The 144,179-nt window shown below is 41.1% G+C and overlaps 3 protein-coding genes and 2 pseudogenes across 10 annotated transcripts; 3 read left to right on the top strand and 2 right to left on the bottom strand.

The window, feature by feature from the left end:
- Nucleotides 1-55,504: 55,504 nt before the first annotated feature.
- Nucleotides 55,505-56,462, bottom strand: LOC100395192 (MICOS complex subunit MIC26 pseudogene; annotated as a pseudogene).
- Nucleotides 56,463-95,036: 38,574 nt separating this feature from the next.
- On the top strand, nt 95,037-107,644 carry LOC118149716 (cytoplasmic polyadenylated homeobox-like protein). Its single transcript, XM_035281995.3, is given in 4 exon segments — nt 95,037-95,119; nt 100,090-100,283; nt 103,755-104,449; nt 104,451-107,644. Coding segments are annotated over 4 exon segments (1,167 nt in total). The 5' UTR covers nt 95,037-95,094; the 3' UTR covers nt 104,704-107,644.
- Nucleotides 107,645-113,236: 5,592 nt separating this feature from the next.
- Nucleotides 113,237-122,930, bottom strand: TERF2IP (TERF2 interacting protein). Its single transcript, XM_008986230.3, has 3 exons — nt 122,160-122,930; nt 115,872-115,996; nt 113,237-114,443 (listed from the first exon to the last, which is right to left on the bottom strand). Exons 1-3 carry the CDS (start codon nt 122,827-122,829, stop codon nt 114,039-114,041), a joined length of 1,200 nt encoding a protein of 399 aa, XP_008984478.1. The 5' UTR covers nt 122,830-122,930; the 3' UTR covers nt 113,237-114,038.
- Nucleotides 118,006-121,491, top strand: LOC144580609 (protein GVQW1 pseudogene; annotated as a pseudogene).
- A 107-nt stretch (nt 122,931-123,037) lies between the features above and the next one.
- On the top strand, nt 123,038-140,923 carry KARS1 (lysyl-tRNA synthetase 1). Of its 8 annotated transcripts, none has more exons than XM_054248624.2 (16): nt 123,038-123,125; nt 124,804-124,867; nt 126,762-126,941; nt 129,410-129,569; nt 130,785-130,950; nt 132,713-132,806; nt 133,151-133,337; nt 133,445-133,570; nt 135,181-135,300; nt 136,515-136,677; nt 136,777-136,950; nt 137,111-137,196; nt 138,141-138,226; nt 139,106-139,232; nt 139,929-140,072; nt 140,642-140,923. In XM_054248624.2, the coding sequence occupies exons 3-16, from the start codon at nt 126,796-126,798 to the stop codon at nt 140,738-140,740; spliced, it is 1,878 nt and encodes a 625-aa protein (XP_054104599.1). In that variant the 5' UTR covers nt 123,038-123,125; nt 124,804-124,867; nt 126,762-126,795; the 3' UTR covers nt 140,741-140,923. The 8 variants fall into 8 exon arrangements, with proteins under 8 accessions (XP_054104599.1, XP_054104598.1, XP_002761205.1 ...); XM_054248623.2 differs by having other exon boundaries at nt 124,800-124,867; XM_002761159.7 differs by lacking the exon at nt 124,804-124,867.
- Nucleotides 140,924-144,179: the final 3,256 nt, after the last annotated feature.

The following is a 144,179-nucleotide window of genomic DNA, read 5'->3' as shown; positions in this document are numbered from 1 at the left end:
ATTATTTCACATATTCTCCACACATTTCTGAAAGTGCAAGATGGATTTTGATACGTTATTCCCCTTTTAAGAATGGGAAAAACTGAGTCACAAACAGCTCTTACTAGTTTTGGAATTCCACAGCCATCTGCCAGAAGTAGCAGGGAGGACTGGAAATGACCAGTCTTCTGCTTTGTAACCAGAGCATAATCTTTCCAAGAATGCTTTATATTTTACCTCATCAGAGCCTGACTCCCTTAAGAGTAAACAGAGAGTACAGATATGGACGATTAAAAATGACCCTCAGAAAAAAATTTCAGACATGACCAATGTGTGTTAAAGCAGAGCATAATAGAATGAAGAACTAATTTATCCATTTAGTTTCTCAGCAACTAGATTATTACCTGTCTTCTGAATAAATCTACTTTTAGAATGACTGTGCTCTGATCAGTTATAGATACAATATTTTTAATAAGAAAATAGAAGGAATTGTTTCTTTCAGATAAAAGAATGGAAAGGTCTTAGTGGGAAAAAAAGAAGCTAGAAGTAATGGGAAGCAAAGTTTGAAAATTCAACTTTATATGGCAATACTCTGAGAAAAAAATACAATTTACTATAGGACTCAATAAATTGTTCTTTTAAATTACATTATTTCCTAAAATTAAGTTGTGTTCTGTTTTAAAATCCAAGTGAATATTACTGTGGCAATCAGTGATATAAGAAAAAATAAAGTAACACTACTCGGAATATAGTGAATATGATTGAGTTGGTGCCAATACCTGTTTATGAGAGGGAGTGTTATTCTAGTAAATGAAAGTTGTAAATTGGTTTAATTGGTTTACATATAATGAAAGAGGAATTGCAATACAGATTTTCTTTTGAATGCTCCATTTGCACTATTTTCTTCCAATAACTTCTGCTTCAATGACTGCATATTGATCTTCATTGCATATTACCTTTTCTTAAATTCTCTATTTGTAAGTTGGAAGAGGGGTTCACTCACACGAAGACTAATCCAAATTCTGGTGAAACCACCTGATCTTCCATCAGCACACTATTTCATTTTCAAAATAATGCCTGTGGGGTTTTGTGTTTTTGTTTTGTTTTGTTTTGTTTTTGCCTTGAATATTCAGGAGTTGGCTATCCAATACATTTATATTTATTTTCCTTGCTTTCCCTTCATGTTTGATCTTTGTTTCTGCCTGAGTCATTTCACAGCTAATTAATTTCTCTACTTTCCAAATGAGAAGAAGAAAGACAAAACAATGTAAACTATTCTAATAGTGTCAAAGGAGAAAAAAAAATGGAAAAGAACTAAGTTGTTACAATGATAATGTCTGCTGGTCCCAGTCTCACCTACTACTTTCAGCGTTTCCCTGGGTATGAAAAAGCCTTTGACCTGCAGCTCTGCCTCTGCCCCCCTCAAAAGTGGAGCCAATTCTCCCAAACCTATCTGTATATGTGGTAAGAAATGTACCAGCACCATGCCTGTGTGGTTGCCAATAGTCTTGCTTCCCCATCCCAGCAAAGTTTGGGCATGGCATGCTTACTGCGCATTTTCCCTTCAAATTGACTCCTTCTAATGAATGCAACTATGTTGTGTTTTTTTCTTTGTCCTGATGATATTCTGTCTTCCCTGCAGGGTCTAGAGTCCTCCTTGAACTTTCTCTCCTGCGGATAGATTTCTAACAATGAACGTAGCCAGCTCCTCCCGCCCATTCCTGTCCCCTTCTCCCAGGGGCCAGAATGTGCACCTGTAACATCAGACACCACATAACCTCAGGTACTCTGAACCAACCATTGATGACAACTACTTTCACCACCTAGAGAGCCCCACAAAGTAGCCCCATGCAATGCCATAGTCAGCTAGGAGACTGCTCTCTTCAGCCCTGTCCTATGGACAATGTTGTGGACACTTAGCCACTTTATTTGAAGCCAACTCGGCCTTTGCTCGCTCTCCTCACTACCCCTGCACTTTCCTTCTTCTCTCTCCACCGCTCACCAGCCAGCATTTTACATCAATTTAATTTCACTTGTTTACCATTTCTTACTCCAGATAATCAAAATTTGTCAGCAACTATGATAACTGATGCTAAGTTTCTCTACAGTAAGTTTCTTTTTAGCAAGGTTGATAGAATATACAATAAAACTGGGTACAAAATATCGAGCCAGCCGCCCTGTGGTTCCTTGAAAGCTTTGATGACTGTGAATAAGGCCTGGAGGGAGAACCAAATAACCAAAAGAGCTGGCTGAATATTGATGTTTTACTTCATCATGCATTAAGGAACTTGGGGTTACTAAAGAAAAGCTGAACATGTTGAAGATCACTCTGTCTTAATCATTGCTGCACCCCTTGTATTATCACAATAGATTGCCATAGTGGGTTTCTATAAACATTAGTTGAATAAGTTAGTGAATGGATGAGTAGAGGATCTTGTACCTGAATTCAATATCACAATTAATTGAATAAATATCAGTTATGGGAGAACTGTGTTGGAAATACAGTTAGATGGATGGATTGGGGCCAAACATAAAATTTGTTAAAACTCAGATTGAAAAAGATTTGGAAAAGTACTGAACAAGTTTGAATCTGGTCAAGCAGTGTGCTTTCTCTATGTATCAAGACATTTGCTTCCTCTCCATCTCACTAATTCCATTTTCCAAGAGATGCGTGTTTATTTCTTATGCTCTGTGTTACACATAAGACCCCAGGATAGTCAGCAGGGTAAAGACATAATTCTTATTCTCAAGAGTTCATGGTAAACAGGGAAGAGAGACACAATCAAGTATAAGACAAAGTAACATGGGCTATGATGTTGCCAAATGCTGGTTCTCCTAAAGTATCACCAAAGCATGCATTGATAAAACAAAACTGAGTTACTGCTTGCCATGGTAAAAGAGAACACTAGGTCAGCAGAGCCTTAGTAATACCCCAGAGAGGAAAGGGCAAAGTCAAGACTTTTTTCTACCCAGGCTGGGGTGCAGTGGCATGATCTCAGCTCACTGCAACCCGGAAGACCTCCAACTCCTGGGTTCAAGCGATTCTCCTGCCTCAGCCTCCCAAGTACCTAGGATTACAGGCATACACCACCACACCCAGCTAATTTTGTTGTATTTATTTAGTAGATACAGGGTTTCACAATGTTGGTAAGTCTGGTCTCAAACTCTTGACTGTAGGTCATCTGTCCTCCTTGGCCTCCCGAAATGCTAGGATTATAGGTGTGAGCCATCACACCTGGCCAAGATCCTTAATGAGGCTTTTAATTCTGGTTTAAAGCAGATCTTTCAATATGGAGGCTGAATTACAGTTGAGTAAGGATCGTAGTTTAGGATTCGTGAACACAGTAGTGCAAGAATTTTGAGTCAAAGTGTTCAAAGAGTCTTTTGTAAGCTGTTGACTAATGCTCTCTATTAAGTTGATAAGACTTTGTAAATCCTTGAAACAAAAAAATAAAACTATTTACAACTTGTATCTTCCTCAAAAAGAGTCTCATGAAATAGTAAAATTGTGTTGAAGACAATGAGGGAAAAAGTATTTGCAAAACTATTCATCTGATAAAGGATTAGCAACCAGAATATCAAACAACTCTATAGGAGAAAACCTAATAATCCCATTTTTAAAATGGGCAAAGGATCTAAATAGACATTTCCCAAAAGGGGACATACAAATGGCAAACAGGCATATGAAAAGGTGCTCAAAGTCACTGATCAGGAGAGAAATACAAATCAAAATACAGTAAAATGGCTTTTATCCAAAAGACAGCCAGTAATGAATGCTGGTGAGGCTGTGGAGAAAAGGGAACCCTTGCACACTATCAGTAGGAATGTAAGTTAGTACAACCACTATGGAGAACAATTTAGAAGTTCCTTAAAAAAACAAAAATAGAACTTCCATATGATCCAGCCATCCTACTACTGGGTATTTATCCAAAGGAAATTAAATCAGCATGTCGAAGGATACCTGCACTCTCGTGTTTATTATAGCACTATTCACAATAGCCAAGATCTGGAAGTAACCCAAGTGTCCATCAACAGCTGAATGGATAAAGAATCTGAGGCACATACATGCAATGGAGTACTATTCTGCCATAAAGAAAAGAATGAAGTCCTGTCATTTGCAACAACATGGATGGAACTGGAGGTCATTGTGTTCAGTGAAATAAGCCAGGCACAGAAAGACAAACTTCGCATGTTCTCACTCACAGAAACTAAAAAGTAAAACAATTGAATTCATAGAGATAGAGAGGAAAATGATGGTTACTAGAGGCTGGGAAGGATAGTCGGGGAGGAGGAAAAGAGGGCACGGTGGTTAATGGGTACAAACATACAGTTAGATAGAATGAATAAGACCTAGTAGTTGATAACACAACGGGGTGACTACATTCAACAATCATTTATCATACATTTTGAAATAACAAAAAAGCATAATCAAAATGTTTGTAACACAAAGCAATGATAAATGCTTGAGGTGATGGATATCCAATTTACCTCAATGTGATCATGCATTGTATCCCTGTATCAAAGTATCTCATGTACCCCATAAATATATGCACCCTACTATGTAACCAAAAAAATACATAAAAAAGAGCATGCACCTGTAATCCCAGCTACTCAGGAGGCTGAGGCTGGAGAATAGCTTGAACATGTGAGATGGAGGTTTCAGTGAGCTGAGATCACGCCACTGCACTCCAGCCTGGGCAGCAGAGTGAGACCCCATCTCAAAAAAAAAAAAGGAAAAGAAAGAAAAGTTTTATTAAAGACAATGAAATAATCAAGTCACTTGAATGTAGACCATACACTACATCAATGGCTTTGATTCTGAATAGAAAAACTTGCATGCAAACAGCACAGGAAGCAGAAGCGAACAGAAAAGGGCCTGGATCCACGAGGTGGAATCTGAGAAGGCTTCAAAAAGGTGGACTCTGTGCCAATACCATATTTCACATTGCATTCTTGTATCAAAACATCTCATGTACTCCACAAATAGGTACACCTACTATGCACCTACAAAAAATAAAAACAAAAATAAATTTCAAAAAAAACTAAAATGAGCATGAATTTGCCTGCTGTACAGAAGTGAGAAAATTTTCAAGAAAAGACAGAATGGTGTGAAAGAAAAGGTTTAAAAAATACATGTGATCTGAGGGACTGTGAGTTGTTTCTATAAGCAGAAGACTTTCCCTGCAGTTCTAAAATAGAAACGGATGCACTTCTCCTGTATCACTTCTAATGATTCAGAGTATATTGTTAGAAATGAACTTTTTGTGTAAGGACAATGTTTAAAATTATTCCTGAAACCGCTTTTGTGTTTTAAGATTAGCATGAAAACATGTATAATTTGGGGATGAGGGCAAACTTAACAGCCAGAGACGAGACCATTTAGATTTCCCGCTGCATGTGAGAGAGTTTTTGGCAAACTTGAAAATAAGTTCCAAGGATTATGATTGCTGTGCTGTATAAGAGATGGCCTTGAAGGAGATGTAATCGGAAAATAAATTTAAAACTTAAAAGCCTAATTTGATGCAAGCACGTCAGGAAACCAATCAGCATGGGATTCTCTCAACAGCCATCACCAAAACCCTGCATTCCTCATCCCTTTGGTGCCCTTGTCAGATAACGCTCAGGGCACCCCCAAGTGGCTCTTCCATGAGTTGATCAAACCCAGTTCCAACAGCCAGTGATGAGCACAGCTCAGATTCGACAAACTGCAAGCCTGCTCACCCCACACCTGAGAGCCTAGACAGATTCCAAACAACCAGCTAATTAAACCTGGAGCACCAAGCTATCATCATCCGAGATTCATGGGCCTCCAACAAGCAGAAGAACTAGCAACACGGCATTCGGCAACAGCTGTCACCTGCTATAATGTTGTTTAATTATCTTAAAATCTGTAAGAACTGACAAATGGGTGACAAAATGCAATTTTCTGTGTCAGGAAGCGAGAGACAAGCCTGCATTACTTTGATGAGAGGAAATACTGTAAAATCATCTCTCTCAGCTCTTCTTATTGGGGTGGGGGGGGCTGTTGTCACTCATTTCTAGTCTGTAAACACTCTCATTATACGACTCCTGGAGGGACACGTTTCCTTCTTTATAAAGATTGAGTGGGAGAGGTTAGAATGTGCACTGGGCTGTGCCAAGCTTATCCCCATAGCCTCAGCACCTCTTCCAAAGTCAGCCCCAGCTCCAGCCCTAGCCCCCATCTCACCATACTACATATGTCGCCCAAGATGCAGTCCTGGTGTGGACCATTAGCAAAGACCCCACAAGTTCCCAGGAATCATGTCATGCCTCTTGCCATCGATTTCTCCAGGTCCCAGTCCAAATCATGGCCTGATCCCTCTAGGCCTCAGTGATGTTTATGCCATCCATAAGGATTTCCATTAGTCCCTAATTTCTGTTGGTCATGACACTCTACCAAATGTACATGATAGAATCCTTTGTTCCTTTGGGGCAAGTTTACGTCTATCATTTGCACAGTTTTGCCAGCCTTTATGGGTCAAAAGTGTTCACTAGAATACAAAATAAATCGCAGAAAGAAAGGTCACTGTGTGGTAAATAGCTCTTAACAACATCAGCTACAAAACCACATCCTCTGTACAGAGTAGTAGAGAGCACTCATAAGCCAAGAGCATTGTATCACTCATGGCCCCAGAACATAAAACAGAGAAAAATATGGGCTAGCTCACATTGGCTGCGAGGTCAGGGATAGCCCTTAGAGTATAAGGAAAACATATTAACAGTGTGCCACAACAGATTATTATATGCAATGAAACGTGTGTGTGTGTGTGTGTGTGTGTGTGTGTGTGAGAGAGAGAGAGAGAGAGAGAGAGAGAGAGAGAGACTTTGGTTTTGAAGGTTGTTTGTTTTGTTTTGTCTTTTGAGAGACAAATGGCATAATAAATCAGCAAGCTAGTGTCTGCTACCAGAGTGCTGACAATCTAAAAGGATCACTAGTGATTCTTAAGACTTGGCAATATTTGTTCTTAAAAGGTACATGAAAATATTAATGCATGTAACTGATTGCAAGTCATAGTTACATTTTTTAACCATCTTACAGAACTGGATGTGAGGGTTTAAATTAGAGTGACAATAGGTGCTCGGCGGACCTTTCTGCTCACTAATTATAGTAAAACCATTTAAATTTTGTATTTAAAGTCCTTTTATGCAATTAATGCATTAGTTTAATGTGTATTAATTAATTACATTGATCTGTTTTTGTGATCTAGAAGGTTTAAGCTCTCTGGGGGACAAGGGTGGCTATGAAATTATCCGTGGCTGCAGTAAGATTTTATAATTGCTGAGCTATTCTTTTTAAAATACAAATTTTAACATGCCAAGCAGTGATGAACCTGTGCTGGTGATCCAGGTTCATACTCATGACTTTCTCATTCTCACACATTTGTTTCTTTTCTATCCAAATATGCGTCCCAATTCTCCACCACCATCTTCCAGACAAGCCTTAGTTTTCTACATTTGAGCAATTTCTTGAACGTCCCAAGTTCTGTCAAATACTTCCCTCTTATTCTTTAAATCCCTGGGCAAATATTAGAGCCAAGATCACACGAATAAAACCCCTTACACACTTTATACCCTCAGTAAATGTCAAGGCTCTTATCTCTCTCCATTGACGGCTACTGCAATGGGTGTCTCATTGGATTCTTAGAGCAAAATAACCCATATAAAATGGAGAACGTCATCCTGTGATCTTGTAGATTACGCTTTAGTTATTTCAAGTTTTATTTTTTTAATCCTCTCCTATAGGACTGTAAATTCCTTGCGGGTATTAGTATCCACATCCGTGAAATGAGAGAGTTGTCTGACAGATCTCTAGGTTCTTCTTGCCTTAAAGTCCTGACGATCTCTCTGGTCACCGTGTCTGTGAACCCCAAATCTCAGCACCAAGATGAGTACCTCTTAGCTCAGTAACTCCATAAAGAATTAAGAGAGGGCCGGGCGTGGTGGCTCACACCTGTAATCCAAGCACTTTGGAGGCCAAGGAGGGCGGATCACCTGAGGTCAGGAGTTCAAGACAAGCCTGATCAACACAGTGAAACCCTGTCTTTAAAAAAAGAAAGAAAGAAAAGAGTTAAGAGAAATGATAAACCACAAGTCTATCAAGATCAGGTTGAAAGTGAACCTTCTTTGTGTGCATTGGTGTACAGAATACCATTTATTAAGATTTTCTCCATACTGGTTTAGAGCTAAGAAAATTCACGAGAGAGAGAGAGAGCAAGAGAGAGAGAGAGAGAGCAAGAGAGAGAGAGAGAGAGTCAGTGGAGGGCCAGGAAGACTGAGAGGTACTACTTTCTCAAATGTTTCCAGGGTTTTTGCTCCTCTCACTATGGAAAACTGACTCAAGGCAGAAGTCCTTCTCTTTCTCCTTGCCTCATCCTCAAAGTTGAGTGACCATGAAACCAATAAGACTTAATTTTCAAGGTCTCTTATTTGAGAGAGCTCTAGCAATATGTCCACATAGTCCAATGTTTTACAATCTGCAGACATATTTTATTTATAATTTAAAGAGACTGCTGTCTCTTTCCACTCTGATTTTTCCTTCTTGTACTTCCCATTGCTAAACTGGTAGCAGAGTGACCGTCCAGATTTGAAGTCTGGATTAAATGATGTAAGGTAGTAGTAGATGACCATACATCTTGCCTTTGCTTTAGTGGAATATTTGTGTGGTTTATCATCACCTAAGTAAAATTAAGCTGTTGCTTGTCCAATAATTGGCAAAGCTAGGATTAAAGCCCAGGTCTGTCTGATTCCAACGTTGCATACCATATCATCTGCTGCCCATCATCTTCTTCATGATCCATCAACAGGTCTGTGATTACAGGCATGAGCCACCATACCCAGCCTTGATATGATGCTTAGGGCTGGGCATGGTGGCTCATAACTGTAATCCCAGAACTTTGTGAGGCCAAGGTGGGTAGATCACTTGAGCTCAGGAGTTCAAGGCTAGCCTGGGCTGGTCTTTACAAAAACCCTTTCTGTACAAAAATTAGCCAGGCATGGTGGCATGCATCTACAGTCCCAGCTACTTAGGGGGCTGAGGTGGGAGGATCACTGAAGCATGAAAGGGCAAGGCTGTAGTGAGCTGTGTTTGCATCACCGCACTCCAGCATGAGCAACAAAGTGAGACCCTGTCTCAATAAAAGTAAAAGAAAAAAAGATATGACGCTTTATGCTCAGCTACTTGGCAGCCTTTGGCACTTCCCCCGGCTCTAATCCTGGTCCCAACACACTTTTTCTAGACTTTAGTACCCACCACTTTCCTACCTGTACAAACAACTCTGTCCAAATTGGATTTCTTGCCTTTTGCAGATTGTGGTTTTGTTCGTGCTCTTTCCTCAGGCTAAAATCATCTTACCAAATCACATTTATGTGAGCTCTTATCAATTTCTTGCTAAATAAACATAAAGCACTATCAATGAAGATAATATGACTCATGGTTTGTCACTACAGCAAGAGAATCATGGAAAAGCTGATTAATGATTGCTGTCAAATCAATTAGAGAGTTGGCGCTTAAAAAAAGCCTGGAAACAAAGGTCACCCAAGCAGGACTGAACAATCTTAAGCATGCAGATTTTGCTCTCTAAATGTAAGGAAACATAAACTTTTCATTTAAAAATTAAAGCACTTTTGAAAAAAATGGCTGATTACAGGTCTAGAGCAGGAAATACACAAAACTAGATGATCTCTTCTCATACCTACAAGCAGGCACGAACTCTAACACTTTGGGGGTTATATCACAAAAACAGAGGAACCAATCTGAAAAGTTTCCAACTGACCAAAACATCAATAAGAATAATAACACATCGTCAGGAACGGTGGCTCATGCCTGTTATCCCAGCACTTTGGGAGGCCAAGGCAGGCAGATCACCTGAGGTCAGAAGTTCAAGACCAGCCTGACCAACATGGAGAAACCCTGTCTCTACTAAAAATACAAAAAAATTTAGCTGGGCATGGTGGCGCACGCCTGTAGTCCCAGCTACTCGGGAGGCTGAGGCAGGAGAATTGCTTGAACCCAGGAGATGGAGACTACACTCCAGGCTGGCACCTGGTAACAGAGTGAGACTCTGTCTCAAAAAAAAAAAAATAGCTGGGTGTGGTGGCACATGACTGTAGTCTCAGCTACTCAGGAGGCTGAGTTCATGTCCTTTGCAGGGACATAGATGAATCACTTGAACCCAGGAGGCAGAGGTTGTGGTGAGCCGAGATCGCACCATTGCACTCCAGCCTGGGCAACAAGAGCAAAACTCCGTCTCAAAAAATAATAATAATAATAAAACATAAAATATGTTAAAATTCATTAGTCATCTTTAGAGTACTTGGGAATTAATGCATTTCTCTGAAAACTGATAAACAAAGCAAGCAAATTAAATATTTGAGCTGCTTTACTTAGACCAACTACCCCACAGGGTAACCAAATATTTGATGAAGAAAAGTTTCTTTTTATAGAATCATTCCAAGTAACACAGGAAGAAGGAATCATTGAATAGCAACATTTTGCAAACTCCTACTTGAGATAAGCAATGGTGGTAAATGGCTTCCAGCATTTCCAAAAAGAGAAAATCAGACATCTAGTACCTCATGATGAAAACGTCAACAACACTTAGGAAATATGTTTGCCAATAAAATTGAACCTAAATCAGATCAAGCTTCTAGATATAAGTATCAATATACTGGAAACAGAGTAAACAGAGGAACATGCTGCATGACATCAAAAATGCAATTAGTGCTGGGCGTGGTGGCCCACACCTGTAATCCCAGCACTTTAGGAGGCCAAGGCAGTTGGATCACTTGAGCTCAGAAGTTCAAGACCAGCCTGGGCAACATGGCACAAGCCTGTCTCTACAGAAAGTACAAAACATTAACCAGGTGTGGTGGTGCACTTCTGTAGCCCCAGCTACTCAGGTGGCTGAGGTGAGAGGATCACCTGAGCCCCGGAGGTCAAGCTGCAATGAGCCATGTTTGTGCTGCTGCACTCCAGCCTGAGTGACAGAGAGAGACCCTGTCTCAAAAAAAAATGTAATTAGTAAAACCCAAAGTACTGGAAATTCTACAAGACAACTAGTCTGGTTTTTTCAATAAATAAAGCAAAAATATGAAAAAGATAAAATCTATAGATTCAAAGAGACTTAGAAAACCTATCAACCAGCCAGGCACGGCGACTCATGCCTGTAAATCCCAGCACTTTAGGAGGCCAAGGTGAGTGGATCACCTGAGGTCGGGAATTCGAGACCAGCCTGGCTAGCATGGTGAAACCCCATCTCTACTAAAAATACAACAACAACAACAACAACAAAAATTAGCCATGTGTGGTGGCAGGTGCCTGTCCTCCCAGCTACTCAGGAAGCTGAGACAAGAGAATCGCTTGAACCTTGGAGGCAGAGGTTGCAGTAAGCCAAGATCGTGCCTTTGCACTCCAGTCTGGGCAACAGGGCAAGACTCCATCTCAAAAAAAGAAAACATCAACCAAGGATAATATGTGGACACTTTAGGAACTTGTTCTATTATTCCCAACTGTACACACACACACACACACACACACACACACACACCCCACAGGCACAGAAAGAAAGAAGGAGGAGAAAAAAAAGACATGAAAATTTATAAGAGAAGTAGGTATTTAATTATATTAATTAATTATTGTTAATAATTTAAGCACAATAGTGAAATTAATTTTGTATTATATAGATGCACACTGAAATATTCATGGATGAAATGACATATTTTACTTAAAGTTCATCCAGTTGGGAGTGGTATGGAACGCAGATGGGTTTATTTATGAAACAAGATGAATCTGAATGATGAATATGTGATTAATCATTAAGCTGTTTACTCTATCTTTATATATGTTTGAAATTTTCCATAATAAAAAAATTTAAATAACCAAAAAATAAAACTACATGTTTGTGGTTCAGAACCACAGACTATTTTTTATTCCAAAAGGCTGAGTAGATTCTGTTTAGGGCTGAACATGACATGTAGAAAATGCAGGCTTTTGTTCAACCTAATTAATTCACTTGCTCCACCTGTGAAAAGGGGAATACGATAAGAGATTTCTGTCTTTCCCCGGTAGTTCCTAAGTGGTCTTACAGGCTAAGTTTTCAGGAGTTCACGGCTGTAGCAGATATTATTAGTGGCTCACCTTTGGAGATGCTCCTGCCAGCTTTCCGCAGCCTGAACCTACATCACGGTGCCTGTGGGCCTCTCTGCCGTACATGTGCATGACAGGCTGGGAGAGCTGAGGAAATCACTGCCCAAGGAATAATCCTCGCAAATGACTGCCGGGAGTTGTTGCCCACATCCCACAGCTTCATAACCTATCCACTAGTAAATTCCGAGGTCTGTGCTTTGCACTGCTTCCCAGAACTTCCCCATGGGGTAACGCCCCAGCAGCCTACTGCGGGCACTGGCCTAAAAGCTCCCCCTGTATCTGGCTGCCTTGTATCATTCCTGTATTCCTTGTAACAGCCCTTCCCTGTTTATTTCCCCTGTGTCTCCTTTGCTTTCCAACTCTTTGGCTCAGAGTTTGCTCTTGGGAGAACCCAAGCTAAGACAAAGGTGAACAGAGCAGAGGTGTGTGAGAAAAGCAGACCGTTTTCTCGACTACATTCAACATGTTTTTTCCCCACACCAATCGATTCTCCAGCTCTCTAGACACCAAGTTGGTGTCCTACAATTCAATCATGACGCTAACTTCCTGGGCTTAGTGCAGCCCCCACAGGACAAGGACTAAGGCCCACAAGACTGCCTCCCATTTCAGATGCCACTCGCAAGTGGTGGGTCCCCAGATTACCCACACTTCTGTTTAGCTTGGCTACAGATTGGGGATACGCATGGCCCCTTCCTCAGGTTTAATAATTTGCTGATGGCTCATAGAATTCGGGGAAACACTTAGGTTTACTGGTTGATCATACAATCAAGGATACGATCAAGGATACAGATGAAGAGGGATATAGGGAAAGTTCTGGAAGGGTCCCAAGTGCAGGAGCTTCTGTCCCCATGGAGCTGGGGTGCACCACCCTCCCAATGCCTGAATGTGTTCACCAACCAAGAAGCACCAAGAACTCAGTATTTAGGGATTATTATGGAGGCTTAATCACATAGGTATGATCCATTATTAACCCAATCTCCAGCTCCTCTTCCTTCCTCAAGAGGAGGTGGGGTGAGGCTGAAAGTTTCACACTTCTAACTGTGTCTTGGGCTTTCTGATGACAATTAACACAAAAAATGAAAAGTTAGAAAACATATCAGCCAAGGACAACATGTGGGCAGTTTAGGTACTTTTTCTGTTATCCCATCTGTAAACACACACACACACACACACACACACACACAACAGGCACAAAGAGAGAGGGAGAGAGCTCTCTCTCTCCATCCAGGAGCCCACCAAAAGTTGGTTCATTAGAACAAAGTGTGCTCCTGTTGCCCAGGAAATACCAAGGGATTTAGGATCTCTGTCAGGAACAAGGGATAGAGACCAAATATTGAAACAAAAGATCATCCTGCACCCCATCTACTCAGGAAATTACAAGAGTTTTAGAAGCTCTGTTCCAGGAACTGGAGCAGAGATGACCAAATAAATAAATACCATATATATATATATATACACACACACACATATATATACACATATATAAATTAAAAAGTATATATAAATAAATACTACATATACTATTTACCTTGTATTATGGTATACGTTATACGTAGCTCACTTGATATTCACAATTACTCCGTTTTGCAGATGAACAGAGTGATATGACAACCTAACCAAGGTCAAACAGCTAATAAATGATGGACTTAACAATAATATTCTGGCCAGGCGTGGTGGCTCACACCTGTAATCCCAGCACTTTGAGAGGCCGAGGCGGGTGGATCATGAGGTCAAGAGATCGAGACCATCCTGGTCAACATGGTGAAACTCCATCTCTACTAAAAACACAAAAAAATTAGCTGGGCTGCATGTTCTGCACATGTACCCCAAAACCTAATATGCAATAAAAAATTTAAAAAAAAAATTAGCTGGGAATGGTGGCACGTGCTTGTAATCCCAGCTACCCAGGAGGCTGAGGCAGAAGAATTGCCTAAACCCAGGAGGCCGAGGTTGCGGTGAGCCGAGATAGCACCATTGCACTCCAGCCTGGGTAACAAGAGCAAAACTCCGTCTCAAAAATAATAATAATAATATTCTTACTATTTTGTTATGTAAATGATGTTGATAGCGTTAGTTGCTTCTTGAAGGAATGTGGGCAGTGTGTCTGTGTGTGCTCTAACAGTCTCACTTGGCGAAATATAATGCGTACTATAATGCAAGTCCTTCCCATAAAAAAAAATGTGAAATGACTAGGAAAACTACTTTAACCACAACTTCTAAAAGGAATACAAGTAAATGAAATGTTCTTCTCCTCTCACCCAAATCCTCTTCCTACCCCTCTTTTGTCCAATAAAAATGATGCTAATTTTTTCTGCTGGAAAAAAAATATATTTTGAGAACAGAATTGAAAGGAAATGTACTCCAATAGGATAATTGCATCACTCCAGTCTTCCTTCCGACAGAGAAGAAAGCCTTCCTGAAATTACACGGCTCAAGATCTGAAAACCCAAATCACCAAATCACCAGAGTGGATGCTGAACGTCAACACGCAGTTAGCTCTGAGATCTGCAAGAGGGATTGCCAGCTGTCAGTCGAAGGACACCTCCTTTAAATAGAAATACCAAGAATGCAGATTATCAATGATACTTCTGGCAATGACTTTGCAGCACATACCAGGAAAGGTAAATGCTCTTCTGGATGCTGCGTGACCCTGGGACATTTCGATCCGAGACGGCCCTGATCTAAAATGATTTATTCTTCGACGTAGTTATTCTCTACTTTAAGAAAACCCCAGAGGAACACTCATATGAGTGGGTTTTTATACAGTCACATGCCACATGAAAGCATTTCAGTCAAAAGCAGACCACATATACCACAGTCGTCCCATAAGATTAAAATGGAGCTGAAAAATTCCTATGGCCTAGTGATTTGTGTTACAATCTCTACATTATTCAGCAAGTAGCGTGCTGTACGGGTTTGTAGCCTATGAGCAATAGGCTACACCACATAACCTAGGTGTGTAGGAGGTTACACCATCTAGGTTTATAGAAATACTATATGTACTCGCTGATGTCCAGATAACAACAAAATCATCAAAGGACACATTATAGAACATATCCCCGTCATTAAGTGACAGGACTGAATTTGTGAAACTTATCAGATAGCGGATGTTAATACCTATCAAAATATATGAAGATCATTATGTTAAGTGAAATAAACCAGGCACAGAAAGACAAATATCACATGTTCTCACTTACTTGTGGGATCTAAAATTCAAAACAATCAAACTCAAGAACATAGAGAGTGGAAGGATGGTTATCAGAGGCTGGGAAGGGTAGTAGGAGGGATGGGGAGCAGGTGGGAATGGTTAATGGGTATGAAAAACAATGAAATAAATCAGACTTTCTACTTGATAGAACACTAGGGTGACCATAGTCTATAATGACTTAACTGTATCTTTTAAAATAACTAAAAGAGTATAATTGGATTGCTTGTAACACAAAACATAAATGCTTGAAGGGATGGAGACCCCATTCTCTATGAGGTGATTATTATGCATTGCATGGCTGCATCAAAACATCTCATGCATCTCATAAATATATATAATTACCATGTATCCACAACAATTAAAATATACACAGAAATATGATTATATTTAAACATAGAATTTCAATTCAGGAATTGGTTAAACGGAGATAATAGCACAAATCCATAAATATGGGTTTGTAAGACTTTGCTAAATCAATACTCTTAATAGCAAAAACAAAAACAAAAGAACAAAATAAATTGCATACATAGAGTATTGACTAAGCAAAGTATAATACATCCATAAAAAGGAATCATAGGCATCCAATGCAAAGAAAGAATGATGTTATATAGGACAGACATTCATTATTAGATGTGGAAAGTGTATCACTAGAGAATATTGTTGATGTAAGCCATTTATATTCTAAACATATATGTAAACATTTAGAAGGTTACATAAGCCCCTCCCTGTTAAGCAATATGAATAAGTTTTAGAGATCTGCTGTACAAAATGATACCCTTAGTAAACAACACTATACTGCATATTTCAAAATTTGTTAAGAGGGCAGATATCATGTTAAGTGTTCTTACCACAATAAAATAAAATTGTTTTTTAAAATACACACCAAAGATAAAGTTACATAACAAATTATTGATAGTAAATAAGTAATCTTCAAGTCAGATTACGTAAGCTTTCACTTTGGAATCTGTTGATTATTTTATGTGGCACATTTACACCATGGAATACTATGCAGTCATAAAAAGAATGAGATTATGTTTTTGTGGAAACATGGATGCAGGCCATTATCCTTGGCAAATTAATGCAGGGACAGAAAATCAAATACTGTGTGTTTTTACTTATAAGTTGGAGCTGAATGATGAGAATTCATGGACACAAAGAAAGGAACAACAGACACTGGGGCCTACCTGAGGATTGAGGGTGGGAGGAGGAAGAAGAGCAGAAACGATAACTATTGGATACTAGGCTTAGTACCTGGGTGGCAAAATAATCTGTACAACAAACCCCTGTGACATGAGTTTACCTATATACCAAACCTGCATATGTACTCCAAACCTAAAATAATTTTTGAATCTGATTATTTTATTAGTGTGTATTCCTCCTACAATCAACAGAAAATAAAGATGTTCTGAAAATATAAAAAGGCAATGTAACAAAAAAGAATTTTGTTTTGTTGTGATACAATCATCTTAAGAAGATTCCTTGATGAAATTATTCATATATTTTTTACAGAGGGTCTGGCTGTTTCACCAAGGCTGGAGTAGAGTGGCATGATCTTGGCTCACCGCAGCCTAGACCTCCTAGACTCAAGCAATCCTCCCACCTCAGCCTCCTGAGTTGTTAGGACTACAGATGCACACCAACATGTCGGGCTAATTCTTTATTTTTTGTAGAGATGGAGTGTTGCTATGTTGCCCATGCTGGGGTCTCTAACTCCTGGGCTCAAGCAATCCTCCTGCCTCAGCCTCCCAGATTTCTGGGATTACAGGCACGAGCCATCAGGCCCTGCCCACCAAAAGATATCTTAAAAAATGAATTGTGTCAATGCATTTATGCTTAGTCACAGATTATAAACTCCTTGATTTAGGATCCTTAAAATGGGGCAGTTGAATATTACAGTGCTAAAAGCTACTTTCAATAGAAGTCCCAATAGTAATAAGCCAAAAGTGTCTCTAAGTGTCTATCACTGAAAATACTATAAATTTGCAAAATATATACATTAATTTGCAAACTCCCATTCAAATCCAACTTATACAAGCCTGTGTCTATCATTACTGAAAATAAAGTGCAGGAGTATTTGGGCTAGCTCAGCTCCCTGCAGGTCTCTTTGGGGTCAGGGTCACCTGCTGTGCAACATGAGAGTGAATTACACTCTCAAACACGGCAAAGCAGCAACACCAAGAAGTAAAGGCAACTAACCTGAGTCCCAAGGAAGGAGGATAGGAGTCGTGGGCAAGGCGAAGATAAGAGTCAGGCACATTGACTTATATTAGGGCCTCCTGGCTTTTAATTACATTAATTCTATTGTATTATTTAGCTTCTTTTTACAGAGCCAAAGAAGATACCTTTGTAAATCTTTGGCACCCTCTTTTGGACAATCTGATTATTTCAAAACTGAACTTTCTTTTAACAAATCGAATTTCTAAGAATGTTATAGGCAAACTGAAATCAGACATGTATTATTGTTATTTTATATTTTGAGGTTTTTTTTAATTAATAGACTGTTTTTGGAACATCTTTAGATTTGCAAAACAATCAAGCAGTTAGTAAGAAGTTCTCACATACTCCCCTCCCCCACGTGGTTTCCGCTATTATTAACACCTTGCATCAGTGCAGTGCCTTTGTTAAAGTTAATGAAGCGATATTGACACATGACGATTAACTAAAGACCATAGCTTACCATAAGGTTATACATTTCCATGGGTTTTGACAAATTACAGGTATCCACCTTTGTGGCATTACAGAGAATAACTTCACTGAGTAAAAATACCCCGTGCTTCAACACTTCATCCTTCTTTTTCCCTTCCCTAACCCTTGGTAATCAATGATATTTTTTACTATCTCTAGAGTTTTGCCTTTTCCAGAAAAAACACATGGTGAAATAATAAAATATGTGTCCTTCTGAGACTGGCTTCTTTCACTTAGCAATATGCATTTTAGAGCCCTCCATACCTTTCCGTGGTTTAACAGCTCATTTATATTTTTCACTGAATACATTCCATGGCATAGATGTACCAGTGTTTGTGGAGCCATTCCCTACTGAGGAACATCTTGATTGCTTCTGGGTTTGATGTTGTTGTTGTTGTCATTGCCATTGTCTGTTTGTGTATTTGTTTATTTGTGACTGAGTTTCACTCTTGTCGCCCAGCTATGGTGCAAAGGCATGATCTCAGCTCGCTGCAACCTCCACCTCCCAGGTTCAAGCGATTCTCCTACCTCAGCCTCCAGAGTATCTGGGATTACAGACACCCACTACGTATGCCAGCTAATTTTTGTATGAGTAGAGATGGGGTTTCACCACGTTGGCCAGGCTGGTCTCGAACTCCTGACCTCAGGTGATCCACCCACCTCGGCCTTCCAAAGTGCTGGGATTACAGGCATGAGCCACCATGCCCAGCCCCTTCTGGTTTTTGACAATTATGAATACTGCTGCTATAAGTATTTGTGCAGGGTTTTGGGGGGAAACATAAGTTTAATTCATTTGGATATATACTGAGGAGCTTGATTCCTGTACCATATGGTAATACTACGCTTAGCTCTGTGAGAACCTGCTAAACTGTATTCCAAAGTGACTGTGCTCTTTTGCATTTGCACCAGCAGTGAATGAGAGGTCCTGCTGTACTCCATCCATGCCAGCTTTTAGTATCATGAGGTTTTTTGGATTTGGGCCATTCTGTTAAGTACATAGTGATATCTCATTGTTGTTTTAATTTGCAATTCCCTAATGACATTTCAACATGAAATTTGGAGGGGGCAAATATCCAAACCATAGCCCCAGCTTACAGCAATCCTAGGAAAAGCATCCCTTTAGAAAAAGCTAATTTCTTTCCCAAGGTGACCTTCTGTATAAAAATGGATAAGGCATCAGCAGTGTGTCCTTGAAAAATACATCTACAACCATCTGATCTTTGACAAACCTGACAAAAGCAATGGGAAAAGGATTCCCCGTTTTATAAATGGTGTTGGGAAAACTGGCTAGCTATGTGCAGAAAGCAGAAACTGGACCCCTTCCTGATAATTTACACTAAAATTAACTCCAGATGGATTAAAGACTTAAACATAAGACCTAATGCCATAAAAACCCTAGAAGAAAACCTAGGCAAAACCATTCAGGACATAGGCATAGGTGAGGACTTCATGACTAAAACACCAAAAGCATTGGCAACAAAAGCCGAAATAGACAAATGGGACCTAATTAAACTTAAGAGCTTTAGTACAGCAAAGAAACAATCTTTAAAATGAACCGGCAACCAACAGAATGGGAGAAAATTCTCACAAGCTACCCATCTGACAAAGGGCTAATATCCAGAATCTACAAAGAACTAAAACAGATTTACAAGAAAAGAACAAACAAACCCATCCAAAAGTGGGTGAAGGATATGAACAGACATTTTTCAATGAAGACATAAATGAGGCCAATAAACATATGAAAAAATGCTCATCACTGATTGTTAGAGAAATGCAAATCAAAACCATATCGAGATACCACCTCACGCCAGTTAGAATGGTGATCATTAAAAAATCTGGAGACAACAGATGCTGGAGAGGATGTGGAGAAATAGGAACACTTTTACACTGTTGGTGGGAGTGTAAACTAGTTCGACCATTGTGGAAGACAGTGTGGTGCTTCCTCAAGGACCTAGAAATAGAAATTCCATTTGACCCAGCAATCCCATTACTGGGTATATATCCAAAGGATTATAAATCATTCTATTATAAAGACACATGCACACATATGTTCATAGCAGCACTGTTTACAATAGCAAAGACCTGGAACCAACCCAAATGCCCATCAATGATAGACTGAACAAGGAAAATGTGGCACATATATACCATGAAATACTATGCAGCCATAAGAAATGATGAGTTTGTGTCCTTTGTAGGGACATGGATGAACCTGGAAACCATCATTCTCAGCAAACTGACACAGAACAGAAAATCACATACCTCATGTTGTCACTCATAGGTGGGTGTTGAACAACCAGAACACATGGACACAGGGAGGGGAGCATCACACACTGGGGTCTGTTGGGGTGGTACCAAGGGAGGGACAGTGGGGGGGGTGGGGAGGTCAGGGAGGGATAACATGGGAGAAATGCCAGATGTAGGTGCCGAGGGGATGGAGGCAGCAAACCACATTGTCATGTGTGTACCTATGCAAAAATCCTGTATGATCTGCACATGTACCCCAGAACCTAAAGTACAATAAAAAATAAGAAGAGGCAGAAGAAGAAGAACAACAACAACAACAACAACTAGCTTTCTGGCTTGGTGCAGTGGCTCACACCTGTAATCCCAGCCCTTTGGGACACTGAGACAGGCAGATTCTTTGAGGTCAGGAGTTTGAGAGCAGCCTGGTTAACATGGTGCTCTGTATGTACTAAAAATACAAAAACTAGCTGGGCATGGTAGCAGGTGTCTGTAGTCCCAGCTACTCTGAAGACTGAGACAGAAGAATCACTTGATCCTGAGAGGCAGAGATTGTAGTGAGCCACCAAGATGGCTTCACTGCACTCCAGCCTGGGCAACAAAGCAAGACTCTGTGAAGAAGAAGGAGAAAGGAGAAGGAGATGGAGAAGGAGAAGGAGAAGGAGAAGGAGAAGGAAGAAGGAAGAAGGAAAAAAGAAGAAGGAAGAAGAAGAAGAAAACTAGCTTTCAGTGTGAGGGTGGTGATTGAAATTAGCAATGTAGCTATTGCTGGTTTTCATGGTATAAATCTTGGAAACGACTTGAATATTTCCCAATTGGCTCTCACAGGTAGGATCTGTGACGAGTCTAAGTAGAGAGATCATGTGTTCACTTGGCTAGCATCCTATCTATTTTTTAAATGTTGATTCATAAATATTTCCCACTCTAACACTGTTATAAGTTGAAGTGTGTCCCCCTCAAAATTTGTATGTTGAAGGCCTAACCCCCAGGACTGCAGACTGGTAGTATATTTGGAAAGAAAGAATCTTTAACGGGGTAATTAAGTAAAATACAGTCACTGGAGTGGGCCCTAGTCCCATGTGACTGGTGTCCTCATAAGAAGAGGCTATTAGGACACAGACAGAGGGAAGACCAAGTAAAGATGCATTGAGAAGACAGCTCTACAAGCCAAGAAGGAACGGGAAAAAAAAAAAAAAAAAACCCTGCTGACACCTTGATCTTGGATTTTACCCTCCAGAAATCTAAAAAAATTAATTTCTGTTGTCTAACCCCCCAGTCTGTAGCACTTCTCTATGCAGCTTTGGCAAGCCAATATGAACACCAATCAGAGACTGTCCCTGCGGTCCTTAAAAACAAGTGTTTCCAAAGAACATTCATATGGCTAAATTTTAGGACTAAACTTTCAATTTAAAATCATTGTTTTCTCTTTGACTATACAGAAGCTGTTCTTAAGGCCATCTGACCAAGCATGATGCAGGTAATAAATGGGGAAAGCTAGACAAAAATGTGTCTGCTCCCATAGCTAAACTGCTGGCTGCTTCCTGAGGATCATGAATTTTTATAATACTCAAATCACATCAATATTAAAACCAAGTTTGTGAGAATAATTGTGGGGCTGTGCATGGGCCTGATATTACCTCATCATTTCTAAAGTCACAGGGACTGGCATACATGCCCAAACAAAAGGGGAAAATGTGTATAGAAGGCTGGGTGATGAGACTCTGGAAACTTGCAGAGAAGGATTTGGACTGAGCGTTTCCATTAGAGCTCTAGCCTGTGGTTAGAAGACCTCAATTCTCTTCCAGCTTCAGCTGCCAACTATAGGAAGAGCTGGGCAATTCACTTCTCTTTGCAAAAGGAGTGCCAGTTTTCTCATGTGTAAAACAAAAGGGAAAATTCCCTGGCCAATCTCTAAGACTGTTATAAGCTCCCCAGATTTATAAATTATAAAAGTAGAAGGGATGATACCCAAGAAAAATCTCAGTATGTGATAATGAACTTAAAAGAGGCTTGAGTCCATCTTTCCATGGCGTTGACATGATGACACAGCCTATGAGAAAAAAAGAAGGGCAAAGCATGCGTGCAAGATCGCCATCCCACCGCGATGTAAGACATGGTTGAGGTGATGGCAATGAAAACGTCAGAAAAAACCAACAAAACACATTTAACTACCCCCACAAAACAATGAACAAAAACCTGACACAAATTATCAAATAACTTTTTCAAAACTCTAGAAATTAACCGATTTGTAGCAACCCAAGGAGCATTTATTCCAAAAAATTGGCTAAATTGTCGTTAAAACAGCAAGTTTTTGCTGTCCTAATTTACCCTACTAACATCCTCCACTGTCCACCTCACCAGCAGTAACCTTGGAAACCAGCACTGTGCATTCTGGTACCAGAGAGACAAAAGGATACCATCAAAAAATGCAATCTACAGAATGCGAGAGACATTCGAATGTTATATATTTTAAAAGGATAAAATATCTGGAATATATAAATGACCTTTTAATTCAATAACAAAAACACAAGTAATTGGAAGTCCTAGCTAGAGCACAATCAAACAAGGGAAAGAAATAAAGAGTATCCAAATTAGAAAGGAAGATGTCAAATTATCCTTGTTTGGAGATGATATGATCTTACATTTGGAAAAAACTAAAGACCAAAAAAATGATTAGAGTTGAAAAACAAATTCAGGAAAGTTGCAGGATACAAAATCAACATACAGAAATCAGTAGCATTTCTATATGCCAACAATGAAAAATCTGAAAAAGAAATCGATTTTTTGGAAATAGGAAAAACAATCCTTACATATATAAGGAACCACAAAAGACCCAGAATAGCCAGAACTATCCTAAGCAAAAAGCCATTTACAAGAGCTGCAAATAAAATAAAATACCTAGGAATTAATCAAAGAAGTGAAATACCTCTACTATAAAACCCTGATGCAAGAAATTGAAGAGGGCATTAAAAATGAAAATATATTCATTCAAGGATTGAATGGAATCAATCAAGAATCAATCAACATTCAAGGATTGGCAGAATCAAAGTTGTTAAAATGCCCATACCACCCAAAGCAATCTATAGCTTCAATGCAATGCCTATCAAAATACCAATGACATTCTTCATGGAAATAGAAAAGACAATCCTAAAATATATATGGAACCACAAATGACCCAGAATAGCCAAAACTGTCCTAAGCAAAAATAACAAAACTGCAGGAATCACATGACCTGGCTTCAAATTATACTACAGAGCTACAGTAACCATGACAGCATCCTATTGGCATAAAAACCAGCACATAGACCAGGGGAGCAAAACAGAGAACCCAGAAGCAAATCCGTTAATCTACAGCGAACTCATTTTTGATGAAGATGCCAAGAACACACAACGGGGAAACAACAGTCTCTTCCATAAATGGTGCTGGGAAAGCTGGATATCCATAGAAAAAAATGAAACTAGACACCTACCTCTCATCTTATACAAAAATCAAATCCAAATGGATTAAAGACTTAAACCTAAGATCTTGAACTATGAAACAACTGAAAGGAAATATTGAGGAAACTCTCCAGAACCTTAGACTACGCAAAGATTTATTGACTAATATTCCAAGAGCACAGGCAACCAAAGTAAAAATGGACAAATAGGATCAGATCGAATTAAAAAGCTTCTGCACAGCAAAGGAAACAATCCACAAAGTGAAGAGACAACCCACAGAATGGGAGAAAATATTTCCAAACTACCCCCGACAAGGGATTAATCGACAGAATATATAAGGAGCTCAAACAATTCTATAGGAAAAAATCTAATAATCCCATTTTAAAATGGGCAAATGATCTGAATGGACATTTCTCAAAAGAAGACATACAAATGACATACAGGCTTATGAAAAAACATTCAACGTCACTGATGATCAGAGAAATGCAAATCAAAATACAATGATATCATCTCACCCCAGTTAAAATAGCTTATGTCCACAAGATAGGCAATAATGAATACCGGAGAGGATAAGGAGAAAGGCAAACCCTGGTGCGCTGTTGGTGGGAGCGTAAATTAGGGAACCACTATGGAGAACAGTTTGAAGATTCCTCAAAAAACTAAACATAGAGCCACATACGATTCAATCATCTCATCCTAGGCATACACCCAAAAGAAAGGCAATCAATATATCCAAGAGATATCTCCACTCTCATGTTTCTTGCAACACTATTCACAATACCCAAGATCGGGAAGCAGCCTAAGTGTTCATCAACAGACAAATGCATAAAGAAAATACGGTACATGTACACAATGGAGTACTGTTCAGCCCTAAAAAAGAATAGAATCCTGTCATTTGCAACAACGTGGATGGAACTGGAAGTCATTATGCTAAGCAAAGTAAGTCAGGCCCAGAACGACAAGCTTCACATGTTCTTACTTATTTGTGGGACCTAAAAATTAAAACAATTAAACTGACAGAGATAGAGAGTAGAAGGATAGTTACCAGAGGCTAGGAAGGGTAGTGGGGGCTGGGGATGGGGTAGGGGGGATGGTTACTGGGTAGAAAAAAATAGTTAGAAAGAATGAATAAGACCTAGTGTTTGCCAGCACAACAGGGTGACTGTAGACAAAAATGATTTATTTATACATCTTAAAATAACTAAAAAAGTATAATTGGATTGTTTGTAACACATAGGATAAATGATTGAGGCGATGGATATCCCATTTTCCCTGATGCAATTATTACACATTGCATGCCTGTACCAAAATATCTCATACATTCCACAAATATTTATACCTCCTATGTACCCATAAAAAATTCAAAATTAAAAAACGCATGGATACAGGGAGGGGAACATCACACACCAGGGCCTGTCAGAGGGTGGGGACCTAGGGAAGGGATAATAGGGGGTGGGGGAAGAGGGGAGGGATAGTGTTAGGAGAAATACCTAATGTAGATGACAAGGTGATGAATGCAGCAAACCACTATGGCACATGTATACCTACCTATGTGACAAACCTGCACATTCTGCACATGTACCCCAGAACTTAAAGTTAAATAAATAAATAAAAAAGAAAAAAGGAAATAAAGACCTGGTACTCTGCAAAAACAAAACAAAAAAAGACAAATAACCCAAATAAAAAATAAGAAAGAGTTCAATGGACATTGGATGGATAGATGATTGATAGATAGATAGATGATGGATAGATAGATAGATAGATAGATAGATAGATAGATAGATAGATAGACAGATAGAGCAAATACATGAGAAAGTGCTCAACATCCTTCATTAGTCACTAGGGAAACGAAAATCAGAGCCACAACGAGGTACCCATTCATATCTACTAAAATGGCTATCACTTTTAAAGTGGAAAATAACAAGTGTTTAAGGATGTGGAGAAGCTGGAACCCTCATACATTTCAGGTGGAGAAGTAAAATTGCCCAGCTGTTGTGAGAAACAGTTTGGCTATTTTCAAAAAGTTAAACACAAAGTTACCATACAATCCATCAATTCCACTCCTAGCTATACTCAAGAGAAAGGAAAACGTGTTCATTCACACAAAAACTTGTATACATTCATAATAGCCAAAAAGTGGAAACAAAGCAAATGTCCATCAACTTGCAAACATAACTAAAATATGGAACACTAAGACAGTAACATAGTGTTCAGTTATTTAGAAACATGAAATACCGATACATGCTACAACACAGATGATGCTACAACATGCTACAACATTTAACCTTAAAAGCATTAAATGAAAGTAGCCAGACACAAAAGAACACATATCATTTAACTCAGTTTAAATGAAAAGTACAGAATAAACAAATCCCTAAAGACAGAAAGTATAGGAATGGCTTCATCTTTTTGAGTGGATGAAAATATTCCAGAATTTGATAGTCATGATGGTTGTACAACCTTGTGAGTCCACCCAAACTCACTGAACTGTACACTTTAAAATAGTGAATGTCATGGTGTGAATTACATTCTAATAACATGAGGAGAGATATCGGGTTTAGGTGATGGGGGGAATGGAGGCAGCAAACCACCTTGCCGTGAATGTATCTACGCAACAATCCTGCATGATCTTCACATATACTCAAGAAACTAAAGTACAATAAAAAAAGACACGCGATCAAACCGAATATTGCTACCAATTCCAAAAGCATGGGACAAACCAGCCACATCACTAAGAATGAGGAAAACACCAGCAATGTGGCTCCTCTGAGGTTGATACACATTTTCCATCTTTCAAAAGTTCAATAGTGTTGCCAATAAAGCATTTTCATTTTAAGCTTTATAATAAGCCAGTCCATTGTTGTCATCATTCCTCTCCTGACATGTGATTTTATTTTATTTCCACAACATAGTGAATTTTGATAGATCACAGTAATTTCAATCCATGAGGATCTTTCAACTGTAGGAGTGAATTAGAAAGATATTTTTATATTGCCTATTTGAGATAACAGGTCCTGGCACCATGCTTCAGGCAAAATACATCAAAAGAATGAACTGAAGGTTAAGTTTCCTTTTAGATCTCAATTTTTATAACATCACAAAAATTCTTGCCTGAAAGCAGTCGAATTATTCAACTGCAAGACATTCTATATTCACCTCATTCAGCCTGAGGGAAAGAACAAAGTCGGTAAGTAGAGACACCTCTAAGGTTGAGGTGCATTCATCTTCTCATTATGCTCTTATGAGCCTCCAATCCCTGCATACAACACCAATACCCTCCAAGAGAAAATGCATGTAAAAGCTTTTTGAAAAGCTTTCTATTATGTCGTATTTGCAAAGGTAATTCTCACGTGAAAAGAAGCAATAAGAAATTCAAGTAATGAAATTTAAATACCATGTAAAACAATTATTACCATTTTATCCAACCCAAATCAGTCAATTAAATGGAACTCTCTCTCTAAATTAGTTTTAGATAGCATTTAATCCCAATTTAATAAAAAAAATTACTTTGTATATGTGCTTGTTTCTGGGCAAAAAGTCTCTTGCTGTGATTATGAAATCTTCCAAAGAAAAGGCTACTGAGCCCTCGGCCTCTAGCACTGTTTATCATTGAACAGTGTTTGCACTCAGTTTAAGGTGGCTCCGTGGGGAGCCCAGAGGTGTTTATTTACTGAACTACCTAGAGATCCTTATTACAAGTTGATTTCAAACATAGGGGAATCCACTGGCATATTATCCAGGAGCAATTTGGATGACAAATTTATATTTGATCAGGTCGTTCTCGGCTTCCATCTGTTTTCCGTGGGGCCTGGTCCTGTGCCACGCAGGCAGAGCTCCCTGGGGTTGTACAACACAGCGGTACTGCTAATAAATGCTACTTGATATTGATGATGATGACAATGGGTGTGACATCAGGTACTGTGACGCACGTTCTTTTATGCACACGGTCAATGATTTTGTATTGATCCCTCAATTTGTGCCAGGGCCTGTTTGAGCATTGGTGACACAGTAACAAACAAGGAAGGTCAGATCCCTGACCTCAAGGAGTTTTACATTTTGGTGAAGGGAGACAGAAAATAAACACAGCAGAAGTGAGTAAGATCATTTCAGACACTGGCAAGTGCTGTGGAGACAATACCGTTGAATCACAAGAATGGAAGTGACGGGGCAGGACTATTTATTTACAAAGGTTCGCTGAAGTGCACGGAGGGGGCTGGCCCGTCGGGCAGTCCTGCAGCTTATAAAACCCATGGAGCACCTATGCTGAGAGCACAAGGAAGACATGAAAGAGTCCAGGAATAGATGTTTGAAGGCCACCTAAGGAATCAGTGTACCAATAAAAACATCCAACTCACATCAGGCTTACACGGGGGTCTCCTTTTAAAAAGTCTCCCACTATACTTGGTGGGCGTTCCTTTATACACGCAGTAGCTCTATCCTATTTCAGCTTTCAAAAGGTAGTCAGCTAAAGACTGGCCACAATTCTGGTATTTCACTATGAAAAAACACTTTGGAGTTTGTCCGGAAGACAGAATTCAAGAACTGTGAATCCTGAAATATCCCGCTGAACTGCTGCTAACACCATCACACTCAGAGGTAAGGAAAGGGATGTAATTTTCCAATCAACAAATTCACAAGGGCAACATGCAATTGCAGGGAAGGGGAGGTTAGCTGCAAATGGGTTCAAGTATAAGTTATGTACAATCATGACTCGAAAGATACCTATCTTAGGACTTCACATGAGAGTAAGTGTCAAATCTTTGCTGAGTTTGTGTTGTCTTTTATGTCGTCAATGTGATTTTTATAAAGAATAACTTATAATTTCCTGGAAGAAAGGTGACTGCAAAACTGAGACACACTTTTTGGTACACTTTGGAAAGTCAGTTTCTTGAGTGAAGCGGCCATGATCATTTGGAAGACTAACGGTTGGACAAAGAAACGGAGAGATGAGGCCGGGCACAGTGGCTCATGCCTGTAATCCCAGCACTTTGGGAGGCCGAGGAGGGCAGATCACCTGAGGTCAGGAGTTCAATACCAGTGTGGCCAACACAGAGAAACCCCAACTCTACTAAAAATACAAAATTAACCCAGCATGGTGGTGCACGCCTGTAATCCCAGCTACTCAGGAGGCTGAGGCAGGAGAATTGCTTAAATCTGGGAGGTAGAGGTTGCAGTGAGCCAAGATCGTACCACCGCACTCTAGCTTGGGCAAGAAGAGCGAAACTCTGTCTCAAAAAAAAAAAAAAAAAGGAAAGAAATGGAAAGATGAAGGCCACCTCCAGTCTTTCCAGGTACCATCGATAACACTGAGGGGTAACATAGGTCACACGTTCCAGCGTACCTCTCTTCCTTACGTGTTGTTTTGGTTTTGCTCTTGGGTTTTTCTCAGATTGCATATTTGAGACCAACATATTGCGTACTTAAGACCAATGCTAACAGCAGCTAGATGGGCTCTACCTGAGGACAGCTGTCACCTTTCCATCCTGTCCTGTTCCCCCTTATCCATCTCAAAAATACAATGTAGTTTCTCCCACCATCCTCCATCAGACTGTCCTCTGGCCACTGCCCCACATTCTCTCTTCTGCTTCATACCCCTCACTGGTACTCCACCGTCGTGACTCAGGTGAGATGACAGCATTTCCGGGCAGCTGTCTTCACCCTCTAAGCCTGGGTTGAGATTCCCAGTACAAGCCCTGTAGCATTTCCATATCTTCAGTGTAAGAGTCTTAGCTGGTCTTCTAGAGCCCAAGGACAGCCTGCCTCAGCGCTCCCAATAAAGGTTGTTGAAGAAAAGGACTCACTAGTTTGTAGCAGGCTCCCATCTGCAGTCAACTCAGTCCACTGAATTCCCTTTTCCTTTAAAAAAAAAAAAAAATATATATATATATTATTTTACTACGCTAACCCCAACATGCTAATTATTTCTTTCTACTGATGATTTGCGTTATTTTACTACACTAATGCCAATCATCAGCAGAAGAAATACTTAACCCTAGACTGAGCACTTCTTTGGTTCCACTTAACAAGCAAACTTAAAAGCAAGAATTGGATTCTCTCTCTGCTCCTGTATTCAGTGAGATGCAATATCGCACGCCACATGGCTTCTGGAAAACTCCACTGTACACTCATAGTTGAGTGAGAATCAAAAAGACAGGTAATATTTTGGTGTTACTGTTAAAATAGTATTGACTTTGTAGAATCTCTGAAAGGATTGTGAGGCCCTGCAGGGGTCCCCACCCCACTTGGAGAACCACTAGTCTGGATGATTAGATGTCGCACAGGTGCCAAGGTTTTTTCTCAGCCATTCACAAAGAACACATCATTTCCCGACTCTCCTCCTGGAGCCACCAGGAAGCTCCATGTAACTTAAACCATCTTATCCTCTCTAACAATTAGGCAGTAGAATTAGTCACAGGATTTTCTCCTTCAGACAACTCTAACTAGTGTTACTTTCTAATGCAGAATTTTTTAAATAATAATTGCTATGTTTAATTTATTTGTTTTACTAATTTACAGGTGTCTGAGATGAAATTTATGTTGTTCTTTTGAGCAGAACCTAATTATTTATCTAAATCTAGCTGATCTCTGCTCCGATTTTACCGACAGGCAAGAACCTCATATTTGCTCCCTGTGTGCTCGCTGCTGCCCGCACCCTGGAGTCTCTTCCCGCTGCTGCGGGGTCTCCAAGGAGGTCTGTCTACCGTACATGCATGCACAGGATGATGATCCACCAGTCAGGAGCAAACTAGTTTATCACCAACTGGCATTTATTTTATATTAATAAATAAGGAAGAAATTCAATCTGCAATATTATCTTCAGAGAGGGAGCCTGACAGTCTTAGTCTATTTGTATGCAAAATCGTAGTGCAGCACATGGAGTGTGCTAGGCATTTTGAGGCCACGTCCCTGTTTTTGTTTGTTTGTTTGGAGATGGAGCCTCTCTCTGTTGCCCAGGCTGGAGGGCAATGGCGCCATCTCAGCTCACTGCAACCTGCACCTCCCGGGTTCAAGCAATTCTCCTACCTCAACCTCCCAAGTAGCTGGGATACAGGCGCGCACTGCCACACGCAGCTAATTTGGAGGCGGGAGGGGGGGTTGTAGTAGAGACAGGGTTTCTCACCATGCTGGCCAGACTGGTCTCAAACTTCTGACCTCATGATCTGCCCACCTCGGCCTCCCAAAGTGCTGGCATTACAGGCGTGAGCCACCGCGCCCGGCCCCACCTCCCTGTTTTTACTTCCTGCCACTGTTCTCGTTTCTGCTCCCCACCCAGACTCACTCAGCTTCTGTCATCTTCTTGATATGCTTAAGTCCCTCCTTCTCTGTGATAGCTGCACTGTTAGGAATGAACTGTTACCTGCCCCTTTCTCAAATAGAAAAGTTCTACACATCTTTTAAACCCTTCTCAATGGTCACCTCCTCTGGGAAGCTTCTAGACAACTCCAGACAGTTGAAGAGCATACACACGCTTGGTGCCACGCCTGGGTCCACCTGTGTGTCTCCTCATGAGCACAGGAGCCCCCGGAGGCAATGGACACATCTCACCATTCTTTTCTGGGCTGATCTTATAAACCAGAAACAAACGAATGTTGATGACTGTCCTTATAAATATATTTAAATCCCTTTAGAGGTGAAAAGTTTCCCTGACAAGCATCACATCTGCTGCTGACCCTAGGGAAGAACATACCGTAAATCATTTCGATCTAAAGCATGTGTTATTTTAGGAAAAACATCTTTACCAATTTTACACTGAAGTGTAAAAATTCCACAATAACAGATATAGGAATAAAATGGAACTCAATAAAACAGACTGGTGTACCCAAACCAAGACCAAATATATAATTCCGAGTACCTCTTGGAACCTAGAAACGCTTTGCAAGGTTCCTTTACTGAAAAGAATCTCAGCTGTGTAACATTGCCACCTAGTGGTAGATTGCAAAACACAGTAACTCGAAATAATCCTGACCGCCATTTCAAAGATACGTAATAGGATCCTTAACAAAAGAACCCCAAATGTTTCATTACAAAATGTATGGCTATTCATAGGAGCTTCAAATAGAATATAATATAATCATGGCTAAAAGGCTGTATTTTGTCGGGAGATTTGCCTCTGTAGAGAATCTGCCTTGATTGCAGCCAGGCATTCTCTGAGGCTCTCCCTCATCTGGATTGAGGAAAGATTAACTGAGAGTCTAATATCTTTAGAGGTCTGCAAAGAAACACGTACCACCGGTTCTTTCTGAGGGCTGATACTGGTGAGGTTTCATCCACGTAATGAAACCACCTTTGCTGGCCAGGCTTCCTCTTCTCTCCCTCCCATAATCTGTCTTGTCATTATAACCTATTTTATCACCTCTGTTAGTCTGTTCTCACCTTGCTACAAAGAACCACCTGAGACTGGGTAATTTAATAAGAAAGGAGGTCTGATTGGCTCCAGGTTCTGCAGGCTCCACAGGAAGCATAGCTGGGGAGGCCTCAGGAAACTTAAAACTCGTGGCAGAAGACAAAGGGGCAGCAGATATGTCTTACGTGGCTGGAGCAGGAAGAAGAGAGCGAGGGGTAGATACAACATACTTTTTTTTGAGACGGAGTTTCACTCGTGTGGCCTAGACTGGAGGGCAATGGCATAATCTCGGCTCACCACAACTTCTGCCTCCTGAGTCAAGCTATTCTTCTGCCTCAGCCTCCCGAGTAGCTGGGATTACAGGCATGCACCACCATGCCCAGCTAATTTTGTATTTTTAGTAGAGATGGGTAGTAGTTGGTTAAGCTGGTATCGAACTCCCAGCCTCAGATGATCTGCCCACCTCGGCCTCCCAAAGTGCTGGGATTACAGGTATGAGCCACCCTGCCCAGCCTGGTACTACACGCTTTTAAACAACCAGGTCTCATGAGAACTCACTCACGACCATGAGAACAACAAGGGGGAAATCCACCCCCATGATTCAGTCACCTCCTACCCGGCCCCTCCTCCAACACTGGGGATTACAATTCCACGTGAGATTTGGGTGGGGACACAAATCCAAACCATGTCATTACCATAAGCAGTTTTGGCCCATGCTCTGAGGCCCCATTCTTTTTATAACCTCAAGGTGATACATAAGTTTCTGTAGCCCATTAGAGGGTTGGGGTCCACCTGTGTGTCTCCTCACGAACACAATCACTCTGTAATTTTCCCCACATGCATGCTAATAAATTTGTATGCCATTTCTCCTAGTACTCTGCCTTTTGTTATAATTTTCCAGTGAATCTTCAGAGGGTAAAAGGGAAGCTTTCCCTTGGCCCTTACATTAGGCTCTAGCCATGATGGCATAACAGGGACCAGACTTCCATTCCACCAGAAATAAACCAAAGCCAGACCAAAGGTGTGACACAGTGGGTTGCCAGACACTGGACACCAGGCAGTAAATGGTCATGCAAAAGAGGAAACAGAAGGTAAGCCCTACAGTTGTCCCCAGGTTATTCCCTTGAAAGAGTGGCAGGCCCCAGTGCAAGGAGAAGAAACCTGGGGGAGACGGGTGGACTCCCAGAGTGAAGAGAACAGAGCTGGGAGTCCAGAAAGACCCGGGTGGCTGGAGTAGAAGGGAAAGAGTACCAGAAAGCAGAGAAGTGCACAGAGAAAAAATTGGAGAGCTGCAGAGGGACTCCCACTAATACTCAGATGAATATGATTAGTGTATGTGAGTAAACCTCTCACGCCAGGAAAAGAACCACCTGAGAGGATGAGCTGCAGTGCCTGGAGCTCACGCAGAGTGGAAGAGAGTACCTGCCCCTCCCAGCCAAAATGAAAATCTCCAGATTCATGAGACATTGAGTACACAGAAAGTTCATGCATCAGTAAAAAGAAGTAATTAACCATAGACTGAGCACTTCTTTGGCTCCGCTTTTAAAAAATCTTGAAAGCAATAACTGAAACTATCTAAACTGTTTCCAAGTAACTCAACTGCATCCTACAACAGAGCCCATAAATATTTATGAGAATACCAAAATATCTAATATTCAACAAAGACATTAGAAGTCACAACGTTTGGCATCCAATCAAAAATCACCAAAATGTAAAGAAGCAGAAAAATACAACTCATAGACTAACAATCAAACAATCAAAATTTACAATAGACACAGACGTTATAACTGGCAAAGGAGAAAAATAAAAGTTACAGCTATTCTACGCATAAAAAAGTTTAAGAAGAAAAACAGACGATATAAAAAGACCCAAATTGAGTATCGGAAATAAAAGCTACAAGGTGTGAGATCAAAAATACACAGAATAGGCCAGGTGCAGTGGCTCACGCCTATAATCCCAGCACTTTGGGAGGCCGAGGAGGGTGGATCACGAGGTCAAGAGATCGAGACCATCCTGGTCAACAAGGTGAAACCCCGTTTCTACTGAAAATACAAAAATTATCTGGGCATGGTGGTGCGCACCTGTAGTCCCAGCTACTCGGGAGGCTGAGGCAGGAGAATTGCTTGAACCCAGGAGGTGGAGGTTGCAGTGAGCCGAGATCCATTGCACTCCAGCCTGGGTAGCAAGAGCGAAACTCCGTCTCCAAAAAAAAAAACAAAAATACACAGGTAAAATTAACTGCAGATTAAACATTGAAGAAGAAAGGGTTAGTGAGTTTAAGGATAACACACGAAACTTTATGAAAGGAAATGGAAAGAAAAGGGAATATTTTTCATGAACAGAGCATCAGTGAGCTATGGACCAATTTCACATGGACTAATATGCATGTAATTGGAATCTTTAAAGAGGGCTAGAGGTGCGGGAGTACGAAAAATGTTAAAAAATATATAGCTGAAATGTTTCCAAATATTATGAAAACTGTGATCCACAGATCCAAAATATTCAACAAACCAGGCACAAGAAACATGAAGAAAACTACACGAAGACATAGGATCATTATATTGCCCAGAACCAGTGACAAAGAGAACATAATAAAAGCAGCCAGGGTTTTTAACCCATGTTACTAGAGGAGAAAAAAGATAAAGATGACAGCAGATTCCTTGTTGAAAATAATGTGAGCTAGAAAACAGTGAAGCAGGCCAGGCACGGTGGCTCACGCCTGTAATCACAGCACTTTGGGAGGCTGAGGCGGGTGGATCATGAGTTCAGGAGATCGAGACCATACTGGCCAACACGGTTAAACCCCATCTCTACTAAAAATACAAAAATTAGCTGGAGGTGGTGACATGGGCCTGTAGTCCCAGCAACTCGAGAGGCTGAAGCAGGAGAATTGCTTGAACCCAGGAGGTGGAGGTTGCAGTGAGCCCAGATTGCACCATTGCACTGGTGGTGACAGAGCAAAATTCCGTCTCAAAAAAAAGAAAAAAGAAAGAAAACAGTGAAGCAACATTGTTAAAGTTCTGCAGGGAAACTTAGTCAACCTAGACTTCCACATCCAAATAAAATAAAATATCTTTTTTTAAACGGTGAAATAAAGTCTTTTTAAGAAATATACCTATGTGTTCACTCATCCATTTAGTATATATTTATCAAATATTTCTGGCTACTCTGCCTATGGAGTAGCCATTCTTTTATTCTTTTACTTTCTTATGAGATATATAAAATCATACATACACGATTTTATATATATATACACACATATATAAGCTATATTTTATATATAAAATATATTTATATGTTATATGTTAATATATGTTATTTATATATTAATATTATATAAATATACTACATTATGTATATATAATATAAAAGATATATATGAGATATACATATATCTCATATGGCAACCCTGGGTTGCCAGACGCTGAACATCAGGCAATAAATGATCATGTGAAACAGGACACAGAAGGTAAGCCCTACAGTTGTCCCCAGATTACTGCCTTGAAAGAGATTCCAGGCCATATATATATATATACACACACACACGCACACACACACAAATGTATATAATAAATATATAATTTATGTTATATATTATATAAATATATGCGTAAATTTTTATATTTATATATAAATTGTACATGTATATTTATATTATATAGATATCTATAAATTATATGTAAATATATATATTTATATTATATAGATATATAATATAAATAATGCCAAATCATTATTATATTAATACTATATAAATATATATTAAATTATATATAAAATATAAAAGATATAAGATATATATAATCTGGGTTATATAAATATATAAAATATCTTTTATATATATACATATAAAAAACCCAGGGGTGTGTGTGTGTATATATATATATTTATATACCAGAAATATATATATTTTATACACACACACACATATATATATCTGGGTTATATAATATACCATATATTATATAAATTATAAATATTATATAACCCAGATATATATTGGTAGATAGATAGATATAGATATATATACCTGGGTTATATAATATATCATATATTATATAAATTTTAAATATATTTAGATAAATATATAGATGTATATAATATATATTTTATAAAGCATATATATGAGACGTAAAACAATACATATATGATCATATGTATATATGCACATATATTTAAAGCATAGACAAAAGAAGAGACGAAGGGAGGGAGGCTTCTCAATAATGGTTGTGATTTGTGTCCCTGCCCACATCTCATGTAGAATTGTAATCCCGAATGTTGGAGGAGGGGCCTGGTAGGAGGTGATTGGGTCATGGGGGTGGATTTCCCCCTCTGTTCTCGTGGTAGCGAGTGAGTTCTCATGAGATTTATGAGATATATATCTTATGAGCTGTATAGTTTACAGAAATATGTGTATATCTCATATCTCTTTTATATTATATATAAATTTTTATATATTTATATATTATTAATTAATAACATATGAAACTGTTTAACTATTATATATAAAGATATATAAGGCCTGGCGCGGTGGCTCACACCTGTAATCCCAGCACTTTAGGAGGCCGAGGCGGGTGGATCACGAGGTCAAGAGACCGAGACCATCCTGGTCAACATGGTGAAACCCCGTCTCTACTAAAAATACAAAAAATTAGCTGGGCATGGTGGTGCGTGCCTGTAATCCCAGCTACTCAGGAGGCTGAGGCAGGAGAATTGCCCGAACCCAGGAGGCGGAGGTTGCAGTGAGCCGAGATCACACCATTGCACTCCAGCCTGGGTAACAAGAGCGAAACATCATCTCAAAAAAAGAAAAAAAGAAAAAAAAAAAAAATATATATATATATATATAAAAGATATGTTTTTAGATAAGATGTATAAACCTGGATATATAACTATAATAAATATATATTATATAGACATATATAATACATCTTATATAAAGCATATATATGAGACATATCAAATCAAACATATATATGTAAAGCACAAACTAAGGAAGGAAGGGAAGGAGGCTTCTCAGTCTCACATCTGACTTCAGCCATTGCCGAATTTCTTTTCTTTTCTTCAAAGGTCAAGTTAATTGTCATGTATCTTCACCTCCCATTCACTCTTTAACCCAAGCAGTTTGTCTTTTACCCTCTCCTCTCACTTTTAGACCAAGCTCTTGCTTGGTCATTACGTCAAGCTTTGTTTCTACATACATAAATATTTTCTGAACCAGGTGTGGTGGCTCACACCTGTAATCCCAGCAGGCTGGGGCAGGCAGATTGCTTGAGCCCAGGAGTTGGTAACATGGTAAAACCACATCTCTACAAAAAATACAAAAATTATCCAGGCATGGTGGTGAGCACCTGTAGTCCCACCTGTTTGGGGGGCTGAGGCAGGAGGATCCATTGAGCCCAGGAGTCAAGGCTGCAGTGAGCTATAATTGTGTCACTGCACTCCAGTCTGAGTGACAAGACCTTCTCTCAAAAATAAATGTACAGAGAGCTCTTAAAACTAAAACATAGGAAAACCGAAAACAAAGTATCCAATTTTAAAAATGGGAAATGATCTGAACAAGCACCACACAAAAGAGATGCACAGTAACAAATAGACACATGAAAAGATGTTCAACTTCATATGTCATTAGGGAATTGTAAATTAAAACAGCAGCAAGATACCACTGCACACCTGCCACAGTGGCTAAAACCCGAAACGCTGAGACACAAAATGCTGACAAGAATGTGGAGCAACAAAAACTCTTGTTCATTGCTGGTAGAAACTGCAAATAATACAGTCGTCTTGACGGAGAGTTTGGCAGTTTCTTCCAAAGCTAAACCTAGTATTATCATATGATCCAGTAATCATGTTCCTTGGTATTTGCCTAAATGAGTTGAAAACATGTCCACAAAAAACCTGCACGTGAACGTTTATAGCAGCTGTATCATAATTGTCAAGACTTGGAAACTACTAAGATGTCCTTCAATAGTTCAATGTATAAATAAACTGTATTACAGCCATATAGTGGAATATTATTCAGAGATAAAATGAAATGGGCTATCCAGCCATTAAAAGACATGCGAGAATGTTAGATGCACGTTGCTAAGTGAAAGAAGATAGTCTGAAAAGACCACATACTGTATGATTCCAACTGTATTACCCTCTGGAATAGGCAAAGCTAAAAAATGCAATCCTAATATTCATATGGAATCACAAAAGGCCTCAAATAAACAAAGTAATCTTGAGCAAAAAAAGAAAAAAGAGTGGGCTGGAGACATCATACTACCTAACTCCAAAATTCTATTACAAAGCCATAACAATCAAAACAGCATGTCTGTGGCTTAAAAACAGACACATTGTCCAGTGGAACAAACTAGAGATTCCAGATGCAACAAATTCATACATTTACAGCTAACTCCTTTTCAACAAAGAACATACTATGAGGAGAGGACAGCCGCTTTGATAAACAATGTTGGGAAAACTAGATTCCACATGCAGAGGAGTGAAACTGGACCCTTGTCTCAGACCATTTGCAAGAAACAAGTGAAAATGGATTTCAGACTTCAAATGAGAATGGAAACTGTAAAACTACTATGAGAAAACCTGGGGAAAATGTTCCACAACATTGATCTGGGCAATGATTTCTTGGATATGACCCCAAATGCACAGGCAGCAAAAAAATAAATAAATGGGATTGCATCAGGCTGGAAAGCTTCTGCACAGCAAAGGAAATAATAGAGGAAGGAGACAAGCCACCTGTTGGGAGAAAATATTTGCAAAACATACATCTGATAAAGGGGCTAATATCCAAAATATACAAGGAACTCAAACAACTCAATAGCAGGGAAACAAAGAAACCAATCAAAAAAATGGGCAAAGGACCTAAACAGACATTTCTCAAAAGAAGTCATACAAATGGCTGGCAGATGTATAGAAAGATGCTTAACATTACTAAGCATCAGGGAAATACAAGTTAAAACTACAATAAGATACCATCCCACACCTGCTAGAATAGCTGTTTATCAAAAAGACAACAGATAACAAGAGTTGGCCAGGGTGTGGAGAAAAGAGAAACCGAGTGCGCAGTTGGTGGGAATATAAGTTAATGTAGTAATGAAAAACAGTATGAAGGTTCCTCAGAAAACTAAAAATACAATTACCATGTGACTCAGTAATCCCACTCTCGGGTATATATCCAAAGGAATTGAGATCAGTATGTCAAAGAGAGATCTGCATTCTCACGCTCATTGCAACATTGTTCACAATAGCTACCATACAGAAGCAACCTAGGTGTCTATCATCAGATGAATGGATTTTTTAAATGTGGTTATATACACAATGAAATTCTATTCAGCCTTAAAAAGAGAAGGGAATTCTGTCATTTGTGGCAGTGTAGATGAACCTGGAAGATAATATGTTAAGTCAGGCACAAAATGACAAATTTTATATGATCTCATCTATATGCGGAATCAAAATAGTGGAACTCATAGAAATAGAGTAAATGTCGGGTGCCATGGCTCAGGCCTGTAATCCCAGCACTATGGGAGGCTAAGGAGGATGGATCACCTGAAGTCAGGAATCCGAGACCAGCCTGGCCAACATGGTGAAACCCCATCTCTACTAAAAATACAAGAAGTAGCCAGGCGTGGTGGCGCATGCCTGTAATCCCAGCTACTCGAGAGGCTGAGGCAGGAGAATCGCTTGAACCTGGGAGGCAGAGGTTGCAGTAAGCCAAAATCACACCACTGCACTCCAGCCTGGGTGACAGGATGAGACCCATCTCAAAAAAAATAAAAAGAAAGAAATAGAGAATAGAATGGTAGTTACCAGAGGCTGTGGGAGGAGGATGTATGGGGAAAGGGAGGATGTTCATCAAAGGATACATAATTTCAGTTGAACAGGAGGAATAAGCCTTATTGGTCTATTGCACAGAATGGTTACTATAATAAACAAAAATGCATTGTATATTTCAATATTGGTAAAAGTATATTTTAAATGTTTTGGCCACAAAAAAATGGCAAATGAGGTGATGGATTTATTAATATATTTGATTTAATCATTCCACAACGTAAACATAGATCAAAATATCAATTGTACTCCATGAATATATAATATATACAATTATTATTTGTCAATTAAAAATAATTTTTAAACTATTTTGTATAATACTGTAATAGTGGATGCATGCCATTATACATTTGTCAAACCCCACAGAACCATACAACACAGAGTGAACCATAATGTAAACTATGGACTTCAATTAATAATAATGTATCAATATTTATTCATCAATTGTCATAAATGTGCCACACTAATACAAGATGCGAGTTACAGGGGAAACTGTATGGGGAGAGAGAGAGAGAGGACATGTAAAACTTCCCTGTACTTTATGCTCAATTTTTTTGTAACCCTAAAAGTGTTCTATATAGCCTAAAATAAAATTTAAATGTTTAACTTAAAAAGTAAAACTGAACATCTGAATATTGTAATGTGATAACTCTGAAAATCAAATTATCTCCCTTACCCAAGATATAATGTTCTTGTTTATTGAAGACCACAGTCATCTATGTAGTGGCTTTTCCAAACTATTTTTGCTACTATATTTTTTATCACATGTGGTTGTTGAAGTTTCTGTTCCTTTAGCTTGTGTTCAACTAACAGGGATTTCCTTGAATGCATGGAACATTTTTAACTCATCTTATTCTTGATTCACCATTTACTGAGTTGTTCTCAATCTTTGATTGTTTTAGAGTTCTGACAAAGTTAATTCTGACAATTTCTGCTTGCTTTTCCAGTTTTCTTAGAGAAATGTGTGCTTGGAGCTGTCTACTCATCATTTTGCTGATGTAAAATACTCTCACTGTATTTTAATCTGGTGAATGTGTTGATCGGGCACATGGGTAAGGCAATTTTTTACCCGTAGTCTCAGCGTCTCAGGTTTTAAAGTTTGGATCACTCAGATACTGGCTTCTTGAGGTTTTGATGCTACTTAGTACCTTGCCTCTTAGCTCCTCAAAATGATTTCATGATTCTAGTAACAAACAACACCCCTCTCAGACGCTGTGGATTCATCATCTCATGAAGTTCTGAAATGTGACCAAATACAGACTGCTAGGGAGAAAAAGAGCCCATGATGTGCTTTGAATTATGCATGTTTTCTCTTAGGTGTAGCTGCAGAAAAAAGGAAGCTGCTTTATGGCTTGATAGTCTCTGTATTAAATATGGAATGTGGCCACCAAAGGAAGAGGTGGAACAGATCATCTCTCTATGCTGCCGCTGCTGCCTCTGTGCCTGTCTCATCTCATCATTTTGTAAATTAGGATATTGCATGGCTGATGAAGTCAGTGTCCAAGTGTTGCTGTGCATTCTACTGTATGATCCACATTCTTTTTACAGTGAGCAGCTGAGTCACTTTTCACTAGGCTTTTTGGAATTTCAATTCTGCCAATTTCTCCTACAGATTCAATGAGCCACAGCACCCATGATCAGTATATTCCAGGTTGCTCTGCTTTCCGTGTTTGTTTGCCAGCTGTCAATATCTATGTCCCATGATTTGGTTTTGTTTTTCTTTACATTTTTCTCCAAGCAACATTTATAGTGTATATTCCAACTCCCTTTTCTGTGATTTATCTGTATTACATCTGCATGAATAGCCAGATTGTGCTAGGTCCATCTTCTTTCAAACGTATTCAAATCCATGCAGGGAAAATAAGCTCATGTATTCTTGGCATTTTCAAAACTGGAAGTTAAGCTTGTGAAAGGAAATGAAGAAATTAGAACACTTACTTAACCTCCACCCTAGACTCATCCAATAATCCGATTCGGGTTGTTTTTCAATTTTTTTATTGACATAAAATAGATTATATATATTTTGGGGATATATGTGATAATTTGATACATTTATATAATGTGTAAAAATCTGGGTAATTGGAATATCCATTACCTTAAATATTTGTCTTTCTTTATGCTGGGAACATTAAAATTATTCTCTTCTATTTTGAAATGTATAATTGATTATCGTTAACTATAGTCATTCTACGTTTCTGTCTAAACACCAGATCTTATTTTTTCTTTTCTTTTTTTTTTTTTTTTTTGAGATGGAGTTTCGCTCTTGTTACTCAGGCTGGAGTGCAATGGCATGATCTCAGGTCACCGCAACCTCCGCCTCCTGGGTTCAAGCAATTCTCCTGCCTCAGCCTCTGGAGTAGCTGGGACTACGCCACCATGCCCAGCTAATTTTTGTATTTTTAGTAGAGACGGGATTTCACCATGTTGACCAGGATGGTCTCAATCTCTTGACCTCATGATCCACCCACCTCGGCCTCCCAAAGTGCTTTTAGAGGCGTGAGCCACCACTCCCGGCTAGATCTTATTTTTTCTAACTGTATGTTTGTACTCATTCATCAACTCCTCTTCACCCTCTTACTCTTCCTGGACTCTGATAAGCACTTCCTGACCTCTGATCAGCACCATATCTTCATGAGATTCACTTTTTTAGCTCCCACATGTGGGAATATCAGACATTTGTCTTTCTATGCTTGGCTTATTTCACTTAACATAATGAGCTCCAGTTCCATTCGTGTTGCTGCAAGTGACAGGATTTTATTCTTTTTTGTAGCTGAATAATATTCTGTTGCGTGTATCTACCACATTCGTCCACTGATGGGCATTTAGAGTGATTCCATATTTTGGCTATTGTGAATAGTGCCGCAATAAACATAGGAGTGCAGATATCTCTTCAATATATTTATTTTCTTTATATTTTATATTTAATATATCGATTTCTTCATATATATAGGAAATATAGATATATTTCTTTGTATATATATTAGTGGAATTTCTGGATCATATGGTAGGTCTATTTTTCATTTTCTGAGAAAGCTCCATACTGTCTTCCAAAGTGGCTGTGCTAATTTACATTCCTACCAACAGCTTATAAGAGTTCCACTTTCTCCGCGTCCTCACACCAGTATCCGTTATTTCCAGTCTTTTGAGAAAAGACATTGTAACTGAAATAAGATTAATGCCGAGCAGGTGAGCCCCACAGTGGGGTTTAGCCCAGAGGGTTCTTGGCTTTGCCCAGGAAATAATTGAAGGGCAAGAAGGAGGTGGAAGAAAGCTTTATTGAAGACGGTTACAGCTTTGTGACTCCTCTCAGAGCAGGGCTACCTTCTAGGCAGAGAGTAGCAGCTTAGGGCAGTTTTGCAGTCATATTTAACCCATTTTTAATTGCGTGCAGATTAAGGAGTGGTTTACACAGCCATTTCTAGGGAAGGGGTACGAACTTTGGGGTCATCCTGTCATTGCTATAGAAAGGAGGAGTAACCCAGGCGCGGTGGCTCACACCTGTAATCCCAGCACTTTGGGAGGCCGAGGCGGGTGGATCACGAGGTCAAGAGATCGAGACCATCCTGGTGAAACCCCGTCTCTACTAAAAATACAAAAAATTAGCTGGGCATGGTGGCGCATGCCTGTAATCCCAGCTATTCAGGAGGCTGAGGCAGGAGAATTGTCTGAACCCAGGAGGCGGAGGTTGCGGTGAGCCGAGATCGCGCCATTGCACTCCAGCCTGGGTAACAAGAGTGAAACTCCATCTCAAAAAAAAAAGGAAGAAGCAGTAACGCCCAGGTGTTGCCATGGCAACAGTAAATTCATATGGCACAGTAGTGGGTGAATCTGATTAGAAAGCTGCTTCCAGGTGGGTGATGAAAAATGAGAACACATGGACACAGAAAGGGGAGTACTAAACACTGGGGTCTATTGGGGGGAAAAGGGGAGGGCCAGTGGGAGGGGGAGGTGGGGAGGGATAGCCTGGGGAGAAATGCCAAATGTGGGTGAAGGGGAGAAGAAAAGCAAAGCACACTGCCATGTGTGTACCTACGCAACTGTCTTGCATGCTCTGCTCATGTACCCCAAAACCTATAATCCAATAAAAAATTAAAAAAAAAAAAAAAAGAAAGCTGCTTCCACCCCAGCCAGCCCTGTTTTAGCTAGTCTTCAGTCTAGTACAGTGTCCAAGTCCCACCTCTGGAGTCAAGTCCTGTCTCCTACCTCAAGGTGATATCTCATTGTGGTTTTGATTTGCATTTCTTTAATGATCAATCTTGGTTATTTCTAATATACTCATTCATCATTTGTATGTCTTCTTTTCAGAAATGTCCATTCAGATCTTTTTCTTGTTTTCCAATTGGATTTTTTATTCTTGCTATTGAGTTTTTTGAGTTACTTATATATTCTGGTTAATAATCCTTGTCAGATGTATAGTTGGTAAATATTTTCCCCCATTCTGTGGGTTATCTCTGCACTTTGTTCATTGTTTCTTTTGCTGATTTTTAGTTTCATAAATCCCATTTGTCTATTTTTGCTTTCGTTGTCTGTGTTTTTGAGGTCTTACACACAAAAATATATATATTAATGTCCGGGAGCATTTCAACAACCAGATCAATGTCCTGGAGCATTTCCCCAAAATTTTCTTCTGGTAGTTTTATAGTTTTGGGCCTTATATTTAGGTCTTAAATCCATTTTGATTTTATTTTTCTATAGAGTGAGAGATAAGGGTCTACTTTCATTCTTCTGCAAATGGCTATCCTGTTTTCCCAACACCATTTATTGAGGAGACTGTCTTTGCCTCATTATATCTTCTTTGTTGAAAATGAGTTGATTACAGGCTGGGGGCGGTGTCTCACACCTGTAATCCCAGCACTTTGGGTGGCCAAGGCAGATGCATCACATGAGGCCAGGAGTTCAAGACCAGCCTGGCCAACAGAACAAAACCCCCACCCCATGTCTACAAAAATTAGCCAGGCATGGTGGTGTACAAGCCTATAGTCCCAGCTACTCAAGAGACTGTGGCACAAGAATCACTTGAACTCAGGAGACGGAGGTTGCCATGAGCCGAGATAATGCCACTGCACTCCAGCCTGGGCAACAGAGTGAGACTCTGTCTCGAAAAAAAGAAAGAAAAGAGAGAGAGAGAGAGAGAGAGAGAAGGAAGGAAGGAAGGAAGGAAGGAAGGAAGGAAGGAAGGAAGGAAGGAAGGAAGGAAGGAAGGAGAAGAAAGAAAGAGAGAAAAAGAAAATAAGTTGGCAGTAAATGCATGGGTTTATATCTGAATTCTCTATTCTGTTCCATTAGTCTGTGTTTTTATTCCAGTACCAAGCTGTTTTTGTTATGATAGCTTTCTAGCATATTTTGAAGTCAGATAATATGATGCCTCTAGCTTTGTTCTTTTTAATCAAGATTGCTTTGGCTTTTCAGGGTCTTTCGTGGTTCTATGTAAATTTTAGGAATTTTTTTCTATTTCTGTGAAGAATATATTTTCATAAGGATTGCATCAAATCTATAAATGGCTTTGGGTAGTATTGCCATGTTAACAATATTAATTATTCCAATCCATAAACATAAAATATCTTTCCTTTTTTGTGTCCTTTTCCATTTTTTAACACCGTTTTATAGTTTTTCTTGTATAGATCTTTCACTTGATTAAATGTAAAATCCCAGGTATTTTATATTCTTTGTAGCTATTGTAAATAGAATTGCTTTCTTATTTTCTTTTTCAGATTGCTCACTGTTGTCATGTATAAATGTTCCTGGTTTTGTAAGTCAATATTGTATCCTGCAACTATGCTGAATTCCTTTAACAGTTCTAATACTTTTTCAATGGACTCTTTTGGTTTTTTCTAAATATAAGATCCTGTCATCTGTGAATAAGGCTAATTTGGCTTCTTCTTTTCTAATTTGGATACCCTTGATTTTTTTCTCTTGCCTGATTGCTCTAGCCAGGACTTCCAGAATTTTGGTGAATTAAAGTGGTGAAAGTGAGCATCCCTGTCTTGTTCCAGATCTTAGAGGAAAGGCTTTCAATTTTTCCCCACTCAGTATGTTAGTTGTGGACTTGTCACATATGGCCTTTATTATTTTGAAGTATGTTCCTTCTATACCCAGTTTTTTTGAGGACTTTTGTCATTAAAAATACATTGTTGTTTTTTTTTTATTTTTTATTTTCTTTTTTTTTTTTTTTTTTTTAGAAACAGGGTCTGGCTCTGTCTCCCAGGCTGGAGTACAGTAGTGTGCAATCACAGCTCACTGCAGCTTCAAACTCCTGGGCTCAAGCAATTGTCCCACCTCAGTCTCCCAAGTAGCTAGGACTGCAGGCCCTTGCCACCACACCAAGCTAGTTTTTGTACTTTTTGTAGAGACAGGGTTTCACTATGTTGCCTAAGTTGGTCTTGAACTCCTGGGTTCAAGCAATCTGCCCTCCTTGGCCTCCCAAAATGCTGGGATTACAGGTGCGAGCCACCATGCCTGGTGGGATGTAGAATTTTATCAAATGCTTTTTTGACATCCATCGAAGTGACTTTATGGGTTTTGTTCTTGGTTCTATTAATGTGAAGTATCATGTTTATTGATTTGCATATGTTGAACCATACTTACATCCATAGGATGAATCCCACTTGATTATGACAAGTGATCTTTTTAACGTGTGTTTGAATTTGGTTTGGTAGTATTTTGTTGAGAATTTTTGCATCTACATTCATCAGTGGTATTGGTCTGTAGTTTTCTTTTGTCATGTCGTTGTCGGGTTTGGGGATCAGTTAATGTTCACCCCATAGGATGAGTTTGGAAGTGTTCTCTTCACTTCAAATTTTTTTGAAGAGCTTGAGTAGAAGTGGTATTTGTTATTCTTTAAATGTGTGGTAGAATTCAGCAGTGAAGCCGTCGGGTACCGGGCTTTTCTTTGATAGACGACTTTTTATTATGGCTTCAATGTCATTACTTATCATTGGTTTGTTAAGGTTTTCTTTTCTATTTCTTCATGGTTCAGTCTTGGAGGGTCATATGTGACCAGGAATTTATCCATTTCTTTTAGATTTTCCAATTTGTCGGCATATCGGTCACAATCATCTCTAACAATTCTTTATATTTCTGTGGTCTCAGTTGTTACGAGTCTTTTTGTTGTTTGTAGTTTTGTTTATTTGGGTCTTCTCTCTTTTTTTCTTAGTCTAGCTAAAGGTTTGTCAATTTTATTTACCTTTTCAAAAAAACCAACTTTTCATTTTGTTGATTTTCTGTATTTTTTGATGTTTTTCTGTTTTTGTGAGGGTTGTTTCAGAAACTGGGTTTCGCTGTCACTATGTTACTGGGTCTCTATGGCCCCTATGACATTGGGTCTCATTATGTTTTAGAAACTGGGTCTCACTATATCACTGTGTTATCCTGCCAGTGAACCAAGATGGTGTGGAAGCTGGTGGTCCACCTTGACCTCACTTTTTCCAGTGTAGAAAGCCTGAATTGGGGAAATTTCCTTCACGGTTTGGTGGTGGACAGACGAGGGTGAAGAGTGTTGTGGATATGGAAGTCCAATTCTCTTACCATATGCTCAGTTTTTCCACTTCTCCATGGCGCTGGGATCTGTCTTACTCCTATATATAAATTCTGGGATATTTCTGGTGATAATCGCAGCACTTATATTTGGTTGTTGTTTTCTGTCTAGGGGAATGAAGCCAGCTTGCTTCTACACTGCCATTTTGGAACCAGAACTGATTAGGTTTTGAAATCATTTGTGTATTTTTCATTGAATGTTTTATAATTTTATCAAAGTACTGCAAGTATACCAAAAAATATACAAATAATACACAGTCCGGTGATAATAGACCTGTTTGCTCCCAGTTCTCTTCATTAGAAACATACCCATTTATTATAAATATTATATCTATAATAAAGTATATATTATTTAATATGTATATTATATATTATAGTATTATCAATAGATTGAGAAATTTATGTAACTATTGCCTTACCAGTTTGATAAATAGAAGATATACCTCACAGTTATTATTCTGTTGACTTCAGACAGTATATCTTTATTCCCTATTATGCAAAATTAAGATATTAACAGCCTCAATGTTTTCTTTAGTTCAGCAACTCCCCTTCAACCTCCCAGCTTCTTTCAAACAGGATTTTGCTTCTCTGTCACCACAGTAAATAGTATTTGCATTAAGTAGCCATAATTGAAACTTGTTTGCTTATACACAGGTAAAAAAATTAGTTTTGATTGAAAAATATCATTTCAATCTCATTGAAACCACAAGAAACATACTTAATTGTAAAATAACTATGTAAGTATAATTTGCTCAAGAGCCACAGTGTGCTATAATTAGATTTCCTTCTCAGAAGTCCAACGCACTGCCTTAATGGGGAGTGTTCTTAGAATCCAATCAAACAGAGCTTCTATTCTTGTTGTCCATAGATTATTTGAAAGTATGCCACATTATACTGTATTCTTATTTTGATAATGAACTAAGTGAGCAGTTTCTTTGTTTAAATTTCTGACTTGTTATTTTTTTCATATTGAGAGAAAAATACATAGACCTTCATTAACTTACTACCAAGATCTTCCAGATTCTCATTAATTCTATTCATTACAAGGAGTCTCCTCTCCTCCAATTCCTTTAGGATCTTATCATCTAGTTGGAAAAAGAGAAATGAAAGTGGATAGAGTATTGTGTTTGAATGTCAGCACTTGGTTTTACAAATGATGTTGACAAACTTGGTGAATCCAGGCTAAAGTGAACCAGATACTGAACTGCCCCCAAACTGAATTATATTAATATTAATTTTTAAAAGCAAATGTATTTAGCCTAGAGGAAGCAAGACTTAAGATCAGTATATCTCTTTACAGATCTCAGAGAGTATGCTATTTTAAATAGGAACTATATGATTTTTCTGTAGTTTCATGAAATAAAACAAAGACCAGTATTTGAAAATTTCAGGGAGGCATATATTATCACACTATCTCCAACTTTGTAAAAATAATTCCATCTGAAAGTGAGCTAGTGTGTTTCTGATCACTGGATGCTTTCAAGTAGATTCCCATTACACATTACACATGAGTCTGGAACATTCCATAGGATCTAGGTTTTGGATACAAGTTAGAAATCTCTCACATTTTGTTAAATGTGAAATGCCTGTATTCCGTGAGTCTAAATGCATCTAGCACAGACTCCTACAAAATTAGTTGCATTTTTGTTAACTGCACATGTGAATTCTTGTTCTGTGAGTGGATTGCCAGTTCTGGGGAACATTGGCTTGTTAATTATTTCATGTATTATCCAAGCTATTTGTTATGTAGCTTTGTATTTGCTTTCTCCTTGTCCCTCTTCTCTCCATTTAGAGCCATTTAGAGGAAATTTTTTTCCCGGGCAAATGACTACATCCCAGGGTCAGAACGGGAAAATGAAAGAGACTTAAAATACTTTTATTGCAGCTCTAGTGAGACTGCAAAGCAACTGATTCATGCAAAATTTGATAATTACATGTGGTTTCTTTATTTAACAGCTCTCATTATGCCATTATGTGTCAGACTATAATCTACTGAGAGTTTTCTTTCCTGATATTTGGAACTGATAAGTGAAAATGACAGCATTCCATGAGGAGGGATTTCACATTCTCCTTATTTCAGCAGAAGCATCTCTTCCATATTCCTTCAAGTTCTAATGAATTGTTTATTTATAGAGTGAGGTAATATATTTTGTCCAATAATTGTATAGCTGATAATTTTGTAAGTGGTAGTTTTTGTGAGTTATTAACCCCCACCATTGATGACAATAACATCAACAAAACTCTATATGCTCAGGCATAAAATGTAGCCAAATTTTATGTAGTAACTTTTGCATGGGCCTGGAGTGGTGGTTCATGCCTGTAATTCCAATGCTTTAGGAGGCCAAACCAGGAGAATCACTTGAGGCCAGGAGTTCAAAACCAGCCTGAACAACAAAGTGAGACCCCATCTCTACCAAAAAAAAAAAAATTTTTTTTTTTTTTAAGCTAGGCATGGTGGCACACATCTGTAATTCCAGCACTTTGGAATACCAAGGCAGGACAATTGCTTGAGCTCAAGAGTTTGAGATCAGCCTGGACAATGTAACAAAATCCCATCTGTACAAAAAAATACAAAAGTTAGCCAGGCATGGTGGTATGGCCTGTGGTCCCAGCTACTCAAAAGCTGAGATGGGAGGATCACTTGAGCCCAGGAAGTCAAGGCTATAGTCACCCATGATAGCACCACTGCACTCCAGTGTGGGCAACAGAATAAGACCCTGTTTCAGAAAAAAAAAAAAATTTAAAGGAAGAAATTTTTGCATTTTAATAATTTTAGTGTTTAATTTATAATTATTTTTAATTTCCATTTCTCAATGTAAAACAATACATTTTCACTATACAATTATTTTTAATCTACTATAAATAATTAGAAGAGGTTAAAGATAAAACTCTTCTTAACATTCAAATACCAAAAATATAAATATTGGGAGGTATTATAAAACTTGTGTAAAGTGCTTTAAGAGCTTAAGAGTACTATACTTCAAACAAATAACTGGATAGTAGCAGCATGTAGATTTTCAGATACAAGATTCGTTTCTTTTTTACGTTTTCTCTCCTCTTTTGCAAGGATTATAATAACATATAAATTAGCTACACTTTTCACTCTCTCTTTGGTCTTCCATCTTCCATTATTTTTCCTCTTCATTTTTCTATTGGTATATTTCTTAGATTTATCCTCCAAATTGCTAATTTTCTCATTTCAGCTACATCTAATCTGTTGTTAAACTCATCTGTTGATTTTTTAATATTCCGTTACTGCATATTTCAGTTCTAGACTTGGTATTCAATCCTTTTTATTGGGTTGAATAAAAAATCCAATTACTGAAATAAAAATTCCAGTTCCTTTTTAAATGTTCTATTTGATCATTTAATTTCTTGAATATTTTACATTATTTGTAAAGTCTTTTATGTTATTTGTTAAAGGCTATTAAATACCTTACATTATTTGTAGTCTTTGTCTAGCTGTGATCTCAATATTTCCCTCCCCAGTTCTGTGAAACTGGCAAATGTTCTGCTCAGGTGCTGGCTACTGCCTTCTGCTCTGGTTTTCAGCCAGAATCTCCAGCTCCTACTTTCTCTATCAGTAAATGCCTTGAGGATATAAGTTGTGCCAAATATTGAGCTCAAATCCTGGGATTACCCTCTTTTAGGACATTTGTTTCATCAGATCTTTGCTGCTTTGGTAGCTCTGCTATCCCAACAAAAACTCATAGTTTATTCTTCTTTTATAGTTGTTTTCAGTGGAAGGTCTGCTCTAACACTATACTTTCTTTCTGAAGACAAAGACGATGAAGATGATGTAGGTGACAAGATGGAATAAGAAGGAGGAGGAGAAGGACGAGGAGGAGGAGAGGAAGAACAACAACAACAACAACGTAGTGACAAGGACGCCAAATGCAAACCTTAGAGACAAAGGAATTCAACTGCTAGAAGAACCACAAGCAAAATTGTGAAATGGAATAATCTTCCTCTAGTGTCATTCTACTTCCCTTTTTTTCCACCATTTCTTACATTTGTGATTTTTCTTTCTACTGGAACCCAATGTCTTGTACATTCTAACTTCTTGGAAGTCTAAATCAAACTAGGAATCAGGAAGAAGCTGATCACAGACAGCAAAAAATTACATATATATTGCATTATTTTAATCATCAGGAAAAGGCCTGTGAAATAAATATTTATGAAATCACAGGAAAAGCTGAAGAAGAAGGGCATCTACAGGCTCTTCTTAGTAGTTATCAACATATACTTGGTAAACATCTACCTACTTTGTGATAAGATACCTCCTACCTTACAGTTCACTGGGATTCTCTTAGAATTTATTTTTCATTATATATTACCTTTTTTGGCAATCTACTATATATCAGTGGTATAGAAACTAACTACATTCTTTGTATTCTTTTTAAACCCAACAGTTTTCTCTTTTACTCAAAAGATGTATGGCCTATTGTGGTCGCCAATCAAAGCTTCTATCTGATGTCTTATTTAATGTAAGCTTGCTTTCTACATATTCCCATTAATGCTCCCATTCCCTCTCCATTTCCTGATCAGCACCTATTTTTTTTAACTGCTGGATAGTTTACATAAGTAAGATAGTGTTCTATACTCTACAAAAATAAAGTTAATTGAAACTTGTATGTTTTAAACTTGTTTTTCTTCCAACTGAGATACACTAAGATGTTTAAATATTTAAGATGTATTTAATTCTGCATTTTTACTATAATTAAGAAAATTTCTTCTTGTTGCTTTCAATTTATATTTACATTTTTCCCTGAATTCATATTATTTATTATTTTTATATTTACATTTTTTCTGAATTCACATTATCACTGCAACCAGAGAACCAAATATACTCAGCCTTCCAAGTAGCTGGGACTACAGGTGCCTGTGGCCATGCCTGGTTAATTTTTGTATTTTTAGTAGAGATGGGGTTTCACTGTGTTAACCAGGATGGTCTCGATCTCCTGAACTCGTGATCCACCCACCTCAGGCTCCTAAAGTGCTGGGACTGGATGTAGAAATTAAAAAAAAAAAATCAAAAGCTTCCAGTGACCTGGAGAGAGTTTACTCAAAAAAAAAAATGGGTGAATGTCTGTAAGAAAAGTCAGCTTTGTGACATTTTAACTTCTCCTGGTCCCACCCCCCCCACTCTCTAGCTAAGAAAAAGCATTGAAAAAAATACTCATCTGCATTTCTGGTGCTGACTGGAAGTCACCAGTGGAACCAGAATAGAGATGAAGTTTTTCAGAGTATGCTTGCCAAAATATTACCATTTTTTATTTGTCTGGTGGTTCTCTTGAAAAACTTATTAAGAGGCTGCCTTGGAGCTCACTTCAAAGGATTTCTGTCAGGTGATGTCATTTTTGAAGACAATAACAGACAAGTGTTTTAATTTTGTGGCTGCCTGAGGGAATGAACAACAGTTGAGACTAACAAAACACCTTATAAATAAAATAAAAGTTTGAAAATAAGATGTATATAAGCACATCAGAAAGCTCTGACAAAATCTTGGGGATGTAAAAGACCATGTGTACTCCCAGGATAGTGCACAAGCTCGGGAAAGACCTGGAAAGACCTCACCTCTCATCTCTGACTTACCTTGGGATCTATGTAGGCAGTAAGTAAAGGCTTAGATGAAATTATGAGCTCCCTGTCTACGTTTTGAAGGCATGACCCAAAATGCACAGAGAGCCCTTCAGCAAACTGATTTATTGATTCCAGACCTCTAAGGAAACCTGTCTAATTACTAACCACTAAGCTTACTAAGTAGTGGCATCAAGGACCACATAGGACAAAGAATACAAACTTAATTGAATTACTTTAGAAATTTAGGTAAGCAAACAGACAACAATAACCTAGCAACAAGAAAAACAGGCCATGGAGAGGTAGGAAAATCTGATTTCCAAACTTGCCACATAATACTTATTAAAATGTCCAGGTTTTAATAATGTAAAAACTTATATCATGCAAAGAAACAAAGTACTGCCAACACACACCAAAAATAAACAATAGAATTTGTCCTAAAGAAAGCCCAGATATTGGACTTACTAGAAAATACTTTAAATCATTTAGTCTAAATATGCCCAAAGCCAAAAGGGGAGTGGAGTGTGCCTAAAGAAGTATGAGAACAATGTCTCACCAAACAGAAAACATCAACAAAGAGATGGAAATTATAAAATTCAACTTTATAATACAAGTTATAAAATTGAAGAGTTTAACAACAGAAAAGAAAAATTCATTAGAGATTCTCTCAGTAACAGATATGAAAAGACATTTGAAAAATCAACACATTTCAAAATCAATAAATTGAAATTATCTAGTCTGAGGAACAGAAAAGAAAAAGAGTAAAGAAAAATGAACAGAGCTTCAGAGACCTGTGGGAAATTACTTAAAGAACCAATATATACGTATGTAATGGGAGACTCAGAAGGAGAGGAGAGAAATGTCAAGAACCAATATTTGAAAAAATAATCCTTGAAAATTTCCCAAATTTGCTGAAAAATAATAGTTTACACATAAGTCAGGTAGATGAACTTCCAGGGCAGTAAACTAAAAAGGTTCATTCATACCTCAATACAACATAATCAATGTCTTAAAGAATGAAGATGAAAAACCTTGATATCAGCAAGTAAGAAGTAATTCATATACAATGACTTCTCAGTAATATTAACAGCTCATTTCTCATTAGAAATCCAGGAAAAGAGAACATAAGACAGTGGGACGACATAGTCAAAGTAGTAAAAGTAAGAGACTGTCAATCAAGGAGTCTATATATAGCAATACTGTACTTCAAAATTGAAGGAGAAATTAAGACAGCTCCAGATTTTTTTTTTTTTTTTTGAGATGGAGTTTCACTCTTGTCGCCCAGGTTGGAGTGCAATGGCATGATCATGGCTCACCACAACCTCTGCCTCCCGGGTTCAAGAGATTCTCCTGCCTCGACTTCCCATGTAGCTGGAATTACAGGCATGCGCCACCACACCTAGCTAATTTTGTGTTTTTAGTAGAGACAGCATTCCTCCATGTTGGTCAGGCTGGTCTCGAACTCCCGACCTCAGGTGATCCACCTACCTCGCCTCTCAAAGTGCTTGGATTACAACTGTGAGCCACTGCGCCTGGCCACATATACAATTTAAAAAAAGAAAGAAAGAAAGAAAAGAAAAAACAAGATAGGCCAGGCACGGTGGCTCAAGCCTGTAATCCCAGCACTTTGGAAGTCCGAGGTGGGTGGATCACGAGGTCAAGGGATCGAGACCATCCTGGTCAACATGGTGAAACCCCGTCTCTACTAAAAATACAAAAAATTAGCTGGGCATGGTGGCGCGTGCCTGTAATCCCAGCTACTCAGGAGGCTAAGGCAGGAGAATTGCCTGAACCCAGGAGGCGGAGGTTGCAGTGAGCCGAGATCACGCCATTGCACTCCAGCCTGGGTAACAAGAGCGAAACTCTGTCTCAAAAAAAAAAAAACAAGATAATTTATTGTTAGCACAACTGTCCTACAAAAAATACTAAAGGAGTTCTTTTAGGCCTAAATGAAAGGATATTTGGCAGTAACTCAAACCCAAATGAAGAAATAAAGAGTACTAGTAAGGGTAACTATATGGTTAAATATAAAAGACAGCATAAATATATTTTTGTTTATATTTTCTTTTCTTCTATCTGATTTAAAAGACAACCACATCAACCAGTAATTATAAGTCTATGTTGATGGGTATACCATAAATAAAGATCTAATTTGTAAAAATAACAGTATAAAGAAGGCAGGTAGGCTGGGCATAGTAGCTCTTGCCTGTAATCTCAGCACTTTGGGAGGCTGAAGCAGAAGGATCATTTGAGCCCAGGAGTTCAAGACCAGCCTGGGCAATACAGCAAGACCCCATCTCTTAACAACATATATCAAAATAAATTTTAAAAAGAGAAGGGATAAAACAGAGTTATATTGGAGCAAACTTTTGTATGCTACTAAAATTAAGTTGGTATTATATTGAACTAGATTGTTATCTTTTTTAACTTGGGTTTTAATTATGTACATAAATAGCAACAAGAGAACGAAGAAAACTTGTACAAAGGGTTTCAGATTGGTTTGCTTGTAGGATGGTATCACCCAAGATAACAGAAGTCTGGTCTACTTTTTCCTGAAGAAGAAAGACAATTTAATACATTCAACACTGACTTCTCTGCCATTTTTCTGTAGAAATACTGATTTATTCTATGGAGTTTCCAATGTTTACCTATAACTAATTAAGATGGGCAGAGCATGGAGTTTTCTACTTAGTTCCAGGTGAATTCTTCACATTTCCTGGCTTTTGAAAGTTCTCCTTCCACAAATCTTCTATGACGATGTATCCTCGTAAACCCCAGTCACATAATCTCTCCCCACTGACCAGGGCAAACACGATGGCTTGCTGTGGATAATAGAGGGAGATAGCTAATCCCATTTAAACCAGGCGGATACAGTAGCTTCTTTATTTTTGAACCTCTCGCCAAAAAGAGTCCAATAAGGCCAGCAAAACTAGTAACACCAAGTCTGGGACAAAATCCAGAAGGTGCATTTTGGAAATAGTCATAGCTGTCTAACCCCCATTGAACCAAACTTTGCATCTTGGGCTCAGTTTGGGAGTATGTTTCCTGACACCAGCTTGTGTATGGCTCACAGCTGTGAGATGCTTTCTTCTAGCGGGCTCCTTGACTCCGCCACATACTTCGATTGACCTTTGGGAACTGAGTAGAGTGAAAGCTCATCAACCTTCACGAAAATTTTGGGAGGTGAGTCTTTTTTTGGTACAGCATAGACTTTGAAGGTGAGCAAGCTCAGGCTGGTCAGCCCCACGCACGTCTGAATTACCTTGAACATGTCGCTGGCAATGGTGGCTCCAGCTAGATTGTTATTAATTAAAGTATTGGGCTGAGCATAGTGGCTCATGCCTCTAATCCCTGCACTTTGGGAGGCCAAGGCAGGAGGGTCACTTGAAGCAAGGAGCTTGAGACTAGCCTGGGCAACACAAGGAAACCTCGTTTCTACAGAAGTTTTTGAAAATTAGCTGGGCATGGTGGCACGTGCCTATAGTCCCATGTACTTGCAGCAGAGGTGGGAAGATCACTGAGCCCAGGAGCCTGAGGTTGCAACGAGCCACGATCGTGCCACTGCACACCAGCCTCAGCAACAGAGCAAGACACTGTCTCTTTAAAACATTAAAATATTAATTATAATACCATAGGCGACCACTAATAAAATAACTAAAAATATATATTTTAAAAGAAATGAAAGGTAATCAAAATGGTACACTATAAAATATCTATTTAATGCAAAAGCATTCAAGAATCAAGGAATTGAGGAATACAAGAGACATAATACTATAGAAAAAAATAGCACAATAGCAAAAATAAATTCTGTCTTATCAGTAATTATATTAAAGTAAGTAGATTAAACTGTCAAATTAGAAGGAAGCAATTGGGAGAATGGATTTTTTTTAAAAACATGGCACAGTTATATGCTGTTTACAATAGACACTTGAGATTCAAAGACACAAATAAATGGAACATAAAAGGGTGGAAAAGATACAGTAGCAGTAACCAAAAGAGCTGGAGTAGCTATATTAATGCCAGACAAAATTGACAAAATATTTTAAGATAAAAATTATTATTAGGGCAAAGAAAGGTATTTTATTACTATAAAAGTTTCAATTAATCAAGAAAATATAACAATAATTAAAGTGTATGTATCTAAAAACACAGTCCCAAAATACATGAAGCAAAAATACACAGAATTAAAAGAAGAGACAATTCAAACTTAATAGTTAGATACTTCAATAAAAAGGAGAATAGAAAACCAATCTGCCAGGGTCATGATAGTGCCAGCTCTCAAATCTGGGTCTAGGGTAATAGAGAAATAAATCTAAACCCATCTGAAAATAATGCAGTCACAGTGAACCTGACTGGGAAACAAGTAGAACAGAGGGAAGAGCAGCTGAGAGCCCTAAACAGTCCGCTTAGGGCCACTCCCTCCCCAGAGTCTCCTGATGTGTGACTTGACCATCCCCTCCATTAAGAGCAGATGTCACCTTCCTCCGTTCACCTCCACTATCCCCGACTTGCTGCTGCTTTTCCCACTCCACATCAACAAACTGAGTCCCGAAAACTTCTTAAATGTCAGCCCTATGGAGCTCAGAGCTCAGAAATGCTGGAAGTCCTTCAGTATCAGATGCCAAATTAGAGAGGGCAAAGGAGTAGGAAAGACTGAGCAGTGACCCCTAAATCCGTGTGCCACTATCCTATGGCACACTTGAGACTATTCTGAAGAGCAAGTTAAACTCATATAAAATAGAAATTTGTATCATAAAAAATATTTCATAGGAAACATGTATGGAACTGAAAAAGTACTGTACTTCAATTTGGAGCAAAATGCCGTTGGGTCTCACTCTGAAAATAAATGTTTAAGTCACACTTGATGAAACAAAGTCATATAAAACTATACACATTGGATTCACCAGGACAGCTGTGTACACAGTGGGCTGGCTCTCCTAGATAAAAAGGTCCTCATGGATATACAGTGGGTCCTCATGAAACTGACTTCGCCACACATTTTTGGGAACTGAGAGCTTTTTCCTTCCTCCAGAAGAGCACAACTTCTTTCTATTTTCCAGTTTTTGTTCTCTACCTCTTTAATTTTGCTTCAAAAGAATGACCCTGAAAAGCACATTAGTAATGACTAGATGCCAGGAAATGATCTTTCTAGCATGAAGCTGGAACACGGGACTGTTTCATCAGTGTTAACTAGACCTGAATTATCAAATTTCAAACAATATTATAATATCAAAAGCTGATTTTAGATTATATTACAGCTCATTTCATAGAGAACCAGGGAAGTGGAAGAAAAATATAAATGTGCTTCTTAACCTGTGTGACCTGCCTACCTCAATAATTCAAGTGAAAATTGTGGATGCCCATGTTCAAGACATATGAAAAATAATCTTGTATGTTTTAAATATCTAACTCAAGGACTGTCATCTGGCATCTCTCATGCTGTGCTCACTCACACATGCAGAAGGGTAACTCCTCTTTGGCAGACCTACAACGTATATGTAAATTAAACAGGCTAATCAAGGGGCAGGATTATGTGTAAGCCTCCTTAAATAAAACAGTACCAAGAAATACATCGTGGTAGAGTGTTATTATTGTCATATTACTATAGTAACCAGTAGGAATTTAGTTGGTTAAAAATATATCAAAACACAGCCTTCAAAATGGAAGAAACTACTTGCAAACTATGCATTCGACGAAGATCTAACATCCAGCAACTATAAAGAACTTAAACAAATTTACAAGAAAAATACCCCCATTAAAAAGTGGGCAATGAACATGAACAGACACTTTTCAAAAGAGGACTTAATGCAGCTAACAAGCATATGAAAAAAATTCTCAACATCACTAATCATTAGAGAAATGCAAATCAAAACCACAATGAGATACCATCTCACACCAGTCAGAAGGGCTATGATGGAAAAGTCAAGAAATAACAGATGCTGGCCAGGTTGCAGAGAAAGGGGGATGCTTATGCACTGCCGGTTGGAATGTAAATTAATTCAGCCATTGTCAAAAGCAATATGGTGATTCCCCAAGGAATTTAAAACAGAATTACCATTTGACTCAGCAACCCCATTATTGAGTATATACCCAAAGAAATATGAATCATTCTACCCTAAAGACACATGCACACATATTGCAACACTATTTGCAATAGCAAAGACATGGAATCAACCTAAATGCCCATCAACAGTACGTAAAGAAAATGTGGTACACATACACCATGGGATACTACACAGCCATAAAGAAGAACAAGATCACTTCCTTTGCAGCAACGTGGATGGAGCTGGAGGATGTTATCCTAAACACGGGAACAGACAACCAAATGCCACACGTTCTCACTTATAAGTGGGAGTTAAACAACGAGAACACATGGGCACAAAGTAGAGAACAACAGACACCTGGGCCTACTTGAGGGTGGAGGGTGGGAGGAAGGAGAGAATCAAAAACCTACCCATCAGGTATTATGCTTATTACTCGGGTGATGAAATAATCTGTACAGCAAACCCCCACAGCACACGGTCTACCTGTATCACAAACCTCCACATGTACCCCTGAACCTAAAATAAAAGTTTTTTTCTCTTTTCTTTTTGCCTCCCCCATAAAAGTATTTTTTAAGTCAAAACCTCTTTCATTCTTTGTCTTCTTTACAGAAATATCTCTGAAAAAAATACGTCCTGTGAAATGGTGCTCTAAACTTGTTGGATATTAATTTATTACTTCCATTACTAAAATAATACCTTACATTAACTTCATTAAAATACATCAAACCTCCACAACTAGTATTTATGTTCAGAGAAATCACTCTCAATACAATATCTGCCAGGAAATAAAAGCATTTTAAAGTGGCTTGGCACTAACACTGCTGTTAGCATCACTCTTACGAGGGACAGTGTCAGATTACATGTATGGCCACAAGGAGGTGCTAATACCCTGTGGCTTCATCAGCAAAAAGAAAGTCATCAGAGCTGCCCAATCTGGGCCCGTTATTGCAGAGTCTGGTACAAACAAAAGCCCTAGAGACAGCAGAGCAACCTGCTAGCCCCTCACAGGGGACCAAGTGGAGGATGCTCTACAATCGGGGGAAGGGGGAGATAAGCCAGGGGAAAGCTGGCCTGCCTACCTGTTCTTCTCACAGAGGTGCCTCTTTAAAAATACATTTGATGAAATACTATAATTTCTAAGCATTTGGACATTGTTACAATTGCCAAATTAATCATCGATACATTAATCATTCTAATTTAGCTTCTTGTCCATCACTACAATTCTTAAGAACAACATGTGTGACCAGAAATAAGAATGTGGAGTCAGAAGAGGCTTTATTACTAGAAATATGAAATCAAGATGAAATTGCAGAGTTGTCACAAAACGAAAAGTTAAAGGCACTTTCACTTACTGGCCCTCTCTATTGAAAACTAGAAGGAATTTAAGAGAGTCATGTTATTGTTAATGTTTTCACAGTGAGACAATTTGAGGGATTTACTTTGTTAACATACATTTGACATCATCTCAACTCCTGTTCCAATCACAGAAGTGCCTCCAAATAAAATACCTGCCAGTAATCAAAAACACATTATTGGGCCAGGCGCGGTGGCTCACGCCTATAATCCCAGCAGTTCGAGAGGCCAAGGCGGGTGGATCACGAGGTCAAGAGATCGAGACCATCCTGGTCAACATGGTGAAACCCCGTCTCTACTGAAAATACAAAAAAATTAGCTGGGCATGGTGGCGCACGCCTGTAGTCCCAGCTACTCGGGAGGCTGAGGCAGGAGAATTGCTTGAACCCAGGAGGCGGAGGTTGCAGTGAGCCAAGATCGCGCCATTGCACTCCAGCCTGGGCAACAAGAGCGAAACTCCGTCTCAAAACACACACACACACACACACACACACACACACACACACACACACATTATTATTTTATCATTATTTCTTTAAAGGGGCTGTTCAGAGGAGGTTCTGTACGCAGTCCTTATGATTTTTCTCTAAGTTTGAAACTATTTCAAAATAAACTTTTTTTAATTGAATATTCCTTTCTTGAACTACAGTTAAATGAAAAGCCTACCAATAGTTAAACGTTTAATGTTGTAAGGGATAATATCATCATTATTATTAAATAGGGTTAACCCCAACCAATAAGAACTGTCCTGTTTCTAGGCAGAATCCTGGATCCCAGCAACCAGGGAGGAAACAGTCAGGTAAATTTGCCTGCAGTCACCATGGTGAGAAATCCACTCACAATGGAATTGCTTATCACCTAGCAATATATTGGTTGTAAATAATCCAGTCATAAATGTATTCTCTTTAATTTACATATACTTGGTGGCTCTAACAAAGAGAAGTCATCATTCTCTAGTGTGCAAATGAGCACAGCAAAAAGCACTACTGGATGAGTTTGTTTTTCTTTCTAAGCTGGGGCATGTGAATCCACACCTTCTCACATGAAACGGTGATGTGCTTTAAACAGAAATTTTAAAACACATTCATATTTTTTTCTTCCCTGGTTCCTCATGAAATAAGCAGTAACTGAATCCTGATATCTGCTCTTCATATGTTTTAAAAGTGATAATTCAGATTTAACGGCACCAACAAAACAGTGCCATGCTCCAGTTTTATGCTACAGGGATCATCCACTAGCATTCTTAATTACTAGTGGCTTTCCTTGACATTCTTCTCTTTAAGTAAAATTATAGAACTACAGAAGAAAATCTGGTAAATAGAGCAAGTGTTCTCTTAGAACCCACAAAATTAGTTTCATGAAGATATACAATAATTGTCTCAGTCTTTTTTTCTGTTGTTTATAACAGAATTCCTGAAACTGGGTAATTTATGAAGAAAAAAATGTATTTCTTACAGTTGTGGAGCTGAGGGATCCAGAGTCAATGGGCCATATCTGGTGAGATCCTTCTTGCAGGTGAGAACTCTCTGAGAAGTCCCAAGGCAAGGTGGGGCATCACTGATTGTGCTAGCTCAGGTGTCTCTTGCCCTTCATATAGGCCACCTGTCCCACTTCCATGATAGCCCATTCATCTATTAACCCATTAATCTATTAATCCATTAATGGATAATTCATTTGTGATCCAATCACTTCTTAAAGACCCCACCTCTCAATACTGCCACATTGGGGATTTAGTTTCAACATCAGTTTTGGAGGGAGCATCCAAAACACAGCAGTAACCTGTGGGAAAATTTCCTGCTAGGAGAGGCAGCCCCTGTGTACTGGGGAGAATGACTCACTTGAACCTGCATGTCAAATGAATGTGATCGCAAACATTCACACACACACACACACACACACACACACACACACAGCCCCACTGATGCAGTTGAAGGAGGACTTAAATTTTCCACTGGAGCTGTTGTTTCTTCTATTTATTTATTTATTGTATTTTAATTTATTTCTTGTCTTACATACACAAATGCACACACATACGAACGTATGCTCCATGATGGTGAAACTGGCCAAATTGTCCCAGACAACTAATATTTACAGTTTTTTGAATAAACATTGAAATTGACCCTCCCTGGTCTTAAAACTTGAAACTTACATTTGCCTTACCTGAGTTCCTGCCTCAGGAAACTGATCCTCAGGCAAGGAACTAAAACTCTTCAGATCACCACATCCAGACGCAACACCAGACCCCTCATCTATCATGTTTGCTTCCTTACCCCTCCCCAATTCCTGTTTTTCCCACCTTCACTGCTATATAAACCCCCACCACCCAAGTTTAGTGGGTCAGGGAGGCAGATTTCAGACTTTATCTCCCATTCTCCCTGGCTGGCATTCTGTGCAGTGAGCAACAGAACTGAGGCCAAATCCCTGGCATTTCCATAACAGGTCTTAAATGTTTGCTCATTGCTATTATCTTCATTTACAAGAACTGTGCCTGACACATACTGGGTACATAAAATTGCTAAATGAGTGAACCAATGGATTATTCAAGATAAACAGCACACCCCAAATTGTAGGTGAGTAGTTGGGAGACAGTGTCGGTACACTGGATATGCATACTGGAAGACTCAGGTGGTTGCTAGCTTCTTCTTTTCTTTTCTTTTCTTTTCTTCCTTCCTTTTTCCTGCCCAGGTACAAGAGAATCCTCCAAAAGTGAATGACAAGATCAGTCATGACTGTGAAGAGACAGACACCTACAAAATACAAGTCAAAATGATTTCAGAAAAATTTGGAAGAATCACAGGTTATTATCAAAGCAGCTTATTTCCCATGAGAGAAAATGCTGTGGCAATGAGTTGAGAGTTCTGTTGGCTAAGACACATCTTTATATCTTAATAAAAGAAAAATACAATTTCTTGACTACGTAGTGTGAGGACAAAATAAAATAAAAAAGAAAATGCATATCTGAGACCAAAAAACAAAAATGAAGAAAAATTTAAGTTTTCCAAAAATATACTTACATCCCCAATGTTGCAAATGGGGTAGGCGGCAGATGCATCACCAGGGCATCCTCTGGATCTCCACATCCCCAAAGAAAGAAGAGCACCTTCAGCCATAAAACAGAATAAGATCCCATCATTTGCAACAATATGGCTGGAACTGGAGGTCATTATGATAAATGAAATAAGCCATGCACAGAAAGACAAACATTGCACGTTCTCACTTAACATGGAATCTACAAATCAAAATAATTGAACTCATGGACATAGAAAGTAGGATGGTTACCAGAAGTTGGGAAGCTAGTATGGAGTTGAGGGGAGGTGGGGAAAGTTAATAGGTATCGAAAAAATAGGAAGAATTATTAAGACTGCGGCCAGGCGTGGTGGTTCATGCCTGTAATCCAAGCACTTTGGAGGCCAAGGCGGACGGATCACCTGAGGTCGGGAGTTCAAGACTAGCCTGACCAACATGGTGAAACCTCGTCTTTAAAAAAAAAAGAATTAGTAAGATCTACTATGTGATAGGATGCTGACTATAATAAATAACACCTTAATTATACATTTTAAAGTAAAGAGTGTAATTATATTGTTTATAACTCAAAGGATAAATGCTTGAGGGGATGGATGCCCCATTCTCCATGATGTGCTTATTTCCAATTGCATGCCTGTATCAAAACATCTCATGTATTCCATAAATTTACATAACTACTATGTAGCCACAAAAATGTTTTTAAATAAAATAAATTAAAAATTAAAAAATATTTAAAGAGCAGCACCAGACTGTGACTGGTGGTTCAACCCAGCATTCCTCCCAAGGTCAGGATCCCAGGAGAAAGAGGCCTCCAGCAGATCAACTCCACCCTGACTCAACAGATCCTTCACAAGGTCCACAGGAGTATGACCTAGTGCTCCTGGTGCAGGCAGCCACAGCTCAGGACTTTCTTTCTATTCAACATGCATCCTAGACCAAAGTTCCACTGGTCCAGCCCCTGGTCCTCTATCTCGTCCCTTTGTCAGACCTCAGATGTTTAGAGAGTCTTCAAGGGACAGGTCCTAAGAAGAGAAATCTGTTCTTTCCTTATTCCATAAATCCAGGGTGCAATTATCTAGGAATCCTTTTCACCATGGAGCTTCCCTCACTGGCACTTCCTCCCCATTCTCCTCTGGTCACAAGAAATGTTGAACACCAAGCACTGTCCACTCAGCTTGAAAACAATAGTGAGGCACCCCTGAGTAGATCAGACTTCCCATTTAGCGTGCTGCTACGGAAACACTAGATGCCCTTTACCTCCCTTCTACAGTAATTTTCATTGTTTCTATTTTAGTTTTATTGCCAGTAAGTGATTATATCACATATAAGATGAAAAAAGATAGGATTCTGCTTCATAATATCCTTTGCCTGTAGATTATTTCAGTGACAACACTAATAAATTAATTACTTCCACTTTATTCTATTTGTAAGTAGCATAATTATAGTTTTATGTTGTTTTTAGCAAAGTTTCTAAAATAATGCAAGGAAACAGCAGCTGTTTTATTCCAACTTTCTTTTTAAATAATTTTGTTTCTTTATTGGTTTTATTGCCATGATTTAAAGTATTAATAATTACACATCTCAAATGAAGACCTGATAGGATTACAATGTTTAGGACTGCAGTTTCAAAATGTGCATGATGTAAACGCGAATCATATTTAACCCTGAGAGCACAGCTTCCTTCTCACCCTAAACTTCCTTGGGGTGTCCACTGGGAAGCCACCTTAACTTTGACTCTGAAGGGTGTCTCAGGTGGGTTTACAGGTCAAACCCAACACTCTTCAGTGAGGAACAGAAAAAATTATGTGAAAGTTTTTGAGGACTCCTGATTCTCTTCCCTGTTCTGCATCCTCTCTGCCCCATCACTAGCCTGGACTGACAGTTGGAAGGACCACAAAGGCTAAGCAATCAACCCTTTCCCCATCTCCTCCCTAAACGGTCTCACCTTTACAACTGTGAGGCCAATGTCAGCATTTAAAATCCATAAATGAGACCATGAGGTGACACTGCTCAAAGCCCCCCAGTGGCTCCAACTTATATTGAAACTCAAATCTACACCCTCCTGGCCCGCGAGGTTGCACCTACCTAAGCACCTCCTATGACTCCACTGACCATGCTTTTGTCCAATTAGCATGGCAGGCTCACTGAGTCTCAGAGTTTTGCACTAGGCATTTCCTCTGCCAAGAACACCTTTACCCCACAGATGTGTTGGCTGCCTCCCTCATTTAGATACCAACTCTAATCCTGTCTTCTTAAAGTGCACTTCCCTGACCATTGTAGCTTAATGATGGTGCTTCCTCATCCCTCTCTGGTATGTTTAGGCTTTGTGACCCCACCCAAATCTCATCTTGAATTATAACCCTTGTAATCCCCATAATCCCCATGTGTCGAGGGAGAGAGCAGGTGGAAGTAATTAAATCATGGGGGCAGTTTCCCCCATGCTGTTCTCATGATAGGAAGTGAGTTCTCACAAGATCTGATGGTTTTGTCAGTGTTTGGTAGTTCTTCCTGTATTCACTATCCCTCCCGCCACATTGTGAAAAAGGTGCCATTCTCCCCGTTCACCTTACACCATGATTGTAAGATTCCTGAGGCCTCCCCAGCCAGGTAGAACTGAGACTCAATTAAACTTCTTTCTTTTATAAATTACTCAGTCTTGGGCCGGGGACGGTGGCTCACGCCTGTAATCCCAGCACTTTGGGAGGCCGAGACGGGCGGATCACCTGAGATCAGAAGTTCAAGACCAGCCTGACCAACATGGAGAAACCCCATCTTTACTAAAAAGAAAAGATACAAAATCAGCCAGGTGTGGTGGCTCGTGCCTGTAATCCCAGCTACTCAGAAGGCTGAGGCAGGAGAATAGCTTGAACCCAGGAGGCAGAGGTTGTGGTGAGCAGAGATCGCTCCCCTGCACTCCAGCAACAAGAGTGAGACTCCATCTCAAAAATAAATAAATAAATAAATAAATAACTCAGCCTTGGGTAGTTCTTTGTAGCAGTGTGAGAATGAACTAACACATTCTCTACTCCTTTGTCCTGTTTACTACCTCATAGCACCCATCCTTTCTGAATAATCTTATTTCTGTGCTTATTCCTTGTGTATTTTCTGCATCATCCTCTGAACTGATGTGGGCTGGTGTGGCAGAGAGATTGTCTTACTCCCTCTGTGTACCACAAGACAGAGTGCAGTTTATATAGAAGGCAGGGGAAGCTCAAGTCTGTGGGAAAAGAGGAAAGAGGTGTTAAGGAAAAAGACAATGTAGGATAGCCACTGGCCTTCTGTACCACGGTGTTGAGCAGAGCTGAGCTTGGGTGCTTCTGTGTTAAAGTAAAAGCCACCGGTCCTCAGAGGCTGAGATTATTTCACTGACTTAGATTGTCCTTAACAATAGAAGGAATCTGCAAGTGCTTAACAATCAGCCCTTCCCTGGGTGTCATCACTGATATTCCTGAGGCCCACAGCTCACAAGACACAGGATTCCGTAGACCTCCGCACTGTATTCTAGTTTATCCTTCTTAACCTCCCTGATGGCTACTCTGTAGTGCAGGGACTGCGTTTGAAGATGAGGAAACTGAAATTCAAACTAGCTCCAGATTATGAAATATGGAAAGGTGGTTGACCACTCAGACTCTAAGGCCACACTGCCTGGGAAGCAGGTTCAACCCTGCACTTCCCTAGCCATGTACCTTTATACTTGTAGTAGGTAGCATGATACTCAAACCCATTCCTTCAAATTCCTCAACTCTAACAGTTGTACGGGCTAAATGAGATGAATTTATGGAAAACTCCTAGCACATGGTAAACCACCATGTAAACTACTGCTTTTATCATCACATTCTAAATTACATACATAGCTGCCCGGGAATCTGAGCTCTCTGGCCCCAAATCCCATTCACTGTCCACTCTCTGAGAAACTGTGTTGCCTCTGGTTGGTGAACTGCATCAAAATGTTTAGAGTATGAAGAACTGGCATAGAGGAAAATGTGTCATTCATTCAGGACAAGGGTCCCCAGTGATTGTGAATAGGCATCATCTTGAGCCAGGTGTGTGCAAGTTGGGAAGATATGAGCGCACTTTTAGAGGAGCAGATCTAAACATCAGGTGTGCAAGTGGGAGAGAGTTCAACCTTCAGTGGGGTTCAGAAGAACGGCTGCTAGGCCAGGCACGGTGGCTCATGTCCGTAATCCCAGAACTTTGGGAGGCCAAGGCAGGAGGATGACTTGAGCCCAGGAGTTTGCAACCAACCTGGCCAATATGGTAAAACCCTATCTCTAAAATATATATATTAGCCAGGCATGGTGGTGTAGGCTTGTAATCCCAACTACTTTGGGAGGCTGAGACACAAAAATTGCTTGAATCCTAGAGGCAGAGGTTGCAGTAATCGTGCCACTGCACTCCAGCCTGGACAACAGAGTGAGATTCTGTCTCAAAAAAAAAAAAAACAGCTCCTAAGGCTGAGGGAAAATAAACCAAGTTGGAGAGGAGCACTTCTGCCTCACTGTGAGGGCTTAAGAAACAATGGAAATGTAATTAACAAATGCAATCCCAATTGGAACCACAAGGGGATGCTTTCTGGAAGTTGGCAGAACATTTTGGAGCGAAGGGTACAGAAAGTAATTGCTATGGGGCCAGGCTTGATGGCACACACCTCTAATCCCAGCACTTTGAGAGGTCAAGGCAGGCAGATTGCTTGAGGTCAGGGATTCAAGACTAGCCTGGGAAACGAGGTGAAACCCAATATCCACAAAGAAATTAGCCAGGTGTGGTGGTGTGCACTTGTGGTTCCAGCTACTTGAGAGGCTGAGATGGGTCACCTGAGCCCAGGAGGTCAAGGCTGCCGTAAGCTATGATTGCACCACTGCACTCTCTCCAGTCTGGGTGACAGACTGAGACCCTATCTCAAAAAAAGGTAATTGCTATGGTTGGAATGTGTCCCCACCCCAAGTTTCTCTAGGGAAAAGCCAGCGTTTCTCAGGGAATGTTCAGGCCATTGGGAGCACCTGGCTCCCAGGTAGGCACCAAGGAGGTACCCCCAGGTGTGTGGGTCCTGTGTGGGTCCCTAGAGTCTGTACCACCCTTATATGTGGGTTTCTCACTGGCTCCTTTGTGTCCAGCACCTGCCAGTGAGTCAAGATTCTATATTAATGGGTGTCATGGGGATGAATGGGAAGGCCAATTGCAGATCAAACAGGAAGAAGATGCTTAAGAAAAGAGAAATGGTTGGGTAGCAAATTGCTTACTGAAACACAGTTGAGCAGCAAAAAGCTTAAACATTTTTGTGTTTAAGAAAAGGCCTCTGAACTCCAGGGATCTAGGCCATTTGACTGGCTTGGGCAACTCCTAGTGAGGAGGCAGCCATGCTAAGGCATTTATCAGCTCTTGCCTGATCGTGTTAGCAAATATTTGGGAGGTGTCCAATGCCTGAAGCACAGAGTGCCATATAAATTTATGCAATGTTTTGTAATCGCAGTTAACTTCCCATATGGCTAATCTCTACTACAGGAATTAAAATCAAACATGAGGAAGCTGGCTTTCAAACAAGCTCCGAATCACACAACTTGGAGAAGTGGTTGACAGCTCAGGTGCAGAGCCAGATGCCTGGGGACTAGTCTTGTTCTGCACCTTCCCTGCTGTGTAACCTTGGACCTGTTACTTAATTAACATTTGGGTTCCTTGACTTTCTCATCCCTAAAATAAATGAAAGTTGTACAGGCTAAATGAAATGAATTCATTTTAAACTCTTAGTATATGCTAAACTTCTGTGTGGTTTACTGTTTGTATCATCATATTCTAAGGTGACGATAAACTTGGCATTGAATCTGGGACTTCTGCTCCCAAATCTTTTTCACTTTCCATTCACTGAAAAATTGCTGTTCTTTAAGCTGTGTTCACCTTGTGCTCTGTTTGGAAACATGGAGAGTATGAACACTTTCCATAGAGAGAAATTGTAAATATCATTCACTCAGAGAAAGGTCTCTAGTGATTGTGAATATGCATCGGCTTCGACCAGTTGTGCTCAGGTTGGAACCATGGGTCACGCCTTTCAAGGGGCAGATCCAAGCCCTGGTGGGCACAAGGAAAGGGAAGAGCTCAGCAGGAAGTCTTGAACACCAGATGGCAAAAGCAACCCCCAGGGCTCTGGAAAACCAAGGGTAAAAGGGGGCATTTCAGGCTCACTGTGAGCTATAAAGAAATGCAGGGAAAGTCACTAATTCATGCCACCCCAATTAGAACCCCAAGGGCTCACTTTCTGGGTATTGACAAACATGGAGCTCACTGTCAGATTACATGGGAGGGTATAATTAAGGGAATATTGAAAGTAAAGAAACATTTAGGGCTTCTCTGTAATAACAGGTGAAACCTAGAGACTGCTCAAATCCAGGAACTCATGTCACCACCATCTGAGTATCCCATAATGGCGTCATTTGACTCTGAGCCTCTTTTTGTGTTCAGAATGCAGTGATGTTTCTATCTCGAATCCGGCCATTGGAATCCTGCAGGAATTTACAGAGACTACTCACTGCTCAGTGTGGGAATTTGATAGAATTGCAATTTTCAGATGATATTCTGTAACTGCAGATTATTTTGATGTGACTTACTTGTCCTGCCATATTATTACATTCATAGAGAGTAGTAAAGTGACAGCATTTTGTGGTTGCTAACAAGTCCATGAAAATAGTCCGGAAATAGAATTTTATTTTGTCTTCCTTCTAAAATGATTTAGATTTTCTTCCCTTTTCTGCTTCGTGTCATGGCTAGTATTTCAGTAGGGAATGGATTTTGGTTGAGTCCCTTTAACAAGGCCCTATAACATAAACCTTAGAGAGAATTTTATATGAGTAGTCTCACAACTATAAAGATTTGGAATGCATGGCTCTGTTCATTCGCTGAGATTCACCTCAGTATTGAGGTGAAATTAGCACCTAGATGACAGTGGGATTGGAAACCAAGAAAAAAGCTTGTTCTGTGAAAACCGCATACTATGGTAGCCATTCCTGTAGCATCTGGCTCCAAATCAAGGCTATGAAGCTGCAGCCTAGAGGTCATCTCAAACTTGCACATAGCAGTGCTGAATCTGCCACTGCCCCAGTGTGTCCTGCACATAAACACACACAGTGCTCCTGTGGACCTCCCTCAGTGGTGGCTCTTGAGCAGCACATTACAGATCCATGCCCCACACACCATGGACATGCTCCACAGTGCCATGTTTCCCATCTGGTCGGGGCTGAGGAGGGCTGCAGCATCTGTTGTAGTTTGGAGAGGATCTTCCTTCTCAATGGCCCCTACTCAGTGTTGAGATCCTCCAGGCTGCAGTTCCTAAGGGACAAGAGTGTAGATGAGCCATGTAGACACCTCTGGATGTTGAAACTCAGTGTATTAGAGTTCTCCAGAGAGACTGAACCAGTAGGATAGACAGATGTTGGGGGGGGGAGAGAGAGAGAAGATAGATAGATGATAGATAGAAGAGAGAGAGAGCCAGAGAGAAAGAGAGAGAGCGCACACAAGGATATTTGTTAAAAGAACTGAGTAATATGATTATGGAGGCTGAAAAATCCCATGACAGGTCGTCTGAAAACTGGAGACCCTGGGATACTCCAGGAAGCTCAGTCCAAGCCCATAGGCCTCAGAACCAGGGAAGCCAATGGTACAGCTCTCAGTCCAAAGCCAAAGACCCCAGGGCGTCACTGGCATAAGTCCTGGAGTTCAAAGGCTGGGAGCCTGGAGTTCAGATATCTGAGATAGGAAAAGAAATTAAGTAGAGAGACCAACTCTTCTCTGTTTTTGGTCTATTGAGGTCCCCATCTTATTGGATGTTGCCTGCCTATATTGAGGGCAAATCTTCCCCCACTTAATATACTCAGACATGTATGCTAATCTCTTCTGGAAGACACCCTCACTTTAGGTATTCCTTATCCAGTCAAGTTGACACCTAAAATTAACCATCACACACCAGGGTTGGAGGACATGGCTTTGTAGCCTCACAACCTTTTTTCTAAGGAGATCTGGTCCCTTCCAATGGAAAATGAACTTTAGAAACCAAAATGTGAGTGCCAGCTGTGCTCATTACTACTGAGGTGTCAACTTTTTAATAGACAAAGCTATTAAATACACACACACACTCACACACACACATATAATAAACATTATAAATTCATAGTAATAACTCTAATTCCAGCCAATACCCTCGGACTGGTCCTGTCTTCCCTCTTCCATGTCTGTATCTCCTTTTTCCAATAATGGGACCCTATTTCCAACGACTACAATATATTTAATAATGCAAGTTATATAAGACATATAAAAGACATTTCAGAATTGCTATGGTCATACCCTTTGAAAAAACACACCTATCAATTACTTAAGAATTCTTGAGGTTTTTTTGGCCGGGCACGGTGGCTTAAGCCTGTAATCCCAGCACTTAGGGAGGCTGAGGCAGGTGGATCACGAGGTCAAGAGATCGAGACCATCCTAGTCAACAAGGTGAAACCCCGTTGCTACTAAAAATACAGAAATTAGCTGGGCATGGTGGCACATGCCTGTAGTTCCAGCTACTTGGGAAGCTGAGGCAGGAGAATTGCTTGAACCCAGGAGGCAGAGGCTGCGGTGAGCCGAGATCGCACCATTGCACTCCAGCCTGGGTAACAAGAGTGAAACTCCATCTCAAAAAAAAAAAAAAAAAGAATTCTTGAGGGTTTTTTTTTTAATTCAAGAAACATTAATGATATAACAAGAACCAGGCTCTATAAGAGGTGTTTGCACCTGTTTTATCTCATGACACTCATGTAAACACTGACATCATTATTTTTATTGCACAGATAGAAAAGCAGGCTGAGAGAGATGAAATTAAGTTCTGTGGCCCTAATTAGGCAGTAGCAGCATTCCTGGTATCAGAATCAGTTCTTCTAACTGTGAATAGCATCCTCACCACTCTTCCCTGGCTACCTCTCTGTTAGCTTCCCAGCAGTGGCTTTAGAAAGCTGAAGGAAGGCAGCCTCACATTGGACTTCATAAAAGGCTGCATTGTGATGGTTTTCTTAGAAGCCAGGGTTTGGCTTCTCAGTGTTAGAAATTCAATACCTGACCATCCCACTTGTCCAAGGTAATCAAATGCTGGAAACAGTCATTCTTTCTCTGTTTAGCCAGGTGCACATCTATCAAAGATTAGGCACCAGAAAATAAACATTAATTACCAAAGTGTTGTTTGCAGGGCACAAGACCCAGACAAGAAGATTGGTCGATCTTGAGGAATGTGGGATCTAGACTATTCTGGAGACTGTTGGTTGATTCCTATTGCCCAAGAAAAGCCCTCTTCAATAACTTTTTCAGAACTAGGCACTTAAAATGGTCAGATTTTATTTCTGCCTGCCTGAGACAGCTCCAGAGGACACCCCACACAAAATTCTGTTCTTTCTCTACTTCTTCTTTTGTCACCAGGGCAGCCCTGGAGATAGAGCTGAGAAAGCTCATTATTTTCTTATACAGTAGATAGCTGAGAAAGCTCATTATTTTTTCTTGAACAGGTTTTTTTCTATTCTCTTTATTTATAGGTGTGTTTGTGTAAAAGAACTCCAGATGACCCAGAGGGCTGCAGAAGCTTCAGGGCCCTTCCCCAATTACCAGAGGACAGTAAGTCAGCTCAAGACTGGTGCAAACCAGAACCAGCAACTGCGTGTTACTTTTAGATCATGAACATGTCATCATAATACTAAACGCCCCACCCATGGGAGAAAATCACCACCACTTTCTAAGTGTATGTGGTATGAAGAGGCATATTTATGAGCTGCACCTGCATGTCTGGAGTTCCTCTCTTCACATGATCACTTACCTCCCCACCCTACGTCTAACTCCTCAAAATTCCCCAGCTACCCATCTCCCATGAAGAATCTGTATTTTATTTTATTTTTATTTTTTTGAGATGGTGTCCCATTCTGTCACCCAGGCTGGAGTGCTATGGCACAATCTCAGCTTGCTGCAACCTCCCTCTCCCAGGTTCAAGCAATTATCCTGTCTCAGCCTACCGAGTAGCTGGGACTACAGGCATGTGCCACCACACTCAGCTAGTTTTTTTGTATTTTTAGTAGAGATAGGGTTTCACCACGTTGGCCAGGCTGGTCTCGAACTCCTGACCTCAGGTGATCCGCTTGCCTTGGCCTCCCAAAGTGCTGTGAGTCACTGCGCCCAGCTGGAGAAGCTGTCTCTAGAGCAAAAGCTCCCTCCTCCATTCTTGGCCAGGAATCAAATCTACTTGCCTTCCCCCAACCTCTCTGCCAATTGAGTGTTCTTTCTTTGCAACAGATGCTGAAAAGGGAAATAACTCAGTTTATCAATGACACTTTCCCTTCCTCTTTCTCCTTTTGTGTCCTCTTTCCTCCCTCCCTTTCCTTTTTTTCCTCTTCCTCCTCCTTTTTAGATTCCATGATGTCTTTGTCACTTCTGTCTGTATTTGTCCCTTCAGGATTTTTTTTTTTTTTTTTTTTGAGACGGAGTTACCAGGCTGGAGTGCAAAGGCACGATCTCGGCTCACCGCAACCTCTGCCTTCTGGGTTCAGGCAATTCTCCTGCCGCAGCCTTCCAAGTAGCTGAGACTACAGGCGGGCGCCACCATGCCCAGCTAATTTTTTTGTATGTTTAGTAGAGATGGGGTTTCACCATGTTGACCAGGATGGTCTGGATCTCTTGACCTCGTGATCCACCCGCCTCGGCCTTCCAAAGTGCTGGGATTACAGGTGTGAGCCACCGCGCCCGGCCCTTTCCCTAATCTTAATAAATTCTGGAGAGGCTCATTAATATACACTGATTTGTGACACCTGGGAAACATTCTAATTTATATTAGCGATGATCAGAAATTTCAAGAGAAGAGAGTATAACTGCCCAGTGGGTTCATCCTGCCTGCTGCCTAGACACAACCAATTTATCAAGACAGGGGAATTCCAATAGGGAAAGAGTAATTCACACACAGCCAGCTGTGCGGGGGACCAGAGTTTTATTATTACTCAAATCAGTCTCTCCCTGAGTTTTAGGGATCAGATAAGGATAATTTGTTGGGATCGGGGATGGCCAATGAGCAAGGAGTGCTGATTGGTCAGTTCAGAGATGGAATCATAAGGAGTCGAAGCTGTCTTGAACTGAGTCAGTTCCTGAGTGGGGGCCACAAAATCGGATGAGCCTGTTTATTGAGCTGGGTAATACCAGGTGATCCATCAGGTACAGAGTCAGCAAAATATCTCAAGCACTGTTCTTGGCTTTACAACAGTGATGCTATTCCCGAAAGCAACTTGGGAATCTTGTAGGCTCCAGCTGCATGATTCCTAAACCATAGTTTCTAATACTGTGCTAATTTGTTAGTTCTACAAAGTCAGTCTAGTCTTCAGGCAATACAGAGGTTTGTTTTGGAAAAAGGCGTTATCTTTTTTTAAACTAAAACTAAGCTCCTCCCAATGCTAGTTTGGCCTCTTCCCAAACTAGTTTTTCAAGTTTTTTGGGTGGGGAGGATCCCCTTTGGCCAAGAGAGAGTTAAAGCAAACTGAAGTGGTCTGAGAAGGACTCCAGATACTTCTATGTTTGAGTCCTTGTGGACGAACTGTAACCCAACTTAATAGGCAGACAAGATTGAAAACCTAACTTAGGAGTATGCACCTGTAAAAATAGCTGAGACTTGGCCAATCCCAGCAGCCATACTTCAACCACTCATATGCTGTTGAGTGTTCAAACCGTGTTCAGACAGGGCAAACGCCAACCTGTAACCAATCCAGCTGTTTCTGTACCTCACTTCCAATTTCTGTGTGTCATTTCCCTTTTTTTTTTTTTTTTTTTTTTTGTCTATAAATTCATTCTAACTACAAGGCATCCCTGGAGTCTTTCTGAATCTGTTGTTATTGTGGGGGCAGCCTGATTCGCAAATGGTTCATTGATCAATTAAACTCCTTTAAAGTTAACTCAGCTGAAGTTTTTCTTTTAACAAGGGGAAGTCCATGCAGTCAGTGGGGGTTTCAGATTTTTGTTTTGTTTTGTTTTGAGACAGGGTATCACTCTGTCATCCTGGTTGGAGTGTAGTGGTGTGATCATGGATCATTGCAGCTCTGACCTCCTCAGCTCAAGCGATCATCCCATCTCAGCCTCCTGAGTAGCCGAGACCACAAGTGCACACGACTTGGCCAGCTCTTTTTTTTTTTTGGCAGAGACATAGGCTCACTATGTTTCCCAGGCTTGTCTTGAACTCCTGAGCTCAAGTGATCCTCCTGCCTCAGCCTCCCAAAATGCTGAGATTACAGGCATAAGCCACCACACCCAGCCCAGCCCCAATTTTTTTTTTTTTTCAGTTTATATTCCCCTTTTTTGTCAACATATGCCAGAGGCAGTACCAATAGCCAAACTTTTATTTTATTTATTTATTTGTTTGTTTGTTTGTGTATTTATTTTTGAGACGGAGTTTCGCTCTTGTTACCCAGGCTGGAGTGCAATGGCACGATCCCGGCTCACCGCAACCTCCGCCTCCTGGGCTCAGGCAATTCTCCCGCCTCAGCCTCCTGAGTAGCTGGGATTACAGGCACGCACCACCATGCCCAGCTAATTTTTTTTGTATTTTTAGTAGAGACGGGGTTTCACCATGTTGACCAGGATGGTCTCGATCTGTTGACTTCATGATACCCCCGCCTCAGCCTCCCAAAGTGCTGGGATTACAGGCTTGAGCCACTGCGCCTGGCCAAGCTTTTATTTTTTCTCATATTAATGCTGCAGTGGTATGCTACCTTCCCTGGGTGGCACATCATGTCCCTCAGTGGGACCCCGGTGGCCAAGAGATTTAGAGTCAAATGAAGACTTATCATCAATTAATGTTCTAGACCAGATGGGAAGGCACTCATTAACCTTAAAACCCCTTTTAAACAATATAAGAGGCCAGGCACGGTGGCTCAAGCCTGTAATCCCACACTTTGGGAGGCTGAGGCGGGCGGATCACGAGGTCAAGAGATCGACACCATCCTGGTCAACATGGTGAAACCCCGTCTCTACTAAAAATACAAAAAATTAGCTGGGCATGGTGGCGCGTGCCTGTAATCCCAGCTACTCAGGAGGCTGAGGCGGGAGAATTGCCTGAACCCAGGAGGCGGAGGTTGCGGTGAGCCGAGATCGCGCCATTGCACTCCAGCCTGGGTAACAAGAGCTCATATATATATATATATATATATGAGCCAAAAACTAAAAGCAAAATGGCAGGTTATAAAATTGACTTATCTGTGAATTTTATGCATTGAACTATTTTATCTTGGCTTGTAACAACTAGCTGTACAAAACATAAGTATTTTTGTTTAGCTATTTAGGCATCTACATGCCCATTCTTGATTTGGAGGGTCTGAATTAATTTTTTCCCTCAAGACCAGCCCTTACAATCTCACACATTCACCTTTCCATAATACTCCCTGGGCCCAGAAGGACTGAATAATTTCACATTTTGGAGGCAAAATAAAACCTTTAAAAAATTACCATCATTTTCAACAAAAAGGTCGTAAATCTTGCCTAGTTCCAAGAATGACAGGAAAGGAAGCCCACAGGTAGCTGAATATTTAAATTACATTACTTCAGATACAGGCAAAATTATTAAGCAAATCTTAATGTTTGGGGATATAGACCTTTGCCTGTGTCTCATGAAAGCAGTTTACTTTGTCCACCTTTGCCCAGGTTTAAAGACAAGGCTTCAGTTAACTTGAGTTTGGCGGCAAATACTTAAACAAGATATGTGTATCCAAGAGTCAAAGCCCTTTAACTTAACAGCACAAAGATTACCTGATAGCACTTGATGAGGACCTTTTCAAGGGTTGGAGGTGGTGACACTGGAGTTAATGACCTGACTGGAAACTGTAAAAATATTTTATAACTTTGCAGTGATGAATTGGTACAACTGGCCAGACACGGTGGCTCTCTCCTGTAATCTCAGCACTTTGGGAGGCCAAGGCAGGTGGATCACCTAAGACCAAGAGTTCGAGACCAGCTGACCAACATGGAGAACCTCTCTACTAAATATACAAAATTAGCCTTGTGTGGTGGTGCATGCCTATAATCCCAGCTACTCAGGAAGGCTGAGGTAGGAGAATCACCTGAACCTGGGAGGCGGAGGTTGCAGTGAGCTGAGATGGTTCCCTTACACTCCGTCTCAAAAAATAAAAAAAATAAAAAAATTAGTATAACTTTGCTAAACCCCAACAATAAGTCAGAGACTTAATTTATGATTCAATTTTGAAGATGTCTGTCAAAGATGTTAAAAGCCTTAAAATATATGATCAAAAGAGAACCACAGGTTCTTGTAAAACAATAGTTATTCATTTGTCCAAAGTGATAATTAAAAGACTTAAAAGGCAATTCAGAAAGTTACATGGGTATAAAAACTTTAATTCTTTAAAATCTCAGGGGATTTTTAAGCAATTATAAACCTAATAAAGACAACATATGAACTATCTTGATAAAATGTAAAATCTTGTTTCTTAAGCCAGTTACCAAAAAAAGCAAAGAAAAACCTTATTTAGTGTGACTGCTTCTCCTCATAGGAAGCCCATTTAGATAGTCTGGAAATCAAACTTGATGGAAAAAGTACTTGGATTTAATTGGACACAAAAAGAATATGTCTGAGTTTATCAATATAGCAGGGAAATACGTGAGTCTCAGTAATTTACATGAGAAGTTTCCTGACTATATTGAAAATTTAGACACATCAAGGAAAGCCCAATGTATAGAATTAAGTTATACTAGAGGAAAACGTTGATTTTATGGACCTCTAAGATAAATATATTTCACCGTCGGGCCATAACAACAGTTGGAACCAAAGGAGAAAAGTTACAGGAGCTAATGAAAAAGCTGAAGGAGAGAGTTATCATCTCAGACCATTTTAAGGGGCAAAAAAGAAGCTGTAAGTAGTGAAACATAAGAGTTGAACTTTTAAGATACTAATCTGAGAATTTTTAAAAAATAGATTATATAATTGAAACACAAAATTTCTTGTAATTTTATTAAGGGTAAATCAATATCTTAAGAAAATGTTGTTTTAACATAGGGAACCATTCTTTAGAAAGGTTATTATAAATAATTCCCTATTAATTAGAGCTAAATTAATCACATAGAAAATTCCTTTTATAAACTCCCCTTGGTAAACCTAACAGCTTACACAGTCGATGTATGGCATGTTTGGATTGGACTTTCTGACGTCCCCTATGCTACATCTTTCTTAAATAACTAGTCATTTTACTTAAGGACAAGAATTTACCTTACAAGATTGTTTCTCAGATAAAAGTACTCTTTTTTCTTTATAACCTTCCTTACCAAAAAGACATCTTTATGTCCATATCTTTCTTCACATCTCTCTCCCTTATCTACTGGTAACTTTCTACCTTATTTCATAAATAACCTTTTCAAATCCATAATTCAAATCAACTTTTAAATAAGTTTTAAATTAGACAAAATTATTCTTTTTCTCAATAAGAACACATCTTCTTTTACATATTTTACATAAATGTAGGAAGCAAGAAACCCTGAACTGCCTATTGGATATTAACATTTTACAGATGAGAACTAGTCCACATGTAATAACCTTTTCTTAACTGGAAATGACCCAGATACCCAATAAGCATCCTATATGCTTTTAAGATTTTAAACTATACAAAAAGTTCATTTACAAGCATTTATCTCATTTACATGTACTCAATTTTTCCATTTTTAATAGTGTATCTATATTACTTCTGAAAACTGAGCTATTACACAAAGGTTAGTTTTTTCTCTCATTGTTGTAAAGAAATACCTGAGACTGGGTAATTTCAAAAGAAAATAGGTTTAATTGGCTCATGGTTCTCCAGACTGTATAGGAAGCATGATGCTGGCATCTGCTTGGCTTCTAGGGAGGCCTCAGAAAGCTTATAATCATGGCAGAAGGCAAACAAGGAGCAGGCACATTATATGACCAGAGCAGAAGCAAGAGAGAGATCGAGGAGGAGCCACACACTTTTAAATGACCAGCTCTCATGAGAACTAACTGTCATGAGGCCAGCACCAAGCAGATGGTGGTAACCATTCATGAGAAACCTACCCTCATGATCAAATCACCTCCTACCAGGCTCTACCTCCAACACTGGTGATTGCATTTCAACATGATTTGGGTGGGGACACACAACCAAACTATATCAGTAGTAAATATTTGAAGTTATTTATTTATTAACGATTTTTAAAACCAGTGAATGTAAGATGTTCATCTAAGAACATTAAAGTTAAACATTTTGTCAATAACTTAGAAGATTTAACTGTTTTCACTGAACAAATAATACTCAATCTTATTCATCCAACGAAATCACATAAAGATTATTCTGGTTTTGGCTGGGTTTATAGTCTTATAACACTTATGTATCGAACCCTGACATCCTAATATATGACAATACAAAACCATTTGGCCAATACACTCAGACAAAAATATGTGTTGACAAGTCTGAAAATTTATCTATTTTTTATCACAAACATTCTTAAAACTAAGTTTTATTTATCAAGGATTATTAAATTCACATAAACTTGAAAAGCATTTGGATTTAATTTATGAGTACTCATTTACTTACAAGCCAATTTAGTAGCATGCTAGACACAACATATAACATAACATATGAACATACACATAAATATATCTAAACACATATGTACACACACAAAAGTCCAATAGCTTTTACTTCTGAAATCTAGCTAATAATACCAACTCACCATTTTATAAAAGATAGCTGGATCTACATTATTCTTTAATGAAATTGAAACATCTTTACGTGGCTAAACTTTGTTTGCCACAATATATAATCCAATGAAAACTGTGAAGCAAAATTTGGGTAAGGCCAAAGCAAAAGGATTACTTGAGACAGGAGTTCAAGACCAGCCTGAGCAATATAGCAAGAATCCCAGCTCTATGAAGAATTTTTAAAAACTAGCTGAGTGTGGTGGCTGGCACACATCTGTAGTCCTGGCTACTTGGGGGGGTGGGGGGGGGGGCGTTGAGGCAGAAGGACTGCTTGAGCCTGGGAGACAGAGGCTGGAGTAAGCTATGATCACGCCTGCACTCCGGCCTAGGCAATGAAGCGAGACTCTGTCTCAATCAATCAATCAATAAAACAAAATTTGAGTAAAGCAGTTTCCGTGGCAGTTTGGTTTTTTAAAAACTCTCTTTTTACCGGGAGCGGTGGCTCACTCCTGTAATCCCAGCACATTGGGAGGCCGAGGCGGGTGGATCACGAGGTCAAGGGATCGAGACCATCCTGGTCAACATGGTGAAACCCCGTCTCTACTAAAAATACAAAAAATTAGCTGGACATGGTGGCGCGTGCCTGTAATCCCAGCTACTCAGGAGGCTGAGGGAGGAGAATTGCCTGAACCCAGGAGGCGGAGGTTGCAGTGAGCCGAGATTGCGCCATTGCACTCCAGCCTGGGTAACAAGAGCGAAACTCCGTCTCAAAAAAAAAAAGTCTCTTTTACTCTTACTTTTCCTTCAGTTTCAAACAAATATCCAATGTTTACATTGCATTTAGAGCACAACTCATGAGTCTTATCTCAGCACCAGCAACTTAGTAACAGCAGATTCAAAGCAGGCAATGAAGAGAGGAAGATAGAGAGCTTTAGAAGACTGTTTAATTCTACAGTTGCAGGCTAACCATTTGAGCTCTACATTTTTCTTGCTGAGATAATCAGGAAGATGAAGTTAGAAGTGAAAAGGAAGGGCCGGGCGCGGTGGCTCAAGCCTGTAATCCCAGCACTTTGGGAGGCTGAGGCGGGTGGATCACGAGATCAAGAGATCGAGACCATCCTGGTCAACATGGTGAAACCCCGTCTCTATGTGACTTGCTTCTTATCTAGGGGGTGGTCTGGCTGGCACCATCTGAACAGAAATAGATTGTAAATTGACCATTATCTGTAGGCATTCTCCTGGTCCTGAGGCTTCCAGAGGGGTGCCTGGTTTGCTTCAACATTGCATCTTTAGAATTTCTTTTTTTTTTTGAGACCGAGTTTCGCTCTTGTTACCCAGGCTGGAGTGCAATGGCACAATCTCGGCTCACCGCAACCTCCCCCTCCTGGGTTCAGGCAATTCTCCTGCCTCGGTCTCCTGAGTAGCTGGGATTACAGGCACAGGCCACAATGCCCAGCTAATTTTTTGTATTTTTAGTAGAGATGGGGTTTCACCATGTTGACCAGGATGGTCTCGATCTCTTGACCTCATGATCCACCCGCCTCGGCCTCCCAAAGTGCTGGGATTACAGGCGTGAGCCACCGCACCCGGCCTTTTTTTCTTTTTTTTTAAAGATGGGGTTTCACCATGTCGGTCAGGCTGGTCTTGAACTCCTGACCTCAGGTGATCCGCACCCCCCCCCCCCCCCCCGCTTGGCCTCCAAAGTGCTTGGATTACTGGCGTGACCCATCACACCCGGCCACGTCTTTAGAATTTCTAAGCAAGCATTTAGTTAAATAAACTTGCCACTCAGCGAGTGCCTGGTGGAGAGAAGGTAAAGGTTATAATTGCATCCCTAAGCAGCTTAAGTAAGAGGTGAAAGACCAGGTGTGGTGGCTTACGCCTGTAATTCCAGCATTTGGGGAGGCCGAGGCAGGCGGATCACCTGAGGTCAGGAGTTTGAGACCAGCCTGACCAACATAGAGAAACCCCGTCACTACTAAAAATATAGCCGGGCATGGTAGCACCTGCCTGTCATCCCAGCAACTCGAGAGGCCGAGGCAGGAGAATAGCTTGAACACGGGAGTCAGAGATTGCCATCAGCAGAGATCGCACTATTGCACCCCAGCCTGGGCAACAAGAGCGAAACTCCGTCTAAAAAAGAGAGAAAAAAAAAGAGGTGAATACACAGAAAAAAAAAAGGGTAAAGATATTTTTTAAGAAACTAGGATACTTGGTGAAAAGAGTAAAATATATATATAAGTAAATAGTTGAACCCAGTGAAAATATCTTCCTACACCTAAAAATCTTTTATCTATTGTTATACTGGAGCGAGCATAGAAAATCAACACCAAGACAAAAGTATGCCAAATTGCAGGGTCTTTATTGCAGGCGGCCACGGAGGACTCGTGGACTGGTGTCTCTCCAACCCGTGGCCCTGAAAGACGGGTGTCAAGACCTTTTATACCCGTAAAAACCACTTGGGGGGTGGGGGTGAGGGGCTTCAGACATTCGGATTCTGTAAATCACCTCCTGGGAGGTGATGAGGGTGAGGGGCTCCGGACATTCCGAGGGCCAGGGGACTTTTGACATTCTGATCATTACTTAAGTGGTTTGCAAAAGTCAAGATAAGCGTTTGTTTACACATTGTCTGGGTAGGGTGGAAATTACAGTCCTTAATTACTTATTACAAATCGCAGGGGCCAAGATGGTGTGGGTTTGGACAGCTTGCCTGTCACATTTGGGTTACACAGAGCAGTTTCAACAGAAAGCCAAGGTATTGGTTGAGGTATGCAGACTTATGGGGCTTTTTACCATGTCACACTATGGAGGCCCTTTAAGAACAAAAATTCCTTGTTGTCATGGTATCTTTTATTTATTGGAATCTTGTGTTGGTTTCATTCTGTATTCTGTGAATTCTGCCTTAAAGTGAAGTCTGGTCACTACAAGTTCTTTCTTTAACTACTGAATTATTTTTCATAGAAATTTTTCCAGAACGGGAACTTCTTGCTTGAAGTTACAGCCAGGTATTTTCTGAGTAGTTTTCTTGATCCTAGTTTTTTAACTGTCAAGCCATTGTAATCCTGGTTTTGTCTTCAGAGTTACTTTCATAATTGTTGTCTCATTTGCTACTTTACATCACAATTGTATTTGGGTTTCTGATTTTTAAAAAGTATATGTTGTCACATAAATATTGTATTTACTAGAAGATAAAACTACCCTGACAGCCAATAAATAGCTATCATTTTAATGGTACTTTTAAGACAAAATGGGAAACGTTCAACTGTCTCTTCCTAAGTCTCTTCAATAATGTTTTTAAAAAATCCAATTATGAATTGCCTTGATTTTTTTTTTTTTTTTTTTTTTTGAGACAGAGTCTCGCTGTCGCCCAGGCTGGAGTGCAATGGCCCGATCTCGGCTCTCTGCAACCTCCGCCTCCTGGGTTTAAGCAATTCTCCTGCCTCAGCCTCCCAAGTAGCTGGGATTACAGGCTACTGCCACTAAGCCTGGCTAATTTTTTGTATTTTTAGTACAGATGGGGTTTCACCATATTGGCCAGGCTGGTCTCAAACTCCTGACCTCAGGTGATCCATCCACCTTGGCCTCCCAAAATGCTGGGATTACAGGTGTGAGCCACCATGCCTGGCCTAAAATATTTTTATGACAGACAAAATATAAGTTTTTGGTAAGTCAGTGCAGTCTATAAGTGGGGACTTTGACTTTTGACAGATTTATTTTGAACAAATAGGTTTAAGACAATATATTGATTCACCAATTATGACAGAAGGTTTTCTAGTACAGAAGATTAGGCTGATACAATACACCTCTCTGTATAATTCAGTTATTGTAAGGACCACACATTTTCTCTTATTATCACAATCATCTGCAAAATGAAACCCAAATTCATACAGATCTACTTCAATTCTGAGAAAGCTGAATGAAAAATTAAATGCAATTTAAAATAATGATGATTTTCTTCTTCAGGTTCTCATGAGATTTTGGGGAGAAAGGAAGAGATTTTCTAAAGAAGGTTGAAAACTAGTAGATACATTTTATTATGATTTCAATTATTTTATTCCCATAGCATATATAAAACAGTATAAACTGAAGTATACTTTTTATTTATTTATTTATTTTTTTGAGACGGAGTTTCGCTGTTGTTACCCAGGCTGGAGTGCAATGGCACGATCTCAGCTCACCGCAACCTTCGCCTTCTGGGTTCAAGCAATTCTCCTGCCTCAGCCTCCCGAGTAGCTGGGACTACAGGCGCGCACCACCATGCCCAGCTAATTTTTGTATTTTTAGTAGAGACGGGTTTCACCTTGTTGACCAGGATGGTCTCGATCTCTTGACCTCATGATCCACTCGCCTCGGCCTCCCAAAGTGCTGGGATTATAGGCGTGAGACACCGCGCCCAGCCTGAAGTATAGTATTAATATTTGATTAATTATGATCATGGACTGTCATTTAAATGCAGGAATATACAGACAATATTAGTTTAATAGGTAGCTTCATTGTCTGGGTGATTTAGCTTTTGAAAATGTTTGCTCCTGCGGGGTGTGGTGGCTCACGCCTGTAATCCCAGCACTTTGGGAGGCCGAGGTGGCTGGATCACGAGGTTAAGAGATCGAGACCATCCTGGTCAACATGGTGAAACCCCATCTCTACTAAAAATACAAAAAATTAGCTGGGCATAGTGGCGCGTGCCTGTAATCCCAGCTACTCAGGAGGCTGAGGCAGGAGAATTGCCTGAACCCAGGAGGCGGAGGTTGCGGTGAGCCGAGATCACGCCATTGCACTCCAGCCTGGGTAAACAAGAGTGAAACTCCATCTCAAAAAAAAGAAAAGAAAAAGAAAATGTTTGCTCCTAATTATATTTGTTGCTTTAAGTTTTATTATTACTATTATTATTATTATAAGTTCTGTGGTACATGGGCAGATCATGCAGGATTGTTACATAGGTATACACATGCCATGGTGGTTGGCTACATCCATCTCCCCATCATTTACATTAGGTATTTCTCCTAATGTTATCCCTCCCCAATCCCCTAACCCCCTGCTATACCTCCCCCACTCCCCCACCCCCAACAGGCCCCAGTGTGTGAGGTTCCCCTCCCTGTGCCCATGTATTCTCACTGCTCAACACTCACTTATGAGTGAGAACTTGCAGTGTTTGATTTTCTGTTCTTGTGTCAGTTTGCTGAGAATGATGGTTTCCAGCTTCACTGGAGACAACAGATGCTGGAGAGAATGTGGACAAATAGGAACGCTTTTACACTGTTGATGGGAGTGTAAATTAGTTCAACCATTGTGGAAGACAGTGTGGCAACTCCTCAAGGATCTAGAAATAGAAATAGCATTTGGCCTAGCAATCCCATTACTGGGTATATACCCAAAGGATTATAAATCATTCTACTATAAAGACACATGCACACATATATGCATTGTGGTACTGTTTACAATAGCAAAGACTTGGAACCAACCCAAATGCCCATCAATGATAGATTGGATAAAGAAAATGTGGCACATATTCACCATGGAATACTATGCAGCCATAAAAAAGGATGAGTTCATGTCCTTTGCAGGGACATGGATGATGTTTTAGATATTTAACAATTGAACTGCTAAGTAAAGATTATGAGTCTTTAACATTTTGAGATCCTGTCTCTAGAAAAAATTTCAAAAATTACATGAATGTGGTAGCACATGCCTGTAGTCTTAGGTACTCAGGAGGCTGAAGAGGGAGGCCTGAGCCCAGGAGTTCAAGTGAACTATGATCAGACCACTGCATTCCAGCCTGGGCAACAGCAAGAACTCAACTCCCCCAAAAAAACTGTACTAGAAACAATAATATGATCATTAATAGGAAAATCACCTTCTGTATAACTTGCTAACCTAAAAATTCTTTTTTAGGTTTCTAATATTTTATTTGATACATTTATTCATAGTTTCATTTTTCTATAATATGAAAAAATCAGTTAAGAGTTACATGTAGTTTAAAACAATATATGCATCAGGAAATAAATTTCTGAAATCTATTCAAAGGCAAATATGTTTCAAATTCTTCAAAACAAATGAGGGAAGGATGCAAGATCATTGTTTCTGACAACTCTCCTGAAATCTTTTTATTCTGTGAAATAGATACTGAATGCATTTCAAATGGATGAACATAGTGAGATAGAGCCTTTCTCTAACATCAGGGTTTAATCAGAGGTAGTAGAACCTTTATTTGTGTATATGCAAACTATGCAGTAAAAACTAAAGAAAAATAAATTTACATCAGAACAAATTATTATTATTATTATTATTATTGCTGTAGCTTGGCATGGGGGGACACATCTGTAGTCCCAGCTATTTGAGGCTGAGGTGGAAGGATCACTTGTGACCTGAGTCTAGAGGCTAGAGTGAGCCATGATCATGCCACTGCACTCCACTCCTGCCTGGGCAACAGAGCGAGATTCTGTATCAAAAAGAAAAAAAGTAAAGGAAAAGAAAAAACTGATCCTTGAGCATTCTGGTTGTTAGAAAATCAATAAAAATAAACAAATATGGGCCTTGTCATGAAAACATAAAATCCATGTTATGAAAAACAATAAAATTCGTTGATAGACATTTATAACACAATCCAGTTCTATAAACATTGATTATCAGAATTCAAACTCATAATCATCAGTTTTTGGCAACTGTTTTTATCAGAATGTCTTTTGGAAAGATGAATTAAGGAGGCATGTATTAATAACCCACAGACAGTGGCCACGTTTCGATTTCAGCATAAGATTATTTCAGCACTATCCATTGTCATCCAATTTTATTTTAATCATTGTTTTTTATGGTCACAAATATATAATCTGTATATATATATCTCAGATATACAACATATATATATAGCAAATGAATTAACAGGGGATATAATTGGCTCACACTCAAATTGCTTCTAAGTATAAAGAATTTGGAACAAAAATGGACCGCAAAGATGTTCACCAACTCCTGATGTCAGCCATTTTGATTGGATGCTTAATTTTTTTTTTCCTTCCAGATCACAGTTCAATGGATGCTTTCTTTGTAGAAAACTCTGCACATTTCTTGACACTACAGGCCGTTTTTACAACCACTTTAGTCTCCGGTTAGCAAAATTTTAATGTGTTTTCTCTCAAGTCTTGTCTTTTCTTTTTTTTTTAATTTAAATTAATTTTATTTTTTTTTTGAGACTGAGTTTCGCTCTTTTTACCCAGTTGTTGGAGTGCAATGGCGCGATCTCGTCTCACCGCAACCTCTGTCTCCTGGGTTCAAGCAATCCTTGTGTGCTGGGATTATAGGCGTGAGCCACCGCGCCCGGCCTTTAATTTTTTATTTTTTTTTAATTTTTTTGAGACAGTCTCACTTTGTCACCAGGCGCCAGGCTGGAGTACAGTGGCGCGATCTTGGCTCACTGCAGCCTCCGCCTTCGGGATTCAATCAATTCTCCTGCCTCAGCCTCCCGAAAAGCTAGGATTACCGGCACGCGCCACCACGCCCAGCTAATTTTTTGTATTTTTAGAAGAGACGGAGTTTCACCATGTTGTCCAGGATGATCTCGATCTCTTGACCTCGTGATCCGCCTGCTTTGGCCTCCCAAAGTGCTGAGATTACAGGCTTGAGCCACAGCGCCCAGCCCTCAAGTCTTCAGATGATGAAATAAAAGAAACTGTATACACTGTATGTAATAAAGAGACGATTCTGGGACTTTTCATACTTTGAGTTTTTTAGCAATAAGATGTGACTGAAACGAAAACCTACTTATGTTTCTTCCTGTATCACCCAGACATTAAGAGCTCTCAGATGTTTAAACAGCCAGATTTCATGGTACAAATACTGGCCCCTTATATGAAATTTAATACGAAAGCCACCCAAAAAATCTTGGAAGATCTGCACAATGTCACAACATTTATTATCGTTATATTATTATTCTGAGACACAGTCTCATTCTGTCACCCAGGCTGGAGTGCAGTGGCATGATCTTGGCTCACTACAACCTCCACCTCTCGGGTTTAGGTGATTCTCCAGTCTTGTCCTCCTGAGTAGCTGGGACTACAGGCGTGTGCCACCACGCCTGGCTAATTTTTGCATTTTTAGTAGAGACCTGGTTTCACCATGTTGGTCAGGCTGGTCTTGAACTCCTGACCTCATGATCCGCTCGCCTCAGCCTCCCAAAGTCCTGGGATATTAGGCGTGAGTCACCACGCCCAGCCAACATTTATTATTAAAATGGAAAGGTAACTTTAAATTCTGTAATAATAGTTACAATGTTAATGATACATTAAAAACAAATATTCTCTTTGAATTATAGTTAAATATTCTAAGAAAAACATATTAATAATTCTCAATTTTATTAAAATTTATATATGCTGGTATTTTTAACCTAGCGCAATGAAACTATTACCAATAAAACAAGTATATTTTATTAATGTAATAATTAATAGCTTTAAATATTTATTAATATAATAGGTTTCAATAAAAACATTGAATATTATATTAGTGATTCATAAAATATTGAATTTTAATTGTAATTTAATTTAATCTTTTCTAAGGTCTTAGTAATATGTATATAGAAATCATGAATCAGGTCTCTTGGCCAATACATAAATTAATGCTCATTAAAGGGTTGGAATTTTCTGATTAACTGAGAAAAGAAAGTGAACATTTAGGAATGAATGGATTTTTTTCAAGTTAAATTTTAATATATTTTTATTGTGCATATTATTAATTCACTCTAGTGAATAAATTCCTATTTGTTAGTAACCTTATTTGCAAAATTTAAGATAGTCACAAAATCTACTCCACGTCTTATGTGTTCTTTGCCCATCAAAGCGCATTTTATTTGAGTATTTATGCCATCATCGACTCGACTCATACTTTTTTTTTTTTTTTTGAGGCAAAGTCTTGTTCTGTTGCCCAGGCTGGAGTGCAGTAGCACAATCTCGGCTCACTGCAACCTCTGCTTCCCAGGTTCAAGCGATTCTCCAGTCTCAGCCTCCTGAGTAGCTGGGACTACAGGCGTGTGCCACCATGCCTGGCTAATTCTCATATTTTTAGTAGAGACACTCCTGACTTCATGATCCACGACCTCGTGATCCACTCCCTCGGCCTCCCAAAGTGCTGGGGTTACAGGCGTGATCCACTGCACCCGCCCTTGACTCATCTATTTTAATTGAAAACTTGGGACCTGTGTCCTATAGGATTTGTTGCTGTTGTTGTTTTTAACTTATAATTTTTTTGTTGTTATGTTGTTACAGGGTCTCCCTATATTCCCCAGACTGGTCTTGAACTCCTGACCTCAAGCAGTCCTCCCACCTTGGCATCACACCATGCCCAATATCATGTTGACAACTGTTAATACTATTGATTTTTAATTTTATAATAGTGCACTGCATTTCAATTTACTTTCATTTTATGGAATTTTGCAAGATTCACTGTATTTCTTACAATTTCCTCTGCATATTCACTTAAGCAGACAGTGAAATATTTCGTGAACTTTCATATAATGTATTCTGTTTGATTGTATCCTTTTGTTTTACAACAGCTTTATTGAGATTAAATTCTCATATCCCAAATGTCACCCTTCTCAAAGGTACAGGTCAACGGTTTTTAATATACTCACAAAGTTGTGCAACTCTTACAACTATCTAATTTTGGAGTACTCTGTCATGGCTACAAATAACCCAATAAAAAAATTACCCTCTTTAATTTACATACACTTGGTGGTTACGCCAAACAGGAGTCACTGTTCTGTGCTGTATGAATGAGCACAGCGTCAACAGCAATGCCAGTCCCCAAGTTAGAGTTTAAAATACATATGATTATTTTCTCTTTTTTTTTTTTTTCTTTTATTTTAGAGACAGGATCTCATTCTGTTGGCCAAGCTGGAGTGCAGTGGTGTGATCACAGGTCACTCCAGCCCCAAAATTCTGGTCTTCAGCAATCCTCCCACCTCAGCTTCCTGGGACAGCCACCACTACACTCAGCTTGTTATCTTTATTATTCTTTTTAGTAGAAATGAGGTCTTTCTGTATTTCCCAGGCTGGACTCTAACTCCCAGGCTCAAGCAATCCTCCTGCCTCAGCCTCCAAAAATGCTGGGATAGCAGGCATGAGACACTGTGCCTAGCCACATGATTACTTTTCCTATGTGCTTGGAACATAGGAATGCACACTTTTTTACATGAGACAATGCTGTTTGTCCTAAAGAAACTAAGAGGCACATTTATATTTTTGTTCTATCTTGGTGGTCTACAAATGAGCTGTCATTGAATTCTACTATAATAGTTTGATATATCTTAAATTTTGATAATTTAAATTTAAAAACACTAATAACAAAACCATTCCATGTACCGGTTCTATGCTAGAAGGAACTATCCACAAACATTTATTAATAAATAACGTTGTTTCTCGTCATTTTTTTCCTTAAGTAAAATTGAAGAACGAGAGAGGAAACTCTCAAAAGTGGAAAGAAGGTTTACCCTCCTAGAGGAGAAAAAAGTCCTCCTATTTCAAACAATTATGGACACACAAGTACTTTGCAGATTGTTTATGATCTCCTGAGAAACATTATAACGAGGAAAGTCAGCCCCCGTGCACAAATGAGAATGACTTACATAGTCAGCCCTTGACCCAAAGCATGTCAAATGAATATGATTGCAAACAAAACACACACACTGCCATATTAGATGCAATACGCATCTACGTTGTCATTTTACTCTGTTTCCATATTCATTGCTGAAACATTTATTTTCAGAGTAAAACCAAAGTGCTTTTGCTCTGGATTAACTACTTTTTCAGTGCCACGAATGTTTCATACAAAATGTATTTCATGTTAGAAGTGCATATTTCCTATCAGTTTCACATCCTCTTTGAAATAGTCTGAAATATGCTATAGGACAAGCGCTGCGGCAGGTGAATGTGGGGTCACTGTTCAGTTTTTCCTACCTACTCACCCTCTCCACGGTGACATCGGGTAGTGAGGGAGGCTCAGCTCTTCCCAGTCCCAAGCCCTGTGGGGCAGACAATAAAACAGTTTCTGGGACTGAGTTGGTTGATGTGGGAGGAGGTGGCAACAGGTGGAGGAGACTGTGGGAAAGAGAAGGAGATATCTGTTTCTGAAGGAGGAGATGGTCAGGTCAACCATCAGGAGCCACTGGGGAGGGAGTGGCCCACAGGGGAATGGGCTCCCTACCTGCCTGGACACTGGCCCTTCCCTTGGCTGAAGATTCTGGGTGCCCCAGCCCAAGCCCCCCTCATCCTTCAGTCGGGCTCACAATGGCTCCATTATTTTCTAACAAAATTTTCTTCCCCTTTTCTGTTTTTACCCCAGGTTCATCGTGAAGAGACAGAACCATGAGGACTCCGGCAGATAGACTGCCAATATTTTCAACTGTAGGGCATGTGGACGATAAATAAACAAAATGTTTAACTTAGCACACTTGATTCTGTCTTTGTATTTGAATCAACTGTGTCAGGATAGGAATTCACATTCACTTGCAATGTCTCAATAGTCTATTTTTGACAAGCCCTGATGCAATTTGGGAAGGGTTGGTGGAAGGAAATTTGTTATTCTGGGGCTGGGATTGGGTGGTTGAGTCTGGGAGTCGGGACTTGTGGATTCTAAGGAAATCATACGTAGAGTTTGGGTGGAAGTGTTGAGACATTTTGGGGTTGGAAAATCCTACAATTGAAGGGTATGAAGCGACAGGGTCCCTTCTGCGCTCTGGACTCTCCTCAAGGAGACTTCAGGCCCCCTCAAAAGTCCTTCAGTAAACTTTATGCATCCTAAGGGAGGAGGTGACTTGAATTGTACTCCTCAGGCTCACAATGGAAGCAGAAATTTCACGGAAATTATAAATGGTAGTCAGTATTCTGTGGGAATACCACATGGCTCACAATGCTGGCTACTGTCCCCAGCGTTCCTTGGTCCCTCTGGGGAACTATCAGGGGTTCCGTTAATAGAGACCTAGGGTAAACGACAGGTCAAGCGCCAGGACTAGAGCCAGCCTTCTTCCTACTCCCAAGTGAGTGCCAGTGAGTGGCCACCCCTCTCTCTCCCTGGACCAGGGTGGACTTGGGGAATTGGAGATGTTAATCCTTCACTGCAAAGCTGTCTCCTTCATTCTGTGGATCAACATAGCAGCAGCTGAGAAAAAGGAGGCTATATTTCCCACGTTCACATTGAGAACTAAAAATAAAATTCTAACCACTGCCCCCCAACCAAGAGTGAACTGGACACCCTCTTGGCCAAGGACACCCCAGGAAAACCTTAAAATCTGAGTTTCTGAGCACAGTAGGATGGGAGATCAGACATGCCTCATTAAACTCCTTTTCCTTTTGTGATTTAGACACAAGACCTGACCAGCAATGATGGTAAGAAAGAGATCATATGCTGGGAGTGGTGGCTCATGCCTATAATTCCAGCACTTTGGGAGGCCAAGGTGGGCAGATCACCCAAGATCAGGAGTTTGAGACCTGCCTGACCAACATGGAGAAATCCCGTCTCTACTAAAAATACAAAAATTAGCTAGGCATGGTGGTGCATGCCTATAATCCCAGCTACTCAGGAGGCTGAGGCAGGAGAGTCATTTGAACCCGGAAGGCAGACTTTGCAGTGAGCCGAGATCATGCCATTGCACTGTAGCCTGGGCAACAGAACCAAACTCCGAATCAAAAAAAAAAGAGAGATCATAAAATTGACAGAATAGACTCTTGGTGGCAATAAGATACCAAATTATAAACAGAACCTAAAGCCATGCCAGGCAAGGGTCAAACCCTGCACTCCTACACTCAATCAACTGTGTTCTAATGCCACAAGGTTTCTCTGTTCTCTAGAGGCCAAACAACACTGGCCTCGAGATAAGCAGTGTTAAAACAATCCCAGTTCACCCACCAACAGGCACTAAATAACAAGCAATAGCCATAGCTTTGACTGGACAAGAGACTAATATCAGGAACTTTACCCTGATGAGAGACGACCAACCATGGATTGCCCCTGCTGGTTCACAAAGGCTGTGCCCTTGAATGCCTTCATGTCTCTGCTTCACCTTTTGACATATAGGGCCTAACTGTAATATACTTAAATTTTAAATTTCCACCCCAAAGTCAATGTGGGAGGCATGTAAGCTGCATGTTGGTTCAATACATGTGCATCAGGACCCCATTCATGAATACTCATAGCTCCTCCTGTAACCTGTGGAATATGTGAGTTTAGTCAACCCATTCAGCACAAATCCCTGTTCCCTACTTCCCTCCCTTGAAGTAACTGCCTTTCGGGCTCTACAGGCAGTTACACTTCCTAGCCTGTCAGAATAGACACTTTGCAGGCTATAAACCTCTATAAGAAATAAAATATCCTGGCCAGGCATGGTGGCTCACGCTATAATCCCAGCACTTTGCGAGGCCAAGGCGGGTGGATCATCATGAGGTCGAGAGATCGAGACCATCCTGGTCAACAAGGTGAAACCCCATCTCTACTAAAAATACAAAAATTAGCTGGGCATGGTGGCTTGTGCCTGTAGTCCCAGCTACTCAGGAGGCTGAGGCAGGAGAATTGCTTGAACCCAGAAGGCGGAGGTTGCAGTGAGCCGAGATCGCGCCATTGCACTCCAGCCTGGGTAACAAGATCGAAACTCCGTCTCAAAAAAAAAAAAAAAAGAAAGAAAATATCCTTTCTAAATGTATATATGTGTAAGTTTTTTCCATCTATAACTTCCACCGGAGAACTGTATGACCTGTCACGGAACCCGTCTTAGTTCTAGATCCAATCTCACCTTTGATTAATCACGTCACCTCTTTCATCCCTTTTGCTTTGTAGTAAATGAATCTTATGTAGTAATGTCATCCGACATCCATTTTCAGGATGGGCATAAATGTGAAGGATATTATATTCTATTTCTTCTTCTCAAAAAATGATGCACTTTTTAAAAATTGTTCAGCCAGCAACAATTTATCTAAAGTCTTTGAATTCACTTCTATAATTTTAGGGGGTGGGTAGGCAGGCATAAAGTCTGTAGGGCAGGCCCTTCGGAAAAGCAGTCAGAAATACCTGAAGCAGCAGCTGAGCACCAATAGGATTTTTTAAATTTTTATATAAATAAGATAGGGTCTCACTGTGTGCATTAGGTAGTGCACACATTCTTTTCTACTCTTAAAGTGTCAACTTAAAAATTTTAGGTAGATGACCCTTTTATGGGACTCACAGCTGCCATCTTACATTTGAAATTCAAGAGTCCAACTTCAAATCACCCATATATACCCTAACACAGTTTATCAGTAAAAAAAATAGCAGCTGTTTAAATTTAGGTAGTTCAAGACCCAGGCTGGTCTTGAACTCCTGGGCTCAAGTAATCCTCCTGCCTCGGCCTCCCAAAGTGTGAGGATTATAGGCATGAGACACCACGCCCAGCCAGATGTGCTTTCCCACTTCCCTCCAGGGAAACCTCAGCTTTTCTCTTAAGCCCACTGATTGAATTAAACCCACTCAGTTAATCCAAGACATTGTCATTCACTGAAAGCCAACTGATTATATAACCTAATCACATCTAAAAATACCTTCACAGCAATGCCTAGATTCATGTTTTGTTGAAAAAAAATAGGGAGTGTAGATCAGCCAAGTTGATGCTGTGCATCCCAATGATGAAAAGACAAGGGTTTCAGAAGAGCAGAGGAAAACAAAAAATACAAAGTAAGGTAAGGATATTCCTATAATGTAGAAAGTAATGTGGCCAAACCAAAATAATTAAACAAGAGTCATATTTGCAAAGGTATTATTACAGAGACAAAATCACCTAGTAGGATCTATATTTCCACTTAATCCGATTACTTCAAGTTTCTTCCTAACGCTGTGAATTGTTTAATGAGGGGATTAAATTGAAAGGTATTTAAGAAAAGGGCGGGCCACCCAGACGGTATATAAAGCCTGTGTCTTTGGGAGCTGCCCAGTCGCCCGCTGATCTCCGCGGAGTCTACGTCTTCTACCCAAGATGAGTTTGGACGGCTCTTCGGGCGGTAAATTCCCATCAGCTTTTTCTCTCTTCTTTGGTTATACTACATGCTTTGTTTTTCTTCAAAGTGTGTCAAAGTTTACAGCACAAACACAATTAGTGGTACAGATTGTTGGAGCAGCAGCTGTTTTTTACTGATAAATTGTGTTATGGCGTATGGGGTGCTTTGAAATTGAACTCTTGAATTTCAAATGTAAGATGGCAGCCATGGGTCCCATACAAGGGTCATCTACCTAAAGTTTTGCCGTGTTTTTTTGTTTGTTTTGTTTTGGTTGTTGTTGTTGTTTTTGTTTGTTTGTTTTTGAGACAGTCTTGCTCTGTTGCCAGGCTGGAGCACAGTGGCGCAGTCTCGGCTCACTGCAACCTCCGCCTCCTGGGTTCAAGCCATTCTTCCGCCTCAGCCTCCCGCGTAGCTGGGACTACAGGCGCGTTCCAAATGCCCGGCTAATTTTTGTATTTTTAGTAGAGACGGGTTGTCACCATGTTGGCCAGGATATTGACCTCGTGATCTGCCCACCTCGGCCTCCCAAAGTGCTGGGATTACAGGCGTGAGCCACGGCACCCAGCCTCCCTAAAGTTTTAAAGTTGACACTTTAAGTGTAGAAAAGAATGTATGAACTACCTAATGCATCCTATTGAATTTTATTAAGATGTATTACTTTTCATTACAAAGTACCAGTTTCTCCTGTATCTTACTTAACCTTTTGGATTGTTTCATGAGTTTTACTTCTTTTGTTAATTTTCCTGCTCCTTATTGCTTCCTCTTTTGGTAATTTTGTACATTTTTTGTAAATTCTGTCTTTGGAAACTTAAGTCATTGATTATAGTTTTCTAATACGTACATTTAAGTGTTTATGTATCCAATTTAGTATGACTTCGGCTGTATGCCAAAGTAAAAACAGAGTAATAATAAACAAAACGAGGAGGTTAAAGCAGGAGGATTGATTGAACCCAGGAGTTCAAAGCCAGCCTGGGCAACGTTAGGTCATTACCTGTGCCATTAAAAAAAAAAAAAATTAGGAAGGCACGGTGGTACATACCTAGTCCCAGCTGCTCCGAAGGCTGAGGTCCAAGAATTGCTTGAACCCTGTAGGCAGAGGTTGCAGTGAGCCGAGAACAGGCCACTGCACTCCAGCCTAGGCAACAGAGGGAGACTCTGTCTCAAAAATGAAGAAAAAAAGAAATATTTAATTGAAATATACTGTGCAGGCCAAAAGTAGCAAATATTTACACATGTTTAATGTCATTAGTGTTCACAAACTAACTACACTCATGGAACTCAGAGGGCATTTGGATAAAGAGAATTTAGTAGCACCCAGAGGCCTACGTTGGCCTCCTTCCAGTCTCTGACTGTTCCCTCAGTAGTCGATATCCTGCCTTTCAATCAGTATAGATTAGTTTTTCCTGTCGTGTACATGACAGCGATGAAATTATAAAATATTCTCCTGCAGTTAGTTCTGATTTTAACAATAAATTCTCTAATCTAGATAGTAAATATATTACACTGTGTGGATCCTAGACAGATTTGAGCCTCAGTGACTAATACTCCAATTGTGGATTGAAAAGAGCCATAGACAATACATAAGTGAATGAATGTGACTGGTGTTTCAGTAAAACTCTCTAAGTACAAAACAGGCAACTGTGGGATCTGGCCCATAGGCCTAGAGCTAACCCCCTGCTTTCATTTGTAATTTTATTATTGTGAGTAGCTATGAGGTCAGGCCTTAATTTCATCTTAGGAAAGGGAGGGAATCTATGTGCTAACACTGTTTGGAAGTCTTCTTTGGTCTGCTTATTACCAATTGTTGGAAACAGAAGTTTGGTGCTGCAAAGAAAAATCAGCACTGAAACAAAGGATCTCTAAGCAAGCAATGTTTACTTCCTGCACTGCAGGACGGGTACTCTCGCTATAGACAGCTTACCACAAGAGTACAAAGAAGAAAGGAAAAGCAGACAAATTTACCCCTTAGGCATTTGGGGTCGTCCTTACTGCTGTGTCTGATCTCCATCGGCTGGAGCCAGTCCTCACAATCTAAACTAAAACCCGATTGGCTAACAACTTAAACTTTTTTTAAACAGGCAGGGTGCGGTGGCTCAGCCTTTAATCCTAGCACTTTGGGAGGCCGAGGCAGGTGGATCACAAGGTCAAGATATTGAGACCATCCTGGCCAATGTGGTCTCTACTAAAAATACAAAAATTAGCCAGGTGTGGTGGCACACGCCTGTAATACCAGCTACTTAGGGGGCTGAGGCAGGAGAATCACTTGAACCTGGAAGGTGGAGGTTGCAGTGAGCCGGGATCAGGCCACTGCACTCTACCTTGGAGACAGAGTGAGATTCGATCACAGCACAAAAAAAATTTTTTTTTTGCAAAGTCTTGCTCTTTTGCCAAGCTGGAGTGCAGTGGCACGATCTCGACATACTGCAACCTCCGTCTCCCAGATTCAAGCAATTCCCCTGCCTCAGCCTCCTGAGTAGTTTGGGACTACAGGCCCGCACCACCACACCAAACTAATTTTTTATATTTTAGTAGAGATGGGGTTTCACCATGGCTGGGATGGTCTCGATATCCTGACCTCGTGGTCCGCCTGCCTCGGCCTCCCAAAGTGCTAGGATTACAGGTGTGAGCCACCAGGCAGGGCAAAAAAAAAAAAAAAATTTTTTTAAACAGGTAAGGGACATCAGCTGCAAGCTGGGACATGCCTGTGAGCACGTCCAGCACAGATATCTTAGTTAAAGTATAAGGACATAGAATGTATTACGTGCCTGTAAGCATGGCATGTCTAACAGCTACGTAGGATAGGGCTTAAAAAGTTATTAGCAAATTTTATTCTTTTTTTTTTTTTTTTGCATTTTAGGTTTTGGGGTACATGTGAAGAACATGCAAGATTGTTGCATAGGTACACACATGGCAGCATGTTTGCTGCCTTCCTCCCCTTCACCTATATCTGGCATTTCTCCCCATGCTATCTCTCTCCAACTCCCCACCCTCCCACTGTCCCTCCCCTATTTCCCCCAACATACCCCAGTGTGTGATGCTCCCCTCCCTGTGTCCATGTGTTCTCATTGTTCAACATCCACCTATGAGTGAGAACATGCGGTGTTTGATTTTCTGTTCTTGTGTCAGTTTGCTGAGAATGATGGTTTCCAGGTTCATCCATGTCCGTACAAAGGACATGAACTCATCATTTTTGATTGCTGCATAATATTCCATGGTGTATATGTGCCACATTTTCCCTGTCCAGTTTATCATCGATGGGCATTTGGGTTGGTTCCAGGTCTTTGCTATTATAAACAGTATTGCAATGAACATTCGTGTGCATGTGTCCTTATAGTAGAACGATTTATAATCCTTTGGATATATACCCAGTAATGGGATTGCTGGGTCAAATGGAATTTCTATTTCTAGGTCCTTGAGGAATCGCCACACTGTCTTCCACAATGGTTGAACTAATTTACACTCCCACCAACAGTGTAAAAGTGTTCCTATTTCTCCACATCCTTTCCAGCATCTGTTGTCTCCAGATTTTTTGATGATCGCCATTCTAACTGGTTTGAGATGGTATCTCAATGTAGTTTTGATTTGCATTTCTCTAGTGACCAGTGATGATGAGCATTTTTTCATATGTTCGTTGGCCTCATGTATGTCTTCTTTTATAAAGTGTCTGTTCATATCCTTCACCCATTTTTGAATGGGCTTGTTTTTTTCTTGTAAATCTGTTTTAGTTCTTCGCAAATTCTGGATATCAGCCCTTTGTCAGATGGGTAAACTGCAAAAATTTGTTCCCATTCTGTTGGTTGCCAATTCATTCTAATGACTGTTTCTTTTGCTGTGCAGAAGCTGTGGAGTTTGATTAGGTCCCATTTGTCTATTTTGGCTTTTGTTGCCAATACTTTTGGTGTTTTGGTCATGAAGTCCTTGCCTACTCCTATGTCCTGAATGGTTTTGCCTAGATTTTCTTCTAAGGTTTTTATGATGTTGGGTCTTATGTTTAAGTCTTTAATCCATCTGGAGTTAATTTTAGTGCAAGGTGTCAGGAAGGGGTCCAGTTTCTGCTTTCTGCATATGGCTAGCCAGTTTTCCCAACACCATTTATTAAACAGGGAATCCTTTCCCCATTGCTTGTTTTTGTCAGGTTTGTCAAAGATCGGTTGGTTGTAGATAAGTTGTGTTGCCTCCGAGGCCTCTGTTCTGTTCTATTGGTCTATATCTCTGTTTTGGTACCAGTACTATGCTGTTTTGATTGCTATAGCCTTGTAGTATAGTTTGAAGTCTGGTAGTGTGATGCCTCCCACTTTGTTCTTTTTGCTTAGAATTGACTTGACTATTTGGGTTCTCTTTTGGTTCCATATGAAGTTTAAGGTATTTTTTTCCAGTTCTGTGAAGAAGGTCATTGGTAGCTTGATGGGGATAGCATTGAATCTGTAAATTACTTTGGGCAGTATGGCCATTTTCACTATATTGATTCTTCCTAACCATGAACATGGAATTTTTCTCCATCTGTTTGTGTCTTCTCTTATTTTGTTCAGCGGTGGCTTGTAGTTCTCCTTGAAGAGGTCCTTTACATTCCTTGTTAGTTGTATTCCTAGGTATTTTATTCTCTTTGTAGCAATTGTGAATGGCAGTTCATTCTTGATGTGGCTCTCTTTAAGTCTGTTGTTGGTGTATAGGAATGCTTGTGATTTTTGCACATTGATTTTGTATCCTGAGACTTTGCTGAAGTTGCTTATCAGTTTCAGGAGATTTTGGGCTGAGACGATGGGGTCTTCTAGATATACAATCATGTCATCTGCAAATAGAGACAATTTGACTTCCTCCTTTTTTATTTGAATACCCTTTATTTCTTTTTCTTGGCTGATTGCTCTGGCTAGCAAATTTATTCTTTAACAAGAAAGACAACTTTAAAGAGGAACTTTTCTACTTCCCACACCAATATTCTCCAATGCTCTTCTCTCTGCTTACACTTTTGTCAGGTTTCCCAGCTGAAAAGAATCATCATAACGAAGAAAGACAAAGAAAGGAGAAGAGAAAAGCAAAACACCGACACAAATTTTCTGAAGAATTATTGCAGGCACTTAAGGAAATATTTGGAGAAAACCCTTATCCAGATTTCAGCACAAGAAAAACATTGGCCAACAAATTTTATTGTCCAGTAAATGTCATTAACGTAAGTTCAAGACCTCATATGTATATTTCATGTATATATATATTTTTAGACAGAGTCTCACTCTCATCACCCAGGCTGATATACAGTGGCACAATCACATCATGGCTCACTGTAGCCTCCACTTCCTGTACTCAGGTGATTCCCCCACCTCAGTCCCCTGCGTAGCTGGGACTACAGGCACACACCACCCTGCTGGGATTGGATATTTTGTAAAAAAGAGAAAAGGGGTCTCACCATGTTGCCCAGGCTAATCTTGAACACCTGGGGTCAAAAGAGCCACCTGCCTCAGCAATCCAAACTCCTGGGATCACAGGCATGAGTCACCGTGTGCAGCTGTTTCCTAGCAAATTAAAGGGCAGTAAGTACAGATGGAGGTAGAATGCAGGGGACTGGATAGGAAGGTACAGAATTTAAAGAAATGGGAGAGAGCAATCAAAATATATATGTATATACAGTTAATCCTCCATGTCCACTGGGTCCACATGCACAGATTTAACTAACCACAAATGAAAAATATTTGGAAAGTTAAAAAATGAAAATAGGATGGGAGCTGTGCTTACAAATCCAGCCCTGATCACATCACTGCATTCCAGCCTGTGTAACAGTGAGACCCTGTCTCAGAAAAAGCCAGGGGGGTGGCGGTGAGGGGCACAAGTAACAATACAAAAATTTTTTAATGATACAAATTTTAAAACAACACAGAATAAGAAATATTTATGTAGAATTTGTGTTATGTTAGGTCTCAGGTTTTGTTTAGTTTTTGAGAGGGCGTCTCCCTCTATCACCAGGCTGGAGTGTGGTAGCACGATCTTGGCTCACTACAACCTCCACCTCCCGGGTTCAAGCAATTCTCCTGCCTCAGCCTCCTGAGTAGCTGGGACTACAGGGGAGTGCCTCCACACCCAGATAATTTGTGTATTTTCAGTAGAGACCTTGTTGGCCAGGATGGTGTTGATCTCTTGATCTTGTGATCCACCTGCCTTGGCCTCCCAAAGTGTTGGGATTACAGGCGTGAGCCACCACACCCAGCCAGGTATCAGGTATTGTAAGTCATCTCTTGACGGTTTAAAGCATATGCGAGAACACGCATAGTATACATGGAAATACTACACCGTTTTATATACATGAGGGCCTGGGACACCCTGAGACACTGGTATTCATAACCAATTTGAGAGAAAACTGTACACACACACAATATGAAGAATATGAAGAATTAGGCAGTATGTAGCATTTCATCACATAAGAAAATAGTATCAAGAAAATACCCGCTGTATTTTCACAAGTATATGTATTGTGAAAACTAGACTGCAGTGAGGCAAATTTGGAAGCAGTGGATGAGCTGATGCTGCTGTGGTTAGATGGTGGTGACAGTGGTTAGGGCCAGCTTGCTAGCTGTGCAGGTGGATAGGACTAATTAGACTGTAGATGTCCGAGATGGAACTGACAGAGTTTACTATGTGTGGAATATGCCGTGAAAGATAAGGTGGACTCAAAGGTTACTTGGATGTTCGACTTAAGTCCATGAAGACGAGAGTTGCCTTTTACTAAGGAGGAAACTTAGGGAGGGGCAGGTATGTCCGAAATCAAAATTTACATTTTGGACACAGGAAGTTACAAATGTCAGGTAAACATCCAAGTGGAAACACTAAGTGAACAGTCGAATGTGCAAGTCTGAAGGGCGGGGAGAGCACTTCCTTGAGATATAAATCTGATGGTTGTCTGCTAACGAGCTGACTGATGGGTGGTAGCCCCTGGTAGCTTCAGGATAAGAACTGGAAAGATCCAGGTAGGATTAGGAAGTTGGGACTTTGAACCCCACCCTCCAACTTCTGGAGAGGAGGTAGAGCTGAAGGTTAAGCTGATCACCAATAGACAATGGCTTAATCAGTCATGACTATATAATAAAGCCTCCAGAAAAAGAAAAGCCTGGGTGTGAGGAGGGTCCCGATAGTTGAATATGTGGAAGTTCCTTGAAGTGGTTTGTCCAGGGAGGGCAGGAAAGCTCTGCACCCCTTCCCTCACATCTCACCCTATGCATCTCTTTATAACCTTCGTAATATCCTTTCTAATAAACTGCTAAACCTAAGTATTTCACTTAGTTCTGTGAGCCACTCTGCTAAGTTAATCAAACCCAAAGAGGAGGTGAACAGGAACCCTGACCTGTAATGTCAGTCAAGTTTCAGAAGCCCAGACTTGCAACTGGCATCTGAAAGAGGGGCAGTCTTGCAGGACTGAACCCTGTGGGATCTGACATTATTTCCAGGTACAAAGTGTCAGAATTGAATTGGAGGACACCCAACTGAGGTGCACTGCAGAACTGTTTGCCTGGTGTGTAGAAAAACACATTTGCTCACACAGGTCTTTCTCTGTTGATTATTGTGTGAGAGCAGTGGAAAATGATTTGTTTTTTCCCTCAGAGTCATACAACAAATATATGGTCAAACAATTGCACCCTTTAATTGTGAACAATGCATGTAAAAATTAAGTGCATATAAGAAACAAGAAACGTGGGTGGGATGCAGTGGCTCACACCTGTAATCCCAGCACTTTGGGAGGCCGAGGCAGGCAGATCACTTGAGGTCAGGAGTTTGAGACCAGCCTGGCCAACATGGCAAAATCCCATCTCTACTAAAAATACAAAAAAATTAGCCAGGCATGGTGGCATGGTGGTGCACCTGTAATCCCAGCTACTCAGGAGGTCGAGACAGGAGAATGACTTGAACCTGGGAGGCGGAGGTTGCAGTGAGCTGAGAACATGTCATTGCACTGCAGCCTGGGTAACAAGGGTGAAACTCTGTCAGAAGGAAGAGAGAAAGAGAGAAAGGGAGAGAGGAAGGGAGAAAGGGAGAGAAAGAGAGAAAGGAAGAAAGAGAGAGGGAGACAGAGACAGAGAAAGAGAGGAAGGAAGGAGGGAGGGAAAGGAGAGAGAGGGAGGAAGGAAGGAGGGAGGGAAAGGAGAGAGAGGGAGGAAGAAAGGAAGGGAAGAAGGGAGGGAAGGAGGGAAAAAGGGAGTGAGAAAGAGAGAAACAGAAACGTGGGTGTCAGAAATACATCACTAATTCTCCTTGGTGGGAGAGTATGAGTAAAGTAGCAGGGTTCTGTGAACTATGCATGACTAGGTGGGACAGCTGGGAGCCTCTTTAGCAGAGTGGGTCTCTTAGTGAGCAAACAGGAGAACATTGCAAGTAAGTCAGAAACAGATTGGGAAGAGATTCTGGGAAGCCAAGGTCTACCTGTAAACCATGCTATCACTGTCTCCGGTGAAGGTCAGGGTTCTAGAAATGTGCAACGCATGGCCTGTGTTATCACATGGGCCTCCTGGGACAGATTACTTTTATTATTTATATGCTTTAATATCAGCAGGCAAGTCAGGGACTCTGCTTGGAAGTAGCTTACATAGAAAAATCCTCCTACATTAAGGAATGCATAGATAAGTAGATTCGATAGAACAGTATTATCTTTTCTCTCTAGAATTGGTTCCAGAATAAAAGAGCCAGACTTCCACCTGAAGAAAGACAAAGAATCTTTGTTCTTCAGAAAAACGGTGATTTCCTAGTAAAAGCCCATCCATTTTTAAGCTGCCAGGAGACCCAGGCTGCAGCTCCCAACTATGCCACCGAGCAGAGCTTCTCTGGTGCCCAGAGGGCTTTGATGGGTAGAGCTGGTTGCTCCCCTCTGGAGCAACAGGGGATTCCCCATCAACAGACAGGCTACAATTGCTTCTCTTTGGAGAACCAAGAGACTCCTAGTCAACAGGTGGGCCCTCAGTGCTCCTACCTGGAGAAACAAGGGATGGCCAGTCAACAGGTGGCCTCCCAGTGCTCCTATCTGGCCACAGGCACTGAAAAGCAACGGGACTGTGCTTTGGAGTATGGAGGAGATGCAGGAAGTGGGCATTCTACTGCCTATCACTTTCTAAGCTACAACTCTGAAATACCCGTTCATCCTCCTCCACCTTCTGTGCCATATTTTTATGGAGAAGGAACTGAAATCAGGGAAAGCCAGAATGCAAGTCCCTTCCTTTTGGATTATGCTCAAGGTGCATATGGGGTAAAGAGGCCTCAGGAAGAGTAGAAGACAGACCACTGTCGTTGCTTGTTCTGTCTCTCACTGCTGCAAGAACAGCAGCAGAATGAATCGCAGTATCACGCACAGCAGCATGATACTGAATCACCTACAGGGCATGATGTTCCAGCAACAGCTGCCGATGGACTTGGGTCCTTGAGATCTAGGGAAGCAGTGGCCCTCCGCTCAGTCACAGCTGCAGAGTCAACTGCCTCAGGTTAATGGAAAGCCCTTGTGCTCTCAGCTACAGCACATGCCTCCCCAAATAGCTGCTGACTCATGCCTGCTGCCTCTAGGACAACATATGCAGGAAGAGGCTTCAGAGCAATCCAGGGCCCAAGTGCAGCAGTTTTAGGTTGAGGGGTCTACAAAGGCTTACCACAGGAAGCCAAGGACGCAGCTCTGCAAAGTATTGCTAAGTGTCACAGAACCACAGCCACCAGTCAGGGCCACAGTCACCCACACAGCAGACCAAAGCAAAGCCATCTCCAGAAGCCTCTGCATTAAAAGAAAACAAAAGGAGGCCAGCTGAGGTGAGATTGTTTAAGCCTAAGAGTTCTTTTTTTTTTTTTGAGACGGAGTTTCCCTCTTGTTACCCAGGCTGGAGTGCAATGGCAAGATCTCGGCTCACCGCAACCTCTGCCTCCTGGGTTCAGGCAATTCTCCTGCCTCAGCCTCCTGAGTAGCTGGGACTACAGGCGGGCGCCACCATGCCCAGCTAATTTTTTGTACTTTTAGTAAAGACGGGGTTTCACCATGCTGACTAGGATGGTCTCGATCTCTTGACCTCGTGGTCCACCCGCCTCGACCTCCCAAAGTGCTGGTATTACAGGCATGAGCCACCGTGCCCAGTCTAAGCCCAAGAGTTCATCACGAGAGCCTGGGCGACATGGTGAAACGTCATCTCTAAAAAAACACTTTTTAAAAAAATTAGCTGAGCGTGTGGTGAGCTCGACCCCCTTTCTACACACACACACAAATTTAAGCCAGGCACAATGGCATGTGCCTATAGTTCCATTTAATTGGGAGGCTGAAATGGAAGCATCACTTCAACATGGGAGGTGGAGGCTGCAGTGAACTGTGATCATTCCACTACACTGAGTGACTGAGTGACTGAGATCCTGCCTCAAAACAAAACTGTCAGGAAGGCTCCATGAGCTGTTGGTCCCTTCTCGCACAGAAGCAGTGGCCACATGTGTTATAGCTCCTGATCACATAGTTTAGTGTGACCTGAAAAAGCCTGACTCGAGTTCCGGTCCAGCAGAGAGCGGGGAGAGACGCAGAGGTCCGCGAGCTCCCCCTGGGCCCTCCAGGCCCTCCAGCCCCGGGCCGGCAGGTGAGCTGGGGTCCCCAGGACAGGCAGGGCCCTCTGCCCTTCAGACACCGGAGGCCTCCGCTGTGGCTGCCCACTGGCCTGCCCAGCCTCAGGCCTTGAAGCCGTGGTGAACCTTTCTACCCCACCCCTCTTGGGTGACTGATGGCGGCGGTGGCTTCTGCCAGCCCATACCCCAGCTTGGGCCCCGCTGGCCACTGGGTCTCCCGGCCCAAGTGTGCCGGGCCTCGACAAAGCCCCAGCTGAGCTGCTCAGATGCGACGCCTCTGGGTGGCGACGGGAGTGGCGGACCAGGAAACGTGGCAGCCACTCGAATGCTGCATAGCAGGGTCCGTTAGATCATGGAGGGCCTGGGAAGGTGGCCTAAGGACGCAGGCAGGCTGGGCCACATCTTTAGGCCATGGAGCCGTGCAGATCCGGGTCCCCAGTGACCACTCTGTCCTCACTGGGTGAGACCTACCTAGTCCTGACGACAACGGACAAAGGCCTTAACAGGCCTGGGAGGTGAGCGAGGTTCCCAACGACGACGGGTGGAACGGGGTTGGTCTTCATTCTACCAGACCTTGCTGTCGGAAGAGAGAAACGGTAGAATGACAGGCCATGTTTGGCCCGTTGGAAATGCCCACCACCCTCTGGGACGATTTGCTGGCCGTCTATGGAAGGCCTGTGTATATAATATGAAAAAGCTGCTCTCAAGTCCACCCCAACCGTTTAATAGAAAACATTTGTCACATCTAGCCCTTCTAGATGTAAAGAGGTTGCCGACGCATGATAAAGTCAGAAAACCACACATCTTGTAAATTCTCATTTGTTTGAAAGAAACCATAGAAAACACGTCTTCTGGAGATGACTTTTGGAAGCGGAATTGTTAGATGGCTATACGTCCACGTTTGTTCAGTGGGTTAGATGACATGGAGCTGGAAGACCTGAGAAGAAGGTTCTATGCCAGACTGGTCATATTTAGAAGACATTTTCATATTCTAGCCATTGTTTTGTGTGCATTTTATTCCTCACTACTGTATATATATTTGACAATGCTAAACTTTTTTGGAAACGTCTGTTTTTAGATGTTCTGAAGTGCCTGATGTTAAAATTAGAGGTAGTAAATATTTTGCTACAATTTGTAGGAAATGTTTTTTGCGGGGAATGGCCAAATCACCTGTTGAGTAATACTCACTGTGTGTGCAGTGGTTCAGGGGAAGAGGGGGAGGTGCAGACAGTTCCATGCCACCCTGCTTACAGCAAGGCAAGATGAATTATTATATCTCTGCATTTGGTTTTACTTACCTGTGCATGTAGTGTACATAAAGGACAAATGAGTCCTAACTTTAACACCATCTAGTCTTCCTAGATGTTAAAGAGGTTGCCAGTGTGTGACAGAAGTAGAGTTAGTAACCTAATGTGTTGTACATTTTGTTTTACAAGTTTAGGAAAGATTGTCTTCTGAAAATTTGAGCATTCTTGCCCACTGGGTTGATGGAGATGGGAAGGGTTCTAGGCCAGAATGTTCACATTTGGAAGGCTCTTTGAAATTATAACTGTTGTTACATGTTTGCAGTTTATTCAAGACTGCTGTGTACATAGTGGACAAATTAACTCCTTACTTGAAACATCTAGTCTATCTAGGTGTTTAGAAGTGCCCAATGTATGCTAAATGTAGAGGGAGTAAAATACCACTTTGTAAATACCTTTTTACTAAAATTCATAGGAAATACTTTTGGAAATTGAATTGTGAAGCCACCTTCGTGAGCAGTATAGTACTGTCTATACTTGTTCAATGGTTTAGAGGAGGTGGGAGGGAAGAAATTGCAAACAGTAAGATTCTAGTGTGTTCACACTTGGATATTTCAGACACTATTTTTCTATAGGTTTTGTGCATTTTCTTTTGCTCCATATATAGGGTATATAATGGACAATGAGTCCTAATTTTTCAACATCTAGTCTCTAGATGTTAAAGAGGTTGCCAGTGTATGACAAAGTATTTGGTAAAATCAGTATATTTTGTACCCTTTGTGATAAAATTCACAGGAAAACTTGTCTTCAATAAATGACTTTTGCATTGGAATTTGTTCAATCATCTCTAAGCATTACATGTACCTGTATTTGTCCACTGGATTGAAGGCAGAGAAGAGAGGAGGGAATGATTCAAGGCCAAAATGGTCACAATTAGAAGATGCCTCAGATGATAACCATTGTTATGTGTGTGCAATTTTAGTTAACAGTTCTGTGTACGTGGTGGACAAGTTATATGAAATATCTAAAATAAATATAAAAAATAACACTTTTTGTAAATAGTTTTTAAAAAGTGATGGGACTTGCTGGAGCATTCAAAGAATACACAGAAAAAAAAAAGTGACGGGAAATGCTGTTGAGAAGTGGAATCGTGGAACCACCTGGCAGGTGGGAGGGAAGAAGATGCAAAAGGTGTTTTGCCATTGTTTATTAGAAAATTTCAGCTTAATCCTATATGTTACATGCATTTCATTTAACTTTGCTATACTGTATATATTATGTATATACTGGACAAATCTAGTCTCTAGATATTAAAGAAGTTGCCAATGTGTGACAGAAGTAGAGTTAGTGAACTAACACATCCTGTACACTTCGTTAAAATTCATAGAAAGCCTGTCTTCTGAGAAAGACTTTCGGAAGTGAAGTAATGTTAGCTCTTAAGTGACACATGTGCCTGTATCCACCAGGTTGGTGGTGGCGAAGAGTTGGAAGGAATGAAGAGTTCTAGACCAGAATGTTTCTATTTAGAAGACACTTTCAGATATAACCATTCTTACTTGTGTGTAGTTTATTGAACACTACTGTGTATATAGTGGAGAAACTTAAGTCCTAATTTGAAACATCTGTCTTTCTAGATGTTTGGAAGTGTACAAAGAATGTTAAAAGTAGAGGTAGTAAATAAACACATTTTATAGCTGTCTTTTTGATATGTCATCTTTTGGAAATTGGTCAATTCTCTGAGCAGTACATTATGATATCTGCAGGTTCAGGGAGAAGGAAGAGCGTAAAGGGCTTTCCACCAGTGTGTTTATGATGAGGCACATTGATCATTGTCCCTATGTCTACATTTTCATTAACTGTGCTGTGTATATAGTGTATGTAAGTGGACATAAGAGTCCTAATTTACATCTAGTCAATGTTAAAGAGGTTGCCATTGTATGACAGAAGTAGTTACTAAATTCAATACATTGAGTATACCTTGTATTAAAAATCATAGGGAAGACTTCTTAAAAACAGAAGTGAAATTATAAAAACCCCCTTAAGCTGTCCATGGGGTTGGTGGAGGTTGGAAAGGGAAGTAGGTTATAGGCCAGAATGTTCCTATTTAGAAGACACTCAAATTACAGTCTGTGTTGTGTATACATTTATTCGATGCTACTGTGTATATAATGGAAAACTTAAGTCCAGTTGGAAATATCTAGTCTTTCTGGGTGTTTAAAAGTGCACAACAGGCGGGGCATAGTGGCTCACGCCTGTAATCCAAGCACACCCTGTAATCCAAGGCGGGCGGATCACCTGAGGTCGGGAGTTCAAGACCAGCCTGACAACATGGTGAAACCCCAACTTAAAAAATAATGATAAAAAATAAATTAAAAACATTTTTTAAAAAGTGCATCAACATAGGTTAAAAGTATAGGACTAAAGTAACACCGCTCTAAGCATTTGTTTTCATTACTTCCTTAGGAGTGGTTGGTTGCATTTGGGAATGGAATTGTTAAAATTTGATTCTTAGGAGCCTATGCTGACTATTCATTGGGTGGTGATGGGTGGGGGAGGAGGAGGTATGCAGGGAGAAGGGTTCTGTGCCCCTGAGATTAGTTTAGCTGGTCTAACCATTGTTCTCTATGTGCGTTATAAGGACACATGCACACGAATGTTCATTGCAGCACTGTTTACAATAGCAAAGCTCTGGAACCAACCCAAATGCCCATCGATGATAGACTGGACAGGGAAAATGTGGCACATATACACCATGGAATATTATGTAGCCATAATATGTAGCCAAAAACAAGTTCGTGTCCTTTGTAGGGACATGGATGAACCATCATTCTCATCAAACTGACACAAGAACAGAAAATCAAACACCGCATGTTCTCACTCATAGGTGGGTGTTGGACAATGAGAACACATGGACACTGGGAGGGGAGCATCAAACACTGGGGTCTGTTGGGGGGAAATAGGGGCGGGATAGCAGGGGGTGGGGAGTTGGGGACAGATATCATGGGGAGAAATGCCAGATATAGGTGATGGGAAGGAAGGCAGCAAGTCACACTGCCACGAGTGTACCTATGCAACAATCTTGCATGTTCTTCACATGTATCCCAAAACCTAAAATGCAATTTTAAAAAAAGCCTGACTCCACCAAGTATGGACTGAAAAGCCGACAAGTGCTGGGCATGGTGGCTCACACCTGTAATTCCAGCACCTTGGTAGGGTGAGGAGGGTGGATCACATGAGATCAGGAGTTTGAGTCCAGCCTGGCCAACATGTCAAAACCCCTACTCTAAAAAAAAAACGCAAAAAATTAGCTGACCATGATGCTGCGCATCTGTGATCCCAGCTACTCGGAAACTGAGGCACATGAATGGCAGAACCCAGGGGGAAGAGGCTGAAGTGGGCCAAGATCACACCACTGCACTCCAGCCTGGGCAACAGAGACACTGTCTTTAAAAATATATATGTGTGTGTGTGTGTGTATACAACATAATACATATGGAAAGAAAGAACATGGGCCGGGCGCAGTGGCTCAAGCCTGTAATCCCAGCACTTAGGGAGGTGGAGGCGGGTGGATCACGAGGTCAAGAAATTGAGACCATCCTGGTCAACATGGTGAAATCCCGTCTCTACTAAAAATACAAAAATTAGCTGGGCATGGTGGTGCGTGCCTGTAATCCCAGCTACTCAGGAGGCTGAGGCGGGAGAATTGCCTGAACCCAGGAGGCGGAGGTTGCGGTGAGCCAAGATCGCGCCATTGCACTCCAGCCTGGGTAACAAGAGTGAAACTCCGTCTCAAAAAAAAAGAAAGAACATGTAATTATATCATTAGACTATAAATGCATTTTTCTTAACTGATTTTTTTAAAAATTGCATTAAAAAAATATATATATATAAGATATAGTTGGTCCTGTAACATGGAAGTTTAATATATGTATTTTGACAATAATATGAAGGAGGTACATGATAAGAGATGCTAATAAAATGATCATAGTTGCTAAAGTAATCATAATGTATTGTTTGGTTTGTAATATTAATAGATATATACATACCACAAAAACGGGAAAGAAAGTCATATAGGAGTAACATCTATCTATATTTCACTGGACTTAAGCTAACATAAATCTGAAGCTAATTCTGATCAGATGTGTATGGCAAACTCTAGAGAAACCACTTTTAAACACTCAAAATATACAGCAAAAGTTAATGAAAATGTTGGCCAGACATAGTGGTTCATGCCAATAATCCCAGCACTTTGAGAGGCCAAGGCAGGGACATCACTTGAGCCCAGGATTTTGGGACCGCAGTGAGCTATGATTGTGGCACTTCATTCCAGCCTAGGTGACAGAGATAATCTGTCTCTAAAAAAGAAAAATAAAATGCTACTTAACATATTAGAAACTACTCATTTAATGCAAAAGAAATCAGTAAATATGAAGTTGAGCATCTCTTCAAATACCCCATTTACAATGGTCTCAGCATAATTGGGGTGGCCCCCATTTCTCAAAGCTGAGGACTGGATCTTCCTGCAGCCCTGCAGGACCAGATGATACAGCAGTGAACAACCAAGCCTCAGCTTTCTGCACCAATTCCAAACCCCATTCCACCAGACCCTGGGCCAGAACCTAAACCAAAGCTGCAGCACACTGGTGCAACATTGATTGCCCAAGATGAGGACTGAGCACAGACAGCCTGGTGACTCTAGAACAGACTCCTGATAGTGCAATGGACTGTCAGGCACTGATAGTCCTGATAACCAATGGCTGCTGCGAACCGCTAGACAGAATCCTGTCTCCAGGTAATGGGCTGAAAATTGATAAACCCAGGCTGTGGACACCTTGGCCAGTAGGAAACACAGCCTGTAACTAAGCAGAAACTGGACTCTAAGCCCTTAAAAAGTGACACAAATATTTTCTGCTAGCCAAATTTAAATTTTGTTTGCCTTTCAGAGCAACAAGGTATACTCACATGTGAAGCAGATGGGCACTTTAATTTTAAATCCAGATCCCAATCCCCACCAGGCTTTCAGTGTTCCTTACCTTCACCGGTGCTCTTGATTTTGTTTTTTTGGTTTTTTTTTCACACACTCTTGATTTTGATTTTACCTCTGCCTCAGGCTACCACCACTCAGGTGTTTAAGAACCCTGAGAAGGAGAATCCAGGCCCTCACCAGCGTACCCATGTATCAAAACCAGTTCACAGACTGGTACAGATGGATGTCAGTGGTCTACAGGATTGCCACCTGGACTCTGGTGGGCTCAATGTTTTTCAGCTGAAAAATGGCAAGGCCATCAGGTGACGAAGTAGAGCAAAAGGATGTCTCAACAAGTGAAGAACCCAGTAAACTATATGAACTCCCTAAGGGTTTTATGCAGTAATGATTGTCACATATAAAGATTTTGTTCCAATTACTGAAAAGATCCTCAGCTATTGGAAATCATGGACTAGTGGCCCTGGTGCAGAACCACGACTGGCTGCTGCACTCTGAAAACCAGGCCTTGCTTCAACATTTAAATTTGATAGATGCTTTGATTCCCATTTTGCACTTATGAAAAGTGTATGTATTTAATTTTGCTGTAAAACATAATCAGTAATATGCAATAAATATTTTCTTGAAGGAAAAAAAAGAACCCTGACACCTCAGTGGACATGCCAAGGCTTTGTCACTGCAAATGAGGAGAGCAAGCATTTGAGTACAAATGGTGATTCCAGGATGCACTGGTAGGGAAGTGGGAAGTGAGACAAGAGAAGGAAGCCTATGCAGGATGCATTCATAAGCAGATTCCCACTGTGGGCAACTATGTTTAATAGTACTGGGGACTGCTAAAAGATGGCATGGAAACCATTATCCCACTTGAAGCGTAACTTTCAAATATCCAGTTGTGTAACTTCTCTGGTCAGCAGGGAAGCTGGGTATGCACTCTCAAATTCCCATACAGGGGCATTAACTCCATAGCACTTCAAGCAGAGAGAAAGCCTCAAGGAGGTGCTTACTGCAGGTTTCCTGTTAGTGGCACATGTTAGAGAATGATGAGTGCCCAGGGAATATGAATGAGGCCCTGACACCTTCTGCTACATATCTTCTGGTCCCCAATTGGTTTCTCTCCCCTACAAAATAAGTAGTTCAGCTTATTTTGCCACTTCTTACAGTCCTTGATGCAGATCTTCTCTTTGCTCCACCCAGAAGAACTAATATGTTTCCAATGGCCTATTCATTCTAAAATGGAACCACTTTACTGGTTGCAATTAACAATAAAATGTTAGTTCCCTTGTGGGTTTTATACTTAAAAAGTTTTCTGTACACAATCAAAACACTTATTGACAAGACTCAAATACAAAGTTATATTTATTTTCAACAATGAAAACAACACAACAACGTGGAGTCAATCCACTATTTAACACAATGTTTAGCACAAACTAGACTCAATAAATAGAAACACATTAACCAGGTAAGATTACTCTTAAGACTCTCTAGGGTTGTGTGCGTGTTTTAAAGAAAATTGAGTGGTAGGTAAATAAAGACTTCCTACAGACTTGACTGAGAAGGGCTCCAAGAAAAGAACAGCCAAGGAGCAGGGTCCCCAAATACTAATTCAGCAAAATGAATACAGCATTTTCAAAGCAGTAGGGAAATCAGAGCTCACTGGGGTAAATGACAAGGGTTTGGGGATAATCCGTGTTCAAGGCCTCATAATTAAATCTTCCCATATTTCTAGATTCTTTATTTAGAATCTATCCCAATCTAAAGGAGCCTCTGCCAAAGGACAGATTACCTATGCTGCCTGAAATGACCGACGCCTCCTAAACTTCCTTTGACTTTGACACTAATAGAGCAAGGGTTCCATTCCAGCAAAGGATCCCTACTACCTAGACCGGCTCCTCTCTGGCTTAGCTTTCCCTTTCATAAACACATTGATATTTGTTCAAGGAAAACTGCAAATACATCCAATTTCTTTTCTTTTTATCCCCATCTACAACTGTGCTTGGCTACAAAATCTATAACTCACAGATCAACAGCAGCAATGGTCAGAAAATAAGTGCCAGTTCCAATGCAAGAACTCTCTAAAGTTGGTCACAATTTTAACCACCTCGTCTGCCATGACTTTTGTCTTTTCTCATTATCTTGCCAATTATTTCTTTCGAAATTCAATCCTCCGAGCTACATTCTGAGCACCAAATTTTTTGACCAATGCCTCTCTGGTATCCTCATCATCTTTTTGCAAATCTATATCATCTTGTCGGGACCAAATGGGGTATCCATCAGCTCTCTGACCAGAGGCTAAGAAGGCAGAAGTAGCCTCCAGCTCACCACTATTTTTTAGGAAGGCCTGTGTAACTGTTGATAGATCCAAGTTAAACTTCTCCATCAACTGCCGAATGATCTTAATGGCAGTTCCCACCTCTGGTTGAGAAACTTTTTCTTCTTCTTCTTCTTCCTCCTCATCAGGCTGTGTTTCTGAGTCTTCCTCAGGTGTGGGTGGATCATCATCACACATAGTTATATGTATTTCAAAATCAGGAGGGCTCTCATCCACCTAGACAGAATGATGAGTAAAACCAGTTTCTAATTACCAAGTGTTGAATTCTTACCATATCTAGTCTCTTCCAACTATCACCCCCTTGCCCTCTGCATTCCAATCACACTGGGCTTCTTTCAGTTCCTGTTAATATGCTATGTTCCTTCTTACATTTATTCATGTCAGATGTGTGTGGGGGGGGGAGGAGGGGGAGTATATGTGTGTTAAATTGACTACAGTATTCCAATAGAATATGAGAAGCTACACTGAATATGAAAAATACACATGAATATGAAATACATGTATATATAAAGAGACGCACACAAAATATATGTGTACACATGTTCATTAGATTTGTTAAATGTTTGACTTCATTCTCAAGACTAAGCTCCTAAGAGCAGGAACTGCATGATTTGCTCATCACCACATCTCCAATACCTACCAATACCTATACATAATAAGTACTCAAAAAGCACTGCTGTATGAATATATCAGGGCTTCCAAGCTAAACTACATTTAGACAGATTACAATGCATGGTATACGAGAAAAGACCTACGTAGGTCATGTTTGAGAGCCAGGTGTTTGAAGTTTATGGAAAATGAACCAAATATCAAATAATAAAACAAAACACAGACTACAAAAGTCAACAATCCAAAAATCCTGCCAATTTCTGTACACTCCTCACTCACCAATTACAGAAACTTTAAATTATTTCCCTCGTTTGGACTGAAGCCTAACCATTTTTCTTTGTGTTGACACGAGAAGTTAATTCACAAGACCCTTTATCCTGGAAAAATATATGCATATAATTTGGACATTTAAAAAACTTATCATTATTTTATGGCTCCTGTCTTTCTCTATAGCTATTATTAAATATAGGATTAGAACAGGGTAATAGAAGCTAGATTGAATATGGAAGAGCTAAAACATTTCAAAAAACACAAAGTACACAAAAAGCTAAATTTGCTTGATAAAAAAATTACTATAATTAGCTGAGCATGGTGGTATGTGCCTATAATCCCAGCTACCCAGGAGGCTGAGGCAGGAGAATCTCTGGAACCCAGGAGGTTCCAGGCTGGGTGACAGAGCAAGACTTCGTTTCGAAAAGAAAAAAAAATTACTGTAAACTTCTTGAAAAATATATTGAGATCAAAGTACTCAAATGGAATGCTTTATACTGTTTATATAACTGTCCCTATTCCACCCAATTTTTCTTCCTTTCCCCCTCAACTTGTCCTGCCAAAAACTAAAAGCGTTGTGAAGCAAAAGCTTCAAGGCAACATGTCTGAAGCCCAGATCAGTCTCATTCACCATTTTCCCTTTCCATCTTGACCTCCTCTCTCCTTTCCTTGGCCCCAGGCAGATGAAAACGGTAGATATGATAACCAGTTTCAAAAAAGAATGAAGGTGGGGAAAAAAATAATGAGTAAATCTAGTTGACATACCACAACCTCCTCAAACTCCTGGGTGGCTTCTATAAGCATCTTTTTGACTGCATCTTCGTTATCCTGCAATTCTTCCTTCCCATATTCTTCTTCAGGCAAATCTGGAGTTCTCTTATTCTGTGGCTCTATTAAAGAGAAGAACAACACGGATTAGCAGTAGCCTGTTTCACATAAATCAAAATATACGGGCTGCTGGGTGAGCTCCGCACCAGGAAGGAGCCTGCACTTTTTTCCTATCAGAAGACATCTGTTTTTGATTCAGAAGGGTAAGAAAAGCCTATGACATGCTCATTCACTCATTTCTATGCTTGCTTCTGAAAAGATGTACTATCCAAATGATTATTTTTCCTTAAACTGTCACATACAAAAATGCTCTTCAAGTTTAATTGATTTTTTGCTTTGTATTTACAGACTTTGCAAATTAACAAAAATGTGTCATAAATTAGGTTCCTTAAGGAAGCAAATTCTGAGATGCAGATTAACATTTAAAGAATTAGGGAGTGATTTTGGGAAATCCTCTGTGGAAGAGAAGGAAAGTAGGAGTGGGCAGAGAGAGAAGGCTGATTTATGAAAGAGTAACAACAAGAACTCAGTCAAAACCATGGGCAACTTTGGAGCCAGGAAGGCCCTTTAGATTTGACTAAAGAGCAGAGACTTTGAAACTATACAAATATCAGTCACTGGATGGTGGCAGCCCTAAGACGACAGGACTTTGGGCACGGTAGCTCTCCCAACAGCCAAAGGCAGATCTGGGTCATGTACCACAATCCATCATTTACCATCTACAAAAAGGAGGGCCTCCTAACTTTAAACACTATCCTCCTTCCCAATTACATTTTGTTCTCTGAAGATTCAATTCTGCTCCTTTTCTGCCTTCTAAAATATACTACAAAGGGGCAGCAAGAGGGAGTTTTTCGTGATGAAATTGTTCTAAATCCTGATTTGAATGGTGATTACAAAAATTTACCTATGTTAAAACACATATAACTGGAAAAGTGTACAGCAGTCCCTCAAAAAAAATTCAATATAATTTCATGATGACAATCCACAGGAATAAAAAAATTAAACAATAAATTACCATATTTTTGCAATGCAAAATTTTGAAATGCAATTCCAGCAATTGTATTTCTAGGAATACACCTAAAGTAATGGAAAGCAGGGTCTCAAACAAATACTAGTAATACCCAAGTTCAGAGCAGCATTATTCAAAATAGACAAAAGATGGAAACAAGCCAAATGCCCTGATAGATGAATGGATAAACAAAATGTAGTATACATACAATGGACTATTATTCACCCTTAAAAAGGAATGAAATTTTAACACATACTACAATATGGATGAACTCAGAAGACATTATGCAAAGTAAAATAAGCCAGACACAAAAGGGCAAGCAAAACATGATTCTACTTATATGAGGTATCTAGAAAGATTGAATTCAGAGGCCGGGCGCAGTGGCTCACGCCTATAATCCCAGCACTTTGGGAGGCCGAGGCGGGTGGATCACGAGGTCAAGAGATCGAGACCTTCCTGGTCAACGAGGTGAAACCCTGTCTCTATTAAAAATACAAAAATTAGCTGGGCATGGTGGCGCACGCCTGTAATCCCAGCTACTCAGGAGGCTGAGGCAGGAGAATTGCCTGTACCCAGGAGGCGGAGGTTGTGGTGAGCCGTGATCGCGCCATTGCACTCCAGCCTGGGTAACAACAGTGAAACTCCGTCTCAAAAAAAAAAGAGATTGAATTCAAAGAAACAGAAAACATGTTGGCGGTTTCCAGGGGCTAAGGGGAGGGAGAAATGGGAGTTTGTATTTAATAGACATGTTTCTAACCCCTAGAAGCAGAAAATAATAAAAGGCATGGAGTTTCAGTTTGGGAAAATGAGTAAGTTCTAGATATGGTTGGTGGTGATGCTCGCCCAACAATGTGAATGCACTGAATAATATCACTGAACAGAACACTTAAAAAAACTTGAATTGTATATTTTATGGTATATACATTTTACTACAATAAAGTTTTTAAAATACATATAATGGTACACCATAAAAAGTTAATTTTACTGTATACATTTAATACAATTTTTAAATAGTAATTTAAAATGTTTGGCATTTGCTTCAAAATAGTCCAAGAAGTCGGGATGAAAGGTATAGAGTTAAAAAATGCCATCAACAGCTGGGTGCGGTGGCTCCCGCCTGTAATCCCAGCACTCTGGGAGGCTGAGGTGGGCGGATCACCTGAGGTCAGGAGTTTGAGACCAGCCTAACCAATATGGTGAAACCCTGTCTTTAAAAAATAAAAAATAAAATAAAATAAAATGCCATGACCAAATCAGGTGAAGGTGGATGATGAGTACATGTAGTATAGTTCATTATACTATACTATATTTGAAAATGCTTGAAATTCTCTATAATAAAAACTAAATTACTGTTCATTCACATAATGAAATACAGTGCAATCTGTGAGAAAGGCTTTGTGTAGACACACAAACACTTCAAGATAAATCATTAAGTTTTAAAAAAAGTAAACCACAGAATAAGCTGATGTCTAGTGTGCTACTATTACTATGAGCAAAGGGGACATGCAACAGACAAGGGATGATAATATAGTCTGCCTCTAGGAAAGGACCCAGGGAATGGGTATGTAAATAGGGAGACTGCCTTTTTAGTATGTATCCATTTGTACTCTGAGTTTATCTATAAATTCCTAGAAGCAAAACTGCCAAGTTTAGGGGAATATACATTATAAATGTTGTCAGATATTGTCAAAATGCCCCCCCAAACAATTTCTATTAACAATGTAGTAGTATATTTGTTTTCCCATATATCAACTTTGGATATTACCCATTGTATTGACTTTTACCAGTCTTATAGATAAAATCTATCTCCACTCTCTAATTTGCTTAAAAAAAAAATAAATAACTTGGGGATCTTTTGTTCTCTTTTGTATAATGGAAGCTACCTCAATTCATCAAATAAACACAAAACAATTCCAACACATGTATTTATTATCTCATGGGTCTCATGGATCAAAGTACACCTTATACTGACCCTCTGCTCAGGGTCTGATTTATTTGCTCTCTCTCTCTTTTTTTTTTTTTTTAAGAGAGTCTCGCTCTGTCACCCAGACTGGAGTGTAGGGGCCTAAACTTGGCTCACTGCAATCTCCACCTCCCCCGTTGAAGCAATTTTCATGCCACAGTCTCTCAAGTAGCTGGGATTACAGGCCACCATGCCTGGATGGTTTCTGTATTTTTAGTAGAGACCGGGTTTCATCATGTTGGCCAGGCTGGTCTCTAACTCTTGACCTCAAGTGATCTGCCCACCTTGGCCTCCCAAGTGCTGGGATTACAGGCATGAGCTACCGCACCCTGTCTGATTTACTTTCATTTAATAATAGAACGTATTTTCATTTGTTTATTGCCTGCTTATTTATTTCCTTTTCTGGGAACTTCCTGTTCTATTTCCTTTTCTCATTTCTCTATTAGTTTTCTTTTTACTTAATGACTTCTTACTTAATAACAAAGAGCTCTTTAGACATTAAAGAAACTAAGTCTACTGCAGTGTATTGGGAATATTTTTCCAGCATGCTCGCTGACTTTAACATGATAACTTTTTAATTTTCAGGTAATCAAATATATAAAACTTTTTCTTAGTCTTTTTGGCTTCAAGACTTATCACCATGCTAACATTTTTATTTTTTTCTTCTGGCATATCAGGCAGCATCCTGAACCACAAATGGTTCAGAACAACTCCCACTGTACTGATATATTCATTTATATCTTCGCTCATTCATTTTAGAATTTTTTAATTTTTACATTTAAATACCCGATTTTATCAAAAGATGAGATGGGTAGGATGAATCCAGACTAATTTTGCCCTAAGTTCCAAATGGCTGGCCAACAGTCCCAACATCACGAATTTAAAAGCAAGGCCTGGTCACAGCATGGTGGCTCACACCTGCAATCCTAACACTTTTGGGAGGCCAAGTTGGGCAGATTGCTTGAGCCCAGGAGTTCAAGACTAGCCTGGGCAACATGGCAAAATCCTGTCTTTACAAAAAAATACAAAAATTAGCTGGGGGTGGTGATAAGTGCCTGCAGTCCCAGCTACTTGGGAAGAAGTGGGAGGATCCATTGGGCCTAGGACGTCAAGGCTGCAGTGAGCCATGATCACACTACTGCACTCCAGCCTCTGTGACAAGATATATAAATAAAATAAAATAAAATAAAAAGCAAGGCCTTACATGATGACATACTTTACCCATACACACAGTCGTAACCTCATCTGCTATAATTAATTCTCCCTCCTACTCCATTACAGCCACTCTATTCTCTTTGTGGCTCCAAAAACACACCAGGCATACTTTCACCTCAGGGTGTTTGCCCTGGCTTCTTCCTCTGCCTGGAACACTCTTCCCCGGATATCCACATGGGTTGCTCTTTCACTTCCTTCAGTCTCTGAAACATCAGCTTATGAGAGTGACCTTCTTTTATCATCCTATAGGAAAATCCTCCTCCCCAACCCTTACACCCTGATATATTTTTGTCTATAGCCCTTACCACTCCCCAGCTAGCAGGTTAAAAGCTCCATAACCACAGAGACTTTAATTTATTATTACATTCTAGCAGGACAACAACGTCTGACACTTGAATGTATGCTGAATGAATGAAGCTGAAATGTCACTTTTACCAAAAACAAAACTCCTACTAAGCATACTGAACAGGAGAAAAAAAATTTACTCCCCAGACTTCAAGTGTTAAATGGAATAGCCACACAGGCAAAGAAAAGGTGGGAGGATTAAGGAGGGGAGGAGCAGCAGCATGCCTCTTTAAACAAAAGCGTCTGTCAGTTTTAGTTGTCAATGCCAGATATATCAAAACATCTTTTTTATCTTTTTTTTTCACTTGACAGCAGGTACTGTTTATTAACTGATCAGCTTAGCAAAAACACATCTTAACAGCCTCGTACTGTATCCCTGCCATACCTAACCCTAATTTCCTTTTTTTTGAAACTCAATTTTCAATTCAACTGCATTAAAAACTCACTTCACCTAAGCAAGAACAGGAAGAGACCTTCCAACTGTTGAGAACCTTCTTAAGTCCATAGGCATTCAGTTATGCCTGAGCATGAACGTAAACGTTTGGCACGCCTTTATACTGAATCTACGTGAGCACAGCAGCAACCTTTTTTAAAAAGGAGTCTGTGAAATAGCTCTTAAAAGAAACACAAGAAGCCATTTATCCCTTGGGTAGCCATTTATCCCGTGGGCAGGATGAACAAGAAAAAAAAATTTTTTTTTTTTGAGACAAGAGTCTTGCTCTGTCACCCAGGCTGGAGTGCAGTGGCGCAGTTTCGGCTCACTGCAGCCACGGCCTCCTGGGTTCAAGCGATTCTCCTGCGTAGCTGGGACTACAGGTACTCGCCGCCACGGCCGGCTAATTTTTGTATTTTTAGTAGAGACGGGGTTTCGCCATGTTGGCCAGGCTCCTCTCCTACTCCTAATCTCAGGTGATCCGCCCACCTCGGCCTCCCAAAGTGCTGGGATTACAGGCTTGAGCCACAGCACCCAGCCAAGAGAGAATTTTCTATACACTTTAGAATATAGAACCATGTCAATATTCTAGTCAATGGTAAAGTCAATTAAAACTAGACCAAGAAGCTGGGTGCAATGGCCCATGCCTGTAATCCCAATACTTTGGGAAGTCGAGGCGGGAGGATCGCTTGAGCCCAAGAGTTCGAGACCTGTCAGAGCAACACAGCGAGACCTCCATCTCTACAATTTTTTTTGTTTTGTCTTTTTTTTTTTTTTTTTAATTTAGCGCGACGTGGTGGCATGCAAGTGTGGTACCAGCTACTTGGGAGGCTAAGGCAGGAGATTCGCTTGAGCCCCGGAGGTCCAGGCTGCAGCGGGTCGTGATCGCGCGGCTGCATCACAGCCTGGGCGACAGAGCCAGACCTCCACTCAAAAAATTTAAACATAAAAACGACGAGAAGCCGGGCGTGGTGGTTCCCTCATGTAATCCCAACACACTGAGAGGCCAAGGCGGGAGAATCGCTTAATCTCAGTTCAGACCAGCTTGGGCAACATAGACTCCATCGCAAAAAAAAAAAATAGTAATAAACAACAAGGGAGTGAAGAGGCAACAAAATGGTGCAAATTTACCCGGATGTCAACAGGGGGAGGGGCCGAGCGCTGGTACCCAAGATGCCAAGATGGACGCCAGGCAGCCAGGAAAAGACCCCAGCCCCACCCGCGCAGGTGTCCGCGAGGCCCCGGGCGCAGCAGTCTCACCTCCGCTATCCGCGGCCTCCGGGTCCTCCTCCGCCTTCCGCTTGAGCTTCTGGGAGGAGGGGCTGACCGGCGCGTCCCCCAGCAGATACTTATGCTCCTGGCCCCGCAGGTGCTTGAGGTAGCGGTCCTTCAGGGACTGCCACGAGTGCTGCGTAAGCGAGCTCTTCTCCATCGCTTTCCACAAGGCGTTGCCAGTGACGGAGCTGGGCGAGCGGGCATTTTCCTTCACGTAAGTCAGGATGGCCACGTCGTCTGCATCCGTGTAGGCGACCCGCCCAGTGTGCCGCTGCGGCTCCGGCTCTACGGAGCCCTCGCCCAGAGCCCCGGGCTTTGCTTCCGAGCCCGTGTCCGCCGCCGAAGCGGGGCCCAGGCGATAGGTCTCCAGCTCCAGTCTCTCGTTCTGCTCCACACAGTCCAGGATGTACTGCGTGGAGATGAAATCACCCGAGGCCTCGGCCAGCGCTTCCCCGGGCTGGGCCAGCAGCACGGCCCCGGGCTCCTGCACCCGGCATAAGGTGCCGCCGCCGTGCAGGATGAGCGTCGACAGCCGGCGCTTGGCCGGGCTGGGCCGCACGTAGAAGGACATGGAGCTGCCATCCTCCCTCACGAACAGAGTGGAGGAATGGGTGGGCCCGTTGGGGTCTTTGCCCAAATCCATCGCCTCCGCCATGTCTGACGCCGAGCACTCGAAGAGCTGCCCCCTAGCGAGCGCCTGGCACTCTGAGCGCAACTGACAGAGCTGTCACCGCAGCGGCCGCGAAGCGCAGCACTGAGCCTACGCAGCAGCAGCCGCCGCGCGTCGATAGTGCCCGCCCCCTCTCCGCCGGAATAGGTGGGGCTTCGCGCCGTGACCTGGAAGTTAACGTACTATCCTCGTTACTTTTGGGTCGGGGCCTCCGGGAAGATGGCAGCGGTGCACGGGGCTGAGGTGCAAGTGGATGGCACCGAGCCGAAACTGAGCAAGAAGTAAGTGTCGCTGCGAGTCTTTAAAGCCTTTGCGGTAGGAGAGTCCGGGCTGGAAAGCACCACGGGGTTCCCACCGAGGCGGCTGTGCCAGGGCCTTCCGGCCCGCTGTCGTGGGTACGCACATGCCGAGACGTGGTGGCTGCGCGCTACAGACCACATATCCCGGGATGCCCCGGGCACACCGGCTCCCCGGTCCCAGCTGGTACCTGCGAGGTCCTCACTATCATACTCCTAGAGTTAAGAGACTGTGGAGGAGCTAGGACGAGAACTAAGAGATATCAGAAAATAAAAGCGAGACATCGTTTCCTTTTTCTTTTTTTTTAGAAAAGCGAAACTTAATGTTTACCTTCATTGTCTTTCCTTCTGAGAAATCCATTCTTTGTTGAGCCACTCAGTAAACGAGGAAGTTGGAGAAATGTTAAATACCCTAGCTCTCCAGAAAGGCCTTCAAAATTTTCTGGCCCTCGCTAAGGTCGTTCTGAACGTTATGTATTAAAAGGGATCAGTTCTAAAACTCGTGCATCTACCCATATGAGATATTCAGTGGATCTGTGCGTATTGAGTGATCAACGTCTAAAGTAGAGACCGTCTGAAGTTAGCCTGGCATCTTTGTCAACCACTCCCAAATCCTTGGAGTGTGTAGGTTAACATAGATAAGAACTTCCTTATTTAAACCACAACACACAGGCATTGAGTGTTTTCTCATTGCTAGGAAGGATGGTACATAGTACCGTTCCAGAGGCATATTGAGAGGGCTTAATTCCCGTGGCACGCACCTGTCAACCCAGCTACTCGGGAGGCTGAGGCAGGAAAGTCGCTTGAACCCAGGAGGTGGAGGTTGCAGTGAGCTGAAATTGTGCCACTGCACTCCGGCGTGGGACGGAGTCATATCCTGAATTTTAAAAAAAGAAAAGAAAAAAGAAATGATGTTTCCTTTTGTGTCGCTAGTTTTGTGCTTCAAATATCTTAGAAAAAGTATAAGAGAAATGGTCTAAGTTTATAGTTTGATAGCACCCTAATATATTGTCCTTTATTAGAGCAATCTGATGGATTTCCATAAATGTTTGGAACTTGGCCGTTGGATTACTACGTTAGAGAAAATTGACTGGAGTTTTTTTTGAGACGGAGTTTCGCTCTTGTTGCCCAGGCTGGAGTGCAATGGTGTGATCTCGGCTAACTGCAACCTCCACCTCCTGAGTTAAAGTGATTCTCCTGCCTCAGCATCCCAAGTAGCTGGGATTGCAGGCAGGCACCACCATTCCCGGCTAATTTTGTATTTTTAGTAGAGATAAGGTTTCTCCATGTTGGTCAGGCTGGTCTCCTAGTCTTGAACTCAGGTGATCCACCCACCTCAGCCTCCCAAAGTGCTGGGATTACAGGCATGAGCCACGGTCCCCAAACAAATAGACTGGACTTTAATCTGTTAAGTCAAATTTAGTTGAATGTGGTGTGTCTGTGATATTATACAGTCCTAAAATTTAGTTCATTCTTTCAAACCACCTGTGATAATCAATTACATTAAATTGAATTTGAGCACCGTACATGACAGGTGAAAGCAAGGTTTCCAGTTCAGAGTGTGATTTTTAGGTTTTAACTGAGAAAAGTAGTTAGTTCCTGTTTACTAAGAGGTTTTTTTGTTTTGTTTTGTTTTGTTTTGTTTTGTTTTGTTTTGAGGCAGAATCTGTTGCTCTCACTGGAGTGCAGTGGTGCGATTTCGGCTCATGGCAACCTTCGCCTTGCAGGTACAAGCAATTTTGGTGCCTCAGCCTATCAAATACCTGGGACTACAGGCGCCAGCTAAATTTTTGTAATTTAGTAGACACGGGGTTTCACCATGTTGCCCAGGCTGGTGTCGAACTCCCAAGCTCAGGCGATCTGCCCGCCTCAGCCTCCCAAAGTGCTAGGATTATAGGCGTGAGCCACCACTCCCTGCTTCACTGACTTTTCTAAGGTTAAATACAACTGCTAGTTTTTTGACCAGCTTTTCTGTGCCATGCACAATGCTGATCTCTACAAGCTTTCTGTATAATCTCAATAATAACCTTGCAAGAGAAGAGTTACTGTCCATTTTTCAAATTAATAAACTGAGGCCCTGGTAATTGAATGCATTACTAAAGTGTGGATTCCTAAAATATAGTCTAGCACTGATCCAGAGCACTGGAGCAGAGATCTTAAATCAAGCCTGTGACTTCACAGCCCATGCTCTGTATACTGACAGCACAGCGCTACTCATGTTGTCTTGTTATTGATATGTATTCCTCTAGTTACCTTGGGCTGAAATAATTTTTTTATGATTACCATTTCCTTCTTTTTTTTTTTTTTGAGACGGACTTTCACTGTTTTTACCCAGACTGGAGAGCAATGGCACGATCTCGGCTCACCGCAACCTCCGCCTTCTGGGTTCAAGCAATTCTCCTGCCTCAGCCTCCCGAGTAGCTGGGACTACAGGTGCGCATCACCATGCCCAGCTAATTTTTGTATTTTTAGTAGAGATGGGGTTTCACCTTGTTGACCAGGATGGTCTCCATCTCTTGACCTCGTGATCCACCCACCTCGGCCTCCCAAAGTGCTGGGATTATAGGCGTGAGCCACCGCGCCTGGCCTACCATTTCCTTCTAATTGTTCTTGGAAATTCCTTGGTATGAAATCTTTAAAAAGCACCAGCTTGGGCTGGGCGTGGTGGCTCACGCTTGTAATTCCAGCACTTTGGGAAGCCGAGGTAGGCGGATCACGAGGCCAAGAGATCAAGACCATCCTGGCCAACATGATGAAATTCCATCTCTACTGAAAATACAAAAATTAGCTGTGCGTGGTGCTGTGTGCCTGTAGTCCCAACCACTCGGGAGGCTGAGGCAGGAGAATCAGTTGAACCCGGAAGGCGGAGGTTGCAGTGAGCTGAGATCCTGCCAGTGCTCTCCAGCCTGGCAACGGAGCAAAGCTCCATCTTCCCCCTCCCCCGCCAAAAAAAAAAGCAGGAATTGACTCCAAGTTTAAAAACAGTTGTGCTCCCTGCCCAAATGAAATAACCTCCTCAAATTTATTTGAACACGGTACAGAAGGTGATCTCTGTAATTCTGTTGCCTTTAGTGTTGATAATGTATAAACATGTAGTCAAAGAACCTTCCTGAAATTCTTCTTTCCCCTTGTTCCTAGAGTTCCAGACAAGTCTTCTCTTTGACTTGTGCTTTTGTGTGGCTTGAATTTATTTTTGTCTAGAGTTTGCAATTAACAGTGACAGTTTCCTCTTATTTTATATGCTTCCAATTGCCATCTTGTGGCCAGATATTTCCTCTTGAAGTGAGGAATCACACTTCAGGGGCTTCAGAAAGTGCCTCATATCCTGTTCCCATATTCTAGGGCATTGTGATCATTTTTACCTATAAGCTATCCATTTGCTTGTTGTTGACTTTTGACCCCAGGTATGCATGTTTTTTCCATAGTCAGGAACTGTAACATTGTCAGTTACAGTTGTAGCACAGGGAGTGTTACAGGATTGCTATCAGTTAAGAGTCTTAAGTTAAATGGGACTAAAAGGTAGTAGAAGCATGGCCCCCCTCCCCAACCCGTAAGAGAGTTGGTTGGATATATATATGCCGTCTGTCCCATCTGACACCACATCTCTGTGTTTCCTGCTAGGTGGTGGTAATCATTAGCTCCAGGGTGTTCTGCCATGTTGACGCAAGCTGCTGTAAGGCTTGTTAGGGGGTCCGTGCGCAAAACCTCCTGGGCGGAGTGGGGTCACAGGGGACTGCGACTGGGTCAACTTGCTCCTTGGACAGCGCCTCACAAGGACAAGCCATTTTCTGATCAAAGAAGGTTGGTGCCCATTACCTTCTTTATTGCTCTGGAAGCAAAAATTCTTTCCTTACTTGGTTCATTATCTGTTAAGCCCCTGGCTAAGTCTTTGGGCTTGTTGCTAAGGAAACGAACCCTACTACCAAAACCGATAGTCCTTTCTCATTTTCTCTTTAATAAATTAGAATCTTCTCTCCTAAGAGTCTTGAGATGACATGTGGATCTTATTCTAGAACAAAACCCTTGTTTGAATAAATAATTTCTAGTGCCAGTTATTTCCCTTTTCTGTCTTTCTTGGGTTCTGTTTCCTCTTGAGATTAATTTGGTTTCTAATGTTAGTGCTATCTCTAGGACCTTTTTGGATTATCCTCAAGATTGACTTGATTTAAGATGTGCACCTGGTTGAGTGGAAAACAGATACATCTTAATTCTAGAAGAACTAGAAAGTCCGCTGACTGAATTACAGTGTGATAGCACAGTGTTTTGGAAAGGTTGTCTTTACAAATGTTGTAAGATGTTATATGTAGAAAAGTTGTCAACTTTGAAACAGTCAGCATCCGTTTTTCATGTTTAAAAGATGGAAGATTCAAAACCTCAATTCATTTTTTTAAGTTTTTCTAAATTCATATTGAAAATGAAGAATGTGCTCTGAAGCCAGAAAGTATGCAAGCATGACTTGAGATCTTTTGCTGTGGCTCACTGTTGGAGAATAATTGATTATGTTCAGTAGTTTGAAAGAATGATCTATGAGGTCTCTTGGAATAATAAAGGTGTCCCTCCCTACACCAATATGTTTTGGTTCTGGATTCACATAGCAAATTCAGACCATAAGAGATATGAACATATCATAAAAGCACATCACTTTGTTTTTTGAGGTTCAAGTGGTAAGTATCAGGAGTTTGGATAGCAAGTGATTTAGCCAGAAAGGTATTCAACTGGTATGGTTTCTATACGAGCCGCAGAGAGTAAAAGGGTTAAGATAGTGAGCAATACCTGCAATAGCTCACGTTTGATTAACTAAATGCCAGGGTCAGGGACATCCTTTATATAAACATTATCTCAATACACACCACAACAAATGGTGGGGGTTGTCTATTATTATTTTCTTTTTTTTTTTTTGAGATGGAGTTTCGCTCTTGTTACCCAGGCTGGAGGGCAATGGCGCGATATCGGCTCACCGCAACGCCTCCTGGGTTCAGGCAATTCTCCTGCCTCAGCCTCCTGAGTAGCTGGGATTACAGGCACGCGCCACCATGCCCAGCTAATTTTTTGTATTTTTAGTAGAGACGGGGTTTCACCATGTTGACCAGGATGGTCTCGATCTCTTGACCTCGTGATTTACCCGCCTCGGCCTCCCAAAGTGCTGGGATTACAGGCATGAGCCATTGCGCCTGGCCTATTATTATTTTCATTTTGCAGGGGAGAAGTTAATTTACTTGTCCAAGTCACATAATTGACAAGTGTTTTGGAATTTAGTCCCATTCAGCCTGACTACAAAGATGGTACATTATCCCCTGTACTATGCTGCTTTGCACGCTGCTCTACTTTGTTGTCTCAGTCAGGCTCCAGTGGGCAAAGTGAGACTAATGCTGACAGCCATTCTTGGAGAGACTATTGGTGGGGGGGCGTCCTTCAGTGCTAAAAAGCCAGCTCACTCACTCCAGAGAGGAATAGAGAGGAGGTGGCAGACAGCTAGAGATGTTGCCTTGTCATGTGTTAGATCTGGCACTGCAGGTGTCAGGTGCAGTGGCTAACACCTGTAATCCTAGCACTGTGGAAGGCCAAGGTGGGCAGATCACTTAAGGCAAAGAGTTTGAGACCAGCCTAGCCAACATGGTGACACCCCATCTCTACTGAAAATACAAAAAGTAGCTGGGCATGGTGGTACGCACCTGTAATCGCAGCTACTCAGGAGGCTGAAGCACGAGAATCCCTTGAAATCGGGGTGACAGAGGTTGTAGTGAGCCAAGATTGTGTGACTGCACTCCAACCTAAGTGACAGAGCAAAACTCTGTCTCATTAAAAAATAAAAAGATCTGGCACTGTAGGAACTTCACCTTCTAGAAGGGATACTAAACAACTAAGATTCAGTCACTGTCCTCAAGGAGCTCCCTAACCTAGTTAGCTCAAGAAAAGCCTATTCTGCTAATTTTCTAGAAAATCTTTTCTCCTATTCAAAATTAATGCATTGGATTTTCTTTGTCCTGGTCCATCTTGGTTTTAGTCGGGACCTGATGCCAGGGACTGGTAAGCAGAACTGAGAGTGATCTTTCACATCTTTGTTCTAAGTTTATTTTTTCCTTTTTTGCCTTTCACATAGAGTTTAGTGACAAGAGACTTGAGCTGAGCTGTGAGTGTGAAATTGAGGGAAATAGAACTGAGCAACAGCATTTCCCCAGGCAATTCATATTTTTGATTACTGGCTAGGGGCAGAACTTAGAGGACTCCTCAGGCAGCTAACACATTGAATGCTTTCATCTTTCCAACAGTGAGCTGAAGAGACGCCTGAAAGCTGAGAAGAAAGTAGCAGAGAAGGAGGCCAAGCAGAAAGAGCTTAGTGAGAAACAGCTAAGCCAAGCCACCGCTGCTGCCACCAACCACACTGCTGACAATGGTGTGGGTCCTGAGGAAGAGAGCCTGGACCCAAATGTGAGTTCCCTGGCCCACCAGCATGGCTGGGCACAGGAAAGCATCTGATGAGGCTTATGGCATATTCCTTGGGACTGGACAGTAGAAGGGACAAGTATGCCCAGGGTCACTGCTAGGGATAAGGGAGAGTCTGCCACTCCATCTGGTTAAAGGCACAGACCTGAGTGTTTTTTATGTCAACCACCAAAAGGCATTTGGGAGAGTTCAGCATTCCCAAGTGAATTAACCTTTCTTGGAATTAGCTTGGCCTTGAGGCCCCAGGGAAAGTGTCTCTAAAGATTGCCTAAGGTTTAGTTTAGACCAGGGGCTGGCAGACTACATTCCACAGGCCAAATCCACTTCTCCATACCCCTACTTTATCCTTCCTGTCTTGATTTTTGGGGTTTTTTTTTTTTTTTTTGCAACAATGTCTCACTCTGTTGCCCAGGCCAGAGTACAGTGGGTGATCTTGCTCCCTGCAACCTCCGCCTCCCCGGTTCAAGCCATTCTGCCTCGGCCTGGGATTAGAGGCCCACGCCACAACACCCAGCTAATTTTTGTATTTTTAGTAAAGACAGGGTTTCTCCATGTTGGCCAGGCTGGTCTTGAACTCCTGGCCTGAAGTAATTTGCCCACCTAGGGCTCCCAAAGTGCTGAGATTAGAGGTGTGAGCCACCGAGTCCAGCCCCACTCCTTGGTTTTACAAATAAAATTATATTGGAACCTAGCCATCCTCATTTGTTGGCAAATTTCTAAGGCTGCTTTTCCCCTGAAGCAGCAGAGTTGAAAAGTTGTGTCAGAAAAGCTTTGCTAATGGGCTGCTATAGAGTATTCCTTGTTTACATTCTCCAGGCCCCATGCCCTGGGGAAAAGTCTGATGTGTGGCCATAGGTAGGAGAGTAGTTCAGAAGATAAATGTCTCAACTCACTATGCAAATGCCCTCTACAAAAGTGACAACAAAGCCACCTGTAAGAATTAAACATTTGTGATTTTAGGCAGAGCTCGGATTTTTTTTGTTGTTGACTCGGATTTTGGCCTTCATTTCCAGCTGTGGATCTGACCACCCTGCATATTTTAAGTATAGCTCTCACTCCTTGTTACTAATCCTATAATGAAGAGGGCTTGATTAAAGTAAACAATATATTAGTATTACCCTCTGCTAGATGGGCCACTGGTCTGACCAGGTTCAGCTTTTCAAGGGCTTTTTTTTTTTTTTTTTTTTTTTTTTTTAACAGCAATACTACAAAATCCGCAGTCAAGCAATTCATCAGCTGAAGGTCAGTGGGGAAGACCCATACCCACACAAGTTCCATGTAGACATCTCACTCACCGACTTCATCCAAGAATATAGTCACCTGCAGCCTGGGGATCACCTGACTGACATCACCTTAAGGGTGGCAGGTAGGAACTCTCCCTGGCAAATCACTGAACTCCCACAATAGGCAGCTGCTTTGGTAGCACTAGGGAAGGTCTGGGTCAGTCTTGTTCTCAAGGAGCCTGTGTCTGAAGCTACCTTACTAAGGACAGCGCCATTATATCTACTCACAGAAAGAAGCAGAGCCGCCCCAAGACATGGACTCCTATTCCAGATGAGGTAGTACTATAAAGAGAGGGGCTTTCTCTGTAAGGATTCCCTTCATCAGCAAGAGTCAGCAGTAGAAGTCTCAGGCTTCTAAGAATTCTAGTCTTGGCCGGGCGCGGTGGCTCAAGCCTATAATCCCAGCACTTTGGGAGGCCGAGGCAGGTGGATCATGAGGTCAAGAGATCGAGACCATCCTGGTCAACATGGTGAAACCCTGTCTCTACTAAAAATACAAAAAATTAGCTGGGCATGGTGGCGCGTGCCTGTAATCCCAGGTACTCAGGAGGCTGAGGCAGGAGAATTGCCTGAACCCAGGAGGCGGAGGTTGCAGTGAGCTGAGATCGCGCCATTGCACTCCAGCCTGGGTAACAAGAGTGAAACTCTGTCTCAAAAAAAAAAAAAAGAGAATTCTATAGTCTTTGGCCTAGAATGCTTTGCACTGAGGCAGTATTTCTAGAACATTGCTCTTTTGGAGTTGTAGTATCTTGTGTGAGATCTTCTTTTCCTCAATTAAAAAAAAAAATCACATCCTTTCCTTGCGCTCCCCCACCAAATAGTAACACTGTTAGTTGTAGAAAACTTAGAATAGTCAAAGAAGCAAGTAGAGAAAGTTTTGATTTACCAATAATCCTCCCACCCAGAGAGAATTCCTGCCAGCACCTGAAACATTTCTTTATTCCTGTGTGCCCAAAAGATTTCTTGTTTAAAGTACAGTAATTTTACTAAAATCTTTTTTTTTTTTTTTTTTTTTTTTTTTTTTTTTTTCTGAGACACAGTCTTGCTCTGTCGCCCAGGCTGGAATGCAGTGGTGCCATGTAAGCTCACTGGAACCTCCACTCCCCTGGTTCAAGAGATTTTCCTGTCCCAGCCTCCCAGGTAGCTGAGACTACAGGCACACGCCACCACGCCTGGCTAATTTTTCTATTTTTAGTAGAGACAGGGTTTCACTGTGTTAGTCAGGCTGGTCTTGAACTCCTGATCTCAGGTGATCTGCCTCCCAAAGTACTGGGATTACAGGCACAAGCCGCCACCACCATCTTCCAGACATCTGGTGACTATCTTGAAAGCCAGATCTCCCTGCATGTCTTTAACTGCTTTGAATGGAGATCATTGGCTTGAGGGCTAAGGTGGGTATTAGACCTCAAGCTAAAATCAGATTGTACTGCTTTGTGTTCTGCCCTGACCAAAAAAAAAAAAAAAAATGCTGGCTGGGTGTGGTGGCTCATGCCTGTAATCCCATGCACGCTGGGAGACTGAGGCAGGTAGATAGGTTCAGCCCAGGAGTTTGAGACCAGCCTGGCCAACATGGTAAAACACCCTCTCTACTTAAAAAAAAAAAAAATTAGCTGGACATGGTGGTGCGCACCTGTAATCCCAGCTACTCACGAGGCTGAGGCAAGAGGATCACTTGAATCCAGGAGGCAGGGGTGGCAGTGAACCAAGATCACACCACTGCACTCCAGCCTGGGCAACAGAGCAAGACTCTCAAAAAAAAAAAATCCAGAGGGAGCTTTTTTGACATTCATACTATAAAATGACTTCTGGTTCTGTCAGTCAATATTTTTGCTCCTCTTTTTCTAGGTAGGATTCATGCCAAAAGAGCTTCTGGGGGAAAGCTTATCTTCTATGATCTTCGAGGAGAGGGGGTGAAGTTGCAAGTCATGGCCAATTCCAGGTATCTTGAAATATCCAGTTATAGACCTTTCTTGGCTGGCCTAGAGAACACAGCAATAGGCTGATGTGTTCTTACTGGTAGTTGAAATTAGAGTAAGAAGGAGTGGGATATGGTTGGGCAAGGCTGAAAAGAAGGTAATAGTCACCTATAGAGTAATGACTGCTTTCAAGTTATGTGACAGTAAAGTAAAGGATAGTCCTTTTTTAATAGTTGCCCCTGAATCTGAGATCATTCTTGGGCTCCCATTACCTAGGTATTAACAGTTGATTGAGGGTTCCAGAGGAAACCAGTGGTCAGTAGTGTTCATTTGAATTGTTACTGAATCACATTTCCTTTTCACTCAGAAATTATAAATCAGAAGAAGAATTTATTCATATTAATAACAAACTGCGTCGGGGAGACATAATTGGAGTTCAGGGGAATCCTGGGAAGACCAAGAAGGGTGAACTGAGCATCATTCCGTATGAGATCACACTGCTGTCTCCCTGTTTGCATATGTTACCTCATCTTCACTTTGGCCTCAAAGACAAGGTAAGCATTCATGGCCTCCTAGCTGTGGCAAGGAGGTGCCTTCCATTTGTTTATCCCACCATTGAATCATATGTACCAGTGATTTCTAATTGCTGCTTTTGGTTTAGGAAACAAGGTATCGCCAGAGATACCTGGACTTGATCCTGAATGACTTCGTGAGGCAGAAATTTATCACCCGCTCTAAGATCATCACATATATAAGAAGTTTTATGGATGAGCTGGGATTCCTGGAGGTAAGGAGAGTTCCTTGCCTGACATGATGAGCTGCCTTACAGTGCTTGCCTCCTACTCTCCCTTGCCTTCCTTTTCCGAAGTGTAGCCTGTATCAGGATCCTTCTTGCTCAATGAGACTGTCCCCTTTCTCACCATTGTCTCTGTTCTACCTTGTCCTGATTAGGAAGGCAGGACCTGACCTCCAAGATAATGGACAAGGTATAGGGCCATCCACATGCTAATGATGCCACATTCAATATGTATTCAAATCATTTTGCTTTTTTGTAGCGTTAAGAAATATTTTTTAATCATATGAGAAAGACCAACACACATACCATAAAACAAATTTAAACAATAAATTAAACAAGCAAAACTGAAGGTGCCCTTTCCTCCCAACTAACTTCCCTCCCCAAACTTGAGTTTGATATGTATCCTTCCATGCCGTTTACTGGGCATATATACATACGTACATGTGTGTGCTGCAGATGGAGCACACAGATGTAAATGTTTTGGAGGGGTTTTATTTTTGGTTTAAATATAAGTGAAGTCACACTATATGTATTGTGATGGACCTGCTTTTATTTCACTTAACAAGGTATTCTGGAGCTCTTTGTATGAGATAGATAATCTTCCTTAATGCTGCATTGTTTGTTTCAGCAAGCATCTTTATACACATGTTCAGGTATTTCTATAGGATGGATTTCTAGATGTAGAGTAAGTCAGGATATAAGCAGTTAAATTTTTAAATGATCAGTTGAGATTACTTACTACCTTCGGACCATCCTAAATTTTTAGTAAATACTGCAATTTGAACTCAAGAAAAGCTGTATCCATTTCGATTCTCAGCTCATGAAAGTTCATGGTCCTATATTAATGATATTATGAGACATCAGTCACCAGCTGCAGAATTTGATGTGCAGACCCTGACTCAACCAGGGATGAATGAATGCACTCTCACACCATTACAGTGTTTCAAGTGGGGTAGCGATGGCCGTTGGTTGCTTTCAGAGGGTGAAATGCAACCAGCCGACCCAGACTCCCTGTTTTTCCACACAGATTCCTGACAGCGGTTCTAAGTTAACATACTTGTGAATAATTAACATGGTTAAGAGTATGGTTTTACAACTAACAAAAGCTTTAGGTTCCAGGGCCCAGAGTAAATGCTATTAATAGGTAATTCCTCTTTGATCTTCCCCAGAGAGGGCTATCCAGCACAAAGTTTACATGAGTAAACACGGTAGAGACAAAGGGATGTGGGGTAAACAGACTTAACTGGGAAAGCCTCCTCCCTGTCTTATCCCTGACTTCATGAACCGGCTGACCACCATCTGTCTGCTGCAGTAAAACCTTTCAGCCTTCCAAAAGGTTCGAGACATTGGTAACTTTTCCCAATATATCTTCTGTAATATTCTGCCAACCACTCCCAGTGAATTCCAACAGTATTAGGTGTTAATAGAAATTGAGACACTGTTGCAGAAAATCACACTATCTGTTCTTTTTTGTCAAGCAGTTGCATTAACATTTAGTTTAGGATATAACAGGCTTAGACTATATTACATGCAAAGGATGATCAGTCTCCCCAAGGCCTCTGGTTATCTGAGGACTGAATGTTTCTCCTTGTCTCTTTTAGATTGAAACTCCCATGATGAACATCATCCCAGGGGGAGCTGTGGCCAAGCCTTTCATCACTTATCACAATGAGCTGGACATGAACTTATATATGAGAATTGCTCCAGAACTCTACCATAAGGTAGTCAATAATAATACTTGTTCCCTTAAAGAAGCAGAAAACTGGAGAACCATTGGCTAGACAGGTAGAGTCAGAAATACAAGGAACAGGGAGAGTAAAACAGCCAAGAAAGTGTTCTAATGGGTCAGGTGTGTGGACGTGAGTAACACTTCAGAATTTCTCTACAAGATCGATAGAGTGTTGCAGGGCAAAGGGATTGTCTTCTCATGTAAACAGGCACTCTTTACCTACCTTGGTTCCTCTAAAACTTTTAAGATATAGTTTTACTTGGATTAGACCTGATTTAAGTTTTTCATAGAAGAGAGAGCCTGATCTCTTGGGAAGTTGGAAATACGTGTCTTCAGGCTGGACGCAGGGCTCACACCTGTAATCCCAGCACTTTGGGAGCCCAAGGCAGGTGGATCACTTGAGGTCAGGTGTTTGAGACTAGCCTGACCTACATGGTGAAACCCCACCCCCGTCTCTACTAAAAATAAAAAAATTAGCTGGGTGTGGTGGGAGGTGGGTGTAATCCCAGCCTACTCAGGAGGCTAAGGCAGGAGGATCGCTTGAACCCCGGGAGGCAGAGGTTGCAGTGAGCCGAGATCCTGCCACTGCACTCCAGCCTAGGCAACAGAGGGAAACTCCGTCTCAAAAAACAGGATTTTCAAATCACTATGAAGATGTCTTTTCAGATTCCCAGGTAAATGTTAAAGATTATCATTGATAATTCTTAGTTGCAGACAGCAGAACCTGTTATAACTAGTTTAAACAAAATAAAAATTTACTCAGCTTTATAGGAAGCTCACAATCTCCAGAACGATCAGAGAATCTGGCTTGGAAACCACATAACTAGGAATTATTCTGGGTCAATCACTTGCCCCCTTCACCAAAATGATTTCTGTGCAATACCACATCTTCTGTTAGTCCATACTAGTGTATCTGACTACAGCCTAACCCCAAGAGAGGCTGCTTCTTTGCGGAGGTTCAGACTCGATGTGGGATGCCCGAGACAAGAAGAGTATCCAGAAGTCCTGGGCAGCCAAAAAAGAGGGGTAATTATGCATACTACAAGGGTCTAAAGAGAGCAGGGTGCTTGGCATTTGACTAGAGACCTGAGAGCATGCCTAACCTGTGAAAACCAAGTTATGGCTTCTGGAGACTGAAACTTCCCAGAGCTGTTAATACAAGATTAACTGTCATGACTCAGGACCATGGCCATGTGTTGTTGTTAGATGCTCGTGGTTGGTGGCATCGATCGGGTTTATGAAATTGGACGCCAGTTCCGGAATGAGGGGATTGATTTGACACACAATCCTGAGTTCACCACCTGTGAGTTCTACATGGCCTATGCAGACTATCACGATCTCATGGAAATCACGGAGAAAATGGTTTCAGGTGACTCCTCTCTTTCACACTCATGGGGGGTTGGTATGCTGCTTTTAGAGGAGGGCTGCCTGGGTTTCATCCCCACTAAATAACAGGTTTCTCTCCCAGGGATGGTGAAGCATATTACAGGCGGTTATAAAGTCACCTACCACCCAGATGGCCCAGAGGGCCAGGCCTATGAAATTGACTTCACCCCACCCTTCCGGAGAATCAGCATGATAGAAGAGCTTGAGAAAGCCCTGGGGATGAAGCTGCCAGAAACTAACCTCTTTGAAACTGAAGGTAAAGTGACAGCACGCCTCCTCCATTGTAAAGCCCTCCTTCCAGTTCAGCTCTGACTTTGATTGGATCAGAGCTAGAATTCCCACACTGTTCTCTTTATGTACATTTTTACTTGGCTAGTGTGATGTCTCCTGCCCTAACTTGTGCATTTGTATCCCAGAAACTCGCAAAATTCTTGATGATATCTGTGTGGCAAAAGCTGTCGAATGCCCTCCACCTCGGACCACAGCCAGGCTCCTTGACAAGGTGAGAGGCCCCACCTTTGTTGTCCATGTCCCCATCTGGTGCTGAACAATTCCCTATTCCCTGGGAAAGTGAACCCCACTAAGGAGAGTTCATTTCTGCATCTTCACAAGAAAACTCTAAAGAGAGAACGAGAGAATTAACAAACTGTCATACTAAGCTCTGTGCCAAATAATATATGTGTGTGATCTCAATTAATCCTTTCCAGCCTTTAAAAAGCTAGAGGGTAGGCCAGGTTCAGTGGCTCAGGCCTGTAATCCCAGCACTTTGGGAGGCCGAGGCAGGCGGATCATGAGGTCAAGAGATCGAGACCATCCTGGCCAACATGGTGAAACCCTGTCTCGGTTAAAATCTTAAAAATTAGGTGGGCGTGGTGGCACGCACCTGAAGGCCCAGCTACTTGGGAGGCTGAGGCAGAAGAATCGCTTGATCCTGGGAGGTGGAAGTTGCAGTGAGCCGAGATTACACCACTGTACTCCAGCCTGGCAACAGAGCAGGACTCCGTCTCAAATTTTAAAAAAAGCTATAGCGTAGGCCAGGCATGGTGGCTCACACCTGTAATCCCAGCACTTTGGGAAGCTGAGGTGGGCAAAGCACCTGAGTCAGGAGTTCGAGACCAGCCTGGCCAACATGGTGAAACCCCATCTCTACTAAAAATAGAAAAATTACCCAGGTATGGTGGCAGGTACCTGTAATCCCATCTATTCGGGAGGCTAAGGCACAAGAATTGCTGGAACCGGGAGGTGGAGGTTGCAGTGAGCCAAGATCGTGCCCCTGCTCGTTAGCCTGGGCAACAGAGTGAGACTCTGTCTCAAAAATAATAATTAATTAATTAAAAAGCTATAGGATAAGCCCAAATGGGTGGGAGCTGAGGTCTTCTGTCTGAGCTAGGATGGTCAAATACTATTCAGAAATGGTGATTAACTCTGCTTTGCTTTCTCATTAAGCTTGTAGGGGAGTTCCTGGAAGTAACTTGCATCAATCCTACGTTCATCTGTGATCACCCACAGATAATGAGCCCTTTGGCTAAATGGTAAGACTCCAATTACCTGTTGCTGCATAACAGCTTCAAAACTTAGTGGTATTAAAGAGCAATTCATTGTCAAGATTTTGTGGGTGGACTGGTGGTCCTTCTGCTGGGTGGTGTCGACTAGGATAACCCAAGTGGCTGTTTTTTAACTGGGGATTCTGCCAGGGCACTTTTGGTTCTCCTCCATGTGGTCACTCCACACAGGATTTTGTCCTTCGGGGCCTCTTCATGTGGCCTTTCTGACAGCACAGCCTGGTCTTCTTTTCAGCATGGCGGTTGGGCTCTAAGGGGAAGCTTCTAAAAGAATAAACCGCATTGTGCAAATACACATCAAGCATCTGCTGATATCCCATTGGCCAAACCAAGACATGTTGCCAGCCCAGAGTCCACGTGAAAGAGACTACATGTGGGCACGAATACGAGTGGTGTGGTCTGTTGTAACAGTCTGCCACACTGGCTTGTTAGGAAGATCATTAAACCTTCCTTGTCTTTCTCACCCTCCTCACTTTTGTACCAAATGATTTGTTGCTGAGAGTACTTGCAGACTTCAGACCGCAATCAGTAACACTTTTGAGTCCACTAGAGTTTAATTATTGTATTAGATGTTAGATTATTAGACCAACCTGACCAACATGGTGAAACCCTGTGTACTAAAAATACAAAAATTAGCCGGGCCTAGTGGCATGTGCCTGTGATCCCAGCTACTCAAGGCTGAGGCAGGAGAAGCACTTGAACCCAGGAGGTGCTGTTTGCAGTGAACTGAGATCACACCACTGCACTCCAGGCTGGGCGATAGAGCAGGACTCCGTCTCAAAAAAGAAAATTGGTTTAGATCATTAGGGGCCTGTATATTCAACCTCCTCGTTGGTCTCCTATCCATAGGCACCGCTCTAAAGAGGGTCTGACGGAGCGCTTTGAGCTATTTGTCATGAAGAAAGAGATATGTAATGCCTACACTGAGCTGAATGATCCCATGCGGCAGCGGCAGCTTTTTGAAGAACAGGCCAAGGTGAGGAAGGGGACCATGATCAGAGTCTGTGCCTGCTCACCAGGTAATACCAGCCTTAACCCTGATCTGTGTTGATGTATACATTCTTGGCGGCTTCAGAAGCCATAGCTTTGCTGGAGGAAGTCACATTTCAAGATGGAGACTTCACCTGGTATTGACTCTCTAGTTCATAAAGAGGAACTTAGTTATGGTTATCCCTACGGGAAGCATGACACTTGCCTTGAAAATACACTTGCCAGACAAGAACATTATTTTTCTTAGATTGTACGTGTGTTGAGGCGGCTTAGGGCTGGGAGGCAGGTAAAGATTAATGGAGAAGACAAAGCCCACACAGGCTGCCTGCAGCTGTTGCTGCCACTGAGGGCTGCCTTCAGAAAATGCGAGAAAGACTTTTGGAATTGTCACAGAGGCTCTGAAAATTAACCTGTTTGGAGTCCCAGAGCCCCAGGCAGTGGAAGTGTTTTATTTCAGAGAAATTTGTATGTGTTCTGAGGTCAGTTTCATCAGTCCTGATCTCCAGATCTTTGAAAGAAGCAGCTGCATCTTGGAGTTACTAGGAAATGAATTCCCAACAAGTCCTGAGTGTCGGGAGCATCCCTGGAATGATGGTACCCTCCCCCAAAGCCTGTTAACATGTTCACTCACACACTGAGACATCCTAGAAGAAGGTCACCTTTTGGTTCTCTCCTCTTCTAGGCCAAGGCTGCAGGTGATGATGAGGCCATGTTCATAGATGAAAACTTCTGTACCGCCCTGGAATATGGGCTGCCCCCCACGGCTGGCTGGGGCATGGGCATTGACCGAGTCGCCATGTTTCTCACAGACTCCAACAACATCAAGGTACATAGCAGCCCTCCACAGCGCACACTGCCCTAAAGAAGCTCATTGCGTTGGAGGCGGGACATGGTGGGCCTGGAGGGTAAAATTAAGGAAGGGCTTTGGGCAGGGAAGAGGAGCAGGCAGAGGAGTTCTATGCCACTCACGGGAGGGCCAGAGCCTCTGACATTAAAGGATTCGGGATTTTTCCTACCAGAGGCAGAAGGAATACTAATTGTTTGCATTTATGGCGGATCCAGGGAAGTCTCCATGCATTATTTCAGCTAATTAAGTCAGCCTATGAGGTGTAGAAACTGTTGCCCGTTTTTATAGATGAGGAAATCAAATTTTAGTAGAAATGTGTTTATTCATCCTTTTGACATAGTACCCTAGGCAGTGATATGTATTTGTTCTTTGTCTTCTGACTGAGAGGATCTGAGTTGAAATAAAAGAACACGTGTCTTTTCAGCTGGAATATACTCATCTCTGGATTTTGGTGGTAACAATAACAGAAGCCAAAGGAATGGGTAGATGACTGTGAAAAAATGTTCAGGGTGCTTCTTAGCTTCAAGGTACATTTCTGTCTTCCACAGGAAGTACTTCTGTTTCCTGCTATGAAACCTGAAGACAAGAAGGAGAATGTAGCACCCACTGAGACGCTGGAAAGTACAGCAGTTGGCACTTCTGTCTAGAAAATAATTGCAAGTTGTATAACTCAGGCGTCTGCATTTCTATAAGAGGTCAAGGGAATTCTTGTGTGTGGCTTTCCACTTGGCTGCTGCAGTTCGGTTTAGCCATCAGAAGACAGACAAGGAATTTAACATGCCCTTTTAATCCTTGTTACCAAATAAACCATTTGTCCTCTCCTCTCTTTACCTTTAGAATGTCACCTTTTTTTCCCAGACTGCTGACCTAATGAATGTTTAGGATTCTACCATCTTATTCATTTAACAAATTGCTATGAATGTCTGCCCTGTGCCAGGCCTGCATTCTAAGGGTTTGGGGATACAACAGTGAACAAAAGCCAAGTTCCTGCTTTCATGGAACTTGCATTCTTTCTTTGGCATAGGGAGGAGGAGAAGTAGACAAACAAAAAGTAAATACATGTTCTTTTTAGTGGTGATACATACTAAGAAAAATGGAGCAGGGTAAGGGGACAAAGGTGCTATTTTAGAGGAGGAGGGGACAGTGCTACTTTAAATATGGTGGTCAGGAAGCTCGCTGCTAGGCATTTCAGTAGAGGTCTGCAGATTGAGCTGGAGAGATCTGTGGGAAAAGGCCATTCAGACTAAAGGACCACATTTTTGAGGAATGGCGAGGGTCTGGTGTGATGGGACAGGGATGAGTGAAGGTCACTGAGGGGCCAGATCACACAGGCCCCTAGAAGCCATGCAGAAGAGCATGTGTTTTCTGAGGAAGGTGAGATGCCATGGAAGGGTTTTGAGCAGGAGTGTGTTTTTCTGGGATTATTCTAGTCTCTGGTGGACAAGAGGGAAAGAAGAAAGACCAGCTGAGCAGTTCTCATGGGCTGAGGAAACAATGGGTGGTAGCAGGGGAAATGGTTACCAGTGATTGGACTTTGCCTATGTTTCTGAGGGCAGAAGAATTTGGTGATGGAATGTGGGGTGTGAGAAAAGCCAAAAATGATTTCAAGGTTTTGGGCCTAAACAACTGGAAAAAAGTTGCCCTCTGCTGAGATGGGAAGAACAGGAAGTGCATATTTTAGAGGGAAGGTTGGAAGTTTGGCTTTGGACATGTTAAATTTGACATGCCTACTAGCCAGATGAAAATAGTGAGCAGAATGTTGAATAATCGATCTGAAGTTTTCTCATTATTTTCAGCTCCATTCAGTAGGGCTAAGAATGTGACAAGCGTGTGGCTGAGGGTGTGCCGTGAAAGTGGAGCCCCTGTTTCGTGACACACACAGACAGCTGGGAAGACCTTTTTTCAGGTGACTCAGTTGACAGAGGACTTAACCTTCTGCACCTCAGCAAAACCTCTGCAAGCATCCCAGTTTGGGAGCTACGAGTCTTCTTTTACAGAGTAGCTTTCTGTTTCTGTAGCTGGTAAGACAAACTAAGCATTCAGAATTACCTAACAGAACTACCTCAGGGAGTGTGGGACATCCCCACCCTTTCTTGGCATTTAAGCAGTAGATGACCAGGCAGCATTTCAGAAGAAACACTTTCAGATGGCACATCCTCAGAAAGTGAGTGGTGACTAAAATGGGAAATAATCATCTCACCAAGGGAGGTGGTGGAACATCAAGGCCAGGTAAGGGGCTATAGGTTTCAGGCAGTACTATCAGTGCAGACCACTAAAAAAGGCTGCAAGGACTGATGATGTCATGAGTGACTTTACAGAGTGGTTTAATGGAAGGCGGTCTGACCTTAAGGAGGCTGGGGATAGAAAGGAACTGAGGCAGCAGTAGACAACTTGTATGTGGGGGTTGGCAGGAAAAATGACAGATAGTGTGAAAACTAAAAGGGACAGAAGGGTCATAAAGTCCTCTCATTTCTTCAAACAGCTGCAGGCTCACAATTTGCTATTACGCTGGGGTGAGCAGAAACAGGCATGGTCCCAAACTTCATCAGTTTTCTAGACTTGTAAGGAGAATAGATATGTAATAAATCATTCTCCAGAATTGTATAAAATGGCAGCTTGGGTAAATGGTTTGAAGGAGAGGTCCATGGGGTATGGAGAAACTCTAATGGACCTAGTTAGAGATTTCCCTGAGGACATTAAATCTGAAGGGAAGAGGGCTTTGCATGGTATGGCAACAAGTGCAAAGGCCCCGTGGTAGGAACCAGCATGGAGAAGACAGAGTATAGAAGCCCAAAGAAATATGGCACCAGGTGAGGCAGGAAGGGGCTGGCCATGAGGTCACTGGAGGTCTGGAGTTCAAGACCAGACTGGCCAACATGGTGAAACTCCATCTCTACCAAAAACACAAAAATTAGCTGGGTGTTGTAGCATGCACCTGTAAGCCTACTTACTCTGGAGGCTGAGATAGGGGAGTTGCTTGAACCTGGGAGGTGGAGGTTACAGTGAGCTGAGATTTCCCCACTGCATTCCAGCCTGGGCAACAGAGTAAGACTACATCTTAAAAAAAAAGAAAGAAGTTCTGGAAAGTCATTCACTGAAGTACTATTTAAGCAGTAGGGTGACATCAGATTTGTGGTTTCGAAAGATAAGTCTTGCTGCTCTGTGGAAAATGAATTGCAGTTAAGCAAGAAAAGGTGGAAAGTTCAGAGATCGATAGTGGCTTTTACTAGGGTATTGGCATATAGGGAAGTGGAGAAAAATGGATTTAAGACATAAGAAGAAAGATCAGCAGGACTTGGTAATGAATTGCACTAAGGGGATTAAAGGAAGGGAAATGAAGAAGACTCACTTTTTAGTTTCTGCAACTAGGTAATACTAGTCCCTGAGATAAAGAACCCTAGAAGAAGGTCCTTGATGCCCCTTACCCCTACTGGAATATTTCTATAAAGACAGAAGGGGCAGTCAGTTGCAGATGAAAGACATTGGAGAGGAATGCAGAGTAGTCTGGCCTAGGAGGAGGGCCATGGCCCATTTCCTTTGAACTAGAAAGGTTGGGGTTCAGCAAGTTGCATAAACTGAGGAATAACAAAAATGAATTCTTTAATTTTTAGCAATTGAAACATTCAGTTAGTGGGTGGCAAAGGCCCTGAACTGTCCAGACAACTATATTACATATTCCTGGCAATCGAAAAGTTTTTAGAACTGCTCTGTCCACTGCATTGTAATAGTACTGTACTACAGTAGCCAATTAGCCACATGTGGCTATCCAGCATATGAAATGTGGCTGATCCAAATTGGGCTGTATTCTAAGTGTTACATACCAGATTTCTTAAACTTAGCATGGAAAACAACAGAACTTAAGTATTTTTTAAAATATTGAGACCGGGTGCTGTGGCTCACCCCTGTAATCCCAGCACTTTGGGAGCTTGAGGCAGGTGGATCTCTTGAGGTCAGGAGTTCAAGACCAGTCTGGCTAACATTGTGAAACCCCCGTCTCTACTAAAAATAACAAAAATTAGCCGAGTGTGATGGCACGCACCTGTAATATCAGCTACTCAGGAGGCTGAGGCAGAAGAATTACTTGAG

This window comes from Callithrix jacchus, chromosome 20 (assembly GCF_049354715.1).
Source record: "Callithrix jacchus isolate 240 chromosome 20, calJac240_pri, whole genome shotgun sequence".
NCBI lineage: Eukaryota > Metazoa > Chordata > Mammalia > Primates > Cebidae > Callithrix > Callithrix jacchus.
The sequence above is the reverse complement of the archived record's forward strand: the minus strand, read 5'-3'. Positions and strand labels throughout refer to the sequence as shown.

What these genes read in the sequence shown, in the direction of transcription:
- TERF2IP (XM_008986230.3), bottom strand. Translation starts at nt 122,829, where the DNA reads ATGGCGGAGGCGATGGATTTGGGCAAAGACCCCAACGGGCCCACCCAT. An exon ending in GGAGGCCGCGGATAGCGGAG is followed by an intron (nt 115,997 to 122,159) that starts GTGAGACTGCTG and finishes TCTCTTTAATAG; the next exon opens with AGCCACAGAATAAGAGAACT. An exon ending in AGGAGTTTGAGGAGGTTGTG is followed by an intron (nt 114,444 to 115,871) that starts GTATGTCAACTA and finishes CATTCTGTCTAG; the next exon opens with GTGGATGAGAGCCCTCCTGA.
- KARS1 (XM_002761159.7), top strand. Translation starts at nt 126,796, where the DNA reads ATGTTGACGCAAGCTGCTGTAAGGCTTGTTAGGGGGTCCGTGCGCAAA. An exon ending in CCATTTTCTGATCAAAGAAG is followed by an intron (nt 126,942 to 129,409) that starts GTTGGTGCCCAT and finishes TCTTTCCAACAG; the next exon opens with TGAGCTGAAGAGACGCCTGA. An exon ending in ACTTTGGCCTCAAAGACAAG is followed by an intron (nt 133,338 to 133,444) that starts GTAAGCATTCAT and finishes CTTTTGGTTTAG; the next exon opens with GAAACAAGGTATCGCCAGAG.